Source organism: Erpetoichthys calabaricus, chromosome 15 (genome assembly GCF_900747795.2).
Source record: "Erpetoichthys calabaricus chromosome 15, fErpCal1.3, whole genome shotgun sequence".
Classification (NCBI taxonomy): Eukaryota; Metazoa; Chordata; class Cladistia; order Polypteriformes; family Polypteridae; genus Erpetoichthys; species Erpetoichthys calabaricus.
Genome location: NC_041408.2, coordinates 7,605,996 through 7,750,174, shown reverse-complemented (window position 1 = coordinate 7,750,174; position 144,179 = coordinate 7,605,996). Strand labels below are relative to the sequence as shown.

Below are 144,179 nucleotides of genomic sequence, written 5' to 3'. Positions count from 1 at the left end.
TTATAAGTATGATAAGGCTATTATATACTAACTAGCCATATGCGCACAACTACGTTGCGCGTGTTAAAGTTGTCTATGAAGGGCTCCCTGTTGAAATGTGGCTGCCAGTCGTGAACTGGGCCCTTCGTCGCACAGCATTATGATTTTTTATAAGGGAAACAAAATTACAAAACAAAACCCTTGGACATTGATTCAATAGGAACAGCCTACTCAGAATCACTGTCCGAATAGTAATTACAGTGGTGTGAAAAACTATTTGCCCCCTTCCTGATTTCTTATTCTTTTGCATGTTTGTCACACAAAATGTTTCTGATCATCAAACACATTTAACCATTAGTCAATTATAACACAAGTAAACACAAAATGCAGTTTGTAAATGGTGGTTTTTATTATTTAGGGAGAAAAAAAATCCAAACCTACATGGCTCTGTGTGAAAAAGTAATTGCCCCCTGAACCTAATAACTGGTTGGGCCACCCTTAGCAGCAATAACTGCAATCAAGCGTTTGCGATAACTTGCAATGAATCTTTTACAGCGCTCTGGAGGAATTTTGGCCCACTCATCTTTGCAAAATTGTTGTAATTCAGCTTTATTTGAGGGTTTTCTAGCATGAACCGCCTTTTCAAGGTCATTCCATAGCATCTCAATTGGATTCAGGTCAGGACTTTGACTAGGCCACTCCAAAGTCTTCATTTTGTTTTTCTTCAGCCATTCAGAGGTGGATTTGCTGGTGTGTTTTGGGTCATTGTCCTGTTGCAGCACCCAAGATCGCTTCAGCTTGAGTTGACGAACAGATGGCCGGACATTCTCCTTCAGGATTTTTTGGTAGACAGTAGAATTCATGGTTCCATCTATCACAGCAAGCCTTACAGGTCCTGAAGCAGCAAAACAACCCCAGACCATCACACTACCACCACCATATTTTACTGTTGGTATGATGTTCTTTTTCTGAAATGCTGTGTTCCTTTTACGCCAGATGTAACGGGACATTTGCCTTCCAAAAAGTTCAACTTTTGACTCATCAGTCCACAAGGTATTTTCCCAAAAGTCTTGGCAATCATTGAGATGTTTCTTAGCAAAATTGAGACGAGCCCTAATGTTCTTTTTGCTTAACAGTGGTTTGCGTCTTGGAAATCTGCCATGCAGGCCGTTTTTGCCCAGTCTCTTTCTTATGGTGGAGTCGTGAACACTGACCTTAATTGAGGCAAGTGAGGCCTGCAGTTCTTTAGACGTTATCCTGGGGTCTTTTGTGACCTCTCAGATGAGTCGTCTCTGCACTCTTGGGGTAAATTGGGTCGGCCGGCCACTCCTGGGAAGGTTCACCACTGTTCCATGTTTTTGCCATTTGTGGATAATGGCTCTCACTGTGGTTCGCTGGAGTTCCAAAGCTTTAGAAATGGCTTTATAACCTTTACCAGACTGATAGATCTCAATTACTTCTGTTCTCATTTGTTCCTGAATTTCTTTGGATCTTGGCATGATGTCTAGCTTTTCAGGTGCTTTTGGTCTACTTCTCTGTGTCAGGCAGCTCCTATTTAAGTGATTTCTTGATTGAAACAGGTGTGGCAGTAATCAGGCCTGGGGGTGGCTACGGAAATTGAACTCAGGTGTGATACACCGCAGTTAGGTTATTTTTTAACAAGGGGGAAATTACTTTTTCACACAGGGCCATGTAGGTTTGGATTTTTTTTCTCCCTAAATAATAAACACCATCATTTAAAAACTGCATTTTGTGTTTACTTGTGTTATATTTGACTAATGGTTAAATGTGTTTGATGATCAGAAACATTTTGTGTGACAAACATGCAAAAGAATAAGAAATCAGGAAGGGGGCAAATAGTTTTTCACACCACTGTATGTGGTGGTGGAGGAGCATTTCTGCATCTCTCCGTTCACAGTCCGTCTCGTTTTCACGACGCTGTCGTTTCCTCTCACGATCTCTTCTCAACCTTTCTCCAATCTCACAGGTTGCTTTGTGGCAATCCAAAGAGTAAGGAAGAACCAATGCTTCTTTCTTGAACTCCAAACGGCGACTGATGGAAAATCACAGAAGTGTGTCCAACTTAAATACTCTGACTGTTGACTCCAAGAAACGGGTGAACATTTGATTTGGACGAAGTGCTGCCAACGACGGTCAATAGAAACAGAAAAAACCACAGTCTCGACAACGAAGCAGGTGTCGACGCCAGATCTAAACACAAAGAGTGGTATCAACAGTGTTTGTAAAGAAAAGTAACAACCAAGGCAGTGTCAGGGGAACATGAATTCGCAGACAAACAAAGATTAAGATCCAAATGAAGATTATATATAAAGATTAGTTAATTTAAAGCACAACAATTTGTTTAGTTTGAATGTCTGTGTATTGAGGTGTGACTGGAGTACTACAGTCTTCAGTAGTATAAGCCTGGAGGAGATTCTTAATGCAATGCCTATGTTTTAGCTGTCTCTCTACTGCCATCTAGTGCTTCTTCTAATTCATTTGCGGACAAACAAACATCAAGATCCAAATGAAGATTATATATAGAGATATTTTTGGTGTTTTAAAAGTCAACGGCTCGTTGAGTGCCCCATTCTCAGTAAAGAGAGGAATTCAACAGGGCTGTACCTTATCTGGAATGCTCTATACTTTGTCAATTGAACCGTTTTTACGTCAGATAAGTCACAGACTGCAGGGTGTGGGTTTTCCTATGTGCCCAACTGTTACTTTTAAATATTTGGCCTACGTTGATGATGTTGTCATCTTTGTCACATCAAACGATAACATTAAAATGTTAATTTCATGTCAACAAGTATTTGAGAAAATATCTTCAGCAAGAATCAACTGGGCCAAAAGTACTGCATTCATGATTGGCTCCTGGACAGCATGTTCACCACCAGATCTGCCCTTAGAAATGAGGTGGGACAGAAGGTGTTTTCGATATCTCGGGGTGGTGATGGGTGCTGAGGGGGTGGACAACAGTAATTGGGTAGGATTTTTAGATAAAATAACTATGCGACTGAACAAATGGAAGTGGATTGTGTCTAAGCTGTCTTACAGGGGACGTGTGATTGTAATTAACAATTTTATAGCCTCCATGCTCTGGCACAAACTTGTGAGTGGAGACCCTCCTCCTGGGCTTTTACACAGAATCCAGAAACTTCTGGTTGATATTTTTTGGGTGGGCCTACACTGGATTAAACAAAGTGTACTCTTTTTACCTTTGGAAGAGGGTGGTCATGGGCTCATTGATGTTGTCTCTAAAGTTGCGCAATTTCGACTTCAGGTTCTGCCGAAGGTTTTTTTTTGTTTCGCACCCTCTGAGTTGGCGAGAGATGGCGATGGGTTTCTTCTGCTGAGTGGGAGGCTTCGGTTTTGATAGACAACTTCTGGTGCTGAACATTCACAAAATGGACCTGTCCAGCCTACCCCATTTTTACAAGGGAGTCTTATGAACGTGGCACTTTGTCTTTAAAAGAAACTTTGCTACATCTGGTTGGTTGGCTGATGAGCCTTTAGTTTTCAACTCTGTGTTTTCATGTCCTCTGTTGTTAAGCGATAGTTTTGTTAACAACAACAACAACAACATTTATTTATATAGCACATTTTCATACAAAAAGTAGCTCAAAGTGTTTTACATAATGAAGAGAAGAAAAATAAAAGACAAAATAAGAAATTAAAATAAGACAACATTAGTTAACATAGAAAGGAGTAAGGTCCGATGGCCAGGGTGGACAGAAAAAACAAAAAAAAACTCCAGAAGGCTGGAGAAAAAAATAAAATCTGTAGGGGTTCCAGGCCACGAGACCACCCAGTACCCTCTGGGCATTCTACCTAACATAAATGAAATAGTCCTCTTTGTAGTTCGGGTTTTTCACGGAGTCACTTGATGCTGATGGTCATACAGACTTCTGGATTTTAATCCATCCATCATTGTTGGGACATCATGGTGCTTTGGGTAGATGGTGGTGGCGCACACCACCACCAACAGGACACCGGAAAAGGAAACAGAAGAGAGAGTAGGGGTTAGTACAGATTTTGAATGAATAGTTATTATAATGAATTGGATATACAGAGTATCAGGATTAAATTACAGTGAAGTTATGAGAAGGCCATGTTAAAATAATGTGTTTTCAGTAGTTTTTTAAAGTGATCCACTGTATTAGCCTGGCGAATTCCTACTAATAGCCTACTATTATTATTATTATTATATATTATTATTAGCCTATTATTATTCCTACTATTAGCCCCGGCTTATATATCGGAATGTCTGACACCTTATATTCCAAATCGTAATTTCAGATCCTCAACTGAGTGTCTCCTTAGAATTCCAAGAGCAAAACTTAAAAGAAGTGGTGAGGCGGGCGACCTTCTACTGTTATGCACCTAAAATCTGGAATAGCCTGCCAGTAGGAATTCGCCAGGCTGATACAGTGGAGCACTTTAAAAAACTACTGAAAACACATTATTTTAACATGGCCTTCTCATAATTTCACTGTAATTTAATCCTGATACTCTGTATATCCAATTCATTATAATAACTATTCATTCAAAAACTGTACTAACCCCTACTCTCTCTTCTGTTTCCTTTTCCGGTGTCCTGTTGGTGGTGGCATGCGCTACCACTATCTACCCAAAGCACCATGATGTCCCAACAATGATGGATGGATTAAAATCCAGAAGTCTGTATGACCATCAGCATCAAGTGACTCCGTGAAAAACCCGAACTACAAAGAGGACTATTTCATTTATGTTAGGTAGAATGCCCAGAGGGGACTGGGTGGTCTCGTGGCCTGGAACCCCTACAGATTTTATTTTTTTCTCCAGCCTTCTGGAGTTTTTTTTTGTTTTTTCTGTCCACCCTGGCCATCGGACCTTACTCCTTTCTATGTTAACTAATGTTGTCTTATTTTAATTTCTTATTTTGTCTTTTATTTTTCTTCTCTTCATTATGTAAAGCACTTTAAACTACTTTTTGTATGAAAATGTGCTATATAAATAAATGTTGTTGTTGTACTGGCAGGCTATTCCAGATTTTAGGTGCATAACAGCAGAAGGCCGCCTCACCACTTCTTTTAAGTTTTGCTCTTGGAATTCTAAGGAGACACTCAGTTGAGGATCTGAGGTTACGATTTGGAATATAAGGTGTCAGACATTCCGATATATAAGATGGGGCGAGATTATTTAAAGCTTTATAAACCATAAGCAGAATTTTAAAGTCAATTCTGAATGACACAGGTAACCAGTGTAGTGACATCAAAACTGGAGAAATGTGTTCGGATTTTCTTTTCCTGGTAAGGATTCTAGCAGCTGCATTCTGCACTAGTTGCAAACGACTGATGTCTTTTTTGGGTAGACCTGAGAGGAGTGCGTTACAGTAATCTAACCGACTGAAAACAAACGCATGAACTAATTTCTCTGCATCTTTCGATGATATAAGAGGTCTAACTTTTGCTATGTTTCTTAGGTGAAAAAATGCTGTCCTAGTGATCTGATTAATATGCGATTTAAAATTCAGATTACAATCAACGGTTACCCCTAAGCTTTTTACCTCCGATTTGACTTTTAATCCTAATGCATCCAGTTTATTTCTAATAGCCTCATTGTATCCATTATTGCCAATCACTAAGATTTCGTTTTTTTCTTTATTTAATTTGAGAAAGTTACTATTCATCCATTCTGAGATACAGGTTAGACATTGTGTTAGCGAATCAAGAGATTTGGGGTCATCAGGTGCTATTGATAAACACTATTAAAACACTCATCACACATCAAATACTTACACTGTCCCAAATTTATGATGATAGCAAGAAGTCCTTTATTGACCCAGCAGTGCTATCTTCAATACTGGGGGTCAAGTCAGTCAGAATGCTTCAGAGTTTTTTATCATTCATGGCCAAAGATTATCATCGGCTGAACAACTCGATCAGAGCAGCGAACTCAGAGATGGAGGTCTGCCCTGCTGTTGATCTGACCGCGCTCACTGACAATACGATTGTGACATTCAATAAAGGGGAAGTCGTGAGTGGGCGGCATGGTGGCACAGTGGGTAGCGCTGCTGCCTCGCAGTTGGGAGACCTGGGGACCTGGGTTCGCTTCCCGTGTCCTCCCTGCGTGGAGTTTGCATGTTCTCCCCGTGTCTGCGTGGGTTTCCTCCGGGCGCTCCGGTTTCCTCCCACAGTCCAAAGACATGCAGGTGAGGTGCATTGGGGATTCTAAATTGGCCCTGGTGTGTGCTTGGTGTGTGGGTGTGTTTGTGTGTGTGCCCTGCGGTGTGTTGGCACCCTGCCCAGGATTGGTTCCTGCCTTGCGCCCTGTGTTGGCTGGGATTGGCTCCAGCAGACCCCTGTGTTCGGATTCAGCGGGTTGGAAAATGGATGGATGGATGGAAGTCGTGAGTTTTAAGTCTCTGTCAAAGGGGGACCTTTATAAATATTGTGTACAAACTATACACTTTGCAGCACTAAAAACAGCATGTGACACGCCATGGAGAGAATATCTGGGGGTGGAAGGTGGGAGTGCACCTACTTGGAGGGAGATATATAAGCCCCCGAATAAGAAAAGAACAGCAGACTTGCAATGGAGAATTCTGCATGGGATTGTTGCTACTAATTCCTTTTTAAAAATAATTGAGCAGAAAGAGGATGATACTTGTATATTTTGCGGACAAAAAGAAACGATAGTCCACTTATTCTTGCAATGTATGAGACTTAGTTTTTTTTTTCATTTTTTTAGTGAAATATGTAGTAGGTTAATGGGGAAATTTAACAATATCATGTTCATTTATGGAACAAAATATAATAAGGAAAATCGGCAAAAAGTTCAGCTATTAAACTATTTATTGGGTGAAGCAAAATTAGCAATTTTAAAGAGTAGAAATAATAAACAATCTGGGACAGGGGCTACTGATGCTGTGTTGATTTTCAAGATAAAGGTCAGAATAATAATGGAATATACGTATTATAAATTGATGAATACATTAGAGTTATTTAAAAATGTGTGGGAGATTAAAGGGGTGCTTTGCTCAATTGATGATGCAGAGCTAAAAGTTAATGTACGAGACATTATTGAAGTTCTCTTTTTTTTAATTTTATGTTTTCTTAGAATGATGTAAAATAGATGAACTAATCGAACGGTGTAACATCATAATATTTCTGTTGAAGTTATGATTTGGGACTTTTAAGTGCTTGTTTGATATGGGCTCAGGGGGTTTGAATTGTATATTAGAAGAATGGAAAAGTTTTTGGGATCATTTCAAATTAATATAAGAAATAGTATATCAAATACAGACTGCAAGGGAATTGATTCTCATTTGATGCAGCAGCCTGTAAAATATTGGTTTATACGAGGGTTGTCTGGGTTCTGCGCGGAATCACTCGAAATAAGTAGCCAAGGATTTTTTTTTCTATTTTTCTCATGTACTTCGATCCTTTTTAAACTTTTTCCAAGTATTCACTGCCAACATCAATGCACTTTCGGGCTCTCCTGACCCACGCCGCAAAACACTCGCGAAAGGCTGTCTTTGGGAGGTTGTCCAGCTGTTCTTTGACAGCTGCAATCAGTTCCTCTCGAGTTTCAAAGTTGTGGCTTCGCAGGGGTTCTCTCACCTTCGGGAAGAGCCAAAAGCCACATGGTGCAAGATCGATTGGCCATTGTTGAACTTGTCAAGGAAAAACTTGCACCATTCCACGCGAGCTTGCTTTTGTTCCACAGTCCGCAGCCTTGGAACCCATTGGGCACATTTCTTTGTAAAGCCAAGATCTCGTCGAATGATGGTGTCGACAGCATACCGGGTCATCCCAAGTTCCAGGGCAATTTTCCTGATGGTCACACGGCCATCTTCTTCCAGGAACTCCTTCACACGATCAGCATTTCTGCCATCAGTCGAACTTCGCGGTTTCGGTTCACGTTCTTCATCATCAAAGTTGAAGTGGCCTGTGCTGAAGCGCTGGAACCACTTAAAAACCATCGTCTTCTTTGGACCATTCTTCTTGAAGATGCGAGAGAGTTTTTGGCAGCACTCTTTAGCAGTTAAACCATTATGAAAGTCGTAAAAAATCATCACTCGCCGCTAGCGCCGGCTGTGCACTCTCAGTTCGTTTGCTTATCCTGTTCATTCTGAAGGAAGAGAGGGAGCAAAACATCTGAACAAAAACATGCAACCACTTGAATAATCCCTCTACACAGCAGAACAGGTTTCGACAGGATGACACTCGATATCTATCTATCTATCTATCTATCTATCTATCTATCTATCTATCTATCTATCTATCTATCTATCTATCTATCTATCTATCTATCTATCTATCTATCTATCTATCTGTCTATCTATCTATCTATCTATCTATCTATCTATCTATCTATCTATCTATCTATCTATCTATCTATCTGTTTCTGTGAACTATTTTCTACAAGTACTTCATTAAAGAAGTGGAGTCATAACTGACACAATCAGCAGGGGCTCTTTATTTGAAGTTTTCTAATTATGTTGCCTCTTTAAATAGAATCTGAAGAGTAATTAGATGAAGACTATAGGAAGTGGAGGACATCCACAGTGACAGAAGATGCATTCAGTGTACTCATTGTGCACAATGGTGAGATATTAGGTAATAAAGATTTACACTTTGCAGGGCTTTTTTAAAAATGGTGGAAATGTGAATCTGAGGTCAGTTATGTAAAACCAGAGTGTTTGTTTATCAGACTGGACACGTTGTCCGGAGCTGGAGGTTACTTTGTGCCTGATAGTTCAGGGATAGGCTACAGCTACAGTGGATTTAGAAAATCTTCAGACCCCTTCCCTTTGTTCACATTTTGTTATGTTGCAGCCTTGTGCTAACTTTGTTTCAGTTCAGTTTTTCTCTCATCAAGCAACACTTAATACCCCAGAATGACAAACAGGAAACAAGAGTTAAGGAATTGTTGCAGATGTATTAAAAATGAAAAACTGAAGCCTCACATTGACACAAATACTCAGACCCTTTGCTATGACACTTGACATCTGGCTCAGGGGCACCCTGTTCTATGGATCATCACTGAGATATTTCTACACCTCAGCTGGAGTCCACGTGGAGTCAATTCAATAGATTACACTGATTAGGAAAGGCACAGATCTGTCTGTAGAAGGTCCGACTGTTGAGCAGAAACCAGGCCTTGAGGGTGAAGGAGTTACCTATGGAGCTTAGAGACAGGACTGGGCCGAGGTACAGATCTGGGGAAGACAGCAAAAAAAACATTCCAGCCGATTTGAAGATTCTCAAGAAAAAATGGAACAAGCGAAATTCTTACTTTGGGAAAACTGAGAAATCATGGAAGAAGGACCTTAATAATTGAGGTGGCCAAGAACCCGATGGTCACTCTGGTTGAGCTTCAGAGAACTTGTGTGGATGGAGATGGGAGAAACTTCCAGAAAGGCAAGCATCACTGCAACACTCCACCACTCTAGTCCTTATAGTGCCTTGTCTGTCTGTCTGTCTGTCTGTCTGTCTGTCTGTCTGTCTGTCTGTCTGTCTGTCTGTCTGTCTGTCTGTCTGTCTGTCTGATCTATCTGTCTGTCTGTCTATCTATCTATCTATCTATCTATCTATCTATCTATCTATCTATCTATCTATCTATCTATCTATCTATCTATCTATCTAAAATTGTTCATTAGAACATTTGTAATGAGAACGAGGTGAGATCTTTCAGCCCCACCAGCTTATTTATTGTATTCACCTAAAATTGTTTAAATTAACATCATTTCGAGACCCGTAAAGTCTTACTGTTCATCTCACTACTTAGTAATTCGTTCCACATGTCCACAGTTTGCTCCCATGTTCGAGTGGTTTAGCCATCGATGCTCTGAGGCAGCAGCACTCACCTCCATGTTGCCCCAGTGTTATAAGGACTAAAGTAAATCTACAGGAATTAGCAATCATGCAGTTAATTTTCCATTCTTTCGCCTCCTTTCCACAACAGAAACATCAGAGAATACTCTAACTGTTATCATGACTGACTATCAAACTAGGCCAATCATACGTTATGTAATGACTTCATCTTCTGGAGAACTCGAGAAGACAATGTTTACATTCATCTTTGACTAATAAGCCATGAAAATAATTACAAAAGCCGCTTGTTCCAAGCAAGTAACTCTGAACAAACCTGTTAGAACGTCCATTGACAGACCAGCCCATCTCCCTGCTTCCCATGTAGAAGTCGTTGACATTTCCTGCTTCTCTTATGCAAGCCTCCTGTTGACAAATTTTATTTTATTTCTCAAATGCTGCTGCTCTTTCATCAGAGTGCAAACAGCTAACAGATTAAGTAATTCCATCCTTGTTTCAAAGCCTCAAAATCAGTTAGTTTTCGTAATATGTGAGGTCGATAAATAAACATCTTTATGTAACAGTAAGAAACTCTCACCAGAAGATGAAGGGTCCTGCTCTCAGGATAAAGCAGTAGCTTTAAAGTCAGCAGCCACACCACCTGCTCTTCAGAAGGGGTCACCCACCTGCAGCTAAGCCTGCTCAGGCCCGGCCAGGGACTTGGATGGGAGACCACCTGGGAAAAGCTGTGGTGTGAATGTGGGCCCCAATGCTGTGACGGGGACGCTGTGCTATTAACATGGTGGTATCATTTGGGTAAGACATAAAATCGAGGTCCTGACTCTCAGATCTGAGGGTATTTTTTGTGCAAAGTAAGGTGGTATCCCAATGTCCTGGCTAAATTGTCCCTCATGGCCATGTCCATTCTGGGCCCCCCTAATCATCCCCTGTCTCTAATTGGCTATCTCTGTCATCACCTAATAGCTAACGTGTGGTGAGTGTATTGGTGCTATAATGGCTGCCATGGCGTCATCCAGGTGGGTGCTACACATTAATGGTGGCTCTCATCTGTAAAGCGTTTAGAGTAGCGAGAAAAAAGTGTTATATATGTGTAATTTTTTATTATTATTATTATTATTATTATAGGTCAACCCGATTATCCACTCACTATTAGGTATCCACAATAGGATCAGAAAACATGAGAGTTACAGATTAGAGTTTCATGAAGGTACAACCTGCAGGGTGGTCCCCCTTTTACAGTGGTGATAAAAAGTATTCACCCCCTGTGAATACCATAACTGGTTGGGGGGGTGTCCTGGGAGGCCACAGTCAATGCACTCTGTGGATGGTAGTGCTGCTAGGATGGTTCCTAGTCGGGGGAGACAAAATAATGGATGGTCTTGGGAAGACTATAAAGCAGAGACGGATGGTCCCCAAGTACGATAGGTGGCAGTACTCCTCTGGCATGGTCCCAATTTGGACACCTTCAAGGCTGAAAAAGCAGGCCTGTTGGGGTCCTTAGGTGTCACCAGAGGGCACTGCACAAGCGTGTCAGGTAACACGACTGGGGCTCCTTTACCCACACGCCAATGCACCTTCATTGACATAACCTTAGCGAGTCGGAGTCAGTTGGCAGTAGTGATGGGAGGTCCAGCTCTTTACAAAGATTTGGGCTCTTTTGGCTTGGCTCCCTTAGAAGAGCCGGCTGTTATGGCTCCCAAATGGTTTTGTGCATTTGTTACAAAAAATAATACACTGTTACTGTTGTTTAACATTTTAATCAAACCTTTAAATGAATAACTGAATAACAGGGCAGCACGGTGGCGCAGTGGGTAGCGCTTCTGCCTCGCAGTTAGGAGACCTGTGGTTCGCTTCCCGGGTCCTCCCTGTGTGGAGTTTGCATGTTCTCCCCGTGTCTGCGTGGGTTTCCTCCCACAATCCAAAGACATGCAGGTTAGGTGGATTGGCAATCCTAAATTGTCCTTGGTGTGTGTGTGTGTGTGTGTGCCCTGCGGTGGGCTGGCGCCCTGCCCGGGATTTGTTCCTGCCTTGCACCCTGTGTTGTCTGGGATTGGCTCCAGCAGACCCCCGTGACCCTGTAATTAGGATATAGTGGGTTGGATAATGGATGGATGGATGAACACAGAACAACAGCAAACAAATCATATAAGTAAAGGCCAAAGTCTTAACATTATGACACTTTAGATAACCTTTGCTGCAGGTTGCCATTCCGAAATACCAGATGCCTCAGACCCCCACGTCTCTCTGTCGCTCTGTGTGCCTGGCCTGTACCACCTGTACCACTACACTCACAGTCTTCGGAGCCTCTGACCTCCCCTTTCTTCTTTCACATAATGGTGCGATCCTAATCTGTCTTTGCATGTGATTGGCCGCATGATGTGCCCATCAAAATAAAGTCCCGCCCCTGCCTGCATGGATTCTCAGCAGAGCTGAGAAGGAGCGGATAAAGATTCCCGCCTCTTCTCGTTCGCTACAATGAATCGGCTCTTAGAAGCGACACGTTCACAAACGACGCATCACTAGTCGGCAGAGCAACTCCATGACGGTTAGTCACCTATTGAGACAAACCCACTGACTCACCCCAACTAATTAGCGACTCGCACCAAATAAAATCAAACTTGGGGTGTTTGGGGCACTGTGTGCATGAGAGTTGATAACCATTTGGAAGTACACTACGTATAATAATCAATGAGGAATAAGGAACACAGGTGTTTTGGACCTCACAAACACAACAGAAGGTCATCTGTCTAATGTTGCACGCTTATACGTTCCACGATAGAATGGCAAAAAACAAAAAAAGGGTAGAGATAGTCACCGAACTCACCACAGCTGTTAATCGTTCGTACAGCTGCTAGAACACAAGGATGAGCGCAACTGTGCTAGAAGGTTGGCATGGTGTCGTTAAAATGTGGCATGGCCAATGATTTTCAGTCATTTAAATTAGCAAATCTGACATACCACAGGACTACTGTGACATTGGCTGAAGAGACACTGGAAACTTTAGTACAGATGGAGTTGACGACTCATCAAAATCAGACAAATCTGTAACCCGTCTGATCCCTCAACAGTTGGTAATGGAGTGGTGGTAGATCTTCCAGCACACATCACATAAATTTAGTAAGAGTGTAAAATAAGGACACAAACACCGTCAAAGGTTTGGGGGGTGGGGGTGTGTGGTTCCCCCATATACTGTAGCACGAGCAAAGAAAATGACATCTTCACAGACAGAGTTCAAATTGGAACTTACAAAAAAGGAAATGAAGGTGGCGTATACAGTAGATTTGCAGGAAGTGATGTCATGGGTGAAAGGCATTCTGGAACCGGAAGTGACATCAAGAAGAGGTAGGAGTCTTGAGGGTTGGAACCGGAAGAAAACATGATGCAGAGGTGGGGTGCTGAGCATAGACATATTTAGATAGACGCCGCATTCATTGTGTTGCCCAGTCGACACGATATGTCAGCGCGTCTGCCATATTGCGAGGGGCAAAAGTGCCATTTAAACTAATGCAGGTAGATGTGGAAACTGGGTTTTCTGATGAAAAAACAATAACGTTTAAAACAGTATCGTTTACATACAACAGATTTTGGCGAATCGTTTGAATGCAATTATTTATATCCATTTATACACTAATAATGGCAATTATTAAATAATAATAATAATAATTTATTATTATTATTATTAAATAATTCCTTCCATATAAGTAACATTTCTCGGACTGCCTTCTTCCATCTGTGAAACATTTCTAGACTTTGTCCTGTTCTTACGCAATACAGTACTGAAGTATTGGTTAATGCCGAGTCACGTCACATATAGATTACTGTAATGTTATTCTATCTGGCATCCCACAAAAACTTATCCATCGCTTACAACTTCTCAGAATTCTGTCTGCCAGGATAATAACCTGCTGTTCTAAATCCACTGAACATATTACACCTATTGCATTCTCTCTCAACTTCACTGGCTCCCTGTTAACTACCGATTACAATACTAAATACCGCTCTTAACATTTTAAAGCTCTCCACAGCCTTGCTGATCTCCTCTTACACTCACTCAGATCCTCATCTGCAGCTCGACTTTCTGTACCGCACATCAAACTCTGTGCTATGGGAGCTCGAGTGTCTCTCATTGTGCTCCTCAACTCTAGAATTCTCTTCCCTCTCATATATGTCAGCTCGATTCACTAACACATTTTAAAACTGCCCTCAGAATTTATCTTTTCAAATTGGCATACCAATTGTGAATTTTGCGCTGTTACTGCCAGCTATCTTTGTTTGTCTTTCTTTTAACAGTGAAATGATACACTCAATGACAAAAATAAACAATTCTATTGTATACAAATTGGCTTAATAATTTCTGAAAACATTTCACTCATTCCTCTCTCAATCTCTCTCTCTCACACACACACAATGTGGTTACTTAAATATATACAGGATAGGATCTAAAAACCACGAAACAGAACTGTCTTAGCTTTTTCCGTGTGTTGCCACTCTGTAATTTGAGAGTATTCAGTCTGGCAATATGGTGCAGCCTTAGTTTGTGGAAGACAGACACAACTAAAGACATGAGCATAAAATGATGGTTGTCAATTTCAAACTGTGTTTCCTCGATGTGAGAACAAACACATCATCTGAACCAATCTCAGCCTGAACAAACTGATTGATCACAGATACACTGACAGCTTGTCCGAATGTCGACTGTCGGATAACACGCTCAGCTACTTTGACCACCTTGACTGGACCCTCAGAAGGAATCGTCAAACCTCCTTTGTTTTTTAATGTGAGCGAGTGGTCGCTTTGATCATATGACGCCGGTACAGCATCTGTTACCAAACTAGCACGGCACACATCACAGGACAGCCTTCTCAAAATCCTGTCTAAGTGCTACCTCCCACTGCTTCCTAAGGTGGATTTCTTTGGGAAACCTTCAAAGTTTGAGAAATGTTAACAGCTAACAACAATCTACATAGTTAGTGACTAAATACGTTTAGCCAAAACGTTGTTTGGAGGCTCACTTGAGCACATAAATTAATAGCTTTGCTATCTTAGCCTGGCATAGCTAAAGTTAAGATTATCCATCCATCCATCAATCCATCATCCAACCCGCTATATCCTAACTACAGGGTCACGTGGGTCTGCTGGAGCCAATCTCAGCCAACACAGAGCGCAACGCAGGAAACAAACCCTAGGCAGGGCGCCAGCCCACCGCAGGGCACACACACCAAGCACACACTAGGGACAATTTAGGATCACCAATGCACCTAACCTGCATGTCTTTGGACAGTGGGAGGAAACCGGAGCACCCGGAGGAAACCCACGCCGGCATGGGGAAAACATGCAAACTCCACGCAGGGAGGACCTGGGAAGTGAACCCAGGTCTCCTTACTGCGAGGCAGCAGTGCAGCACTGCGCCACCGTGCCACCCAAGTTAAGATTATAAAACGGGATTTTCTAATGGCCAAATATAACGAAAACAATTGTTCAGCCTTACCTATGAAATGTAATCCCTGTGATCTCGTTTGGAGCGTACAGCGGTTTGTACAATCCCAAGCAGCACATACGTGAGGCATCTTTATCCAATACTTCACTCCACAGCAGTGCCACTCGCAATATGGCGGTGATGTTGACATATAATGCTACTGGTCATGAGGTGTCTAGTAATTCTATGTCTATGGTGTTGAGGGTGGAACCGGAAGTGACATCATGAAGAGGTGGGGTCTGGAGGGTTGGAACTGGAAGTGATGTCATGGAGAGGGGGGATCTTGAGGTTTGGAACCGGAAGTGAAGTTACCGTGTGGATTCTTCAGTTGTTCTCACACGAGAGACAGGAAAAAGAGTTAGAGGGCAGTGCCAACCCCTGGCTCTGTGGGTAACTGCATCTATTTGAGCCTGTAAACTGTCTCCCAAGTGCACGTGTGTGACAAGAGCTACCAGTGTCATTGTCACTTGTCATTGGGGCATCAGCACAATTTTCAGCCAAACTCTGGAGCTGTTTTGCAGTTCTCTTCATTTGCTTTTTGCTAATAAAACCCCAAAGGTTCACTTATCCTGGCTTGTTCACGTTTACCTCCGACAGAACCTGCCTACATAAGAGAACTTCAGCAAGCCAGGGTTCCTTAATCTTGCGATCCAATCTTGCCCCTCTTTAGTGTCTTTGAGAAGCAGTCCGTGATGACCATCAGTTTTTCCTTCTTCGAAAATTGCCATTCATCACATGTAGGGGTGAAGGCCCCCCTTGGAGAATCACTACAGTCCATCAAAGTGGAACAATATCGATTGCTGGCGACCCATCGCGAGATTCTTCTCAAACCGCACTTGACCCTTACTCATGAATACCAAAGCGTACCACGACCCTGTGCGTCCAAAAAGGCAGCAACCTGCGACCCAAAATGGGCTACAACCCACAGTTTAATAATCCATTGTCACACACGTGCACATGGGGAAACGGCTAAAGGGCCTAAATAATAGTCATTCTACGCCAGACCAGGGGACGGAGGAGTGTGCTAACTGTCTCTCTCAGTCTCTATCAGACCATTCTCAGAACCATTTGGTTCTTGTGCTGATGATGGCGTCACTTCCGGTCACGAAGACGTCACTTCCGGTTCCTGCACCACTGACATCATTTCCCGTCCTAGCTGTTAAATCCGCCAAGTAACGGTGGATGTTTTAAGTGTTTGTGATCGGTAAAACTGAAAGTCAATCTTGTTTATGATAGGTAGACGTACACTGTAAGACCACCATTCATTTATACTCTTTTTAAGAGTTCAACTAACTGTTATTAGTGGTAAAGTAAAACTAACGATTTTCCCGTGTAGGTTTCGAATGAACTGATATTATATCCAATAAATTTCTATCTAATCTAATTTAAGGGAGATGTCTATTAATATGAATGTATGCAGTATGGGTTCATTTTCATTTGTTAAAAAAATAAATCAATGAATTCCATGCTATAAAATGAGGTCAGCCAATGAGGAAAGTGGGTAGGCATCGGCCTACCCAGGGCCTACACTGCCATCATGCCTGATTCCCAATTCTTTACAAATCTGTCGATCTCTTTATTTTTATGACTCCAACGATAGTAAGATAGCCATTGTCGATTATTACTTAGCAAGGCGACTCCTTCGTTACTTAAGTAGCTCGATCAAACACGCCATAATCACAGCAGACAGGAGGGAGGTGGGTGTAGAAAGCAGATCTAACAATTACAACAGTTGGTTATTCAGACCAAACCTGTCTGCGATAATGAAGTCTGCAGTATCGCGCCTCACGTGCAAGGGGATGAGGTCAAAGTCACATGCAGGTAAGTGAGGCATAAAGTGAACCAGACTGCAGTTCGTTGATTTCTGCTCCATTTGTTTTCAGGCTAAGTGGGACATGAAAATATGACCTACTCCAAATGTGATGCTATGCGTGTTAAGTGAGAAAGGTAGCCGTCATGGGGTTCACTGCCAGCAAGAGCTCATTTACTTCTTTCTGGGTTATACTTGCCGATGACCACGTTTTAATGTTCATTCTAAATTTACAAATACACCCCACCACATGAACTTCAAAAGAATGGCCTGGGCTAGTCTGATATTAACAGTTCTTTGTCTATTGCATGTGCACATCTTCATCATCTCTTACATTCTACCATTTACTACATTCATTATATTCTTGAGCAGTGTCATGAGAGCCCTGGAGTTGGTGCCAACAGCTATGGGCACACCCAGCCTGAGACTTGAAGGGGGTGCTCTGATAGCATCCCTGAGCTCAGAATGTTTGTACCTTCCATTTAATCAGGAGATGACCGACTTCAATATGGATTTAGACATTTTTCTGGGTCTACTATCCTAATCTAATACTATTTCTCACATTTATTATAGGCTGGCCTATTGTTGTACCCTCAACTAACACACAGTCTCTCTCATACAATACAATACAATACTATAGCCCAAAATCACACTATCTATCTATCTATCTATCTATCTATCTATCTATCTATCTATCTATCTATCTATCTATCTATCTATCTATCTATCTATCTATCTATCTATCTATCTATCTATCTATCTATCTGATTTGGAATCTAATCTAGGCTTGGGCAGATTTGGGGCAGATGAAATTTAATGTCAGGTAATGGAAAGAATTACATATAGAAAGACAAAATGTCATACACAATGGGAGATCTGAAAATCGAGCGTACGCCTTATGAGAAGAATTGAGGAGTTGTGGTGGACTTGACACTATCAAGTGCCAGACAGCTAGTGTGGGCTGTTAGATATGATTGCAAATAGACTAGGAGATGGCATACAGTTTTCTGACCGTGTTTAGATAGATAGATAGATAGATAGATAGATAGATACTTTATTAATCCCAATGGTGTTTAACATGTCTAATGTGTTCAACTTGCTTAATGTGCCTCAAGCACGACTGCATGACTAAACCTGAAGAATGAATACACAATGGGAGGATTTAGGAGTCATTCTGGACTCTAAGCTATCGACTTCCAGACAGTGTTCGGAAGCCATTAAGAAGGCTAAGAGAATGTCAGGTTATGTAGCGTCTTGATGTGTGGAGTACAAGTCACAGGAGGTTCTCCTGAAGCTTTATAACACACTGGTGAGGCCTCCTCTGGAGTACTGGGTGAAGTTTTGGGCCCACCAGACATAGCAGCCCTAGAAAACGTCCAGAGAAGAGCGACCAGGCTGATTCCAGCACTACAGGGGATGAGTTATGAGGAAAGATTAAAAGAGCTGAGCCTTTACAGCTTAAACAAATGGACATTAAGAGGAGACTTGATTGAAGGTAATTAGTCCAGTGGATTGAGACTGTGACTTTAAAATGAGTTCAACGAGAAGACGTACATGGCTGGGGGTCAGACCCAGCCGGGACGCCTGGAAGGACTAGGTGGTGGTATATTTGTCCTCCGGGCCACAAGGGGGCAACCGCCCTGGAGTAGAAGAGGCCAACGGAAAGAGAGCAGGGAGGCTCAAGACCGTTGGGGCCTCTGGTCATCGCCAGGGGGCGCCCCGAGCCTCATGGAGCCCGGGACTTATTTACTTCTGCCACACAAATGGAGGACAATCCTTCCAGGGTCACCCAGAGTGCTCTCCTGACATTTCCGCCACATCAGGACGTGACGTCATGGAGAGCAGCTGGAGCTCATCCTGGTGAGGATAAGAGGGGCCGCCTCCCTCCAATCAACGAGCTGGAGTCGGGAGCAGGAGCAGGACGAAGCTCCTGGAGAGAGAGAGTGCAGGTGACCCAGGGACAAGGAGAGAGAAGGCCCAGAAGAAGGGAGACTGGGGCTAGAAGCATTGTGGGAGTTGTGTGGGACTGACTTGTGTGTGTTGAGAAGAGAATAAAAGGTATTGTGGATAAAGATGTGGTCTCCGACTGGTGGTGTCCAGGCTATCTATCTATCTATCTATCTATCTATCTATCTATCTATCTATCTATCTATCTATCTATCTATCTATCTATCTATCTATCTATCTATCTATCTATCTATCTATCTATCTATCTATCTATCTATCTATCTATCTATCTATCTATCTATCTATCTATCTATCTATCTTTGTTTGTTTGTTTGTTTGTTTGTTCAGTTCCAGTTGTTTATATTTCCATTGCTGTTATGCTGTAGTTCCCCTCGTTTCTGTTTTTGTGATTTCTTCTACATAATTAAGACATTATGCTTCATAAATACAAATGCCATATTCAGTTTATGAGTTGGTTGTTTTGATAAGATTTCTGCGGTCTAATCCTTTTGCTCTACTCTCAGATCATAACACTATTTTTGCTTCTGAACTGTAAAGTGGTTCTTGTAAATCAACATTTGCTGCTAACCTCCCAGGCTGCTCCTGAACTCTTATTTATATTTTGAAATGTGTGTGTTGAAGGTTTTCATATTTCAGGTACACAGGAATGTGTAATAATTAATGGCTGACATCGCCTCTGGAAAAATTCCTTTCCAACTTTGTAACAGATTGTTAAAGCTGCATGCCTTCTCTTTTGTAAAGGACTGACACAGACACAAATACAGACAATGAAGAAAAATGTAACAGATCTGCTTTGGGTCAAATGTCATGAGAGACCACCTTTGGATGGGCGGAGGTTAATCGATGCAGTGATGTCATTGGTCAGATATTTTACGTCTTTTCAAGCCATCATAATAATGGATGTCTCTCTTTGCTATTATCCAAAGCATCTGGCATGCACGTTTAGATTTTCTCACTTTCAGAACTAGCATAGAACATTCTAAGGCTGAGGGGATGTGAAGTCGGACTGAGGGCAAGAATGGAACCAACAGAGGGCATATTCAGGTCACCCAGTGCTCAGCTACCTGCCATGTCTTTGTTTAGTGGGAGGAGCCAGAGACCACCCTTATAGGTAGAGGAAGACTGTGCAGATTCCAAACAGACAGTGACAGTGCCATGGGAATGAGGCCAGAGGAGTTTGAATTGCGAGGCAGCGGCAGCCAACACTGCTGTAACATACCATATGTAAAGTAATAGATCAACTGATAGATTGATGTGAAAGGCACTATATGATAGATAGCAGAAAGGGAAATTTAGCTTGATTACTGAAGCTTAAGAAATATTATAACAAACACCCCCATCCCCCTGATTTCTCTTTATTTTACAAGTCAATTATCTCTCCAGCAGATCTTCAGTACTGAAGCAGCACTCATGAGCAGATTTTCAGGAACCTGAGCCTCCTCCTCCTCCTCACTTAATTCTACGCTAAACGCTAAACCGAGAAAGAGCATTAAGGCAGATGAGTCTGCATTTACCAGCAGCGTTATAAACACTCACAGCAGACGGACCGGGCAGGCCCACAATCTCAGCCTGAATCATCATCTCAAAGTCATTTCAGGTCTCACTTGCACCGTCATCCTTGCGTATTCTTACTCACTTTCTGATCAAACTTTCTACCCACTGCTTGACAATGAAAGGTTTCTTGGACGTTCAAGGGCTTCCTGATCTTTCTCTTCCTGAAGTCATTCTGATGTGTCTGCAGTTTTATTTTTTTTAAGAATTTGCACAACTGGCAATGACAGCTGTTTGGGAAAAAGGATTATAAAAAAAGTGTTGGACTTTCCGAAAGGCAATCAGAACTACAAAGGGAGTTATTAGGATTAAAGTGGGACGGGCAGTAAGAAAGCTAAATGAAAACTTTGTAAGTTATCTTATCAGTGAGGTGCAGATGTTTCTGTCTTATTTTCTGAATGCACCACGTTGGCTCATCTCCTCACTAATTAAAAATGTCATTTCAAAAGAGTATTCTAAAAACGTAACCACCTGTCTGCTTTGCTGTTTATCTCCTGGTCCTTTACGCTCCCACAATAACTAACATCAGCCTCAGAGGGCACACAACAATCACGTTCAAGCTTATTGCTGGTGGGCACCTTGTGACGTCACATCTTCTTTGTCTTCTCCTTTGCCTACTTCATCTTCTTTGTTTTCACATTCTTCATCCTTGCTTTTATCTTCTTCTCAAATTTCTTCTGTCTTCATTTTCTTTATCTTCGTCTTCTCCGTTGCCTACTTCATCTTCTTTGTTTTCACATTCTTCATCTTTGCTTTCATCTTTTTCTCCATTGTATTCTTTGTCTTCTTCATCTTCTTCATCTTCTTCTTCGTTTTCACATTCTTCAACTTTGGTTTCCTTTTCTCCGTTTTCTTCTTTGTCTTTGTCTTCTTCATCTCCATCTTCATCATCTTGTTCTTCTTTGTCTTCTTTGCCTACTTCATCTTCTTCTTCATTTTCACATTCTTCATCCTTGCTTTCATCTTCTTCTCTGTTTCCTTCTTTGTCTTCTTCATTTTCTTCTTAGTCTTCATGTTTTTCAGCTTTATTTTCATCTTCTCCGTTTTCTCCGTCTTCTTTGCCCTCTTCATCATCTTCTTCCTCTTCTTTGTCGTCTTCATCTTCTTCGTAGTCTTCACAGTCTTCATTTTTGTTTTATCTTCTCAGTTTTCTTCTTAGTCTTCACGTTTTTCAACTTTGTTTTCATCTTCTCTGTTTTCTCCTTCGTCTTCTTTGTCATCTTCATCATCTTCTTTATCCTTGTCTTCTTCATCTTCTTCTTTGTCATCTTCATCTTCTTCGCAGTCTTTAAATTCTTCATTTTTGTTTTATCTTCTCCGTTTTCTTCTTTGTCTTCTTCATCTTCTTCTTAGTCTTCATGTTTTTCAACTTTGTTTTCATCTTCTCCATTTTCTCCTTCATCTTCTTTGTCGTCTTTGTCATCTTCTTTATCTTTGTCTTCTTCATCCTCTTTTTTGTCGTCTTCATCTTTTTCCTCTTCTTCTTCACATTATTTTTGTTTTCATCTTCCAGTCTGTTTTCTTCTTCTTCATCTTCTTCTTTTTTTTTCTCCTACTATTTTCATTATTATTATTATTATTATTATTATCATCTTTGTGGTGAAGCCTTATAGCTTTAGTATCAGAAAACTACAAAGTGTCATCATAATTTTCAAGGAAGCTACAAAATGTTTCGGGGTGCCATAACCTTGTGACGTCGTCCATTCTCAGACGTGACCTCCTGTTTCTTGCTGGTGGTCCCGGGTGGAGGGAGGTTTTCTTCTCATGCCCTACTCTGAGGCTGGGTGCATTCGTATCCTCGTCTCCCCACTCTTGAGTGCAATTCCTTAGGACTAAATGTGAGAGGCCTGATAAATGTCAGCATTGATGACTATCCTGGAACAATGGAGGGCCAGCTATGGATGAGGTACGAGTCCAAAACTTGTGACTCCAGCGCCAATTTAGAGAAGTGAACTAACAGGCACATCGTTGTGAGGTGCCACAAAAACTGGAGATCTTGGCGGGGTGGTTGGTGGGACACAGAGACTTGCAGAGAACGTTCTAACGCCTCATATGAAATTCAAGCAGTTGCGTGGCGGCGGCGGCATTGCTAATAATTGCAGCATCATGTCTAAGAATCTCCCTTTCACCTGACAGTAAGCCAAGGCTTGAGATGAATGACTTGTACACGTTAAAATAAAATCAGATGTCATATTTTCATAAAGCGAGAAAAAATGTTTGCGGCGTGAAAAAGTTGATGTTATTTTCTAGGATGGGAGCTTCAGTGCTGGAGAGCATTTCTACTAAAAGGTTCAAAGGACACCCTTTTCTTCTCATGCTGTCACCCACGCGTGTCTTTATCTGAGACTGGAAAGTACCAGAGATGTGCTGTCATATTTAAAGAACGTTTTACCAAAAGTAATGTTTCACATTCACTCAGGACGCCAGGAGAACACACTGCACTGTTTTGGGAAGCTGCTGTGATGGACGGCGCACATGGGTGGGCGTCCCGGCCTGGGATGGATCCTGGTGCCTTAACTGGACAGCAGGCCAGCCCAATGATGGCACAAGAAGCTGGGTGAAGATCATCCTGTCTCTCCCAGAGGACAGGCAGAAAATGCCAACATGGCACCCCCAGTTGGGTTGAAGCGGGGCCGGTTAAACAGCATTATAGGCCCCCGGGCAAAGCAGTGTATTGGGACCCCTACCGACACAACCACTCAGCAAGTCACAACATACAAAGATTAACATGCCCCCCCCCCCCCCCCCCCCCCCCCCCCCCCCCAGACAACTGCCCAGCGTGCCCATGCGTTAAGACGGCCCTGGGTTGAAGTCAGGAACAGCACCAGAAGAATGGAAGGACAGGGGGAGACCACCCAGCAGGACTACGGGCCTCCCTGAGATAAGGTTTTTATATATATCCTGTAACCTTTTTTTTTTTTTTTTTTTGGTATAGATATGTTTTATCTAACTGCCTTACCTAAACCTTTCTTATTTCTGTTTGTCTGTTTTATTTCATTCTGTCTGTTACCTGTTATTAGATGCAACTGAGAAGGCAAATTTCATGTTTTCCTGTGTAAACATGACTAAATAAAGAAACCTAACCTAACCTAACCTAATATGAAGCAGCTTCCTTGGGTGACAATACCCGCAAGGCACTCTGGATGTTGTAGTTCCATAGAACAGCCTTGCCAGGTTCCATTGGGGCCACCAGGTGGTGCTGCAGGGATTCTTCATTCCAGCTTTATGGGACCCCCGTCTGACCCGGCAGTACTTCCATCGGACTACGCCCTCACACCGGCAGTACTCCCGGGTGTCCTAGATAAAAGGAGCCACTTGACCTCATCCAGGGAGTCAGAGTCGGGTGGAAGGAGGGCAAAACTCGCCGGGAGGAGGAGGAGGAGAGGAGATTTGTGTTTGTGTGGTGGTGTCTGAGGTTTGGGTGGCTGCAGAGCCTCCTACTGGTTACATTGGTAATAAAACTGACATTGCCAACAGCGAACAGGACACGACTCCTTCATGTGGCGTACTCACACATATGTTAATATATATGGCTCAAAAAAATGAAAAAGAACCCTTTGTAATCCGAGTATAGCATCAAGTCAATGACACTTGTAGGCTGTTGATCTGGTCAGTGACGTAGCAGAGGGGCTTGTTCATCAGTTTCAGCTGCTTTGGTGCACTAGAGGGGCAACAATGCGATGACCCTCACAACAGGAATGAATGGTTTCACAGGTGGAGGCCACTGACGCTTTTCCCTCCTCATCTGTTTAGTCACTCGTTTTGCATTTGGCAACGGTCAGTGTCACTACTGGTAGCATGAGGAGATACCCGGACCCTACAGAGCTGGCACAGGTAGTCCAACTTCTCCAGGATGGCAGGCACATCCATATGTGCCATTGTCAGAAGGTTTGCTGTGTCTCCCAGCACAGTCTCAAGGACATGGAGGAGATTCCAGGAGACAGACAGGCAGTTCCTCTAGGAGAGCTGGACATGGCCCCTCGTAGAAGGTCCTTAACCCATCAGCAGGACCCACCAGTATCTGCTCCGTTGGGTGAGGAGGAACAGGATGAGCACTGGCAGAGCCTACAAAATGACCTCCAGCAGCCAGGACAGGCCACTGGTGTGAAGGTTTCTGACCAGACAATCAGAAACAGACTTCATGAGGGTGGCCTAGTGGGCACGGTGCAGCTCGATTGGCATTTGCCATCGAATACCAGAATTGGCAGGTCCACCACTGGCGGGCGCCCTGTGTTTTTCAGAGATGAGAGCACATGTGACAGATGTGAAAGGGTCTGGACAAGCCGTGGAGAACGTTCTGCTGCCTGTAACATCGTTCATCATGACCGGTTTGGTGGTGGGTCAGTGATGGTATATCTGGGGAGGCATATCCATGGAGGGACACACAGACCTCTACAGATTAGACAATGGCACCTTGACTGCCATTAGGGTATCGGGATGAAATCCTTGGACCCACTGTCAGACCCTATGCTGGTTCCTCCTGGTGCACGCCAATGCCCGGCCCTCATGTGGCAAGAGGATGAAGGAACTGATACCATTGACTGGCCCCCCCATGCTTAATCATCTGACCTCAATCCTATAGAACACCTCTGGGTGGGACATGATGTCTCAGTCCATCCCGATGCCTCAGTCTGTCCTGGAGCTTAGTGATGCCCTGGTCCAGATCTGGGAGGAGATCCCCCAGGACCCCATCTGTCCATCTCATTAGGACATTGTTAGGCATACAAACTACTGAGGACCATTTGGAGTTGCTGCAATGACATTTTCGGCAAAATGGACCTCGCCTGATTGCCACATCATTTTATCCCTTTGATTTTCATGGTGTCTGAATTCACCCCTCTGTAGGTTGATCATCTTCATTTCCATTAAACGATTCCGTGCCATCCTTTCGTCCTCACACATTACCATATCAGTCCATATCAGTAGAAATAGCCAGCAGGATTGTTTTTCCCCATTGAGACCTGATGTGTTTTCATCGTGTTCCTTTCGTTTTTTTGAGCAGTTTAATTATAATGGTAACTTATACTGATCACGGTCATGACTCCATACAACTACTTACACAGGCAGAACTGAACCAGCAGCCCGATGTCCTAACCACCCACACCAACCCTGCCCACCTTAAGAATTGGGAGCTGTCATCACATAATCTGCATGTACTCAGTGAAAGCTCCATACTGACAAATGGCTGCCATTTGAACCCTGGACTCTCAGGATGTTTGGCACCCAAGGCAGCACTTGTTGTCATTAAATATCTCTGCTCTATTCTTTCAAATATGAATAATCCAGCCGAGCACAGCACTGTTTGAACTCCTTTATCCAGGAAGCAGTCTAACTGTCCTTCTAGTACACTTGAATATTGCACTACGGTCCCACATACATGAACAATGTACAATAAAATAAATACGATTTAGCTTCAAAGATAATGAAACGTTAACAAAAATCAAAGTTTGCTTTTTCAGTTTAGAACAATGAAATCACGTTCAGAGCTTGAAACCTTCCCTAATTTCAACTGCAATAAGTGATGTAAGGTACAAGAAGACTTCTGCCGTGCCCAGTTATGGATGACATACTCTTTAAAGTACAAAAAAACAAACCAGCCCTACTTATTAAAGTACGCGCCGAGCGGAGCTCATTGTGAAAACAGGGACGCCTTCCAAGGCTCGCTGCTGGCTGGCAGTTGGGAGATTGATGCACAGTTACTTTATATTCCCGGGCCCTCATTACAATTCAGCAGAATTCCTGCATGGCGGGACCTCCTCCTTCTTTTGTGTTTTGGTCGCTGTCTTCTCATTAGCGAGAGATGAAGTGGTCAGTTAGGCGGCCTGACTCAACCGTCTGTGCTGTTTGGTACGCTGACTCCAGCTCGGCTCTGAGACTCCTGAACGAAGAAACAGAGCCATGAGGAGAGGGAGCTGTGACGACATTGCGGCATCAATAAGCCCCGTAAGTACCTCGAAAACTCAGAAATAAAGCGGATAATGGAGTAGAGAAGAAAAAACGCGTTCGGCATCTGCGTTAAAATATGTCTGTGTGTACTGTATAAATAAATATACTGAATATTGAAATAGAAATAAATATAAATACAACATGGGTACACTGTATCTATCTAGGTACTGTATGTGGGTGTGTATATATATATATTTATATATAAAATAAAATATATATATAAATAAAATATATGTATATACTGTTTTATATATATATATATATATATATATATATATATATATATATATATATATATATATAAAGAGAGAGACATACATATAAAGTTCAAGTTCAACTTTACTGTAATGTTTACAAAGTACAATGAAACTTTTCCGTGCATTTCTAGCCATTGAGTAACACATCACCAGTGTGGTCTCTGCAGCAGCCTCACTAAACTGTGTGCCACATGTGACTGAAAGCAGAGGACTTTATACGGAGTGTGTGTCAGAGTTACATGAGCTGTGATGATGGAGGTGCTTTCAACATGGAAGGCATTATATATAGAATATACTTAATATTATATATACAATATAACTTAATAAAGTGCATTTTTAGATATCTCTCACTCTCTATTATGTTGTGCCTTTAGGACCAATCTGTATAAATATATACTGCCTTCATATCTATCTATCTATCTATCTATCTATCTATCTATCTATCTATCTATCTATCTATCTATCTATCTATCTATCTATCTATTATATAGTGCCTTTCATATCTGTCTATGTATTATATGGTGCCTTTCATATCTATCTATCTATCTATCTATCTATCTATCTATCTATCTATCTATCTATCTATCTATCTATCTATCTATTATATAGTGCCTTTCATATCTATCCATCTATCTATTATATAGTGCCTTTCATATCTGTCTATGTATTATATGGTGCCTTTCATATCTATCTATCTATCTATCTATCTATCTATCTATCTATCTATCTATTATATAGTGCCTTTCATATCTATCTATGTATCTATTATATAGTGCCTTTCATATCTATCCATCTATCTATTATATAGTGCCTTTCATATCTGTCTATGTATTATATGGTGCCTTTCATATCCTATCTATCTATCTATCTATCTATCTATCTATCTATCTATCTATCTATCTATCTATCTATCTATCTATCTATCTATCTATCTATCTATTATATAGTGCCTTTCATATCTGTCTATGTATTATATGGTGCCTTTCATATCTATCTATCTATCTATCTATCTATCTATCTATCTATCTATCTATCTATCTATCTATCTATCTATCTATCATATAGTGCCTTTCATATCTATCTATCTATCTATTATATAGTGCCTTTCATATCTATCTATCTATCTATCTATCTATCTATCTATCTATCTATCTATCTATCTATCTATCTATCTATCTATCTATCTATCTATCTATCTATCTATCTACATAACTGATTGGAAGTCACAATATGAGATAGATAGATACACAGATATGAAAGGCACTATGTAATAGATAGATAACAATGGCACTATATAACAGATAGGAAGTCACAATATGATTAGATAGATAGATAGATATTAATTTAATGTAGTAGGCAGGATAAGATAGATAGATAGATAGATGGATAGATGTGAAATGTCTATTTTGTCTGTTTGGTACTAAAGAGCAACTATGCAAAATTTGGTCCAGATGGGTCAAAGCTTGTAGGATTGTATTGGGAACAGATAGACAGACTGACATTTTATTTTTATATACATTTATGACACCATTATGACCTTCTGATTCCTCATTAGTCCTAACAAGGCTTGTCATTTTGGGGGTGATTTTGCTCATTGGTTTTTAATAAAAATCGGAAATCTTTCTGTAAAAATATGCATTCACTTTGTGAAGATGGGTTATTGAGTGCAGATTAATGGGCAAAAATGGCACCTTTTTCCATTGAGGCCGGGCGCCGGATTGACAGCTCAATGCAGTAGGAAATTTTTTTATTTTCCGAAGGCACAAAAAACAAAATAATAGATATCCCTCTTTGGCGTGTATTTTTTCCAGTTTAAAGAAAAGAGGTTTCTGACTTGATTAACTAAGATCTCTGCAGCAGCAGAAGCTCCATCCAGCGAGTCGCTCGTGTCAATAATGGGAGGTCTGGGTATTTATGGCGTCTGAACCAGAAGGTTTGGGGTTATTTGCCCTCACTGGGCAGCTTCTCTGCACTGTGCAGAAAGAAGGAGATGTCAGTGTTATTGACAGCGCCACTCCACAGAGCCTTTGAGAAGGTCGTCCAACATGTATGCGTGACACCATTTCAAAGGAAATCTGAAACACCGTAAAGTGAGCAAAAAGTGAAGGCGCCTGAAGGGAGATTTTAAGGATTGACTGTGGTCTCCATTGAAAAGGAGCTAGTAGAAAGGTTGGATCATGGAAACTTAGTAGGAGAATTTGCTAAAACTCAAGTTAGAAACATATGAAAATCAGCCCTATGGATAATTGTTTTTTTTTTTCGTTACCTCTAATGATAATAGTTTACTGAAGTAGATTTTCAAAAGAGACAGAAGTGACTTTGTTGAGGCTCCAGACATCTGCTCTGTTTGTAAATAGTGCCGAGCAGTGGTGAGCATCAGGACGCGGACATTTCATCGCTGCCATTTGCCGGTCTCACATGTACAGTCTGTTCAGTGTCCCAGTGAAGCCTTTACCACTGAATGGCCATGTACAGCACAAATGAAAGCTCAACGCAGACAGAAACTTGGCCTGTACTGTATAAACTGCTGGCGAGATTCCCAGATGCAAGAAGAAAAGACTGGGAACAGATGGCACTACTGGGGCATAATTTTCATATCCACTTTGGGTACGGCGTGCTTATGTGGGATTGCAGCCTACAACAGAATAAAGCGGTCATTCCATTCATATCCCGTTTAAATCCCGGCTGCGATGGCTAAGGTGTTGGAGTGTATCCCACAGGGCTGCCAGTTAAATCCCCACCTTTAACTTGTTGCCTGATCCAATAAGAGTCATGGAAGTAGGAAGCGTTTAATTGAAAAAGAAAAGCGTCACTAGAATTTGCATTTCTCTGAAGCTGAAATGTCTCATATAATTAATATGCTATTAGTGCCTATTAAAAGTATTTGGGAAATATTTAGATTTTATTTTTATACAACATGGACTTATAGTGGACTTCTTTAGCAAAAGACTCTTTAACCTTCTTGTGTGACTTGGGCTCGAGATTCTGCGCAATTACGGTTAACCGCAAGTCACACACGGGGTGACACGTAATGATCCACTTTACATTTTCAAGCCTGAATAACACCCGGGGCAGTGTTCTGCTGCCATCTAGTGAATGAAATAACACAGTGCTGCAAAAAAGGAAACTCATCCATATTCATGAGTGGGGCGGATCCTTCAGACTATAGACACAGTGCAAACGAAAAGCTGTAATGGCAGTTTTAGAAGAAACTGAAACTCGGATCTAGTGATAGTGATGACAATGCTTCAGAATGTTCTTCATGCCAGTCGTACACATTCCCAGCTCTGTACGGTACATGTGACAATTTTCGTCTTCAAAGATTTAATTTTCATCCTCCCTTCCACCACCATATCCCACTGTTTGACCAGATTGGTCAGATGGCTCCACCAGTAGTCCTGAGTAGTCCCCTAAAATTTTTAAATCAAGGGGGACTTTGCAGATTTTTCGAGATGCGAGAATGCTTCAGAATGTTCAATCACACGCGGTTCCAGCCCTGTACAGGTGACAACTGTCATTTTGAAAGACTGGGGTAGCCGCTCTGGAGTATGAAGCGCCGAAGGTAACCCAGTTTGCTCCAACACTGATTTCACACAAGCAGAGGTTTTGTAAGTAATCAACAAAAGTTGAAACACTTGTAGGAATTGTCTGTTGTCAGAATGCATGACACATGGCGCCAGTCTTTCGAATGAAGATCTAATGACGATTAGCAGTGGACGCCATGCCACTGCTGGAAGACTCCATTGGATGGTAGACATACCGGCAAAGTCGAAACCTTGCCTATACAACATGCCCTTTGGCAGCGCCCAATGCAATATCCCATGTTGTCAATCATTCACATCTATCCTTTGACTCATTTTTGTGCAAGAAGAAGACAAGTGAGGGGGCCCACCAGGAGACCTCTGAGAACACTGAAGGTATCACAAGGTACCGCAGCCGACACTGGAGAGACGGTGCAGACAACACCTGTGCCTGAGTGCTTCACCAGTAGCAGCTCGAACGGAAGAGTAGCAAAGATTAAAAACGCTCAGCATGTCTGTAGATGTATCTGAAGTCAGCTGGAAGAAAGTTCTGTGGTCTGATGAGACCAAGATTGAGATTTTTTTGGTCATCAGACTAAACGCCATGTCTGAACAATACACACCGTCCCATCCCCAACTGTAAAACATACTAATGGCAGCATCAGGCTGTGGGGACGCTTTTCTGCTGCAGGCCTCGAGGGGATTCTGAGGGTGAAACAAACGCAACAAAATACGAGGAAATCCTGGAGAAACACTTGATGCAGTCGGCAAGGAACTTCAGCCTGATTTTTTTGCTGCAAGACAACGAGTTCAAACATACACAGGAATGGCTTTCAGAACAGCAAATGGGAATGCGCAGGAGTGACGGATTCGGGTGTCCTGATCTTAATCCAATGGGGAATTTCTGGCTGGATTTGAGGAAAGGCTGCTCAGTGATGGTCCTCATGCAATCTGACCGAGTTTGAGCAGCATTGGGAAGAATAGGAGGAATGGGGCAGAATGGCAAACCTGATGGAGAGAGAGATCTGTGGGTACAGACTCAATGCTGTCATGGCTGCCATCCACTGAATACTGACGTAAGCTTGACGTGACCCTTCTGGACCAGATTTTTCATAGTTGCTCTTTAGTACCAAACAGACAAAATAGACTCTATCTATCTATCTATCTATCTATCTATCTATCTATCTATCTATCTATCTATCTATCTATCTATCTATCTATCTATCTATCTATCTATCTATCTATCTATCTATCTATCTATCTATCTATCTCATATTGTGACTTCCTATCTGTTATATAGTGCCATTGCTGAATACTTATGTAATCAGTATATATATATATATATATATATATATATATATATATTAAGTCCTCAATTCATTATGATCATTTTGTGGAGATCTGTTGTCCCTTTGACACTTAGGAGTCCTTTTCTGTTGATCGGTGTGGAATTCTGTGTGAATTATGTCCCACGCCGATGAATACATTTTGTAAGCCCTCGATGACTTCACCGTGTGGACTAACTCTGAGTGGCACCCGTCTGCTGTTTGCTCTCCTCTTTGGTGTCACACCAGTACATTTTTGGAGCAACAGTTTTCTATTCTGCCTGTAAAAACCCACTGAAATGGGATGCCCCCAAAATTTTGCAATTCATTTTGTATTTTAGCCAAAAAGGAACAGGAAACATCTGCCACTCGTTCTGTGGTTCCTTTGAAACACCCCACTTGATACGACAGCACCGATGAACTTTGGTGCTGTATAAACATCAATCAGAAAATTGTTCAGATGAGCTCTTCCATTACAAAGCTGATGCAGAAAGCTTTTTGTTATGAATGTGCACTGGGTTAGGAAACGAGGATCCATCATCATATTAGAATCCATTCAGTGGTATGGAAAGCTCACCTGTTAAAAAAAATTAGGCACCCCTGGCTAAAACTTATCTTATCATATCCAGCAGCCACACACACTTCAGAAGATGTAATTCAACCATCTGCAGCCAAGCCTGGACTTGGATGGGACACCATGTAGGAAAAGCTTGGGTTGCTGCTGGAAGATGTGTTGGTGAGGCCAGCAGGGGGCGCTTACCCGGTGGTTTGTGTGTGAATCCCAATGGCCCAATGTGTTGTGCTATAAAGATGATGCCATCCTTTGGATAAAACATAGAATTGAGGTCCTGGCTGTCTGTGATCATAAAAGATCCCTGGGCATCCTTCATAAAGAGTAGGGTGTACCCCGATGTCCTGACTAAAATGCCCACCATTGCCTGGTCATTCTGGCCCCCTAATCATCCCCTGTCTCTAATTGGCCATCTCTCTCTCTCACCATCTAACAGCTCATGTGTGGTGAGCGTAATGGCGCACAAATGGCTGGCCAGGTGGATGCTACACATTAGTGGTGGTTGAAGCATCTCCTCACTGATCACTGATGATTATTATTATTGTTATTATTATTGTTGTTGTAGCATGTAACTCCTCCGGGAGACCAAAGAACTTTTGCTCCTCTGTCTGTTGTGGGTGCCACCAGTTTGCAGACGTAGGTGACATCTATTTTCATCCACCCTTCTAGCACCAAATCACACTTTTTGGCCAGATTGGCCAATAGCTCTACCAGCATTTCATTTGTCGCTCCAATTAGATCCACAGATGTTCTATGGGATTTAAATCTGGGGATTTTGTGGGTAACTTGTGACATGAGAATTCTTCAAAATGTTCTTCCTGCGTGTCACACACAGTTCCAGCTCTATACATGACAACTGTCATCTTGGAAGACGGGGGAAGCCACTCTGGAGAGGAAGCACAAAAGGGAACACGGTTTGTTCCAAAACTAATATTACAAAAGCAGAGGTTTAGTAAGTAATCAGCAAAAGCTGGGACACCTGTAGGAATTGTTTGCCGGTAGAATGCATGACACACGGCATCAGTTCCCTTGAGCAATGTCCTTCAACAGCAATTCTGATGACGATTACGATTGACACTGTGCCACTGCTGGAAGACCCTGTTGGACTCACCCGCAAAGTTTACAACTTCCTGCACACTTTGCCCTTTGGCCCGGCCAAACACAGTAACCCCTGTTTTCCAGTCGTTCACGTCTGTTGTGTGACTATTACTTGTCACTCTATGAACCTCGTTAACACACAACACAGCTATTTGTAGGGTGGCATTCATACTGAGGTGCCCGGTTGGTGATGCACCATCTGTTGGAATGACAAGTACAATGTGTTTTTCTGTTAGATGCTATTTGGTATGGGATTCATAAGAGCAATGTTAATGTTTATGATGTGCCATCTGTTGGAATGACAAAAGCAATACATTTTATTGCTACAAATGTTGGTGATGCGCCATCTCTTGGAATGACTGAGACATCACAACCAGATGGACCCAGAGATAAAGAGACACACAGACACTTATTCGTTTATTAAGGTGGATGATTACTTGATTATTCCCCTTAAATATCTAAATCTCAAAGGCAATAAGAGTAACAAAAAATACAGAAAAGTGATTTTTCAAGAACAGTTTATATCAAGTCCTGTAACAAGAACACAGGGAGCCTGAGGGAAACTTGTTATGTGTAAATTTTGTAAAAAGTATGAAATTTTTTTTTCTTTACACAAATATCACAGGGAATAATTTAACACATTATGTATGGAGGAGCAGGACTTAAGGGACTCTCAAAACTTGACTCGGTGTTATTTTGGAAATATTAGGATAGGAAAAGTGAGCTTTAGTGGACTGAATTGTCTGTTGCCATCAAAATTGTTTGAATGTTCTAAATCCAGAGCCATAAACTAATTTAAAATGTATGAATTTAATTCAAATTGTGTTATTTAGTAAAGATGATGTTCAGAAACTGGTCCTAGACTGGTGATATTTTTTGTGACTTTTTATCATTCGTGTTTGGCCTGCAAACCCAACACAAACAGACACAGGACACAAGTTCAGCACACATCTTTTTCATTTTTTCGTGGGAAACACTTTCACTCATTTCCCACCTGCTCAGCACAGAACAGCAATCACCAATTATCAGCAAATAGCACACTTTTTCTTCTTTCTTTTCTTCTGCTTCTCTCTCCTTCCACCTCCACCACTTCCAGGCAAGCTTTGTCTCCCTTCCTCACACCTCTGGTTCCCCGAATGAAGTGAGGCGGCTCCTTTTATAGATTTAGGGGTCCCGTAGTCTCCTTCCCGGCAGTGTGGTGGAAGTGCTACAATAAAAGGCTCCATATATCCTACAGCACCCCCTGGTGGCACCCACGGGACCCAACAAGGCTGTACCAAACTCAAACTCCCATGAAGCCCTGTGGGAGTCCGTGGGGCCACAGCAACCCATGGGGCTGCATTCCGGGGAAGATAATGCACTGAGCATGCTCTCTCCCCTGGTCATTCCATTATAGAGGCATCCCGGCAGGGTAACGGCCCCCCTGGCTGTCTGCCACAGTGTGGATGGACAGATATGAGTGGGCTTAGTAAGTGTGCCTGCCCTGTGTGCCCAGTGTTGGCGTCTGCTGTTACCCAATGAAGCCTTTAAATGCTTCTGTCTCGCCACACAGCATCACAGCAGAAAGGAAATACAGAAGATGATTCAATCTGCACTTATCGTTCAGGTAAATTCAATAATTTCAAAACTTATGTCTGCTGTCGAAATATCATGGAAACTGCAGCCAATGACATAGTTCACAAATGATGATGTTATTGTTTATTTTGTTTGTGTGTGAGTGTGTTTCATTCAATCAAAAGAGAGAGGCACTGAGGGAGGGAACAGCTGACAACAATGAGGCTTTGTTTTGGTGACATGGTGCTTGTGTAATGTTAACTGTCTTTATTACAGCATGCCTGTCTTTGAAAAGGAGCTGAAAGTGAAATTGATTAAGTAAATGAGGTGCCCAGTTAGGAATGTGAAAGCAGAAAAGGATTACTCATTAATATGGCGAAATGAAGGACAGACAAACGTAATTAAAGGAGAACAAAGTTAAGATGAGGAAAAGCACATGATGAACGTACCATGCAAATACTTGGAAAACCTGAGTCAAAAACTATCTATCTATCTATCTATCTATCTATCTATCTATCTATCTATCTATCTATCTATCTATCTATCTATCTATCTATCTATCTATCTATCTATCTATCTATCTATCTATCTATCTATCTATCATATTTTAATATATAGATATAATTGTCACAGTGGCCTACATATTCAGGTATACAGGACAGGAGTCTGCCTATTTGTGTACTGTGTACTGCATATATCTATATATTAAAATATAGCGTAGTTGGCAGGATTAGATAGATAGACAGGTAGATAGCATAGTTGGCAGGATTAGATAGATAGATAGATAGATAGCATAGTTGGCAGGATTAGATAGATAGATAGCATAGTTGGCAGGATTAGACAGATAGATAGATAGATAGATAGATAGCATAGTTGGCAGGGTTAGATAGATAGATAGATAGATAGCATAGTTGGCAGGATTAGATAGGTAGATAGCGTAGTTGGCAGGATTAGATAGATAGATAGATAGATAGCGTAGTTGGCAGAATTAGACAGATAGATAGCATAGTTGGCAGGGTTAGATAGATAGATAGATACATGGATAGATAGAAGATAGATAGCGTAGTTGGCAGGATTAGATAGATAGCATAGTTGGCAGGATTAGATAGATAGCATAGTTGGCAGGATTAGATAGATAGCATAGTTGGCAGGATTAGATAGATAGATAGATAGATAGATAGATAGATAGATAGCGTAGTTGGCAGGATTAGATAGATAGCATAGTTGGCAGGATTAGATAGATAGCATAGTTGGCAGGATTAGATAGATAGATAGATAGATAGATAGATAGATAGATAGATAGATAGATAGATAGATAGATAGATAGATAGAATAACTCATTACAAATTTTCCACATGACCCTTAACACCCTAAAGAATTGAATGCAGTCGTTTTGAATGAGCAGGCTCCATTCTCCCTCTTGTGTCCGACGGCATTTCAGTTTTACCTCCGAGTGAATGTCCTGGTAGTCCTGGGAGACTGGGAGTCATTGCTCACTTTCATCCTCTGGGATGGCATCTACAATTAAGCTGACATGGCACATTAAATGCTCCCACTGTGACTTTCCAAAAGAAATTTGCATATCTCACAGTGAAATAAGAAAGCATTGAGATTCTCCTAAGTATTTTCTTAACAGTTCAGAACAGATGTGTAGAAATCTAAAAATTTGGGAAATCTCAGAAAGCAAGTGTAGAAAAATTTGATAACATGATTACTTCCTGTAGTGCTTAATGCTTTGAAAAAAAAATATTAGCAAAATTTAAACAAAATTAAAATGATACACTGCATAGACGTGTGTGTGAGATGTTGTTGCTGGTGTCTCCCCTGTCACAGTTTGGGGGTGATGAAGTTTCTTTATCTTCTTGGCCAGCCCCCTCTGCTACTGTAACTTGTTTAATATTTGTTAGACTGTACCATGCTGCTCATATACAAATTTCTTGGATTTTGCAGATTCATAATGATGGACGTATCCCCTTTTTCTTTATTATCTTTTTTTAAAATTATTTAATTATTAAAACATTTCTGGTGCTTCATGGACAAGGCTCTTTTTTTTCTTCCACATCCCTATTGATGTGAGGATTTGGTCAACTGGTAATTTCAAACTGGCTGTGTGTGAATGGGGGCTCGCTGATTGAGTGGTGCTGAGATGCCTTCTGGGGTCCCGTGAACTTCACTTTGGACTAAGTGGGTGTGAGACAGTCGTGTTACGCAGTATTGCAGTTTAGAGTTCCTGGGCTTTCTGACACATTTCTGTCTGGTTAGACATGAGTGATCTTCCTTTACCAAAAACAAAAATACAAAAATAGATAAAAGTTCCAGAAAATGAACAGACCTGCTAATTTAATATTGTTTTTTATCAGTATACTGCTGCTGCTGGAGTATGTGAATTTCCCCTTGGGATTAATAAAGTATCTATCTATCTATCTATCTATCTATCTATCTATCTATCTATCTATCTATCTATCTATCTATCTATCTATCTATCTATCTATCTATCTATCTATCTATCTATCTATCTATCTATCTATCTATCTATCTATCTGTGTGGTAATGAATGAAAACTATGAACATGTGTGTAGTGATCTGTTCGTGTAATTCTAGATATAACTCACACAGTACAGAGAAGAAGCAAGAAACACGACTTACTTTCTGCTCCATTTCTCTTTTATGTCATGTAGCAACTCAAGATTCTGGCACGACGTCGGCGCTCAGCTCCTTCCCTGGTTCTGGGCAGAGCCTTCAACAAGCCGTGGCCGTCGATCAGGTAGGTCATTTAAGAGGCTGATGTGTGTCAGGGCCGATTGGGTTGAGTTCCTGTTTTATGTTGTTATGTCCAGATGTCCCAATGTGACAGTAGTGGTCAGTGGCCATTGCCTCCTGTCTGTCTGATTTTTGTTGGAAACCCAGATTTTCACATTTTTTAATGCATTTTTTTTTACAATTATTTCTTGTTAATGTTGTAATTTGGCTTTACTTTTCCTCTCTCTTATTAATTAAGATTCCCTCTTTCCCAAAGGGGAGTTTCTACAAGTCTCAGGGGTATTTTTCAGCAGTTATTTTATTCTTGGCTTTGCGTTTTTTAATATTCTAAAATGTACTTTACAACGTTCTTTTTACTGTTTGTTTTGATGCCATTTTCTGACTTTGGATGCCAGTCGGTATAATAATAAGGAGAGACAATAAAGAGTGTGGGGCACCAGTGGGCAAACCCCGTCTTACTGGGTTGTGAACAGAAAACAAATGAAATTCACAGCGCGTGCCATGATCAGGGCTGAATTTTGGGGTTTTATAGCCCCTTCTATTGTAGTAGATGCCATTTTGCATAACCATTGTTAGTGTCGTGTCACATGCTTCTAGGGGGTGTGGTCTCCGGGGTCATGACCTCAAGTTCATCAGCAAAACAGGGTAAAAGGTCAGCGATCTGCGAATAAATCCTTTCAACTCTTATTGAAATTCCTTCTTGTTTTGTCCTGGTTTTCGACTTCTTGCCTGAATTTCTGTCTTTGATTCTTGTCCTCTCATCTATTTTTTTCAGCCGCTTCCTTTTATTTTTTATTTGTTTTGTTTTGCCTTTTGCACGCATCTCCCGGTTGGACTAAAAAAATATAATTATGCATTTTCCTGCCGAAACCGGGACAGCATTAAAGAAATCGTCTTTCCAGACTGGAGTCTGGTTCTGACTGATCAAAAATGGCGGAACTTCCAGTTATGTTGACTTCCGGTAGGAAGAGGCGGGGCCAGGAAGTGACATCAGTGGTGAAAAAGCCATCAATCTTCTGGTCTGTGGTGGGAGGGAAAGAACAGAAATGATCACATGGTGCAGCTTCTGGTAATGTTGACGTCCGGCAAGAAGTGGCAGGTCCAGAAAGACAGACACCAGAAGTGATGCTGGTGGTAGAAAAGGTGTCAATCATCCATTCTGTGGAAGGAGGAAAAGAGAAGGTGTTATCAAATAGCGCCAAACTGTGGTGCGGCAGAGAATTACCATCACCAGAGCCCTTACAGCTTTGAGGTCTTTTTTTAAAAACAGCATTTTCATTAACAGTCACACACGGTGTCAACATTTTATCCACAATCTTGGATGGGGAAATGACCTGGATGATGATCTTTTAACTCACTTCCCAGCCCTTTTTCGACTCGGTTACCAGGCAACTATAAACACAAATGCTCCAAAATGACTGTACTCGTGAAAATAAAGCAAAGTCATTTTTGTTGTGATATGGAATGATTTTGGATCCTCAAAGGTCACCAGTGTTTTTTTCGTTGTTAAGTCCACTTCTGGCATTGCTAGGGATTTGTCCTCTGAGGTTGGGACCCATGCGTAATTGACACGAAGAGGACAAAAGGACAACTACGGGTGTGAATCCTTATGCGATCTGTGGACACCAAATCGACGAAATATTCAAACTCTATCTTTGTACTCCGTGTACTTTTGGTTTGGACTCACTCGTTCTCTCGACCAAAATTATTGTTTGGGCTTCGGTTTTGCTTCTCTTTATTTTGCTTTTTGTCTGTTTTTTTACGCGCATCTCCCAGTTTTTACTCAAAAGTTTATCTGCCGGTTCGCCGATAGAACGTTTTTCTTCATCTCAAATCATTTTTTTATTTTAAAATTTGAATTCTCTTTGTTTGAAATCCCCTAGAAGCAAAGGGGGCTGCACTCCGGTCCTGGAGGCCCACAATGGGGGCAGTTTTTCATGCCAAGCCAGTTTCGTAATTAGATGGCAGGCTTAGCAGACAATGAAATCTGGCATTGAATTGTATGGCTTGTTAGTGATTCCATTCTTCCAAGACAAGTCTTTATCACACTTTATCTGAGAACATTTACCATGTGTTTTGAGTTCCTTCCCTCTCATTTCTTTCAAAGCATTTAAATTCAGTTATGAATTAATACTACCTTTCACTTGATCTGGAACTCATAAACATACCTCACCCTAGGCCGCCTAGCTCCAGATTATGACATTGTAGATTTGTCATTTCTTGAGAACATCTGTGGTCCAGAACAGACTTGTACCTCTTGGTCCTTCCCTTATCCTTCATCTATTTGTATTGCATTAACACAAATACTTCCTGAGGCCGATTTTTCATTGTCTGAGGACGTTGTCTGAGAACATTAACCATGCATTTTGAGTTCCTTTCCTCTGAGTTCTTTCAAAGCATTTGAACTCAAATACGAATTATTAATAAGTTTGATTTGGAGGAATGTTCGTCATAATACCCGCCACTCAAAACTCAAAAACAGACCTCACCCCAGGCAGCCTAGCTCCAGATTATGACATTGTAGATTTTTCATTTTCTGAGAACATCTGTGGTCCAGAACATATTTGTACCTCTTGGTCCTTCCCTTCTTTCTCATCTATGTGTATTGTACAGGGTGGTCCACAAAAAAGTGGCCCGCCTCCACCGAGATGACTGTATTACATTGTGAAGAGAAAAATGATCAGATTTGGTACTCACATTTACAGAAGATGCTGAAAGTGATCTCCTTGGGCATCAATACATCTCTGTGCCCATTTCAGCATGTCCATGTACACACTTTGTAATGTCATGGGATCACTTCTCTGTATCACATTTTCAATGTTCAACGTCAATTCATTTACAGTCCGCGGATCTGTCTCATACACACAGACCTTTAAATGACCCCACAAGAAATAGTCACACGTTGTTAAGTCAGGCGAGCGTGGTATCCATAAATCCATCATGCTGGAAGTAACAACGGTTGCATTCGTAGTCCGTCAATTGTGCGAAAAATCTGCAGATACATCTATCTGGCAGCACTTTTTTCGTGGGCCACCCTGTATTAACACAGATAACATCTGTGAACATTCTGAGAACATCTGTGGTCCAGAACAGATTTGTACCTCTTGGTCCTTCCCTTCTCTCTCACCTATTTGTATTGCATTAACACAAATGCTTCCTGAGGCCAATTTTTCATTGTCTGAGGATGTTATCTGAGAACATTAACCATGCGTTTTGAGTTCCTTCCCTCTCATTTCTTTCAAAGTATTTGAACTCAGTTATGAATTATTAATAAAGTTGATTTGGAGGACTGTTCATCATAATACCCTCCATTTGGTTTGGAACTCAAAAACAGACCTCACCCCAGGCAGCCTAGCTCCTGATTATCACATTGTTAGTCAGTCATCGTCCAACCCTTTATATCCTAACACAGGGTCACGGGGGTCTGCTGGAGCCAATCCCAGCCAGCACAGGGCGCAAGGCAGGAACAAATCCCGGGCAGGGCGCCAGCCATCCGCAATTATCACATTTTTCAATGTTTCATTTTCTGAGAACATCTGTGGTCCAGAACAGATTTGTACCTCTTGGTCCTTCCCTTCTCTCTCATTTATTTTGAAAGCATTGTATTAATACAGATACTTCCTAATGTCGATTTTTTTGTTGTCTGAGAATGTTATCTGGTGATATTGGCCATGTGTCTTGTGGTCCTCCCCTCTCATTTATTTCAAAGCCTTGTGTTTTGTTTTTGAACTCAAATATGAATTATTAATAAGATTGATTTGGAGGACTGCTCAGCATAATACAGTCTACCTGGACTGGAACTCAAAAACAAACCTCACCCTGGGCAGCCAAGCTCCTGATTATCGTATTGTAGATTTTTTGTTTTCTGAGAACATCCTCCATATGTTTTGTCATCCAGAACAGATTTATACCTCTCGGTCCTTCCCTCCTTTCTCTTTTATTTCAAAACATTGCATTAATACAGATACTTTATGATGCATGTACACAGGTGGAAAACGAAGCGTTTTACTTGAAAAGCTGCTGGTTCCGTTGTCATTTGCACCTCATTATTAACTGACGGCCATTTAAGAAGACAGGCAACCATTAAAACAGGAGCGGAATGGGTCTCAAAACTGGCCCGGGCATCCTTCAACGAGTGATGTGACGAGGTCGACCCACTCTGCCCCTTATTCATTGTAATTTTCTTAAAATTTGTGATGAGTACATGGCTCGCTATGTCGCTTTGTTCCGTCCTAATATGAAAAATTCCTATTGTGTGCTTTATAACTTTATTTCATCATACTAATAATCGCAGCTGAAAACCACTAATTATCACTAATTATCGCTCATGGTGACAACCAGAAAACAATAAAAAGCATAATACATAATCTAAACTAATTATTAGTTCCGAAGAATTTAAATACTAGATATGAGATAAAATAAATTGCGATAATGTATATGCTAACCAAAATGTAGCGGTATCGAAACAGAAATCGGCAAAAGGCAGTTTTGACCAAATTTTTCGCTGCCACATTGACAACTTGATGAAGTAATATGGTATATTATATATGCTTATATAAATCGCAGTACCAGACAGATAATGTTTAGTAGTTTGGTAGTTTAGAAAATGAATTTTAATGTCAAACAGTAACCAGTACATAAAATTTATTTCATGAAATGGCCCACCGGGCATTGCCCAAATGCCCTAATGGTCAGTCTGACCCTGCATTAAAACCTTACTGCAGCAGTTCAAAGCTAAAATATGCAATTAAGGGTTTTAAATCTGTAAGAGGAGAATGGACACCCCAGCCCGATTGGAGGATTTTTCATTACCCAAACGGGAGGTCAGCGTGATGATGCCAGCAGATTGGCCGACTAAACTGGGGAATAATTTCGTTCTGTTTGAATGGACGGACTGAGAAGAGCCGAGGATAGGGATTGGTTCCATCACACCCATATACTAGGTGGCAGTGGTCCTCCTATTGTATCCCAACAGGGACACCCCCAGGGGTGCTTGGGACTTGGAGTCTGGAAGTGCAGCCCTGTTGGAGTCCCTGGGGATTGATAGAGGGTACTGTTGGGGGGAGGACCTCCCTACTTTTATGCAAGGACAAGGTATTCCCAGGTCCAACTACCTCACTTCATTTGAGTCCGAGTCGGCAGGCAGAGAGGAGGAAGATTTATTTATTATTGTGATTGTGTATTGTTAATGTGGCTGATAACTGGAGAGAAGAAGTGCCTTGAGAGAATAAAAATCCTTTATTTTATTCTAATAACGCGGGGTGTATTGCAGTGTCTTGGGGGGGGGGGGGGGGGGGATTCCCTGGTGCCTCCTTGTGGTCACAAATCATAACAACCGAGTTAACTAAAACTAAGCATGAGAAATATATTGCTATAGTGGTAAACAAATGGATTCTAATTAAAAATGTGGTTAAAGCAAAATAAAAAACTGCTGCTACTGTGGACCTCCAGGACTGGAGTTGAGTACCCCTAACCAATAGGGTGCAAAATATCATGGCTACACATAACAGAAGTCCAGAAAAGAAAATAAACATATAATCATTTCATGGCACATAATGATAAATAAGACCCCAGCAGAGGTGTTGGTCGATGTTTCATGACTTTTTTTTTTTTTTTTGCTTGGTTTTCTGACATGCTTGTGGTCTACGCACATGGTACTCTTGCTGCCGGTTTCCACACTGTAATTTGATGTACTTTCCACAAACGGTCGCCTAAAGTACCCTTTGCCACTCTCGCCATATTATTGCATAGTCTGGCACTCTTTGAAGCCCCTCCTGTAAATCCCCCCCTTAACAAGTGCTTACACACACACACCCCCACCCACCATCCAATTGCTTATCAGATCTCTGTAAAGATCATCTGATGCCCTCATTATTTGTGTAACTGGCATTCTTCTCGTCATGCTTACCCAAGAAATGTTGACAAAATGAAGTTGGCAAATCCACACTTTGGTCGTCTGAAATAATAGAATTGATCTGCGGGTGACTTCTAGTTCTGTAAGACAGCTAAGAATAAAACTGTTGGGCACTGGCATGACAATATCAAATGTTAGAATCTGAGAAAGATGTCCAAGCAATGGAATTTGATCGATGCCAGGCGCTTACTAGAAGCCAACCACTTCTGTAATTCGAGAACAGCTGCTGTAAGATGTAGTTAGATGTGTGCCACGTCGAGTTTTCATTTATTGTAACGTCACCATTCCTTCTCATGAGAGAAATAGGCAAATCTCTTTCCAATTTTCCTTTAAAGAACATTGTGTTTCAACATTTCAGTCCTTTTCTCACACACTTGTCGACACTATCTATCTATCTATCTATCTATCTATCTATCTATCTATCTATCTATCTATCTATCTATCTATCTATCTATCTATCTATCTATCTATCTATCTATCTATCTATCTATCTATCTATCTATCTGTCTTATCCTGCCTACTACACTAAATTAAAAATCTATCTATCTATCTATCTATCTATCTATCTATCTATCTATCTATCTATCTATCTATCTATCTATCTATCTATCTATCTATCTATCTATCTATCTATCTATCTATCTATCTATCTATCTGTCTTATCCTGCCTACTACACTAAATTAAAAATCTATCTATCTATCTATCTATCTATCTATCTATCTATCTATCTATCTATCTATCTATCTATCTATCTATCTATCTATCTATCTATCTATCTATCTATCTATCTATCTATCTATCTATCTATCTATCTATTGTGACAGATAGAGGCACTGTCGACCCCTTGAACCCTCAGACCACACATCAGAAACCAGGTAAAAGTCCAAAGATGAATATTTATTATAATAATAAAGTGCCCAAAGCACCAGCACTCCACTATACTCAATAATAATCAAATAGACAATCCTCCAATCTCCCAGACGCTTAGCCACCCTGCCTCCCAACTCAGCTCAACGCTCTGGTCTGTCACAGTCCTTTATATAGTCTCTGACCCGGAAGCGTTTCTCTCTCTCTCTCTGTCCATGTGACCGTGAACACTTCCGGGTCAGATAAAAGCTCCTTTTCTTCAACCCGAAAGTGTGTCATTTGCTCTGTTGCCGTGACTAAGACACACTTCCGGGTTATAGGTGAAACAAAAGTCTCTGGGCCTTCCTGCAGCGTCCCCTGGAAGCTCCGATGGTATCCAGCAGGGCTGTGATGAAAAACTCCACTGTCCATGATGCCCTGCTGGAACTCGGGGGTACCTCTAAGTTGCAGGCAGGGCTCCACCTGGTGGCTTGGGGTTATTGGCCGGGATGAACGGCCGGCCATATTCTACACTATCTATCTATCTATCTATCTATCTATCTATCTATCTATCTATCTATCTATCTATCTATCTATCTATCTATCTATCTATCTATCTATCTATCTATCTATCTGCCCTTTTTTCTAGGTTTTAATTACTGATATTAATATTCTGTACACTGCATGTTTGAGGAGAGACTGACATACATATTAATCATAATGACATGTTTTGGTGACTTCTGGCATTACTGATTTCAGTTCTATCAATTGCACTTTTCTTTTTAGTATCTTTTCCAATAATTGACACTCGTTGTAAATCAACAAAAATTCTCTACAGAGCTACAAATTTCAATAAGTGGATTATAAAAATCATTCAAAAACAGGCTAACGTACACCTTAAACAATCACTAAGTGCCAATAAAATCATACAAAGTGCTCTCGAGCCTCTGCAGGATGTTTTTCATGGTTATGTGCTTCTGTTCTGAAGTACTCTTTCATTCTGAAACATGCAAATATTTCTTGGTTTATCTAATTTAAGTCATCCACAAGAAAAGTACAGAAATGTGTTGTGCACAGAGCTGCTGTTGACACGAACCTTTGGGAAAATCCTTTTAATGTCATGCTGTTAATGGCTTATGTGCTGTTCATGGTGGTCTTCGTTGGCAGCTGTATATGATCTTTGTCATGATGCCTTTTATCATAAACTGGCATGTTTAAATATCATATTATTAGTATCATATTTACAGCTACATGTCAAATATTTAGAAGGGACTGGCTATTGGTTTAAATGCGCTGCCACGTAAACAACAGAAATGGCGATCAGCTAGAAGAGATTTCTCCGGTGTTGTGATTTAAGAAATCTTTTACATGCATTTCTCCTGTGATCATTTATTTTCCCAAGATCCAGAATTACTTGTACAAAGTTTTTTTTTTTTTTTTAATACTGAAGATTCTGATATTGAGATGTTTTATTTTGCTCTTATTATTTAATTAGTAGATGCCTTCATCCAAGGCGACTTACACAGCCAGCTGTACAACATACAGGAATAGTTAGAAGGTGCAGGCATCAAAAGCAACAGAGGACACCTTGAAAATCTGAGCAAGAGGGGGATGTCCTGTTAGATTCTTGAGCCTGCAGCTGGATTAAGATACTCACCAGTGACCTAAACTCTGTTTTAGTACAACAGCAGCTGCTCTGTGGAGAAGAAGCTAAGCAGTTCCAACCTATGGAATGAAAAGCTGTACATTCAAAAAGTACAAGTAAATTGGGTGAAGTCTGAAAAGACAAGGGGAGATCATTCCAGAGCTTTGGAGCAAGAACGGATAAGCATTGTCCAGTCTTAGCACAACTGGCAAAAGGAGGGACGGTCAGCAGACATCTTGAAGGAACATGTGGAGAGACGAAAGAAGTGGAGATAGTGAGGAACAAAACCTTAAGTCAAGACCCTTTGCAGCAACAGGAAGACTGGCGCGGGCACCCTCAGCCCCAAGGATGGCACTTGGAGTCTCAGGACAGGCACCACATACAGACTCATTTCAGAAACCATGGGCATCTCTTACATTTATTACAAATCTTATCACACAAGCCATTATTCATCCTAATCTGACTCCTATCATCTTGCCTCTAATTAATTCTACCAATATTTCTTAGCTGAGGGGGTGTCAAGCCCCTCTCTGACCGTCACATCTGTTTGACAAGGCCTATCCTTACTCCCTGGCCTACTAACTCCGTAGTCACCACCAATATTTAGAGTTGGAAGGTTCACCTTACCTCTCTAACAGAGGGAGGCCATCTTTCTCCAGCTCTCCTGCATGTCTAACCTTTGGCTTATGAACTATTGGTGGTTTCTGGCTCATACAGTATAATAAAAAATATGTAGGCATAAGCCTTTTTAATCCTAACTCTTACATCTTAATACTTAGTGAAATATAATGTCTACTTTTCTCATCTTCTTCTATAATACAGTACAGCTACCGAGGCTGTCCGCTTGTCTGTCCAGGATTTTAAATCACCTGTCGCTCGCAAACCATTTGACCTGAAATTTGGTACACAAATACTACGTGACGTCTACTGTCCGCTTTCGGGGTGATGGCTTTTATTACTCTTTTTATTTTTATTTAATTTTATTGTAGAATCAACTCTCGGCAGCAGGGCTGCAGTGTGGCGCTTGTGTATGGGCGCCGTTCTCATTCCCTACCACCTTCGCCATCACTTCCTGTACCTCTCATATCTGAAATTATTCTTAAGGCAGTTTGAAGACTTGAGTGCCAGCTTAAGTGAAAAATTAAATAAAACGGACTAAGTAATCGCAACACAAACACTGACTTAATCAGTTTTAATGCGAAAAGATGTCGACGGAAGAAGAGAAGAAGCGGGCTGCTAGGGTGGAGAAGAGAAGAAGAGCTGCTCAGGAATCAGTAAGCGCATCCACCTCTGAGCAAACGAATGATAAACGTACAGAAAAAGAAAGAGGATGAGAACTATAAGTCAAGTGTATTCAGTGCACCTTATCGTTACAGCCGTGCACCGTTACTGGTGCAGTATAATATGCTACCGTGGCTGTTCGTTTGCCTGTCCAGGATTTTAAGTCACCTGTAGCTCGCAAACCATTTGAACTATTGACCTGATATTTGGTACACATATACTACGTGACCTCTACTATCCGCTTTCACTCTGATGATTTTTATTCCTCTTTTTATTTTTATTTTATTGTAGAATCAATTCTTGGCAGCAGCCAGCAGGGTGGCGGTGTGGCGCATGTGTACGGGCGATGTTCTCATTCCCTACCATCTTCACCGTCACTTCCCCTACCTCTTCATATCTTAAATCATTCTTAAGGCACTTAAGTGGCAGCTTAAGTGGAAAATTAAGGAAAACGTACTAAGTAATTGCAACACAAACACGGACTTAATGAGTTTTAATGCGAAAAGATGCTGACGGAAGAAGAGAAGAAGCGGGCCGCTAGGGTGGAGAAGAGAAGAGCTGCTCAGGAAGCAGCAAGCGCATCAACCTCTGAGCAAACGAATGATAAACATATGGAGAAAGAGGAGGAAAACTGTAAGTCAAGTGCATTCCCTGCACGTTATCTTTATAGCCGTGCGCCGTTACTGGTACAATAATAAAAAAGGTGCAGCAAAAAGTTAATATGCAACACGCACCCTCCGTTGACCCCACACTGAACATGAAATCAATGAGACTCACGGAAAACACGAAACCACATAAAAGTCCAGAAGATTAAACGGAAAATGAATAACGATTGTGATCCCAGTAGTCTTATATAATACGCTACTATGGCTGTCCATTTGTCTGTCCAGGATTTTAAATCACCTGTCGCTTGCAAACCGTTTGACCTGAAATTTGGTACACATATACTATGTGACGTCTACTGTCCGCTTTCGGGGTGATGATTTTTATTACTCTTTTTATTTTTATTTTATTTTATTGTAGAATCAATTCTTGGCAGCAGGGCAGCAGTGTGGCACTTGTGTATGGACGCCGTTCTCATTCCCTACCACCTTCGCCATCACTTCTTCTACCTCTTCATATCTTAAATCATTCTTGAGGCAGATTGAAGACTTAAGTGCCAGCTTAAGATGTATTCAATAATTGTAACACAAACACTGACTTACGTAATCAGTTTTAATGCGAAAAGATGCCAACAGAAGAAGAGAAGAAGTGGGCCGCTAGGGTGGAGAAGAGAAGAGCTGCTCAGGAAGCAGCAAGGGCATCAACCTCTGAGCAAACGAATGCTAAACATATGGAGAAAGAAAGAGGAGGAAAACTATAAGCCAAGTGGATTCACTGCACGTTATCATGCAGTCCACCGTTACTAATGTGCTTACAATACTTTTCTAATACGATTACCAGTTTTAAGAATACATTTTCCTATAGACGCCAGTGAGGAGTCTGAATCACAGGAGTAGTAAGAATGAAACGAGGAACAGAGGAACATCAGTCGGGCAGCGAGGAGCTGGAGAGGTTGGATAGCATTTGAGGGAAGTCCCACCAGGAGAGAGCTGCAATAGTCCAGCCAAGAGAGGACAAGGAGTTGCGTCACCTGATTAGCGTATATGTTACAGCCAAAACCCGAAGTTCGGCCAGTTCCCGAATTGGCCTGCCATTTTGCATTTTGGCCGAGAGGTGTGGCCAAAGTCCGAATTACTAGAAATGACCAGTGTATGTGCTACTTTAGCCGGCCATTTCACAAAGTGGCGAGAACTCCCTGGTCAAAATTCAATGTGCTGATGTAAGACTGTCCATGGGTCTTGATCAGAAAGCGGACGCCACTTGAGACGGCCTTCCCCTCGCCCAAACGCTAACCTTAAGGTCAATAAAATAGGTCCCTGATGTTAAGTCACTATTTTAGGGCTAAAATGATAACAGAAATATGAAACCTACTTATATACCTAATCTTAATTATTGTGAAAGAATCAAGTGGAGTCCGCTTTCTGAACAAGAGCTGCCAAGGCTACACTCGATGCAATTGCATTACTAAGTGCGCAACGAATCGCTGCTCATGCCTTTTTTCTTCTGACTTTGGCCAATCGCCCCATGCTGTTTCGCAAACTGGCTGGCCAAATCCCAAAATCAAGGAAAATATTGGACATTGGCTGGTCAAATTACTGCAACATTGGCCATTTCCCAATTTGGCCGATTTCAGGTTTTGGCCATAACATATTTATAGAAGAAAGAAATGACAAGATTAAATATCACTGAAGAAATGTATTCGATAAATGAAAATGAGGAGTCCAGAGTCCACTTCGCATCCCACCACAAGCCACCTCCCAACCCACTAATATTACAAACAATTAGTAACTCACAACCCTTTAGTGGAGAAACACTGACTTGGAGGTTTTCCAGCGATACAGAACTAAACGGGTTGACCTTCAGAAATAAGTAAATTCATTTTATTTGCCAAAATGATCCAGAAATTTAAAATACTAATGTTCAAATACCCCTAGTGGAAACAACAAGGATCGCAAAAGATCAAAAAAAATTAAAAGAAACTGAACAAATTATAACAACAATGAAGACGATTGCTCTTTAAATATGGCGAGTCACTCATCCTGACTGTCAGACCTCAAAATAGCAATTCACTAACTTTGCAGTGGGGGGGGGGGGGTTTGTTGTTACCAGCCGACAAGAGTGTGTGAAATGCAGAGAAACAGAAGAACATTAGAACACTCTGGATGAGAACAGGCCATTCAGCTCAATTAAGCTCGCCACTCCTGTCCACTTATTTCTTCCAAAAAACTATCAAGTCGAGTTTTGAAAGTCCCTAACATCTTACTGTCCACCACACTACTTGGTCGCTTATTCCAAGTGTCCATCGTTCTTTGCGTAAAGAAAAACTTTCTAATGTTTGTGTGAAATTTACCCTTCACACGTTTCCAACTGTGTCCCTGTGTTCTCGATGAACTCATTTTAAACTCACCGTCTCGATCCACTGGACTAATTACCTTCATAATTTTAAACACGTCACTCAGGTCTCCTCTTCATCTTCTTTTTCTTAAACTGTATCGGCTCAGCTCTTTTAATCTTTCCTCCTAAGTCATCCCCTGTAGCCCTGGAATCAGCCTAGTTGCTCTTCTCTGGACCTTTTTTAGTGCTGCTGTGTTCTTTTTGTAGCCTGGAGACCAAAACTGCACCCAGGACTCCAGATGATGCCTCACCAGTGTGTTATAAAGCTTGAGCAGAACCTCCTGTGACTTGTACTCCACACATCAAGGCGCTATATAACCTGACACTCTGTTAGCCTTCTTAATGATTTCTGAACACTGTTGGGAAGTCGATAGCTTAGAGTCCACTACGACTCCTAAATCCTTCTCATAAGGTGGACTCTCAATTTTCCGACCGCCCGTTGTGTATTCAAACCTCACATTTTTACTTCCTATGTGTAATTCTTTACATTTACTGACATTAAATTTCATCGTCCACAAATCTGCCCAAGTCTGTATGCTATCCAAGTACTTCTGTGATGATATAACAGATTCCAAATTATCTGAAAGGCTGATGATCAGACTATAACAAGTGGGAATTAAGGGTTGATAGGTACAAAATTGACTCAAACAGAGGAAGCAAAGGGTTACGGTGAAGGGGAACTCTTTCAGAATTGGTTGTGTTAACTGTGGTGTATAGCAGGGGTCAGTGCTGCAGCCACTGCAATTTTTAATTTTAATTTATAATCAATAAGCCCAAATAAGTCAGTGGATGATCCCATGGGAATGAAATAAACCTCCTTAATACCATTTCTGGTTTCTCGCGGACAACAATGCGATCCGAAAAAAAAATATATGGAGACATGTTTTTTGATCTCATGTTTCTCAGATTTTTTTTCTCCTGAGGGGAAAAAAAAAATCTTCCAGGATTGTCACACGTGTCTCATCTCAAGTTTCAGCAGAGATCTCAGCAACGTCACACAGTGGGCTCAGAATTTCCCCAATTTATTTTTTTTGCAATCAAGTATTTGCTTATCCTGCTCAATAATATCTGGTGAAATGTATGGAGAGCTCTTTCTGGTAATCAAACCCTTTTACTATGGTGTGTGATGGCAACCATGGGGGTGTCAGTGAGCCCAAACCCCAACACGAACAGACAAACACAGTCCCAGGTTGAAATAAAGGTTGGTTTATTAACCAAACTCCCCAAACAAGGAACAAAAAGCACAAAAGCACAGTTTTCTCTCTCCACAATTCCATTGTTCCCCATAATTTCTCTCACCTCCGCACTGCCCTCCTCCAGTCGAGTGTTGCCCTTCTTCCTAACAGCTCCGACTTGCCTGGCTAATGGATTGTGGTGCCTTTAATTAATAACCCGGGAGTACATCCAGTACCAAGGCCACTACCTGATTGAAGTACTTCCAGGGGCTTCATGTATAAATGGTGCGTATGCACAAAAATGTTGCGTTCGTCCGTTTCCATGCTCACATCGAGATGTTTAAAACCTAAACTTGGCGTAAAGCCACACACATTTTCACGGTAGTTAAATGTTTGGCGTACGCAAGTTCTCCGCTCGGTTTTGCAAACTGGCAGCACCCATAGTCAAAGCAATGCTTTTGTTCCAGTGTGGTTTCCCTTTCTTTTTTAGATCCACATCCCTGACGCGACTTTATAAATGTACTAAAATTAACCACATATTGTTTATTAGTTTAAGGTATCTGATTGTAATTAACCTGTAACAATATAATGGTCCACGGAATGGCCAAAGTGTTCCAAATACCATAGCTACTTTAGCGTTGTTACTCTTACTGCACCACTCAGAGTATTTATATCACTGTATCTGAGTGGGGAATCACAGCTGTACAGCAGCTGATTGGATTATCGGTATACAGCATCAAGCACACGCTGCCTCAGCCATGCGCACAGTCTATTTGAACTGCTCTAATATGACAAACGCTTCAGAGCCTTTCCTGTACGGACCTCGTGGCTCAGAAACAGTTTCATCTCAAAAACTCTAAATGCACTCAAGGATAGATGGATAGAATAATTAAACATGGACTACGAAGATATTTCAGTGTTCCTTAAAAGTTTTGAAGAATTGGAGTTCTAAGCTTACAGATGGCATAACGTCTATTACAGAGCTTATTGTGTGGCGATTGGTTACTTGGAGAAAGAAAAAGAAGGACAGGAATTGGGGGTTAGTACGTTTGAAAGAGACAGTACTGCTGCAGTAAATTATTTCATCGAAGGTCACGCACAGAGCAGCAAGCTTCTTGCGTGAGGCAAAAACAATCTCTGGACAGGGCACCAGCTTGTCACTATCACTGCGCCACCATGTCCCCATGTTTAATAACATGCTTTAACTCCTATCATCATGAAAATGATATCACGTATACATCTCAGTATTTAAATTATTCAGAGAGCTGTAATATTACGAATGTAATGGATTCTGTGTCCGGTTGGAGGAAGAGAAAGCCCGGAAGCATGTAGTCATTCACACACACAGAGCACATAGAAGATCAAATACAATACAAAGCATTTAACGGGGTACTTTAGTTACAATGGGATTTGAGAAACTAGTAAATTAAACAATTTAAAGATGAAGTTTATGATGTTCTACTTTAATGACAAAATAAACTACGTGATTAAAGTTGAAATTTCAAGATTAAAGTTGACATTCTGAGGTTTTTTCTCACTGTGTCCCTATTTTTTTTTTTCTTTTCTCTGTACCCTAATAAGCTTCCATATGACACTCAGACGGTGGTCTATGACTCGCCTTTTCACGGCGACTTTGATATGTGACAACGTCTTTTTTATTTCGGGCACTGTGTGACTTTGTGAACTTGAGCTTTCGAGTTTCTCCAACACTCTACGCCACTTGATCAACTTCCTTTTGTTGTTTATCCCACTGTTTAAACCAACAAATAGTACATTTTTTTTTGCCTCCACTCCCCGTGCTTTTGCCTTTGCCTTTTCACAGAACGCTGAGCTTAAGGGCTATTTATATTGGTTTGCATCTTCAAAGAGGCATAATTCTGGGAGAAGTTTGGGGAGTTGCTGCAGGCGAGTGCACGTGCGTTACTTTTCACGCTGACCGGGATTTATGGAGTAGAAGAATGTGGAAGTTGGCGAACGCAGAGATTTATGCATCTGGATTTTTTTGTGCGTACGCACATTTCCACTTTTGTCCGTACACACAGTTTTTGTGTGAATTCTATGCACTGAGTTATGCATGAGGCCCCAGGTCATTACAACAGGAAGCTTGTCTCCCTGCAGTGCCCTCTTGCGGCACCCAGTGATGCCAGCAGGGCTGCTGTGCCAGACTACATCTCCCTACATACCCTGCTGGCTTTCCACTAGACACTGATATCCAGGGCTGCTGCCATCTAGCTTGCTGGGGGAGTAAAAAGCCACCAGAGATATTTTCTCTTTTTAGTGGGCTGACCGTCGCTCCCTTCCTTCCGGGTCTGATGCCCGTTCAGCCCATGTGGCATCTACAGATGATAAAATTGTAGTCCTTGCTTCTGAATAATACTGTTATATTGCCTTGCTCCAATTAGATCAGACTCATTTAAGAAGAACAGGCAGGCTGCATGGCATAGCGCAGCGTTTCTCAACCTTTAAGCATTTGCGACCCGAGTTTTCATAATCGCGCCCCCCTAACATTTTTATGAAAGGAGCCCACTAATACCAATTTGTTCTTTTTAAATTAATGACATATCATAGATGCATATTTTATTATACCTACTTAACTTTTATCGACATTTATCTAATGCTATATTTATTTTTCTAGTACCAGAATGTAGTTTAAGTTAATTTGTTTTGGTTTCAATAGATGTATTTTTCATATTTTAGATTCTTGTTTTCTTTTTTTCACATCTTTGCGCCCCTCTTTTTGTTACTTCACGCCTCACAGTTTGAGAACCACAGGCATAGCGGATGAGACTTTGGACTTCAAACCTTGAGTTTTAATCCCACCGCTGACACCATTTAACTATGAGAAAATCACTTAATTTGCCTGTGCTCTAATTGGAAAAACAAAAGAAAGGCCACCAATTGTGTCTGAAATGATGTAAGTCACCTTGGATGAAGGCATCAGTCCAAAAATAAGTAAAAGATATGAAGTCTTGAATGAGATTAAAGCAAGACTAGACAGAGATCTCACAAAATAGAGCACGCTTTTCAAACCAAATTCTCAATTTTGACTCCATTTTACCTCAGTGGTATCTCATGCCTCCTTTTTTTGTCCAAAGCTATGTTTCCTATGGAATTTTTGGAGAAACATCTGTGACAACATCGATTTTTAAATGAAATACAAAGGAGAATCTCTTCTACTGTATGCCTCACGAGCCATCAAAGATCAACAGGAACATATTATTATGGGATACCAAACTAGTGGAAGGGCAGATAATGGAGAATCAGCCGGATCATTCCAGAGGGATCTTGGAGACCGTACCGTACAAGTTTGGTCATGTGTGCAGCAGATGAAATTGAATGTAAATAAATTTAAGGAATTACACATAGGAAGTAAAAAATAGGAAGTCTTGAGAGTGAATGCGGAAGAATCCCTGCTGAACAATGTGGAGAACCAGTCCGTACTTACCGCAAAGGAATGAAGGCTGTTATTGCAGTATAATTGAATGAATGTCTAACGCTTGAATACTTAGGCAAACAAGAACGTGGAAGGTTTGCTTCTTTACACTTTGGAATTAGAATGTTCCAGCAGGTTGGCATGGTGGCACAGTGGGTAGCGCTGCTGCCCCGCAGTAAGGAGACCTGGCTTTGCTTCCCGGGTCCTCCCTGTGTGGAGTCTGCATGTTCTCCCCGTGTCTGCGTGGGTTTCCTTCCACAGTCCAAAGACATGCAGGTTAGGTGCATTGGTGATCCTAAATTGTGCTTGGTGTGTGTGTGTGACCTGCGGTGGGATGGCGCCCTGCCTGGGGTTTGATCCTGTGTTGGCTAGGATTGGCTCCAGCAGACCCCCGTGTTAGGATATAGCGGGTTGGATAATGGATGGATTGTTACATCATAAGAGTTCACATTCAAGATACTGAATGGACAAATCTTTTGTCACGCAGAAAATTATAACGATTCACCATGGGGCTGAATACTTTCGCACGCCACTTTAGTATGGTGGATCCTATAAAAAAATTCTGCTGCAGGAGCTCAAGGACACACTTGGAAACTTGTTAAGTGCAGATTACACGTGAATGTTAGAAATTTACATGTACTCTTGAACCATATACACAGGGGATCAATGACCAAGCAGGACTTTAGAGGCCTTTGGATCTCGACTGAGGTGAAGCAGATGGACAAGCTCGCTCGGGTCTAAACGGCCTGTCCTCCTCCTCATTGTCACTCTTTTCTAAAGTTTTAATTAGGATTCAACTGACAGGAACCGCAGAAGGTGACAGGATATTATCCTTTGATGTGACTCTTTTGTTTTTTAGGACAGTCTGTGGTCTACCTAAATTTAGCTCAGACTTTGGTTCTTGAACGGCAGGAAAGTGACGCATCACAAAGTTTTACTTCCCTAAGCCATTATTTCGCATTGGTGATTGATCTGGTAGAACAAGAAGCTTGGTTTATGAGGCTGGATGCTGTTTGTAGTTTTGCTGATCTGAAACGCTGATACATGACACCTGTGATGCGTCCATCATCAGAGTTCTGCATCGTCTCTCTTCCTTAATATTTATTTCTTTTTAGGTCCTCTCTAACCGAAAGAAAGTTGGCGCCACCGTTACTTTATACTTTGTACAATTTTTCTTTCCTGCTTTTGTTTTTGTCACATGTTCAGGGAGACAGAGTACGCTCTACCATAAGCAGAGGGATGCTACTTAGACCGTGAAGTAAAATTCTAACTTTGTGACGCCTTCTTGGTGCCACAGAACTTAAATACAGGGGGAGTCAAAATCATGTCAACACTGATGGATTCTTTTCACCTCGACCACACCTTTCCACGTCGGGGTGGACCATTGCCATGGCCTCCACACTCTTGTGATTTCTGGTTATGGGGTATAGTGAAGGAGCACGTGTGTATAGCAGGGAAGTTCGTGATGACAATGAGCTGAAAGACAGAATACGGACTGTGGTGTCATCCATTCCCCGGGAAATGAGTGTCCGGCCTTTAAACGGTACTGCTGCACGTTGGTATTTTGTGTGTTGAACGTGATGGCGAACAGGTTGAGAGATTCCTGTAAATCATCATATGAAGTATGTTTTGTGAATAAATTGTGACACGCTGATCATGTCACTGCGAGCCAGGAGCAAAGGTTAAGTTTTGCAATAAAATGAGTGCGTTATTTCGAGGAGACAATCTTAATACATAATTCGCCAGCCTACTCACTCACTTACTCACGTCTGTCCGAAGCCGAATGCGCAGTCGCCTTCTGCGCAGCTGACCGAAAAACCTTACGAGACCGACATCGTGGCAGGCGGCGGATTTACGGCTGTGAAAATTCAAAGAGAAAGGCGACTTCGACCGACATCCAACCCCAACATCGCGGCAGGCGGCGGATTTACGGCCGCAAATATACAGAGAGAAAGGCGACTTCGATTAAAGCTCTAGAGGCCTGAAAGGCGATTTCGACTACAGCTCGAGGCCTAATTACACATTCTGATTCAATTACGCATTCATTCAATACACCTATATCAGGTTTGTGGTGCTTATACTTATTACTATTCCACTCGTGCCCGTTTCATCTTACGTTGTCGAAACGGGCTATTTGTCTAGTTTAAAAATAATAACGATATTGCACGTCCTCTCTCGGCTTCAGTACTTTGCTCCTGGCATCAGGCTCGCTTAGATTGCGACGTCTATACAGCTGAAGCCTTGCTAACCGTCTTCTTAAATGACGGACACTGACGTTATTATTTTCTAAACTAAGGCATAAACGTATTTCAGCCTGCGTCAGCCCTCGATTCAACAAAAATGTGACGCGCTGATCCTCTCTCGGCTTCCGTACAGTTCTGTTCTTCTGCCATTTCAAAACAAAGTTTGTTTTCTCGACATAACGGAATAACTTTATCGAGATCTCGATAAAACAAAAGATCTTGTTTTCTCGAAATTATGAAAAAACTTGTATCTAACGTTCTGCGGTGGGCTGGCGCCCTGCCTGGGGTTTGTTCCTGCCTTGTGCCCTGTGTTGGCTCCAGAAGACCCCCGTGACCCTGTGTTAGGATACAGCGGGTTGGACAATGACTGACTGACTGTATCTAACGTTTCATGTTTAGCTTATTGAGGCCACATCCTGTTTGAAATGGCAGAAGAGCAGAACTGTATCGATTAGCGCGTCACATTTTTGCTCAGTCAAGGGCTGAAATGTGTTTGTCTTAGTTTAGAAAATTAAAATGTTAGTGTCCATCATTTAAGAAGATGGTTAGCAAGGCTTCTGCTGTATAGGCGTCGCAATCTAAGCGAGCCTGATGCCAGGAGCAAAGGTTAAGTTTCGCTTTCTCGAGATTGCGATAAAATTATTCCATTATCTCAAGAAAACAAATTCTCGTTTTCTCGACATCTCGATAAAATTAGTCTGTTATCTCGAGGAAACAATTTAAAAAAATAACGATATTGCATGTGGGTGGCACGGTGGCGCAGTGGTACCGCTGCTGCCTTGCAGTTAGGAGACCCGGGTTCGCTTCCTGGGTCCTCCCTGCGTGGAGTTTGCATGTTCTCCCCGTGTCTGCGTGGGTTTCCTCTGGGCACTCCGGTTTCCTCCCACAGTCCAAAGACATGCAGGTTACGTGGATTGGCGATTCTAAATTGGCCCTGGTGTGTTTGTGTGTGTCCTGCGGTGGGTTGGCACCCTGCCCGGGATTGGTTCCTGCCTTGTGCCCTTTGTTGGCTGGGATTGGCTCCAGCAGACCCCCGTGACCCTGTGTTCGGATTCAGCGGGTTGGAAAATGGATGGATGGATATTGCATGTCCTCTCGCGGCCTCCGTACGTAGGTCCGCGTGTTTTGAAGTAAGTCTGACCTGACTATGGGTTTAGGGGTTTGCTCAATTAGCTCCCCTTTTTTGGCCACATTATTTTTATAATACTTTTTAACTTAAGCTTTTTTTTTTATTTTTAATAAATATTGATATTTTTTAGGGCGGCACGGTGGCGCAGTGGGTAGCGCTGCTGCCTCGCAGTTGGGAGACCTGGGGACCCGGGTTCGCTTCCCGGGTCCTCCCTGCGTGGAGTTTGCATGTTCTCCCCGTGTCTGCGTGGGTTTCCTCCGGGCGCTCCGGTTTCCTCCCACAATCCAAAGACATGCAGGCTAGGTGGATTGGCGATTCTAAATTGGCCCTAGTGTGTGCTTGGTGTGTGGGTGTGTTTGTGTGTGTCCTGCGGTGGGTTGGCACCCTGCCCAGGATTGGTTCCCTGCCTTGTGCCCTGTGTTGGCTGGGATTGGCTCCAGCAGACCCCCGTGACCCTGTGTTCGGATTCAGCGGGTTGGAGAATGGATGGATGGATGATATTTTTTACTTCCATAAACTCTTGAGCCTCCTTGTCAAATTTGCATGTGATAACTTTAGTCAGAAAGGTCAATAGTTCTGAGAGTGGGAGTTTCACTGAGGTGTGGGGAAAAACCGATGGGCCCGGGCATCAGCAGGCATGATTTTATTTTCTTCTAAATGCAACTCTGAATGCATTTGTGGTCAAGATGTGCCAGATGTCTTTTGGAACGAGGACATTTTTTTTTCATCTGCTTTGATTTAGACTGTGTGGTGATGGTCATGTTTCTCAGTAGGTATCTGTCATATCTTTCAAAATTCTACTTCACTAGACCTTCTCGAAGTGAAATGTACCCTTTTTATATATAACTAAGGAGGCAAACCCTCCTGGCGCTTTCAGCACCTCGACCTTCAGCTAACCAAATCACCTAAATACAAACATTGGCATTATGAATAGATAATATTTTTTTTAATAGTTTGTTCCTGTGAAAGAAAGTTTACTCGATCGAATATAAAAAAAACCGACTTTCTTGATATTAAAAACCACAACTTTCATGATCTTTTAGTTTATAATTTAAAAATGGAATAAGAATCTGAAAATCTAACAACGTCACATTAAAGTTTGGTAAATTCTGAAAAGAATGATACCAAACATATATATATATATGAGCCCGATTTAAAGTGTGACAAAGAACGTCACATACTGTAAAATCATTGCACTTTTAGGCTTAGGATTTTATATACAGTGAGTAGATTTAAATTTATTCATTTGGCTGAAGATTTTTTTTCCAAAGTGACTTACAACACTTGGTTACATTTTTTCTTCAATTTCCAATTGGAGCACATGCAGGGTGAAATGACCTGCTGAGGGTTCCAAAGTGTCAGTGGTGGGGATTTGAACCCACAACTTCAGGGTGTGAAGTCCAGGCCTTAACCACTGAGCCGTACACTGCCATCCATGCCAAAACTATGGTTGTGAAGTTTGCGGATGATACGACCGTGGTGGGTCTCATATCAGACAATGATGAGACTCACTACAGAGAGGAGATACAACACCTAGCACTATGGTGCTCAGCCAACAACCTCATCTTGAACACCAGCAAGACCAAAGAGCTCATTGTGGACTATAGGAGGTCCAGAAGAACAGAACATGCTCTTATATTCATACGTGAGGAGGCTGTAATGTGTGTGTGTGGACAATATCAAGTTCTTGGGTATCCACATCACATCGAATCTGACCTGGTCTTTGAATACATCTCACCTGGTAAAGAAAGACCAACAAAGACTCTTCTTCCTCAGGAAGATGAGACGTGCTGGATTCTCCTCTCGGCTGCTCACAAACTTCTACAGATCCGCTATAGAAAGCATTCTCTGTCACAGTATGACAGTGTGGTACGGCGGCTGCACAGCACAGGACAGGAAGGACTTGGCACGGGTGGTGAGAACAGTACAGGGGATTGTGGGAAGTCCTCTCCTTGACCTGGACTCTGTATATTCTGGAAGGGTGTAGAAGAGGGCCAAATGTATAACTGCGGATCTCACCCATCCAGGAAATGGACTTTTTGTACCACTGCCTTCGGGAAAGCGGTACAGAAACATAAAAACACGTACCAGCATACTGAAAGACCACTTTTTCCCCAGAGCTGTGAAGTCCATGTGCCCCTGCTGATACACACACACACACATACATCTACCCCTAACCTGCCCCCCTGTAGACATGCACATGCACTGTCCCTCGTAATCAAACACACACACTCGTATTCCTCCCCTGCAGACCTACACACACAGATCACTGGTCTCTGCAGGCGTACTACCTCAGAAAAAGTCTAGATAGATAGCGTAGTTGGTAGGATTAGATAGATAGATAGATAGATAGATAGATAGATAGATAGATAGATAGATAGATAGATAGATAGATAGATAGATAGATAGATAGATAGATAGATAGATAGATAGATAGATAGACAGCGTAGTTGGCAGAATTAGATAGATAGATAGATAGCGTAGTTGGTAGGATTAGATAGATAGATAGCGTAGTTGGCAGGATTAGATAGATAGATAGATAGACAGATAGATAGCGTAGTTGGTAGGATTAGATAGATAGATAAATAGCATAGTTGGCAGGATTAGATAGATAGATAGCGTAGTTGGCAGGATTAGATAGATTGATAGCGTAGTTGGCAGGATTAGATAGATAGCGTAGTTGGCAGGATTAGATAGATAGATAGATAGATAGATAGATAGATAGATAGATAGATAGATAGATAGATAGATAGATAGATAGATAGATAGCGTAGTTGGCAGGATTAGATAGATAGATAGATAGCGTAGTTGGCAGGATTAGATAGATAGATAGCGTAGTTGGCAGGATTAGATAGATAGATAGCATAGTTGGCAGGATTAGATAGATAGATAGCGTAGTTGGCAGGATTAGATAGATAGATAGCATAGTTGGCAGGATTAGATAGATAGATAGCGTAGTTGGCAGGATTAGATAGATAGATAGATAGATAGATAGATAGATAGATAGATAGATAGATAGATAGATAGATAGATAGATAGATAGAATAACTCATTACAAATTTTGCACATGACCCTTAATAACACCCTAAAGAATTGAATGCAGTCATTTTGAATGAGCAGGCTCCATTCTCCCTCTTGACTTGATGATGTTTTATTGCTGCTGTCTTTTATACTTATTACGTTTGTTTTATTATTTATAGTGTATTTAAGTATTCTGCCTTGAAGTCGAGTCCTACCAACAAAAAAAATTTGTTATCTGTATACATAATGACAATAAAGAATTCTATCTTCTGTACTGCCTGCCGATATACATGTACACTATATACATCTATCTTATGACATGTGGGTCACCGACTTGCACAAGAGAGAATAAGGTGAGCCCAAGTGTCTGAGAAAATCAGTTTTATCGTCATGCGAGTGAAACACGGCAAACGAGCAGTGACGTTGTGGGTCGTCCAGCATTAGCCCCCATCTTTAGTTAAAGGACAGACAGCCTCCTTTAAGGAGACAGGAAAAAGAGCGCAAGGCCAGGCCACCGGCTGCTTTTAAATGTTCCACGCATCAGACGACAGGTGCGTTTTACGCGGTGAGGCTGTGAAGTTGCAGTTGCGCTGGCAGCGGACAATCAATCTCTGCCTGCGTCAGCAGTTTCTGGGCGCCTGCGCAAAGAGCAACAGCTTTAAAAACGACTCTTCTGTTCTAGTTTTGTCTTATATTATTCAGGGTATCTTCAATTTGTTTTCTTGGCAAAGATCCCAAATTCTTTCCAAACCGTTAATTTAATTTATATCTGAGCTGAGCCTTTCTTTGTTCCTTCATTGATGGTCCAAGACCTACCGCAACCGAAAGTGTAATTAAATCAGTGTTGTTTCTCTGAAGGGAAGTACCTTTTGATCCTATGTGATAAACGAGGCGAGCAGGTTCAAGAGGCGGAAGTGATTTGTATTTTTCAGGTCAAAAGCAGGAGATCAGCACAGTGCTGTACAAATGCTGATGGTTTTGGTATCATGTCATATAATACGGAAAGATGGGTGGGCTCTTTTTGCAGTCAGGTCTTCATTTGCTACTCGTTTCTTTAAAATGATTGCTAAAATGTTCTGTGGTCGATATCTCAAAATGCAACAAAGCCCCATCTACATACAGTAATAATCCCGAACTGGATGATTTCCTGTCATTCCCCATTGAGCTAATTCTGGGACTTCACTGGTGATGTGTGAGTTATTAAAGGGGTGGATAATTAATGCAGTCAATTATTATTTGTTGTACATTTGTAAATAGTTTAAACCACTTTGCAGAGGTCCACTTTTACTTAGACATTGTTGGGAATGTGTGCAGTGTCAGAAGCAGAGCTGATGTGAAGCAATCGGTCTTAACTTTGGCAATTCCAGTAATTAATAAAAAAAAATAATAATTCTGTGGTAGTTCATACCTTAGACAAGCCCAGAGAGTCATTCACTGATGAACATACATGACACACTGCTTTTACAAACCTCAAATCAAATGGCATATAACAGAGACATATGCATTGCATTTGTCATTCCAACAAATTACACATGCATCACATACATTAACATGGCTTTTATAAATCCCATACAAAATGTCATATAACAGAAATATATGCATTGCATTAGTCATGCCAACACTTGGGGCATCACAAACATTAACAGTGCTTTTACAAATCCCACACCAAATGGCATATAACTGAAGCATTTAAATTGCATTTCTCATTCCATCAGATGGCACATCACAAACATTAACACTGCTTTTATGAATCCCACACCAAATGGCATACAACAGATACATATGCATTGCATTAGTTATTCCAACGCATGGCACATCACAAACATTAACACTGCTTTTACAAATCCCACTCCAAATGGCATATAACAGAACCATAACAATTACATTTGTCATTCCAACAGATGGCGCATCACAAACATTAACACTGCTTTTATGAATCCCACACCAAATGGCATACAACAGATACATATGCATTGCATTAGTCATTCCAACACATGGTGCATCAGAAACATTAGCACTGCTTTTACAAATCCCATTCCAAATGGCATATAACAGACACATATGCATTGCATTAGTCAAGCCAACAGATGGGACATTACAAACATTAACAATAAAACACATGGCATTTACCATTCTAACAGATGGTGCGTCACAAACATTAAAATTGCTTTTACAAATGCCATACCAAATGGCATTTAACAGAGACATCTGTGTTAAATTTGTCATTCTAACAGATGGTGCATCACAACTGTTTTAAATAATGCATTTTATTACCACAAATTTTTGTGATGCACCATCTGCTAGAATGATGAATACAATGCCTTTTATTACTATATATACTACAAAATACATTCCAATGGATTGTCCACTGCATTCATGATTATTTAGATTCAGCACATCTTTGATGGGTAGCACAGCTAATAGTCCATATTTAGTTCTTTCAGAGTGGTAATCGGGTGGGATCCAAGGTGTGTTCATGTGCATACATTTACAAGATAATTGTGATTTATGAAAGTAAACTCTGTACACATGTGGAAACTTCAGGTTTTTGGCATACACATTTTTCTTTATTTTTTATTGTACACATTTTTTCACGCTTGAATCCACGCAAAGTTTTATAAATGAGACCCAAGGTCCTGACTGGGTACTTCTTCCTTTTATATTTCCTCAAATGAAAGCTCTTCCAATATAATTACTTTGCTTAATTTTAAGCAAACACTACATGATAAATGTTACAGAATTAAAGACAGTTGTGCAGCCTCTGGTGTAAGAAATGAAAAATGAAGCATTCTGTTCATAGAAGGGATAACATCCGAGCCAGGAGACTCCTAATTCTGTTTTCTGAATACATAAATCTCGTGTTACATTAATTGACCTTCCTAAGTTGTAAACCACATTTCCTCTGTCTGTTTCACTTCCAGAGAGAGCCCGACATGCCCCTTTTCTGCTGACCAGAGTCCATTCGTTTTGGGCCTGACAAACGAGGACGCCGAACTGATTGCCGATGCTTGTGTGCAGCTCACCGAGGGCTTGAAAATGAAAGAGAAGCACTTGTTCCTGTTCAGCGATGTACTTGTTATCGCCAAGCTGAAGTAAGTAAATACATCTAGAGAAGTTGTGGCTAACAGTACTTGAGCCTTTGGGCAACTGCTTCACAGTTTGTGACCACAACTGAAGATGGGGAGGTAGATTGACCAGTAAATCGAATGTTTTGCTACCCCATCGACACCACAGTCTTGTACAACACACGCAATGCTGCCACCACTGAGTCGATCCACTGGTTAGTCTCTCAAGGCAGCCTCATCCCTCATTTATGAACAGAACCCTAAGGTAATGAGGAGCACATGTTCACCTGGGGCGGCGCAGTGGGTAGCGCTGCTGCCTTGCAGTTAGAAGACCCAGGTTCGCTTCCCGGGTCCTCCCTGCGTGGAATTTGCATGTTCTCCCTGTGCCTGCGTGGGTTTTCTCCGGATACTCCAGTTTCCTCCCACAGTCCAAAGACATGCAGGTTAGGTGTACTGACAATTCTAAATTGTCCCTGGTGTGTGTGTGTGTGTGTGTGTGTGCCCTGCGGTGGGCTAGCGCCCTGCCCGGGGTTTGTTTCCTGCCCTGTTTTGGCTGAGATTGGCTCCAGCAGACCCCCATGACTCTGTAGTTAGGATATAGTGGGTTGGATAATGGATGGATGGATGTTCATTTGCTCAGCAACACACTATTACCTGGGTGAGGACGCTGATCTCAAACTGAAAACATTCCAGTGGTTCCATTTCATGATGAGGACCAAAGAATAAATGTCTTTCGTGGACAGTAGAGAGGTAGCTTTGACACTGCGATAGATAGATAGATAGATTGATTGATTTTAATTTAGTGTAGTAGGCAGGATGAGATAGATAGATTTTAATTTAGTGTAGTAGGCAGGATGAGATAGATAGATAGATAGATAGATAGATAGATAGATAGATAGATAGATAGATAGATAGATAGATAGATAGATAGATATGAAAGGCACTATATAAGACACTATATAATAGATATGAAAGGCACTATATAAGACACTATAAATTAGACAGATAGATATGAAAGGCACTATATAAGACACTATATAATAGACAGATAGATAGATATGAAAGGCACTATATAAGACACTATATAATAGATAGATAGGAAAGGCACTATATAAGACACTATATAATAGACAGATAGATAGATAGATAGATAGATAGATAGATAGATAGATAGATAGATAGATAGGAAAGGCTCTGTATAAGACACTATATAATAGACAAATAGCTAGATATGAAAGGCACTATATAATACATAAATAGATAGATAGATATGAAAGGCACTATATAATACATAGATAGATAGATATGAAAGGCACTATATAATACATAGATAGATTTTAATTTAGTGTGGTAGGCAGGATGAGATAGATAGATAGATAGATAGATAGATAGATAGATAGATAGATAGATAGATAGATAGATAGATAGATAGATAGATAGATAGATAGATAGATAGATAGATAGATAGATAGATAGATAGTATAAAGCTGTTGGTATAAAGGACCCCAAGTCACACTTCTAGACTCACTTCCACTGAATAATTCCCTGGTGGATAGTCCTCAGTGTCAGAGAGGGGATGCACAGCATTGTTCATAATGGCACTCAGTTTTGTTCAATATGCCTCTTTTGAAGTGATGTCACCAGCCCAGTCCTGCCCACCACAATGGTCTTCGCAGAGTTGCTGAAGATATGAAGGATGTCACCAACATATTAAAGGAATGCAATCTCCTAAGAGAAAAGGGAGTCTGCTCGGCCCTTTCTTCTGTACTTCCTCTGTGTTATGAGGCCAGTACAACCAGTCACTAATGTGGACCCCCAAGTACCTGTAGGAGTGCACCACCTATACATTTACTCTTTGAATAGTGACCGGGTATAGAGACTCTTTAATGTGTGGAAAGTCAATAAGCAGTTCCAAGTTTTTGCAGACATTTCTCAACGTTCTCCCCCTGACTCCTCTCCTCTGTCTCACCCCCCTTACTCATACAGCCTATAAGTGCAGAATCATCTGAGAATTTCTGCCAGTGACCTGACCTGCTGTTGTATTTCTAGTCTGAGGTGTGCAGATTGAAGTGAAAAGGTGACAGGCCTGTTCCTTCTTTTGCTCCAGTGTTGTTCACTCGGTCCTTGAGTCTCACAAACTGCAGTCCATCAGCCAGGACACCACAGGCTCATCCGCCTGCATATCTCTGAGTTGGTCCCTTAACTGGACCGGCACTGGAGAAATCCAAAAGCATGATCCGCATAATGCTGTCCAGGTGAGAAGAAGTCTTGCGGAGCAGGGGGATAATGTCACATGAGGGTGGGTGATGCTGCTATCAGCCCTGAGCAATGGCAGAAGCCATATCGTGGATGGAGTTTTGACAAGAACTCTTTAATGATGGACTTTTAGTAAGATCAGGTGGGAGGTGTTCTGTTGATGTCCTAAACTTCAGAGAGCACCTGAAGTAAATGAGAATTTCAAGATTAACTAAAGAGAAAAGCCAAGCAAAATGACACCTTTTATTGGCTAACTAAAAAGATTACAATATGCAAGCTTTCGAGGCAACTCAGGCCCCTTCTTCAGGCAAGAAATAATCAAAATGTAATGTAAAAGGTGTCATTTTGCTTGGCTTTTCTCTACATTCATAATGGCTAACACGGTACAACACCCTAGTACTAGAGATTAACTAAAAGTAGCTTGCTTGATTCTGTCTTTACTTTTTCTTCCCGGCTATGAGTCAAATGCTTCTGTCAAGCCTTTTCAGTTAAAGTGTGTAGTCGGCCAGTGGTCTGTGACTTACTCTAATGGTGGGCAGGAAGAATAAAGTGGGAAGACAGAATGACAAAATATGACACTTTTAAAAAAAGTCCCTACAGACCAAAGCTCAAGAGAAGTGAAAACACCCACCTGTATCTGTGGTCCACTGGCCAAGTCGCGAATTGAAATGGTCTCTAAAAAGGAAAGTCAGCCGCGGTATAAATTCTAAATTCAAACCGATACTCAAATGCAGAGATATGGGGAGAAGAATTTATGCCAGCAGCAAGACAGATGGCATCCATGACAGGACAGGCCCGAAGTCAGTCTGATCTGAGCTATTCAGCAGTGCTGATCAACGAAATTCACCAAGGTGAACTTGCCGGGTTCTCCACTGAGCTTATTTGGCAAATCTTCCCCTGAAAATCTTCTGTGACACCAAGTTTTTTTTTTTTTTTTACTCAGTGCTCCATGATGCTTTGCAAGGCCATCTTGACATCACAGAGCTGTAGCAGCCACATTAGATGGGGATGTCACTACCTCATCTGTGCTAGCTGGGTCAGATTACTCGGAAAAATGCAAGGCTGCTTTTGATTTGTTATTTAGTCTTCAAAACAAACTTCAATTAAAGATTAGTTGAATTTTTTGGGGGCGGCACAGCGGGTAGCACTGCTGCCTCACAGTTAGGAGACCCGAGTTTGCTTCCTGGGTCCTTCCTGCATGGAGTTTGCATGTTCTCCCCGTGTCTGCGTGGGTTTTCTCCGGGCGCATCTGGTTTCCTCCCACAGTCCAAAGACATTGTAAATTGTCCCTAGTGTGTGCTTGGTGTGTGTGTGTGTGTGTGCCCTGCAGTGGGCTGGCACCCTGCCCGGGGTTTGTTTCCTGCCTTGCGCCCTGTGGTGGCTGGGATTGGCTCCAGCGGACCCCCGTGACCCTGTAGTTAGGTTATAGCAGGTTGGATAATGGATGGATGGATTAATTTTTTTGTTGTAAAGAAAGAGTAACACAAGCATTCTGAATATGTATAACTTTGCTCCAAATGAATTTAGATCAGAAAATGGCATTTCGAGTTGACCAGATTATATATTTCATTTTTTACATCATGACTCAGACAATTCATGTTGGTTTTGTCCAAATTGTCCAAATCTGTCGAGCGTTCACGTGGTATTTTTGACTCAACAACTCAGATTTTCCATCTGTTCCAGAACCTATTTGTTCCAAAGGGGAAATTTTGCACCAGGGTACAGCCAATTTTTACAGCATCAGGGATTCAGAGACTGGCCAGGGTTGAGGGAAAGCCGATGAATCCAAGACTGATGCCATATCTCGAGGTAACCTGGCACCACTCATCACCTGTGCAAAACCATTCCAACGGTGAAACATGGTGATGGCTCCATCATGTCAAGATCGAGGAAAAGCTAAATGGAGCAAAGGACAGAGGTATCCTTAACGAAAACCTGCTCTGGAGCACCTGGGACCTCAGACAGGGCTGCAGGGTCCCATTCTAACATGACAACTTGGTGAATACCCCTGAGTTGCCCAGCCAGAGCCGGGCTTGAATCCAACTGTGAGACCTGAAATTACCCATCCACCAATGGCCGCCATTCAACCTGACAGAGCTGGCGAGGATGTGCAGAGAAAAATGGCAGAAAATCGTCAAATCCAGGTGTGGGAATGCTTGTCACATCAGAGCCAAGAAGACTCCAGGCTGGAATTGCTGCCGAATGGGCTTTAGCTAAGGAGTGAGTAAAGGATCTGATGGGACATTTCAGATTTTTTTATTTAATTACCTCTTGGGCATGGCCATCAGCAGTGTGTCTGTCTGCGGAAAGAGTGTTGACCTCGTCGAGAAGTTTACTTACCTTGGCAGTGACATTCATGTCTCTGGTGACTCCTCCTGTGAAGTCAGTAGATGGATTGGGAGAACATGGAGAGTAATAAGGTCACTGGAAAGAGGTGTGTGGTGCTCCTGATGTCTCTGCTAAAGGACGAAGGTCCAAGTCTTTAGAGTTCTGGTGCTTCCAGTTTGTGAGACATGGATGCTATCCAGTGACCTGAGATGAAGACTGGACCCTTTCATGTGTGTCTCTTCAGAGAATCCTTGGGTGCCGCTGGTTTGACTTTGTGTCGCTCACGGAATCCCGAATAAGACACATGTCCTGCATTGTGAGGGAGCGTCAGTCCCGGCACTACGGCCATGTGGCGCAATTACCCGAGGGTGATCCTGGTCACTGGACCGTCATTGTTGAGGATTTGGCCAAGAGAACGTCCACGTAACACCTGGCTGTGGCAGATAGATTGTCTTTTCTTGAGGGTGGGACTGGACTGTGTGTCTGCCCTGGGGGGGTTCACCAACCAGGATCCCGAGCTGTTTCATCGTGTGGAGGGTGTGGTGCAAGAACATGCTGTACCAGTGCATGCTCCCCAACCTGTCCTGAGCTGATTTAAAATTCTGTTTTTGCTTTGTCATTCTGGCATATTTAGTGCTGCTTGATGAAGCAAAAAAATTAAATTTTAGCAATTTTAGCCTAAGGCTGCGACATACAGTTGCAAAAATGTCTAAAAAGTGAAGGGGTCTCAATTCTTTCTGCAGGCCCTGTTAACAGCACGTCAAATGACACATCTAATGGCTGCCGTCCATACTTCACAGATGCAGACAGCCGTCCATTCGCAGCTTCATGGCACATTACATTACACGGTCTGCAGAGCATCAAACGCCCCTCAGGTCTCAAGTAGACAAACAGAGCAGTGGGAGAGAATCATCTTGCCAAATAACAAGGCTACTGAGAAGAAAAAACAAAACATAACACGACACGCTCAAACCGTTTTCATCCAAGTCAATCCCTTAGTCCATATTGATGCTTTACAGGAATCGATCCTGCATGGGGTGCCAGACCATCCCATGGCACACTGACTCTCAAGCTGTTCCATTTTGATTCACCAATTAAAATAACACACATGGGACGCCAGAGGAGAACCCGGTGGTCCACACACATCGAGGGAGAACATGAAAACTACACACTGACTTTAGCCAGGCGAGGACTGTGAATTCATGAGGATGACCTCTGTGTTGTCCCAATGAGAAGTCACTGGATGGAATAAGGTTTAGTTTAGAAATTACTTAAATCTTAACACAAGCTTATCCTTGAAGGTGACAGGGTAATAAAGATAGTGCAGCTGGTAATGGGGACAGGCTGTAAAAAAGATGGCCACAGTGCAGAAAGCCAAACGTAAATCTCACTGACCTGACTGGACCTTACTGCTGGTGTTAAGAGGAACATGAATGAAAACACGAGGGGAAATCCTACAGCTGTAATCCAGGAGCCCAAACAGCAGCTGACTCAAAGTGATGTTTCATGTTTGGCAGCACTGGGGATTTCTAGGGTCACGTGTGGCACTCAAAACAACAGTTAGGGTGGAATACGGATCACTACTGTTTTAACTCAGGTCAGCGCAAAAGCAGTTAAGAAGTAAACTGTGGTATCTGATGGATTTGTGCAACAACAGGAAGCAGAAAAAAAAAAATAAAATAAAAAAACAACACCAAAGATTTTGTAATGGAGTGTGGTGCCAAACAAAGGGGTGTGCCTCCCGTCTTCATACCTCCTCTGCTCAACCTGGGCTGCCTGCCACCGTTGTGCCGACTTGGACTTGCGTTCTTGAAATTGTTAGAGTTGTACGTTGGTACTGCTGTTAGCTCCTTGTGAAGGCAGCCTTGATGGATCTATGAAATAGACAGACTGTAAGCAGATAGATATGAAAGGCACTATATACAGGAAGTAAAAAAGATAGATAGATAGATAGATAGATAGATAGATAGATAGATAGATAGATAGATAGATAGATAGATAGATAGATAGATAGATAGATAGATAGATAGATAGATAGATAGATAGATAGATAGATAATGAAAGCCACTATATACAGTAAATTAGAGCTGTATAAGGCAGTAAAAACAACACCAAAAACTTTGATAGATTGCTCTTAATGGCACAATAAAATGGATAGTGAGACATATCTGAAAGGTACTGTATTAAAGTAGATAGATGGACAATACAAATAATTATTGAATATGAAACACACAATTTAAAACACAGGCAGAAGGATATGAAATAAACTTTATAATTGATATCAATGCACTATAGATTTACACAGATTGGTCCTAAAGGCACAACAAAGGATAGTGAGACATATATAATAATACACCATATTAAAGTAGATAGATAGATAGATAGATAGATAGATAGATAGATAGATAGATAGATAGATAGATAGATAGATAGATAGATAGATAGATAGATAGATTTTTTCTTAGACATACATGAATGGCACTTGTGATGGATGGCATGGTGGCTTGATATCCAGGCAGAGGTGAACCCCCTATATCCTTAACTGGCATGGAGACTAGTGTAGTGCTTGGACAGGTGAAGATTGCCCTTCTTGATAGTGTGTGATCCCAGACACTCTAAGTGTCAACATTCCTGGGCCAGTATGCCCATTCATGTGCCTGTGGGGCATGCTGGGAGTTGCAGTTTTGCAGTTTCAATTTGGAGAGTCAGGTGAAGAGTCAGAAAATTAGATAGATAGATAGATAGATAGATAGATAGATAGATAGATAGATAGATAGATAGATAGATAGATAGATAGATAGATAGATAGATAGATAGATAGATAGATAGATAGATAGATAGAAAAGGCACTACATCGATGTGAAATGCACAAATTTAAAGACAGACCAATAGATATGAAAACACTCTGTCCTTAGATTGATAAATAGATTTGTCTTAGATGGACGACAGAATCAACAGTGACACACATATGAAAGGCACAAAATTAAAGTAGGTAGATATGAATGGTCCAATAAAACAGATTGATCCATCAATAGATACTAAAGGCACTGCGGTAACACCGATAAGCCGTTCTTTTTTTCAGGCATGAGACGGTGGAACTTTGCTGTGCAGACCACTGGTTCTTTTTTGTGCGCCTGGCACTCTGATTTCCTGCTTGTCAGTTTCAATGGCGTCTCTGCCTTCCCCCCAGTGAGTGCATGTGGGTGTCCTGGTGAATATGTTTTGTGACGCACTGGTGCACACGGAGGTCAGGCTTTGTACCTGTGGCTGCAATATAAGTTCCAGCTCCACCATCACTAGAACGGAGAAGGTTTAATATATCAAGGAACAATCCATCTACCAGGTTGCCACTGCCATCTTTACTTCAGTGGTCTCCTTTCCTCCCACTGTCAGATCACATTCTAAAAATCTGAGAAATAATGTTATTAAGGTGCCACATTTAACAATCATGTAACCTGTTTGTTTTTTGGTGCTTTCGTCAGAGGTGACCTACTACAGTCGGACCCCCACACATACCGCGTCTAGTGGAATTTCCTCTCTCCACAGGCCACTGTACCATCACACTTTGTGCAGAAGACATCAAAGAGCGGCAGTCTCAATACAAGTGCGACTTCCTTTCCACTTGGCCTCCTGTCATGGCTCTGTAGGCTGCCTGGGGTGGGCGGGTTTGACTGAAAGCGGCCCCCAGGCCAACCGGAAGAGCGAAATGCTGTAGGAAGATGCGTGGAAAGATGGTTTGAGTTTTTTATAGGACACACACACATGAGCACACTGTCGCCTCTTTCATTTCCCCCATTGTGTCTGCTAAAGGCTCCATATTTAATATCCATTCAGCAGATCTCACTCTGACACCATCTCACTTTAATTGGAATTCTGGTGGACTTTCATGATAAGACACAGTCAGCACAATCATTTGAGGTCTTTGGAGACCTGGGTTCAATTCCAAGGTATAGCTTTACAATTCTTCCTCTGCATTAGCATAGATTTTCTCCTCACATATTTCAAAAACATGCCAGTTAGGTTAACTGGTGACTTTAGAATGACCTGCTGTGAGTTGCATACAGTGAACTGGTATCACAGTGGCAGCAGATCATGCAGGTCAGCCCAGACTTCTCTGTCCCCAGTTGAATACTCCAGATCTTCAGTGGTGAATTTCCAGGCATTCCTAAACCAACAGAGAAAAATAACACGTCCAGCATATCCTGAATTTGGTCACAGGATCCTCATTGTTGAGGGCCCGAGTGACTGAACCAGATCAAGGGGACGGCCACGTAACACCTGGCTGTGTCAGATAGATGGCCATTTCCAGAAGGTGGGACTGGGACTTGTGTTTCCCTGGGGTGTTGCCAACCGGGGTCCTGAGCTGTACCATCATGTGGTGGGTGCGGCAACGTGCTGTACCAATGCCTGCTCCCCAACCTGACCTGACCTATCACATTAACACAAGCATTCTGACCTTTCACTTACTACTTATAGCCAGAATTCTTCTTGTGTTTGACACAACAAGCTTCAGACACCTGGATTTTGGAATTTTCTGCCATTCATCTCTACAAATCCTCTCCAGCTCTGTCAAATCAAATGGAGACCATCAGTAGACAGCTACTCCCAGGTTTTTCCGGAGATGTTTGATTAAGTTTAAGTCTGGGCAGCTCGAGGACATTCCCAGAGTTGCCCCTAAGCCGCCACTGTGTTGTCTTTGCTTTGTCCTTAGGACCATTACCTTGTTGAGGTCCAGTTTGAGGTCTAGAGTGCTCTGGAGAAGGTTTTCATCAAGGATATCTCCATATTTTTCTCTGTTCACCTTATCCTTGACCTCAACTAAAAAAAAAAAAAAACCCCACAGCCTGATGCTGCCATCACCATGCTCCACCACTGGAATGGTATTGCACAGATGACGAGTGACACCTGGTTTCCTCCAGATATGATATTAATCTTGGATTCATCAGACCAAAAAAATCTTATATCTCGCACTCTGAGTCCTTTAAGTGCCCTATTGCAGGACTTCCGCGTGACTTTTACTGAGAACTCTGTCATAAAGACCACATCAGTGAAGTGTTGCAGTAACAGTTGTCCTTCTGGAAAGCTTCTTCAGTGTCTACATAGGTTCTATGAAGCTCAGCCAGATGAAAAACAACACCACAGCATGATGCCGCCACAACTGTGCTTCTAAACTGCAATGGTTTTGCACAGGTGGCAAGTGGTACTTGGCTTCCTTCAGGTGTGATGGTTAGAACTGAGGTCAAACAGTTCCACCTTGGTTTCTTCAGACAAGAGCATCTCATTTCTCATAGTCTCAGAGTCCTTTATGTGCCTTTTTGCAAACTTCAAGCAGGTTTTCATGTGTCATCTAGACACTCTGCCATGAAGCCCAGATTAATGAAGTGTTGTAGTGGTGGTTGTCCTTATGAAGGTTTCTCCCATCTCCACAAAGTTTCTTTGGACCTCAACCAGAGTGACGATCAAGTTCTTGGTAACCAAGGTTTTTCTCAGTTTGGGAGAGACAGCAGATCTAAGAATTATGGAGATCACTGCCCTCTTGGGAACCTTCAGTACTGTAGACAGGTTTTTGTAGTCTTCCTTGATCTGCCACCACCATGTTTCACTGTAGGGCTGGTATTAAGAATGTTGATGAGAAGACATAGTGCTTGGCGTTCTGCCCAAAGAGCTCAGCATTTGTCTGATTGGACCAGAGAATCTGTTTCCCTCATGCTCTCAGAGACCAGGTTGGATGTCATGTGCCTTTTACTTCTATCTAGCCACTCTACCATGAAACACCTGATGGATGAATTGCTGTTGAGATGGTCATCATTCTGACAGGTTCTCCTACCTCAGCAGAGGAATCTGAAGCTCTGTTAGTGTGACTCTTGAGGTTCCCGCTTATCTGTCTGACCCTTCGTGACCAGTTACTTGGTTTACCTGGACGGCCAACTTTAGGAAGAGTCCCGGTGGTTCCAAACTTCTTCCATTTTTTCAATTACTGAGGTCACTGTGCTCCTATGGACACTCAAAACGTTACAAATGGTTTGATTCCCTTGCCCTGATCGATGCCATACCACATTTTGATCAAGAAGGTCTACAAAGAGCTACTTGGACTTCTTGACATGCAGTGTGAATTGTGGGACCTTCTATATACGGTTACACATGATGTCTAATCATTTCACGTTGGTGGACCCTAATCAAGTTCTAGAAACATCTCACGGATAAGTAAAGCAAACAGGAGGCGCCAGAGCAGAATATGGGGTGCTAGAGCAAAGGGTCTGAACAATGGACATTTATGAGAGACATCAGTTTTTAATTTTGAATACATTTGCAAACCTTTCTGAAAAATACATGTTCACTTCATCATTACGGACAATTGAGTGTGGAGAGATTGACCGGTAAAGTAATCGATTTTTAAATGAGGTCAATGTGTGCAGAAAGTGACAGAGGCCCAAATACTTTCTGAATCCACCGTTTTCCTGTTTCCTCCAACATCCTAATCTTGGCCTAATTGATCAAAGTGTGGGTGAGGAGGTTTGGGAACACGCTGCCACACCCCACCACATGGCAAACCACCCAGATTGGGGTCCGAGTGCAGCCTCAGCACCACACTAAACAGTGGGAGGGTTTACAGTAGCTGAAATGCCATAACTTTTTCCCTTTAAGTTGGAGGACCACCTTGCAGGGCTGAATGCAGATTAATATCGTACCCAGGATGGAGCAATTGCAGGTTGAGGGTCTTGCTCAGGGGCCCAACAGAGTAGAGTCACTTCTGGTGTTTATGGGATTTGAACTGGAAGTGTCAGATCCTAAGCCTCAGAGCTGCCACTCCACCCAAAGTGGGAGTGAATGCGGAGGATTTTCCATGTCATCCCATCCAGAGTTTGTTCCTGGCTTACAATCAATGGTCAATGGAGAATTTGTTATGCAGTCAAAAACACCAGGTAGATAAAATGAACAGATGTGTGGACAAGTATAACTTGTTCCCATAATGAAGCTGCAGCCTTGACATTTTACACTCCTCCTACATGCACATGTGTGGGCCATCCAACAACAACATGGCATTAGTCATGTGAGGCTACCGTGAAGCGCTGGTGTGAAAGTCATTCTGTAGAGGAAAGTACAAATCCTACACCTTATTATTATTATGTTTGGTTTGTTAACGGCCATTACAAGTGAATGATAGAAAAAAACCCCAGGCGACACAAAGCACTTTGAAAACAATGAGCATAACTTGTACTGCCGTTGCTTTGCCGGCTCTCATCATTGAGACAATCACAGTTCCCAGAAATTCAAGGGAAAAGCCCCATTGTCATTTAGCTCCAGGGGCAACTGAAAGCAGCTCTATTTATATCAGTAAAAGTGATTTTTCAGGAAATTGGGGTGAAAAGCTGCACTGCATGTTTTAAAAATATGTAGACATGTTCTAAATTTAGCTCAGAAAATTACCCAAGGATTTGTCTTAGTCATAAATTCAAATAGGGGCTCAACGGACAGTCATAACTCGATCGATGGATTGGACCAACTTATCTATCATTCCTGTCATTGTACTTAAGCTTTTGTTTCTTAGAACATATTGTCAAAAGATCAAAATTACACACAGATAAAGGATTGGAGTCCTGGGGGAAACCCCGTTCAGTGTCTAAGATTAATTGTGAAGAAAAATAAAGAGAAATTGGAGAAAGGTATCGGGGGGTGTTATGTGTCCGAGGCATCGGTGCGAGAGTGGAGGGTAAAACGTGTAACACAGCGAGCGGTCAGCCCTGCGTCGTCGTGTCGATCAGAAACCCTGCGTGGGTTTAAAGGCTGCGTGAAAGGAAACTGGAGGATGTTGAGATGGACGTGTGGAGTACCAAAAGCTTGGCAAGATCAGGAAGGAGAGAATTAGGGGTTAGGGTTAAAGTTGGGGAACTCTCAAAGAAAATCTAGGAAAGAAGGTTAAAGTAGCAAGGGCAAGCACTCTTCTATGGTGATGTGAATGATTGGCGTAAAAAGAATTGACTTCACCGGTGTGGTGTGGATTATATACTGCTCAAAAAAAATGAAAGGAACCCTGTGTAATCCGAGTATAGCATCAAGTCAATGACACTTCTGGGCTATTGATCTGGTCAGTTAAGTAGCAGAGGGGCTTGTTCATCAGTTTCAGCCCTAGAGGGGCAACAATGAGACGACCCCCAAAACAGGAATGAATGGTTTAAGAGGTGGAGGGAGGCCACTGACATTTTTCCCTCCTCATCTGTTTCTTCACTTGTTTTTGCATTTGGCTATGGTCAGTGTCACTACTGGTAGCATGAGGCCATACCTGGACCCTTCAGAGGTGGCACAGGTAGTCCAACTAGTTAGTTCTGGCGCCGCCGAGAGTGGCAGCCTTTTCAGCAGCTCCGTGTATGACTGTATGTGTGTGTACTTTTCTACTTTTATTTTTCTATTTTTATTTATTGATCACTCCTATCACTTTATTTTATGTGGATTTGTTCCCTGGACACACTTACTTTTACAACGTGGGCATGGATTTTTACACGCCTTTTTTTTTTTGTGAATTTCCCCTTGGGATTAATAAAGTATCTATCTATCTATCTATCTATCTATCTATCTATCTATCTATCTATCTATCTATCTATCTATCTATCTATCTATCTATCTATCTATCTATCTATCTATCTATCTATCTATCTATCTATCTATCTATCTTCTCCAGGATGGCACATCAATGCCACATATCACTGCCAGAAGGTTTGCTGTGTCTCCCAGCACAGTCTTAAGGGCATGGAGGAGATTTCAGGAGACAGACAGTTCCTCTAGGAGAGCTGGACAGGGCCCCTCGTAGAAGGTCCTTAACCCATCAGCAGGACCCACCGGTATCTGCTCCTTTGGGTGATTAGGAACAGGATGAGCCTACAAAATGACCTCCAGCAGGCGGGCCACTGGTGTGAATGTCTCTGAGCAAACAATCAGAAACCGACTTCATGAGGGTGGCCTGAGGGCCCGATGTCCTCTAGTGGGCATTTGCCATAGAACACCAGAATTGGTAGGTCCACCACTGGTAGGCGCCCTGTGCTTTTCACAGATGAGAGCTTCACCCTGGGCACATGTGACAGACGTGAAAAGGTCTGGAGAAGCCATGGAGAATGTTATGCTACCTGTAACATCATTCAGCATGACTGGTTTGGTGGTGGGTCAGTGATGGTTTGGGAAGGCTTATCCATGGAGGGGCACACAGACCTCTACAGGTTAGACAACGGCACCTTGACTGCTATTAGTTATCAGGGTGAAATCCCTGGACCCATTGTCAGACCCTATATTGGTGCAGTGGCTCCTCGGTTCCTCCTGGTGCACGACAATGCCCGGCCTCATGTTGCGAGAGGATGAAGGAATCGATACCATTGACTGGCCCCCACGCTCACTCGCCTGATCTCAATCCAATAGAACACCTCTGGGTGGGACATTGTTTCAGTCATTCTGACACTACCAGGTTGCACCTCAGACTGTCCAGGAGCTCAGTGATGCCCTGGTTCAGATCTGGGAGGAGACACAACTGCAAGAAAGAACACAGGTAAACATGGAAGTGTGAAGGAGGCTTTAGGGACCAATGATCCTTGCTGTTTATGCTATTTGTATATACAGGCGTGGGCAAAAGTAGGAAAAAGACACGCAGGTTATGATAGCTACACTCAAGCACACTTTAATAATAATAATAACAAGAAGACGAAGACAAATAATACAAGTAGATAATACAATAATTAATGTAGCATCCTTTCAATGCAATTATATCAATGCAAAAGGACAAAGGTCCAAGTCTTTAGAGTCCTGGTGCTTCCTGTCTTGCTATATGGTTGAGTCATGGACGCTATCCAGTGACCTGAGACGACGACTGGACTCCTCTGGTACTGTGTCTGTCAGGAAAATCCTTGGGTACCATGGAGTTCCGAATGAGGCACATTACCTGCATTGTGAGGGAGCATCAGTTACGGCACTATGGCCATGTGGCGCGTTTCCCCAAGGGTGATCCGGCTCGTAAGATCCTAATTGTTGGGGACCCGAGTGGCTGGACCAGACCAAGGGGTCGCCCACGTAACACCTGGCTGTGGTAGATAGAAGGTCATTTCCGGAGGGTGGGACTGGACCGTGTGTCTGCTTGGGGGTGTTGCAAACCAGGATCCCAAGTTGTGTCGTTGTGTAGTGGGTGCGGCAACGAACTGTACCAGTGCATGCTCCCCAACTTGACTTGACTTGACTTTCAATGACTTCATTGAATGGGGCTTCCTGAGATCCCTTAAAATATTAATAATATATCTGAAATTAGGTTGTTGTACTTGTTAACTAATCCCAGACTCCTCAGGAAAAACATTAAACGTTCAACAAAATACAAAATAATAATCAAACAGGACGCAATTTAAAACTGTTTATAGAGCTTTACTACAGTCGGGGCCAAAAGTTTTGAGAGTGACCCAAGTGTTGGTTTTCACCAAGTTTGCTGCTTCAATGTTTTTAGATCTTTGTGTCAGATGTTTCTGTGGGATAATGAAGTAGAATTACAAGCAGTTCAGAAGTTTCAAAAGCTTTGATTGACAATGACGTGAAGTTTATGCACAGATTCCAGATTTCCAGTGTTGGCCCTTCTTCATTTTTCAAGACCTCTGCAATTCGCCCTGGCAGGCTGTCTGTCCATCAACTTCTGGGCCCAATCCTGACTGATGGCAGCTGCCCATTCTTGCATAATTAATCAATGCTTGGAGTTTGTCAGAATTGGTGGGTTTTTGTTTGCCCACCTGCCTCTTGAGGATTGACCACAAGTTCTCAATGGGATTAAGGTCTGGGGAATTTCCATGCCATGGACCCAAAATTTCGATGTTTTGTTCCCTGAGCCACTTAGTTATCACTTTTGCCTTATGAGCCCGGTGCTCCATCATGCTGGAAAAGGTATTGCTGGCCCTCCTCATTCACGCGCCAGCCTCCGTTTGAATTGCTGTACCTTTGCATTTTGGACTGTACCCTGCATCCACTTAGCTAGCGATACCTGTTTTGTTTATTGATTTTTGTCCTGTTTTACTACTACGTGGACGGAGCCGCGGGGGACAGCTAGTTAGTAATATATTGAACAATTATTATAAAAGTAAAGTTGAATAAAGCAGACTCTGCAGCTGCATGAATAAAATAAGAATCGAGCATGTGTTCCGGTAAAGCACTTCTTCCGTTGGATGGATTTGGCCCAAAAGTTAATACAGATCTACAATTATTTTGGTATAACAACCCCATCTATTTCGTTGCATTTCAGTGTTATTGTGTTTACACATACAGACACACAGAGACATCATTTATAAATAATAGCATTTTTTGACTCAGGTATGTCTAAAGCGTCAAGATTCGTCAAAACCTCGAGGTCAGATTTTTTCATGATTACTATACTCTCTCTAAACTTCATATACAAGAAAGTAAAAAAATAGAGACTTTGCTGGACCTTTTTGAGTATTCAGGTGGTCTTGGCTGACCACAAAAGGCAGTCGGGGACCTGGACACCTAAGGAACCTGAAGCTGCTGTCTGTCTGGTACAGGGGAGCTGACGATGTTGAGTAGAGAGTGACTGCATTTGGTTCTTCTGAGGTCAGCAATGTCCTCCTTTGTTCTGTTGACATTCAGGGAGAGGTTGTTGTCATGGAAACATACAGTCAGAGCTTTTATCCTCCCTCCTGTAGGCAGCCTCACCATTGTCACTGATGAGGCCAGTGACAGAGGTGTCATCCATGAACTTGTTGATGCCGTTTCCCTCAAGCTTTGCTACACAGTCATAGGTGAATAGATTGTAGTGTATAGCAGTGGGATGAGGCAGCAGCCTTGCAGAACACCAATGTTGATGAACAGCATGATGGAGATATTTTTGCCAATCCTCACTGACATCAGAAAGTCAAACACCCAGCTTGCCGATGGAGATACTCAGACTAAGGTCTCTGAACGTGAACACCAGGCAGGAGGCCCCAGTGGTTTCGAAGGCAGAGCAATAGTCCATGACCAGCATCCTGACATACTGTAGGTGTTCCTCCTTTCCTAAGATCCCAGAGTAGTGTGCAGGGAGAGGGAGATGTCATCATCCACAGGTCTGCTATGCTGGCATGCAAACTGTAACTGAAACTGTAGCGGATCCAGGGTAGCAAGAATGTTGTGGTTAACGTGGATCTTGAGCAGTTTCTCCAGATGCTTCATCACCACAAAGGTTGACTCTGTAGGCGGATAGTCATTCAGGCAGGAAACTGCAGATTTCTATGGCACAAGCACAAAGTCAGATGTTTTTTTTCAATCATCAGATTGTAGCGGACTAAAACTCCCAGGTAAGATTCAGACCGCCTTTGACGGTGATTTACTTATTTTTTCGGTGGGGACCCCAGGAATGCACCCAGCGTTGGCCCGACTCACACACATTCCCTCACAGAGACAAAAAGCAAGCGGTAATAAAACAGAAATCGAAGAATGTATTAAACAATAATAAACGAAACATAACTATGCAAAGTACAATGATCCCATCCCAGTTCTCTTCCGGCGATTCTACAATAAACACAAATTCAACAGTAACACACAACTAAAAAAAACCACACACGATGAAGTCCATAAAAAATGGCAACGGATGTAATGAGATGGTGGAGGTAAATAGTCCAGAGATCAGCTCGCTGTATGTAAATGTAAAGATCAGTCATTGCCTGAAATGGGATCAGGAGCGCCCCTTTCTTTGCAGGTCGACAACCAATCCTAATGCAGTTCTCACGAAGACACCAGACAGTCCATACACCGAAACAGGAGGCGATCCTGGACAAAAACAAGAATCCACTGGCATTGAACGGGAAGGCAAACAGACAGGTAACTCCAGACACAAAAGAACACAAAACTCCTTAACTCTGTATAATCTGGTGCCGCCCTCCTTGTCCCCAGCAGCCCCTGCACCCTCAGCAGACGACCAATCAGAGCCACTGCAGGGACTGCTGGGAGTTGAAGTTTTCACTCCCCAGTAGCGCCGCTACAAGATTTTAAAATCCTGCCAAACAACTCGGACTACTTGAAACTGTAGTAATTGGGTCCAAATCAAACAGCCACCCTTGTATGAAGCCTTACTCAGTCATCCTCTTATTAGGCCCCATTAAGCCAATCAGATTATGTAAAGCTTTACTCATTCAGTTAGTAATTAGATCCAGTTCCGCCAATCCAGTGTGTAACTTTATCCAATCATCTAGTTCGAAAATCCTATTGAACCAACCAGGCGACAGAAACCTTTACTCAAGCAGCCCGTGGATGTAGTATCCTTTAGGTAAAGATCTGGTTAAGTTTGCAGATGATACTGAGCTGGGTGGACTGGCAGATAATCTAACAGTTTCTCCTTAAGCTAACAGAATGTCAGGTTACATAGTGCATCAATGGGAATGAGACACATTGCACACAAAGTAACCCTTAAGAGAAGAATTCAGGATTCATAGTCGACATTATCAGTGTTCAGAAGCCATTAAGAAGGCTAACAGAGTGTCAGGTTATATAGCGCCTTGATGTGTGGAGTACAAGTCACAGGAGGTTCTGCTCAAGCTTTATAACGCACTGGTGAGGCCTCATCTGGAGTCCTGGGTGCAGTTTTGGTCTCCAGGCTACAAAAAGGACATAGCAGAACAAGAAAAGGTCCAGAGAAGAGCAACTGGGCTTATTCAGGGCTACAGGGGATGAGTTATGAGGAAAGATTAAAGGAGTTGGACTATTGTTGGACACTGAAATGAAAAGAATTAGATACGGGATATAAACGAAAATTATCAGCGTCATTTTTAGCTCAGCTGAACTAGATAGATAGATAGATAGATAGATAGATAGATAGATAGATAGATAGATAGATAGATAGATAGATAGATAGATAGATAGATAGATAGATAGATAGATAGATAGATAGATAGATAGATACTTTATTAATCCCAGGGGGAAATTCACATATTCCAGCAGCAAAAAATATTAAATTAAAGAGTAATAAAAATGCAGGTAAAAAAACAGACAATAACTTGAATAATATTCAACGTTTATCCCCTCTGGTGGAATTGAAGAGTCGCATAGTTTGGGGGAGGAATGAACTTCTCAGTCTGTCAGTGGAGCAGGACAGTAACTAATGCAGTGTGTTAGCGACATTAAGTGAGTAAACCTCCTAAATTCAATAAAAGTTCATTTCTTGTTTTTCAAAATCCTTTCGTGATACAGTTATAATAATAATAATAATAATAATAAATTTATGTGATATTTATGTTCCACTTGCAGCTGTCCATCAAAATTAGCAGCAATTTTCAGAAGGCAAAACACTTTTGAAAAACTTTTGCTGTCCGAGATCGGTCTCTCCAATTCTCCACTTTCTCCATATTATCCAATCCTACACGTGCATTATTGCATTTCGCCATGAAAATGATATCAACTAGTCAAGTACAAATTGTTGTACTCTCCTTATTGTTTCTTATTTTGTTTTTATAACTTTGTGTTTCGTGCATTTGTCTGATAGTCGTGTGTATCCACTCTTATCTATTCAATCTTCTTCCGTGCTTTTATTTATGTTGTGCCCTTTTGAATTTCTGTGAAAGGGTGGAAAAGATGTTATATAACCAAAATGTCAGACAGTCATTTTCAAACCCACTTAGTCCTGAACAGGGTCACGGTGTTGGTGCTGGAGCCCATCACAGGTGGCATAGCATGCAAGGCCTGAACAAACCCTGGAGAAGTGTACCAGTCCATTGCAGGGCAAACACACACAACTACCCATACTCTAGGGGCAATTTAGTATCGCCAGTCCACCTAAATTTGTATGTCTTTGGACTGTGGGAGGAGATCGGAGCAGACACAGGGAGAACAATCCAACTCCATGCAGGAAGGACTTGAAGTGTGAACCCAGGTCTCTTCTTACTGCGAGACAGCAGTGCTACCACTGTGCCACCATGAATAAAATATATAATTATTAATTGGTTTAAGATGAATTGAATTTACTCTTTCTAGGCTGCCATGGGAGTAGGCCGGGGAGGACATCGATTATGAAGGTATGGGATATAGCTGGCCTGTCATCCTGGCCAACACCCCCAGGCCACCAGATGGAGCTCTCTCTGCAGCTTGGAAGTGCCCCAAATACCAGCAGGGTATCATGGACGATGAAGTTTTCCTTTACAGCCCTGCTGGATACCACAGGGGCCAACAGATGACGCTGCAGGGAGGCCCAGAGAGTTGTTTGTACCCTATAACCCGGAAGTACATCGTAGGCAAGGCAACAAAGGAAATGATGTGCTTTCGGGATGAAGAAAAGGACTTTTTATCTGACCCGGAAGTGATAAGGAATCACATGGACTGTAGAGTTGGAACCACTTCGGGGTCAGGGAATATAAAAGGATGATGGGAAATCCCAGACGCTGAGGTGGGTGGAAGGGTGGCAACGCATCTGGGAGTGAGGAGGATTATTGATTTATTGATTGTTTATTGTGTTTATTTGAATATTGTGAAGAAGACGGTGCTTTGTGCACGTTTTGTCATAATAAATATAATATTTGGACTTTTACCTGGTGTCTGATGTGTGGTCTGAGGGTTCAAGGAGTCATGGAGACCCTAAATCTGTCACAGAAGAGTTTAAAGTTGGGAGCTGGGTGATCTTGTGGCCTCGGAGCCCCTGCAGATTTTGTTTTTTTCCTCTGGAGTTTTTTGTTTTGTTGTTTTTTCTGTTGTCCTGGCCATCGGACCTTACTTATTTTTATATTTTAATTTTTTATAAACTTTTCTTTCTTCATCTTGTAAAGCACTTTGACCTACCTCATTTGCATGAAAATGTGCTATAGGAATAAATGTTGCTGTTGTTGTAGTTGTAAAGTGCCACTTTGGTTCCAACACTCATGATTTACCCTAGGATGGAGATGAGAATATTCGTAACACTGTGATACTTTTGGGGAACTCCCCCTTCACAGATCAATTCAGTCAGAAACCATACACCATCCCTAAAGCATGCTAGTTAACAGAAGTAGCAAACCATAATACAACACAAATTACATTTCATCAAATATATTAACAATGAATTGGTTAACTCGTCTCCTTGTCTTGTTCTTCTTCCCAGATCCAACATGAGTTTCAGAGTGAAGCACAAAATAAATCTGTGTGACTTGTGGATCGATTTGTGCGACGATGAGATCTGTGGCATCTTCATCAACCCAAGGACTTCATTGGTCATTGCCTGGCCAATCACTGTCTGCATTGTTTCTTTCAGGTATGTTGGATAATTCCTATAAAATGATATTTTTCACGGGAAACCCTGAAAACGTTATGCCCTCCTTTTACTTTTGATTTGATATGCTCTATTAACCCCCGAGAGGAAATTGCCTTTGCGTATGACTTTTGGGGGTCAGAGTGAAGAAGTAGTCATTGAGGAGCACCCTGAAGCATTTTTGTTTCAGGTTAAGGGGCTTGCTTGAGCGCCAAATGGAGTAGGATCCCCTCTGGCAGGAGCAAGACTTGAACCAGCAACCTTTCAGGTAGCAGTGCAGATCCTTAGCCACAGAGCCACCATATTTGAAATATATATATATATATATATATATATATATATATATATATATATATATATATATATATTGTCACAGGTGGCTGGGGGGGCTATCTGACCGGGATGCCCCAGAGGACCGGAGGAGGGCTTATGCCTCCCCTAGACCATGTGGGGGCCACTGCCCTGGTGGCTATGGGGACTACGGGTACAGAGCTTTGAAGCTCAACCCTGTAGGGGCCCATGGTCACTGCCAGGGGGTGCCCCAATGCCTATGGAGCCCTGGACCTCAGCACTTCTGCCACACCCGGAAGTGCTGGGAGGAAGAGGATCGGGGACACCCGGAGTGCTTCCGGGTGCGCAGCTGGCACTTCTGCCACACTTGGGAGATCCAGCGGAAGATTTTCAGGAGGCACCTGGAGTACATCCGGGTGTGTATAAAAGGGGCCGCCTCCCTCCATTCGGGGGCTTGAGTCGGGAGGTCGAGAAGACAAGGCAAGGAGGCGGCCTGAAGAGAGAGGCATTGTGTTGTTGGCCTGGACTTTGGGGTTGTGTGTGCACTTGTGTAAATATGGAAAATTGTAATAAACATGTGCTGGGTAATTTAAACGTGTCCACCTGTCTGTGTCCAGGCCGAGCAGGGAAGCCCAGACCTGCTCTACCCGGCCACCTCCTACAGCTCCTCTGGGAGGACCCCGAGGCATTCCAAGGCCAGCCGGGGGATATAATCCCTCCAGCATGTCCTGGGTCTGCCCCGTGGCCTTCTCCCAGTGGGGCATGCCCAGAACACCCCCCAAGGGAGGCGTCCAGGGGGCATCCTAACCAGATGCCCGAACCACCTCAACTGACTCCTCTCAATGTGGAGGAGCAGCGACTCTACTCCAAGTCTCTCCCGAATACCTGAACTCCTCACCCTATCTCTAAGGGAAAATTCAGCCACCCTGCGGAAAAAACTCATTTCGGCCGCTTGTATCCGCGATCTTGCTCTTTCAGTCACTACCCAAAGCTCGTGGCCATAGGTGAGGGTAGGACCGTTGATCGAGTGGTAAATCGGCAGCCTCGCCTTTTGGCTCAGCTCTCTCTTTACCATGACTGACCGTTGCAGAGCCCGCATTACTGCGGATGCCGCACCGATCCGTCTGTCAACCTCCCGCTCCATTCTTCCCTCACTCGCAATATATATATATTTTAATAATAATAATAATAATTCATTATATTTATATAGCGCTTTTCTCAGTACTCAAAGCGCTAAACACGCTATATTTACCAAAATAACCCTTATTTGTTATGAAGTGGAGAGTTACTTGCCCACCATAACCCTGAATGGCAGGGGCGGACTGGCCATTAGGGCATTTGGGCAATGCCCGGTGGGCCGCGGACTCTGGTCTGGTCATGGGCCTGCCGTTTCATGAAATAAATTTTATGTACTGGTTACTGTTTGACATTAAAATTAATCTTCTAAACTACTAAACTAATAAACATTATATGTCCAGTACTGCAATTTCTATAGTCCTATATAATATACCGTATTACATCATCAAGTTGTTTTAGTTGTCAGTACACAACGTTGCAGCAAAAAATTTGGTCCAAACTGCCTTTTGACGATTTCTGTTTCAATACCGCTACATTCCGATTAGCATATGCATTATTGCAATTTATTTTATCTCATATCTAGTATTTAAATTCTTTGGTACTAATAATTAGTTTAGATTATGTCGTCGGTGTGAGCGATAATTAGGAATTTTCAGCTGCGATTATTAGTATGATGAAATAAAGTTATAAAGCACAAGATAGGAATTTTTCATATTAGGACAGAACATTTCTAGTTTATCGTTAAGTTAATGGAACATTTCAATCATGAAAGGTTTCCATTATAACCTCGGTTATTATTTATTCCATTGTAAATAAGCAGTTTGATTATCGAGTTGAAAATAATTGTTTCATACTTACTTTGCTTTAGGTCGCCTAACCGCCTATATGGGTAGTTATTTGGTATTGAATTAGGTAAAGTTCTTTTAACACCCACTCATGACCTCGTCCTCTTTTGACCTCGCATCATTGTCGTTCATTTCAGCCATTCAGCGTCTGTTACAAAATATGGACGAAGCAAAACAGACAAGGAGAAAAGGTGGGGCTCAGGAAGAACGTGATCAAAAGAAAAAGAAGAAACTGGCAGAAAGTACTTCGTCACCTCACTCGTTGAAGAATGCCGGTTTTCAGAAGGGGCCTATCGTGTTTCTAACCAGGCTGCCATTTTCTATCTCTACCCTTTTGCCTTTATCCTTCAAGTGTGCCATGCCTGACAGAGTCAGCCACATCATAACTTGTATGGACCAGTGAAATTTAGCAAAAGTGTTTCTCGACGCAAATTTGTGACGTTCGCCGGTGACCACGTTCGACAAATTTTTCCCAGAAAATTCGGCGTGCAGGTGTCTTAAATGATCTCCTCCATACTTTTTTGAGGCCTACATGGCATCTCAAATCTGTAGCAGACATGTTGAATGGGGAGGTCGCTACCTGATCTGTGCTACCTGCCAGATTTGTGTCACTGTCAGCGCGTAGGTGGACAAGGGGCTTCAACAACGTGGATGCTTCTATGAGTGAGAGATTTCAGTTTTTGATTTTAACTCAATCTGCAAACCCTTCTGAAGAGGCGTCTTCACTCTGTAAAGATGGGTTGTTTAGTGTAGATTGAGAGGCAAAAATGGTATTTAAAATTAAATCTACAACCCAATAAGCTGTGCAGAAAGTAAAGGGCTCTGAATTCTTTCTGATTCCACTATAATAAAATTTGGTTAACATGAAAAAAATGAATAAATAGAAATGGAGAAGAAAGAATCAGCCAGCCATCTCAGGCCTTAGACGACTACAGTTCAAATGCATGTTACGTTTTGCCTGCACTAATTGGACTTGTAAACTTGATGCTTAACGGCTGTGCACAAACAGGATGCCAATGTGAAGTTTCATTTTGGGGCTGTGCCACATTGGCTCACACACACAATGACAAGGTAACCAGCCTGAGGACAAATACTGAACCGTTTAACAGACGTACACCTGCACCTCCACCTGACAGAGGAGATCGCTAAACAGCAACGAGAAAGTCTGCTCTCGCCATTCGAAATCAGTATCAGTTATCTTAAGGAGAAACTGGTTTTCAGTTTTATTTTGTATGGTTGAGGCTTTTATCTGATTCAGGGCACCCTGTTCTGTGCATTTTCTTTGTTTTTACCACTTCCTGCGGTGCACATTTGGAAGTCTACAAAGAGCGAGACCAGCGCAATGCTGGGATCTCAGCCTAGACACAGACCTTAGGGTTTATCCAGGCTAGATTGCCTATCATAGGCCTCCTCCATTCTGGCCCCCTGTTTTTAACTGACTATCTCTCTCACCCATTCACCACCTGACAGCTAATGTGTGGCGAGCATACTGGCACAAGAATGGCTGCCATCACAACATTGGTGGTGGTTGGAGTGGCTGTCCACTGTCTATGTACAGTTAGGTCCATAAATATTTGGACAGAGACAACGTTTTTCTAATTTTGGTTCTGTACATTACCACAATGAATTTGAAATGAAACAACTCAGATGCAGTTGAAGTGCAGACTTTCAGCTTTAATTCAGTGGGGTGAACAAAACGATTGCATAAAAATGTGAGGCAACTAAAGCATTTTTTGAACACAATCCCTTCATTTCAGGGGCTCAAAAGTAATTGGACAATTGACTCCAAGGCTATTTCATGGGCAGGTGTGGGCAAGTCCGTCATTATGTCCTTATCAATGAAGCAGATAAAAGGCCTGGAGTTGATTTGAGGTGTGGTGCTTGCATGTGGAAGATTTTGCTGTGAACAGACAACATGCGGTCAAAGGAGCTCTCCATGCAGGTGAAAGAAGCCATCCTTAAGCTGCGAAAACAGAAAAAACCCATTCGAGAAATTGCTCCAATATTACGAGTGGCAAAATCTACAGTTTGGTACATCCTGAGAAAGAAAGCAAGCACTGGTGAACTCAGCAACGCAAAAAGACCTGGACGTCCACGGAAGACAACAGTGGTGGATGAACGCAGAATCATTTCCATGGTGAAGAGAAACCCCTTCACAACAGCCAACCAAGTGAACAACACTCTCCAGGGGGTAGGCAGGCGTATCGATATCCAAGTCTACCATAAAGAGAAGACTGCATGAAAGTAAATACAGAGGGTGCACTGCAAGGTGCAAGCCACTCATAAGCCTCAAGAATAGAAAGGCTAGATTGGACTTTGCTAAAGAACATCTAAAAAAGCCAGCACAGTTCTGGAGAAACATTCTTTGGACAGATGAAACCAAGATCAACCTCTACCAGAATGATGGCAAGAAAAAAGTATGGAGAAGGAGTGGAAGAGCTCATTATCCAAAGCATAGCACATAATCTGTAAAACACGGTGGAGGAAGGCAGTGTGATGGCTGCCAATGGCACTGGGACACTAGTGTTTATTGATGATGTGACACAGGACAGAAGCAGCCGAATGAATTCTGAGGTGTTCAGAGACATACTGTCTGCTCAAATCCAGCTAAATACAGCAGTCAAATTGATTCATGATACAGATGGACAATGACACAAAACATACAGCCAAAGCAACCCAGGAGTTTATTAAAACAAAGAAGTGGAAAATTCTGGAATGGCCAAGTCAGTCACCTGATCTTAACCCAACTGAGCAGGCATTTCACTTGTTGAAGACTAAACTTCAGACAGAAAGGCCCACAAACAAACAGCAACTGAAAGCCGCTGCAGTAAAGGCCTGGCAGAGCATTAAAAAGGAGGAAACCCAACATCTGGTGATGTCCAGGAGTTCAAGACTTCAGACTGTCATTGCCAGCAAAGGGTTTTCAACCAAGTATTAGAGATGAACATTTGATTTCCAGTTATTTAATTTGTCCAATTAATTTTGAGCCCCTGAAATGAAGGGATTGTGTTCAAAAATGCTTTAGTTGCCTCACATTTTTATGCAATCGTTTTGTTCACCCCACTGAATTAAAGCTGAAAGTCTGCACTTCAACTGAGTTGTTTCATTTAAAATTCATTGTGGTAATGTACAGAACCAAAATTAGAAAAAAGTGGCCTCTGCCCAAATATTTATGGACCTAACTAAAGCACAGCCCATCGCAATGAACTCAGAGCCACCGACAGTCACTTACACAGGGACAACTTCCTAACATGTGCGTGTTGGAAACGAGAGGAACTGGAATTATAAAAAGAAACTCAAGAAAGAGAGAACATGCAGACTCTATGGTCAGTGGTCAGACCTGGGGGGGAACAGACCCCTGGTCTTGGGAGTTGTGAGTCAGTAATGGTAACCCTGTGCCTTCACACTGCCTTGATATCATTTCAGATAATAATGTTACGTGCAGGCCCTCTTTAAATGTCACTAAAACTGTGCAGCTCTAATAATAATAATAATAATAATTTATTTTACATTTATATGGTGCATTTCTCACTACTCAAAGTACTTGTATAGTGAGTGGGGCCACCACTTCAACCACCACAAAGTGTAGCATCCACCTGGATGATGTGATGGCGGACATTTTTGTGTCAATACACTCACCACACATTAGCTATCAGGAGGCAAAAGGGTGAGAGAGACAGTCAGTTAGAGACAGGGGGGTGATTAGGGGGCCAGACAAGACCTGTGATGGGCAATCTGGCCTGGATAAACTCTAAGGTCGATGTCTATGCTGAGATCTCAACATTGCACTGGTCTCACACTTTGCAGACAGTGAGATAGTTAGCCCAATTAGAGACAGGGGATGATTAGGGGGCTAGAATGACTAGGCCGTGGGGGGTAATTTAGCCAGGATATCGAGATGCATCCTACTCTTTATGAAGGATCTTTTATGACCACAGAGAGCCAGGACCTCAGTTTTACATCACATCTGAAGGACGGTGCCATTTTTACAGCACGGTGTCCCCCTGTCACTGCACTGGGGCATCGGGATCTTACACTCAGACCTCTGCTGGCCTCACCAATGCCTTCTTCCAACAGCAACCCAAGCTTTTCCTAGATGGTTTTCCCATCCAAGTACTGGTTGGGCCTACATGTGCTTAGCGTCAGGTGGATGACCTCTTCTGAAGTGCAGGTGGTATAGTTGCTTCTGGCAGGTAAATCGGTTTATCCATTTTTTTGCATTCATGGCTAACAGCATGTCACAGAGGATTTTTCTATAGACTTCAAATAAACGGGAAGTGAAACTGGAATACCCAGTAAAAGTCATGAGACACACTTGGACAAAAGGGGAAGTAAAATTGTGAAAACCTGAGCCGTCGGCTGAGTTAACAGCATGTTGAAAGAGCAGAAATCTGTTTTCTGTCAAGGTGCTTCTTAGAAGTCAGGCGATTCCTATTAGGAGAAGCAAGTGGATTTTTTTGTAAGCTGGTTATTTACATGGAAAGTATTTTAAGTATTGTGTTTTTTAACAAGACAGATGCGTGACGGACATGCATAGTATGCTTTGACTGGCACAATAGCAATGGCCACCCTCCACTTATCATACCACACAGGCAAGCCAATGGACATCCTCACTTTCTGTTCTGTTCTCATGTTCTGCCACCCATTGATCTTTTTTGTCCGTTTTTATGCCTTTTCATTCAATTCACTATCGCAGGTATTCCAAACTAGAACTCACCCAGGTCCACTTACTCCTGTTGATGAAGTGCTGCTGTCTCCACTCATTTGTTTGGTCCATCGTCCTCCCTGAGATGGCAGTGCCCAGGCTCGAGTTGCCTTCTCTACCACCGTCCTGAAGGAGTTCTGTTTTAGGGCAACTGAATAAGCAGACAGTTTATAGGCCCCAAGCTCACGGCCAGCCTCTCCGTGTGAGGATGTGAAACTGAAAGATGCAGGATGAAGCGCGATTCTCATTAGTGGCATTTGGGGGCTTGTCTGGGTTTGCTAGGGGATGGGCAGTAAGGTTGAGAGAAAAAGAAAGAGAGAGAGAGAGAGAGCTTGCTACTGTACAATGTGCAGGGACGTCTCAAAATGGGGAAAAGGGGGCAGCTGTCCAGACCACCATGCCAGCCAACCCCACTCCTACTCCTGGGTCCGCAAACCCTCTTCACGTTGACTTCAGAAGGTCTTCAGACTTCAATGACTGCGAGCCATGTCTTCGCCTTCAACGTCACCGGTGCTCTTTTGGCTGTGGCAAATTCCCACAGACCCACTCCAAAATCTTGTAGAAAGAATAGCGGAGGCCATCATAGCCACAAAGGGGGGGGGCTCTAACTCCATATTATTGCCCATGTTTTTGGAATGTGATGTACAATAAGATCTTATAAGGGATGACAGGCAGGTGTCTGGTAACTTTTGACCATATAGTGTGTTTAAGTCTTCCATCCCACCCGTTTCCTCATCCTGTCATTCCCAGTTTCATTCTTCATCAACCAGGCAACAGCACACCAGCTTCCAAAGTTTCAAACTTGATCTCTTATAAAACCACTAGCATCAAATTTCAATGCGTATAAAGTGCTGTTTCTTCAGTGTTAAAGACCCATCTGCAATTCACCTTTAAATATTGATAAATGAAACAGCCTCCCTCCTACAGGTGTTAACTGAGTGGGCTTCCTGCGTAAGCTGCAGGTCATGCGGATGTACTGTAGGTGTGAACGCTGACTCAAATCTCAGTTTGCTTTTAAGGGTGGGCAGCTAAATTAATTATAATAAGCAGGAAGTCAGTTTCTCAGTGCTCTTGTATTATCACAGTCTATACATTGAATAATGGGGGTTCATGGCAACCCAGTGGTTAGTGCTTCTACCTCATGGACTAAGTATCCTGGGGTGGAATGCCTCGCCAGGTTTGTGTGGAATTTGCATTTTCTCCAAATGTCTATATAGGTCGTAGACTTTAGGGAGGTACTATCGATCCAAAACCCAAATGATGACCAGAAACACAAATTTACTAAAAGGAAAGAGGTTCAATTGACAAAGCAATTGCATAGTAGGAGTAAGGGTAGGAAGAATCCATAAATGAAGTGGGAAGGGGTGACAATTCGTTAGAATATGTTCTTTTAGTATTTCAACCTACCAATATGCTGACAAAAATATTATCCTTCCCCGGTGTCCATGACGGAAATACTCAATCACATTAAAATGGTCAAGAACTTGGGCATTCCCTATTATAAAGTCTCAAAAACTGTAGCAAAAAACAACCCACAAGAGGAAGGGACCATTAACCGTTGGCTTGGGTAACACAGGTGAGATGACCTGAGTGCCCGCAGCCTTGGGCTCTTCCTGTTCCTGGGACATCGATCATCATGACCTGAGATGGACTCGGACAATGAGGACACAAACAACAAGTTTTGGTCGTGTGTTTATTAAAACCAAAGACAGCATCCAAAACAAAGTGCGGTACCGTTAAGAGTCTTCAAGCAATAAGTAATATGTAAAAACAGTGCTTGGTGAGGAAGTTAAAATACAGTCATATGAAAAAGTTTGGGAAACTCTTTTAATTCTTTGGATTTTTGTTTTTGGATTTTTAATATATGACATGCCTTATGGAAACAGTAGTATTTCAGCAGTGACATTAAGTTTATTGGATTAACAGAAAATATGCAATATGCATCATAAAAAAATTAGACATGTGCATAAATTTGGGCACCCCAACAGAGATATGACATCAGTACTTAGTTGAGCCTCCTTTTGTCCTCTAGACGCTGTCCTCCTGTAGCCTCTGATGGGTGTCTAGATTCTGGATGGAGGTATTGTTGACCATTCTTCATACAAAATCTCTCCAGATCAGTTCAATTTAATGGACAGACTGCTTCAAATCATCCCGTAGATTGTCGATGATATTCAAGTCAGGGGACTGTGACGGCCATTCCAGAACATTGAACATCTCCCTCTGCATGAATGCCTTTGTAGATTTCCAACTGTGTTTTGGGTCATTGTCTTGTTGGAATATCCAACCCCTGCGTAACTTCCACTTTGTTACTGATACTTGAACATTATCCTGAAGAATTTGTTGATATTGGGTTGAATTCATCCGACCCTCGACTTTAACAAGGGCCCCAGTCCCTGAACTAGCCACACAGCCCACCCCACAGCATGATGGAACCTCCACCAAATTTGAGAGTAGGTAGCAGGTGTTTTTCTTGGAATGTGTTCTTCTTCTGCCATGCAAAGCGTTTTTTGTTCTGACCAAATAACTCAATTTTTGTCTCATCAGTCCAAAGCACTTTGTTCCCAAATGAATCTGGCTTGTCTAAATGAGCATTGGCATACAACAAGCGACTCTGCTTGTGGCGTGAGTGCAGAAAGGGCTTCTTTCTCATCACCCTGCTATACAGATGTTCTGAATTGTAGAATGATGTACAGATACACCATCTGCAGCGAGATGTTCTTGCAGGTCTTTGGAGGTGATCTGTGGGTTGTCTGTCACCATTCTCACAATCCTGCCCATATGCCACTCCTGTATTTTTCTTGGCCTGCCAGACCTTCTGGGTTTAACAGCAACTGTGCCTGTGGCCTTCCATTTCCTGATTCCATTCCTTACAGTTGAAACTGACAGTTTAAACCTCTGAGATGGCTTTTTGTAGCCTTCCTTTAAACCAGGAGACTGAACGATCTTTGTTTTCAGATCTTTGGAGAGTTGCTTTGAGGATCCCATGCTGTCACTCTTCAGAGGAGAGTCAAAGGGAAGGAAGCCCAACTTGTAATTGACCACCTTAAATACCTTTATATCTCATGATTGGATACACCTGTCTATGAAGTTCAAGGCTTAATGAGCTCATCCAACCAAGTAATCAGCATTGAGCAGTGACAGGCATTCAAATCAGCACAATGACAAGGGGACCCACTTTTGTGCACAGCCAGTTTTTCACATTTGATTTTATTTCATACAACTAAATACTGAGTCACTAAAAATCTTTGTTCGGAAAACACGGCAGTACTCAGATGTTCCTAGGAAATGAAAGACATACCACTGTTATCTTTATTGTTGAAAGGAGAGTCAATTATTATGCAGGCTGAGAGGGGTTCCCAAACTTTTTCATTTGACTGTAAATAATCCGGTAAAACCAAGGATAACATCAGAGTCAGAATTGGCTTTTTATCATTCTCTACCACGTCTCGTCCTGCTCAGTGACAGGATGTTTTTGTGGTCTTATCATTCCCACCCAATAGAGAGCATTTCTGGTTTTTCTGCATTCAGAGACAAGTATTTCTCATCCATCCACTCTTTTAACTCAGACACAATTAATTAAGGACATTATTGGAGAAATGCCATTTGGTCTAAAAGAAAGCTATAGCTGGGTATCATCTGCACACGAGTGAAAATGAATGTGATGTTTCTAATGATATTTCCTAATGGAAGCAAGTAGTGAAGCAGTTAAAGGTCCCAGTACCAAGCCCTGCGGGACACCATATTTACCTTCTGAGTGCAATGATGCAGTCAGCACCTTTCTGTACATACTGAAATCATTTTGATTAATTCAAACTAAACCAGTCAAGGTTGGCTCCTGAGAGCCTGATCTCATTTTCCAGCCTGTGTAATAAAATTGAGTGGTCAATGGTGTCAAAGGCTGCACTTAAATCTAACACCATAATTATTGTGATATAACTGCCATCAGAGGATATCAGAATGGTGTTCACTACACGGGATAGTGTCGTTTCTGTACTGTGACCAGTGTAGAAGCCAGACTGGAATTTTGTCAAATAAATTGTGATGTGTAAGGTGAGGCTGCAGTGGAACATGTAATACTTTTTCCATTATTTTAGAAAGAAAGGATAAATCTGAAATGGGTCTATAATTATTAAACGTGGGGTTTAGTTCTAACTTTTTAAGTAACAGCCTCATAATTGACACTTTCAGTGCATCGGGATTTGCACCATTTAGTAACTGAGTATCAATAATGTAAAATAACCATTAACTCAATTACTGCATAAGACATGGGTATACAATGTAGTTATGATGGAAAGTAATCTCTATGCCCTAAAATGAGAGCTGTCGTCCATCATTCCCTTAACCCACTTATCCATTTTAGGGTCAGTCCTGCCATTATTGGGTGCAATGTGACAGCCAGGGGTCCAGGACTGTGAAGGTGTGAGACAACCATACTAACCACTGTGCCACTGTACTGCCCTAAAACTGCTCTTTTATTTACAATTTATTGTTTTATGATTTTATACACCTGGTTGGAACAGAGACATGACTAATAAATGTCTGTAATATTTCACAACGGTGCCCTGAGAACGAAATTGCTGCTGAAGAGACGGTTTGGCTGTGCGTCAAGTCTCCGTCTTTTTCCAGTAACAAGAGAACAGGGATGGTCTTTGTTCTTTTGTTTTTGAATGATTGCAACACAAGCAGTGCTCTGTGCTTTTAAATGAAATAAGGAGCATTAGCATACGTTAGGGCCAGTTCATACAGTTTTTGTGTTTTAAAATCCATGAAGTGCAATCACAACCACTTAAACATTTTAAGTTTAAAATTAATAAAATTGACTCCATTCTCAAATTGCTCTAATAGCACTGCATTCATTTGTTTGAGGAGTTTGTGTTTTGCATTTGATGCAAATAATTTTTAAAACGTTCTTAGCCCTTAGCCCTTCAATGACTCACATCAGATCTCTCTAATAGGCAACAGTTTGTCACACTCAGCCGATAGAAATCCTCCACCTCACCTGTGTCACGTGGTTCAGTCCTTGAGCTGTTACTCTTTTTACTTTATGTCCTTCCTTTGGGTCAGATTATTTGCAGACATGGTCTTAACTTCCACTGTTATGCAGACGATAGACAGTTATATCTTAGTACAGACTCCCCTACAGATTCACCTCCCAGCATACTCACTGATCTTAAACTATGGATGGAAAATCACTTTCTCAAACTTAATGCCAATAAAACTGAAGTGTTACTGGTAGGTCCAAAATCCCAACTTTCTGAGGCATCCAACTTCTCTGTTTCTGTTGATGGTCCTCTTTGTCAAACCTGCTCCCGTTGTCAGAAATCTTGGTGTTTTGTTGGATTCATCACTTAACTTTGAGCTACACATTAGGTCTCTTTCCAAAATTTCATTCTGTCATCTCTGTAACATTGCCCACCTCCGTCCATTTCTGTCCTTGTCTGATGCTCAAACTCTGGTTCATTGTTTCATGATGTCTCGTATTGATTACTGTAATTCCCTTCTTCATTGGCTTCCCTGCACAATCTACACAGAAGCTACAGGACATTCAGAACTCTGCAGCCACACAAAGCGTTTTGCTCACATCTCCCCTGTTCTCTCCCAGCTTCACTGGTTACCAGTTCCACCAAGGATTAAAGTTTCTGCTTCTCACGTTCATAGCCCTCCATAACCTTTGCCCCCCTCTACCTCACTCAGCTCCTTACACTCCTTGTCGCTCTCTCAGGTCCTCGAGCAGTCATCTCCTTACTGTCCCACGCACCAGACTCTCAGGTCCTTCAGTGCTGTAGCACCTCAACTCTGGAACTCTCTTCCTCAGTCTCTCCGAGTTTGCTTGTGTTTCTGCACTTTTAAATCGCAACTGAAAACTTTCCTCTTCTACAAACTTTTGTCATCTGTGTAATTATTTTTTTTTTACTCTGTATGTAAAGCGACCTTGGGTTTGTGAAAGGCGCTCAATAAATGTAACCTATTATTATTATTATTATTATTATTATTTTGTATCCACCTACACACCTTGCTTTGAATTCCCACATCTTTGAGCTTGAAAGGTGATCAAACTCAAAGAAGTGGGAATTCAAGACATGGTTTCTAGGTGGATACAAAATGGGCTCAGACACAGAAGGCAAAGGGTAAAGGTGAGATGATGCTAAAAGCGGGGATCCTCAGAGGTTAGTGCCTGGGCTGCTGCTCTTTAAAAATATACAGAAATGATCTGGATAAGAATATAACAAAAAGTTGGTTAAGTTTGCATATGATGCCAAGATCAGTGGATTGGCAGATAATCGAGAATCCGTTGAATCCTCACAGAGGGACTTGGACAGCAGACAGGCTTGAGCAGATTTGTGGACGGTGAAATTTATTGTCAGTAAATGTAAAGTTATTACACGTAGGAAGTAAAAATGGGAGGTTTGAATATGCAATGGGAGGTCTGAATCTTGAACGTTCACCTGATTTGAAGGACCTGGGAGCGATGGAATCATTAGGGGGCGGGGGGGCTTCCGGAGCTTTATTCTCTAATCTCAGGCGTCCAGTCCCTGATCAATGAGAGCCCCTTCTACCCATGCACCTCTCCAATGCCCAGTCTTTGTTGGTCCCATTTCAATGTTTTGACAATGCTCACTTATCCATCTGCTTAATCAGAGTGGGGTGGCGAAGCCCACAAGTAGTACTGAAGCTAGTGATGACACTGCTGGGAAGTCACAGTGGACTATCTACATCCAGACAGTGGACAGGAGCGATCAAGTAGGCTCATAGGATGTTCAGTTATACTTTCTATCATGATATGTGCAGAATAAATTAATGGAGGTTATGTCTAAGTTGTCTAACCAATCAGATTATGTAAAGCTTTACTCATTCAGTTAGTAATTAGGTCCAATTCCGCCAATCTGACTGTGTGTAACTGTATCCAGTTACCTTGTTAGAAAATCCCAGTAAACCAACCAGACGACAGAAAACTTCACTCAAGCAGCAGATGTAGTATCCTTTAGTTAAAGATCTGGTTAAGTCTGTAGATGATACCAAGCTGGGTGGATTGGCAGATAAGCTAACGGTTTCTCCTTAAGCTAACAGAATGTCAGGTTACATAGTGCATCAATGGGAATGAGACACATTGCACACGATGTACGCCTTATGAGAAGGATTCAGGATTCATTGTTGACATTATCAACTGCCAGACAGTGTTCAGAAGCCATTAAGAAGGCTCACAGAATGTCAGGTTATATAGCACCTTGACATGTGGAGTACAAGACCAAGGAGGTTCTGCTTAAGCTTTATAACACACTGGTAAGGCCTCATCTGGAGTACTGGGTCCGGTTTTGATCTCCATATTACACTAAAGACATAGCAGCACTGGAGAAAGTCCAAAGAAGAGCAACTAGGCTGAGTCTGGTGACTGAGAGGTCCGAGCTATGAGGAGACTCTGAAGGAGTTGAACTTTTTCCGTTTAAGCAATCGGAGATTAAGATATCACACGGTCAGTTTTTGAAATTGTAAAAGGAACTTGTAAAGTAGATCACAGGTGTCACTTTATTATAATTTCTTCACCAAGAACGTGGTTGGAGACTTGTTAAGAGCAGATCTCCCACAAATATTAGAAGGTTTCTCTACACCTAAGGAATGATAGCCACATGGAATCAATCACCAAGTACTGAAGTGGAGAGTAGGACTTTAGAGATCCTCAAAACTTGACTCGATGTCGTTATGGAGAAATTAGGCGAGCAGGAATTTTGGAGAAATGAGGTGGCCTGTTCTCATCATAATTGTCATATCAGTCCAGCAAAGGACACAAATCTGGAAACCAGTCCTACATGGGCCACTAATAAAGAGTAATGAAAAGGGTAACAGAATCATAAAACGGAAAGGTAAATGAAAATTAAAATTGGAACACAACAGAAAATTATGCTTGGTCTCCAATCCGCTGGTCCTTCAAGGATGGTTAATGTGTGCGCAAAACTTAATTGTTGCACCCCATAACAAAAGTTGCCTTGCTGAGCCATGTCTAGGCAAACAGCAGGAAAGCCTGCTTAAGGGGTCCTGTCAGGTTCACAGCCATCGAGTTATGTAGTTTTGTGTCATTTTTACATTATTGAGAAAGAAGTTGGGTTTTCGGGTCATCCTTTCCTAAAATGATATCATTTTTCATGTCATTTAATAAAGGTTTATGGCATGAAAGTAATATAATAATAATGGTAAGGCATGAGTTATGGAAATCTAGAAAAATCTACCAGTTTATGTAGATAAATGAGAAAGTCTGAACAATTATAGAAAAAAAAAGCAACTGGACAAAATATACTGACTATTAGAAAACTGGCTATTAGTTGACTCAACAAACTTTATGAATTTAATGGTCATCTTTTATTTCTCCAACATCGTAATACATAATCGCTAAAATCGTAATCCCTGCTGCTTCTGTGCGTACCTCATTACTTCCTGGATGTAATTATTTAGTACTTCAGAAGACAAGATTTTCGTGTTTCTCTCATTTGTAGCCCAGATATCCACATGGCAGGCAAACCTCTTGGTCGATCCAATCACGCGCTTTCATAACTTGCGGCTTTTTAGGTTTTGCTTGGTTCAGCAAATGTCTGACATTTTATATATTCAATTGTGGCGGGTAGGTAGGATTGTGGTATATTCAGTTGTGGTAGGATCCCCAGCCGGGACGTTTGGAAGAACCGGGAGAGGGCTGCTTGGGGGCCATGGGATCAGAGCTTGGAAGCTCATCCCTGTTGGGGCCGTGGCTACCACCAGGGGGCGCCCGGACGTTTATGGAACCTTGGATGGAAGCACTTCTGCCACACTTGGAAGTGCTGCCGGAAGGAATTGCAAGGACACCCGGAGTGCTTCCAGGTGCTCATGCGGCATTTCCGCTACATCAGGAAGTGCTGCCGGAAGATCGTCACAGAGCACCTGGAGCACATCCGGGTTGTTATTAAAGAGGCCGCCTCCCTCCAGTGGACGAGCCGGAGTCGGGAGGAGGAAGACAGAGCTAGTGAGCTAGTGAGGAGAGGAGTAAAGGTGGCAGAAGTATTGATAGACTGAAGAGACTGGTTGATTTAGGCATTGTGGAGCTGTTTATCATATAGAATAATAAACGTGTGTGTTTTGTGACATTCGGTGTCTGTCTGTCTTTGCACGGGGGCTGTCTTTCCACACAGTCTGTTCCATGGAGTAATTGAAAGGGTAAAATACTCTTTGAATACATTTCACTCAGTGGGTAGAGCGCTGGCACAGTAGTAACGCTGTTAATGTGATAGGGGGGTTTTGTCCTACGCACTCCTTATATGGAGTTCTCTCCGTGTTTGTATGGATTTCCTCCCACAGTCCCAAGACATGCAGGTTAGGTGGATTGGCAGTGATAAATTTTCCCCTGATTTGTGTGTGTGTGGTCACCCTATGGTGGACTGGTCCAGGGGTTATTCCTGCCTTGTACCTAATGTTTGCTGAGAGAGGCTCCAGCTTCCCTCAGGATTAATGGGTTTGTAAAATAAATGGATGGATGGATTTCATTCTGTTAGTTCTTTGGAATAACTCAGGTTTTGCTTTGAACTTTAATGGTTCCTTTTGGTTATTTTGCAAAACAGTAAAGCAGCCCATTTAAACAGTAGAAACACCAAAAGGCCGCTATGCTTTCTTCAGAATCGCTTTGTTATTCTTTGGAGTAAAATATCCCTGTCATTGCACATCCATTTTCTTATTTCACTAATTCCTACAAACAAGTTGGCATTTCATGGAACGATTGAACTAAAGCATGGAGCCGTCAAAACGGCGCACCATTTACACTTCTGTAGAATGGCTGGTTCAACGCTTCCTCATTCTAATTTTGGTCCGGGCCTTTCCCCTTGCTGTAGAGCAGAATGAGTTATGTCAGGAAATGATGGAGTTAACTTGAACTATATTAAGGTAAAACTATATTAAGATAAAAACAAATGCTTTCCTGTTTTTAGAGGCTAAAGATGGCACCTTGTAAGCCGCTGATTGTTTGACCATTAAGGAGATCTGATAAACCTGGCAAGCAAATTATGAAGAAGGGCTTTCATGGTTCAACCACCCAAATACGGCTAATTTTGGCAGTCACCGCACTCATGTTTTGTCAATAATCATGGAGTGCAGACTCCCATCAAGGTATCACAGGGCACACTCGTTCACACTTTATGTTTCTGGACTTCTCTAGTGCCTTCAACACCATCCAACCTCTGCTCCTTAGGGACAAGCTAACAAAGATGGGAGTAGATTCATACCTGGTGGCATGGATCGTGGACTATCTTACAGACATTTTTTCTGACTCTGAGAAGGTCATACATGCTTTTATTTCATCCTGCCTGGACTATTCTAATTCTCTGTACACATTGGTCAGGCAGTCCCTTCTGTATCACCTACAGCCCATTCAAAATGCAGCTGCTAGGCTTTTGACAAAAGCGAGTACATGTTGCTCCAATACTGGCCTCGCTTCATTGGCTACCTGTTAGTTATAGAATTGATTTTAAGTTTTTATTGCTTATTAATAAATCTTTAAATGCTTTAGTACGGGTACATCTTACCAAAGGGCGGCACGGTGATGCAGTGGTAGCGCTGCTGCCTCGCAGTAAGGAGACCTGGGTTCGTTCCCCAGGTCCTCCCTACGTCGAGTTTGCATGTTCTCCCCGTGTCTGCATGGGTTTCCTCCCACAGTCCAAAGACATGCAGGTTAGATGGACTGGCGATTCTAAATTGTCCCTAGTGTGTGCTTGGTGTGTCCCCTGCCCGGGGATTTGTTCCTGCCTTACGCCTTGTGCTGGCTGGGATTGGCTCCAGCAGATCCCCGTGACCCTGTGTTAGGATATAGCAGGTTGGGAAATGACTGACTGACTGACATCTTACCAGTCTTCTTAAAACCACCTGCCCTGACCCGGTCTTTAAGATCGCCTGACCAGTTGCTACTGGTGGTCCCTCGGACAAGGCTGAAGCATGGGGGTGATCGTGCGTTTGTGTGTGCAGATGAGATCCGCTCTGAATTTGAACATTTTAAAATCCAGATTGAAAACGTTTGTATTTTTCTCCCTGGCTTTTACTTCTAATTAAAAGGGTTTCTGGTTTGTATTTTATGTATTGGATAGGCACTGTTTTTTATACATGTTGACTGTAATTATGGAATATTTTTCTGTTATGCATATATGTTATTTATTGTCTTTCTGTTATTATTGTTATTTACCGTACGGCACTTTGGTAAACACTTTTGTGTTTTTATATCGGTGCTTTATAAATAAAGTTGACTTGACTTGACCCCCGGCCTGAAAGTAAAGTATTATGAGAAAAGCTACAGTAAGATAAGGCCAACTGGTGATGTCAGGTCAGGTCAGGTTGGGGAGCAGGCACTGGTACAGTGTGTTGCCACATGCACATGACAAAACAGCCACTTGGCAATCCCCCCAGGCAGACCCACCCTCTATCTGTGGCAGCCAGGTGTTATGTGGGCGCCCCTTTGGCATGGCCCAGTCGCTCTGGCCCTCAACAATGAGAGACCTGTGAGCCGGATCACCCTCGGGTAATCATGCCACATGGCTGTGGTGTGGTAACTGAGGCTCCCTCACAATGTAGGTCCCGTGCCTCGTTCGGGACCCCGTGAGCAACAGCGGTACCCAAGGAGTCTCTGAAGAGACACAGTGAAAATAAAGCTACCCATAGTAGCTAGGAAAGTTTATGTGAATGTCTGTATGACCAAAGCTACCTGGCCACCTAAGAACATGTCACCAGGCTGGTCAAGGTGGCGCATGATGATGCACAGCACACTGCCAATACAAAACAAATGGTGAGATGACGCAAAGCGTGATGTGTATCAAATGTACACTGAAACACCATTTGGGAAGTTCTCACTTCCTAACAAGCATACCAGACACGTTCTCAGCAGGACTCTGTGCTTTTGCTCAAACGCTTTGAGGTCTTCAACGCTGGAGACGTGTATCCTTTGTAATAAATCATGGCATGGTCGCCCCATTTGCCCTTTCATGTACAGGTGCCTTAAATGCATGACACTGTACTTTTACAAAACCTTTTTATTTACAGGCTGGCTTTACCCTGAAACTTTCACTTTTTAGACTGATCGGGTTTTGTCACTAATTCCTTAAATATGTCACAGGCAATAAAGGGCGGCCTTTAACTTCTTGTTTTTGTTTGAAACCACTTACTGAATAATGGAAACTCGTTGTGATTTCCCCATTTTGTGCATTCTGCACAATAATATTGCATTTCACCATAAAGAATTTTTTCTGAAAAACTTTAGAATTGTTTTGTAGAATAAGAATAGGACAGAAACAACAGTCTTGTACCCACTAAAGGCAGCAGAGGGGTATGCCCTTATACCCCTGTCAGTATCCCGCTTTCAGAAAGTCTCCAGACCCCTTCGCTTTCTTCACATTTTGTGCTGTTGCAGTCTTGTGCTAAATTAACTTCCGTTACTTTCTCCCTCACATCAGGCAGCATTGGATACCCAAGAATGACAAAGAGAGAACAGGATTTGCACATTTTAAAAATAAAAAAAAGGAACCATCCCATTGACACGAGTATTCGGTTACCCTTTGCTTTGACACTTGAAGTTTGGCTGTGGTGCATCCCATTCTACTGATCACTGTTGAGATGTTTCTACACCTTGTGTGGAGTCCGTCTGTGGTCGATTCAGTTGATTGGACTGATTAGGAAAGGCACACGCCTGACTGTGGGAGGTCACGCAGTTGAACACTAGCCGTGAGGTTGAAGGAATTGCCACCATTGACCTCACCAGCTTTCTGCTGTTCAACGCTATTCAATCCCACAAGAGAGCAACTAGAGCTTTCTTGCATATCCCAGGTGTTATCGACTTCCTGTTACCCCCAAATGTCACCACCCCTTGCCCCACCCTTTGCCTCTGATTGGCCATTTGATTACATTCAGTTTTGCTATGACTAACGCGTACTCTTGAATCGAAATGCAATACGCTTGGAGCAGCCGCTAAGGGAGAGGCAATACAGTGGAACCTCGGCTTGAGAGTAACTTGGTTTACGAGTGTTTTGATAAACAAGCGAGGTCTTGCAGTACGAGTAGTATGTATACACTTTGTCTGCTGAGCGTCATGTGATCACAACTGAGCTGATGGATCTTCTCTCTCTCTCGCTGCGGGATTGTGGGTAATCGTCTTCTATTCTCCGTCTGAGTCGGTGTGCCTCACTCATATAGTCAACATCCGTACGAGCGTATACTGTTTGCTGCAGCATTAGCATTGTGACTGTGTGTTCTCGCTCGCTTGAGTGTGTGTGTGTGTGTGTGTGCGCGTGAATGCGTGTGTATATGTGTGTGCTCGTGCATGCGTGTGTATGTGTGTGTGCTCGCGTGTGCGTTTGTGCTGTGACGTGCGAGTCCCCGTCTTGCACCCTAAAACACGAAGCTGAGTCTCAGTACTTTAGCAACACCAGCTTTATTCAGCTTGAAACAGCAACAGCGCAGTTATTTATTGTAGTGTGATCTGCCGCTCTCCTATACACAGACACAGCAGTCAGGCAGGGCCCTGCGCATTTATAATGTTCCTTGTTCCTTGTATCACCCATCGATGGCAGGCGTTTATAGCATGTCCGCAATCTTTTCGGATTCACTTTTATGCCGAACTGCTACAGCGCTGAGAGACTGCGATTGCTTTGGGACGCTCTTCCACGTGTCGTCCCGTTGGGTGCAATCCCACAAGAGTTTAGAAACTCAGTCACACCAGCCATGATTCTTTTCAAAGGTAAAGTGCAGGTTAATTTGTTTTATGTATTTTTACTTTATATTTTGTATTAATCATTTTTATATGAATTGTTTTGGGTTGTGGAACAAATCATCTGAGTTTCCATTATTTCTTATGGGGAAATTCACTTTGATATACGAGTGCTTTGGACTACGAGCATGTTTCCGGAACGAATTATGCTCACAAACTGAGGTTCCACTGTACTTCTACTTTGCTTTTAGTTATGCTACAGACGGCATGATTTTAAAATGGAGTTTGATTTTTGTACTGCATTTCAAACTGACATGTTTAAAAGTTACACGCTGTAGTGAACAGCAATTGATTTATCACTTCCTCAAATACCTTGTAAGACACTAGGAGTTGCTGTTACCCTTTTCAACCCAACAGGGTTGAACACTGGGTAAAATCACCAAGAAGGTTTTTAATTCTTTTTCTTCTTCTTGAAGTGCCCTGAAGCACCTCCACCACAATAAAAAGGCAATAAATGCAACAAATCAGCACAATTCTCTATAATAATTCCAAATTCTCTTCTCCACACCTCCCACCAAGCTTTGTCCTACTCCTCCCGACTCGACACCGGCTCACTTGCTGGGTCTCCATCAGTCCTTTATATCAGGGGTAGGCAACGTCGGTCCTGGAGTGCCACAGTATGTTCAGGTTTTTGTTCCAACCCAGTTCCTTAACGAGAACTCAACTATTGCTGATGAAGCACATATTGCTTAAGTGACATTTTAATGCTTCATTTTAGTGGTCTCGCTTGTTAAGGTTCTCCAACCTTAATTGCTTATTTCAATCTTAAACTGCTGCATTCAGTGTTTTAATTGCTCCTTATTAGCAATAAGATGTAAAACAGGGGTAGGCAATGTCGGTCCTGGTGAGCCGCAGTGGCTACAGGTTTTCATTCCAACCCAATTGCTTAATTAGAAACCAATCAATGCCAATCTCAGACCTTATTTAATTTTATGGCTTGTTAGTCTGTGCAATGTAAGGCTTTTATATCGTAGATTTTTTTCCTTTCCAAGGATATCATCCAAATGATATGAAGCCTAAAACGGATAATTTTTAGTCTGTCACATTTTTCTATTAAGTGTTTTATTAAATCAAACCATGCATGTTGAACACACACAGATGTAATTGGAAAAAAGCTAGCTGGAGAACTGCTGGCTGCTTTGTCTTTTACATCTTATTGCTAATAAGGAGCAATTAAAACACTGAATGCAGCAGTTTAAGATTGAAATAAGCAATTAAGGTTGGAGAACCTTAACAAGCGAGACCACTAAAATGAAGCGTCAAAATGTCACTTAAGCAATATGTGCTTCATCAGCAATAATTGAGTTCTCGTTAAGGAACTGGGTTGGAACAAAAACCTGAACATACTGTGGCACTCCAGGACCGACGTTGCCTACCCCTGCTTTATATAGTCCTTGACCCGGAAGTGCTTCTCCTCTTCCGTTCACGTGACTTGCCGGCACTTCTGGGTCAGATGGAGAACTTGCTTTCTTCTTCAGCCCGGAAGTACTTCAGGGCTTTTTTCCCCACGGGCTATGGAAAAGACACAAGACCCCAGGTCCCCTGGCAGTGTCTTCTGGAGGCACCCACAGTATCCAGCAGGGCTAAGAAACCGAACTCCAAATCCCATGGTGCCTTGCGGGAATCCAGGGCACCGCTATGCTGCAGGGAACTTGCCATCTGGCTTCTTGGGGGAGGCAGTGTCCCACAGTAGCTGCCTTCCCCCATCCTTCTCTTCTTTTGGCATCCCATCTGGGTTGAGCAGCCGCCTCGGTTAACTCTTTCATAGCAGATGTCGACTTTTGTCGAAATTCATGGGTAAGGGACGGTAATCAGCTGTAAACTGTGACAAAACTTGCCGTCATGCTTTTAGTTTGACTCTCTTTGCTCTTTGCTTTGGTGATTGGACCTCGATTCCCTGTACGTGCAGGAGCAGCGAAGAGCAAAGCACCTCTAAAATAGCATCGATATCTGGCAAGAGACCAAAGCGAATGGGCAAAGCAAACTACTCCGTGGATGATGTTTTGCGTACTATCGTTGAATTGGACTTCTCAGACTCTGCTTCTTGGAGTCCCTACCATCGGGCGATTAGACGTGAGGAACCCAGTGGGTTCTGGGTAAAAAGCAATCCATACAAACTGAGAAAAAAATAATAACATTAATAACACTGACATCCCTTTCTACTCAGATAGTCCAGTTGTCTTCCTCACATCCGCAGTCATGCTCAGTGCGCTTTCTTTTTCCCCATCCTCTTTTCTGCTTTCATTCTCTCTCACATTCCCTCATTCTCTCTCTACTAATCATCCATTTTGGTGATCACTTTAATTTCTTCCAGGCCTCAAGATGCTATACCTCACATAGTGGGTGTCATTTTCTTCCCCAATAACGATGTGTTACCAGTGTCACACACATGCGCATGGGAAACAGCTGAAGGGCCTAAACAATAGTAATTCTATACCAGGCCAGGGGAGTGGTGGAGTGTACTGACTATCTCTCTCAGTCCCTGGCAGACCTTTCCCAGGAAATCCCTCCTGTTTCCGGCCCCGATGATGATGCTGATGTCACTTGCGGGCACGAGGACGCCACTCCCAGTTCCTGCACAGATGACGTCATTTCCCCTCTGGGCTGTTAAAACTGCCATCTTGCCTCAGTACAGGCAGTTCCGTTTTGGACTCTGATGTAGGCACATTGTGCTACCATTGAAAATGACTTTTGCAGCAGAGATAATAAAATATGGGTGGCTGCTCTAACTCTTTATGATGTCTCCGACTCATTCTTGTGACACCAGCAACTGACTTTCTGAGCAATTTCTAAGCAGCTTCAATTCACAAAACTTACATCTTGCATTGCCTGACCCACCACCCTGCCTAAAACCAGAGGTGCCCTCCTATACTCGAATACAAGGATAAACAGATGGGTCTTCAATGGCTTCCCCCAAAATGCAAACCATGAGACCCCCCGCTATGATAGTCCAGTGATGTTACCTGGGGTTAACGGGTCTTTCAACATCAGAAGAAAGCGGCGATGTCTACACTTTGACGTAGCCATTCCAGGTGATGTGAACATCTCAGTCAAAGAGGTAGAAAAACTCAGCAAATACAAAGACCTTGAGATTGAGATCTTGTATGTGTGCAACTCGATGGTTCATGCGATTTCCGATCACAGTCTGAGAAGTTGGAACTGCTCGACTAGACCAGATCTAGAAAAATTTAACTTCCAGGTAAAGCGAGTGTCATCCATCTGCAGAAGATCGCTCTCCTCAGAACTACACACATGCTTCTTGCAGTCCCGACCATCGGGCAATTAGACGTGAGGAACCCAGTGGGTTCTGGGTAAAAAGCAATCCGCACAAACTGAGAAAAAAAATAATAACATTAATAACATTCACATCTCTTTCTACCGAGATAGTCCAGTGGTCTTCTTCACATCTGCAGTCATCCTCAGTGCGCTTTCTTTTTTCCCATCCTCTTTTCTGCTTTCATTCTCTCTCACTTTCCCTCATTCTCTCTCTACTAATCATCCATTTTGGTGACCACTTTAATTTCCTCCAGGCCTTAAGATGCTACACCTCACACAGTCTTCTGGACTGTCATGGTGTTGTTTTCTCCCCCAGTAACGATGTGTTACCAGCAACTGACTTTCTGAGCAATTTCTAAGCAGAACTTTATCTCCAGTGCTGGAGAAAGGGGGTCCTAAATATTGATGTGTGGAGCGGGGCTTCTGTCACTGCAACACACCACAGTTTGGAGAGAGAAGTCATTCGAATATCAAAGCCGTGACAATCAACACTTGAACTTGGAGGTGTTATGCAGGAAATTCATGGGCCAAAGTGTTTACTACTTGCAGAAACAGTGGCATAAACAATTTGGTGCCTCCCCTTTTTTTTTTCTCTGTTTTGATTATTTTTGTTTTTCTGCCACCCCACGTGAAGTAATTTTTGGTTGGTCCCTTCCAATACAGAATTATCTGAGAAATCAGCGACACAGACTGGTTCTGAACTCAAAGTTAAAAGTAGAAGGAGTAGGAAGAGGGCTGTGGTGGTTCCAACCACAGAGTCTCAGCCTGACGTCTTTTGGGTCCCATCTTTAGTGTCAGCTTGCCATACTCGGGATGGGGGGGGAATGGGGGTGTCTAAACTGGCGTGTATTTTGATCTAACAAGTGCCCATAAAACGTGTTCACCACCTTGGAAGTTCTCACTTTTTCTTGTTGTGCAACACTGAAACCAAGTGGATCGAATCACCGAGGAAGAGATGCTTTGATGTCAAACAGATCTCTGCAGAATGGTCTTGTTGTGTTTCAGGCAGTCTCCCACCCCCCTGCATTTCATATTTTAAGTTTATCTTTGATTCCTTTATTTATGTTCCTGTTACTTTTGTTGATTCTTTGTATTATTCTTTATTTTTCAGTGTTCACTGGTACTGCGAGTGCTGTGTAGAGTGGAGGCAGACCCTCTCAGTTGATTCTAGGGTTCATCAGGGGTCTGTTCTTCTCCTACTCCATTCAATGCTTGTATGGACTTGGATGTTGGGCAGGGTCGTGGGATCCAGTGGCTGTGGGGCATCTGTTGGCAAAGAAAGGTTCACGGATCTTGACTTTGCTGACGATACTGTGATCTAAGCAGGGTCAATAGAGGCTCTGATTGGGGCTCTCAAGAGATTGAGCAAGGGGTCCGAATGTCTGGGCTTGCAAGGGTCCTCAATAAAAACCAACAGCCAGGCCTTTAATGAGCTCTTAGGAACGACGATCATCAGTGTGTCTCTCTTCAGAGAGAGTGTCGACCTCATCGAGGGGTTTACTTACCTTGGCAGTGACTTTTACGTCTCTGGTGACTCTTTCTATGAATTCAGTAGACAGATTGGGAGAGCATGGGGGGTCAAGAGGTCATTGGAAAGGGATATGTGGTGCTCCCATTGTCTCTGCAAAAGGATGTCAAAGTCCTGGTGCTTCCTGTTTGTGAGACATGGACACTATCCAGTGACCTGAAACGAAGACTGGACTCATTCATGTGTGTCTCTCCAGAGAATCCTTGGGTCTCGCTGGTTTGACTTTGTGTTGCTCACGGGGTCCCAAATGAGGCACGTGACCTGCATTGTGAGGGAGCGTCACTTACAGCACTACGGCCGTGTGGCATGATTCCCAGAGGGTGAACCAGCTCACAGGACCCTCATTGTTTAGGACCCGAGTGGCTGGACCAGGCCAAGGGTCGCCCATGTAACACCTGGTTGCGGCAGATAGAAGGTCATTTCCAGAGAGTGGGACTGGACCGTGTGTCTGCCTGGTGCATTGCCAACCAAGATCCCGAACTGTTTCGTCATCTGGTGGGGTCGGCAATGCACTTTACCAGTGCATGCCCCCCAACTTGACTTGACTTGACTTGTGTCCATGTATGTAAGCTGCCTGGTATATGATCTGTTGTGTTTTATGGGTGGTTCCCCTAGAGGTAGGGCTACTTGATAATCACTGCCAGAAACTGCCCCCCACCTTATGAAACCGGAGGGTCTCTTACAGTTTCGTCACGTAGAGAACCAAAGACACATGTAAAAAATGACCAGGTGGTGCGGGAGACAGCAGGACGTTAGAGATCTTCAGATCTTGACTGGCGGACTCTATTGGCAATGACAGTTCTATTATGAACGCTCAGAGTCCCAAAGCATCCAACAGTTCTAAAAATGCCCACTGGGATAAGGGTGAGGTTTACCGTCAAACCCCAGCTAAGATACAAAGAAGGCCTTGAAGAATCTTTACAAAATGAACAATATATTTTTAACACAAATGCTCTGAAATGACAGCAAGCTCTGTGAATCACAAAAGGCAAAGGAATCCCCTGAAGCCAGAAGTCAGTCCAAAGCAAACAGACTTCCAAAGCAGTAAATCCAAAGCGAAGTCAAGAAACAGAGCATTGGGTCAAACAAAAAACATGGAAGACTCCCAGAACTCATCAAACAATCAGACCACCAGGAGCTGTGGGAGACCCTCTGGATTTACAAAGCGGAGGGCAGTTCCTCCTCAACTCAGTGATAACGATGATAGCAATAATAATAGTAATAATTGTTCCCAGACAATAGCATCATGCCTCAAAGCCATCAACAGCCTCTCGTCGCAATCACTCCATGGTCACTTCTACAGACAGACGTCAAACAACTGTGTGTTGGATGGTCGCGAGACTCTGAGCTGTAGGGGTGAGATGGAGAGTCTCCTCATAAGAGCTCAGGATCAGACACTCAACATGCGCAATCATCAGAAGAACAGTCTTAAGATGGATGTTGATAACAAGTGCAGGACATGCAATAGTCATAGTTCTAACTGCAAAAGAATGCACTCATTGTCACAACTGGATAGCTATCCACCTGCTCTGGTAAACGCTCTGTGACTCTCACCTCTTCATTGGTACGATTTCCAGTTTTAAAAAGCTCGTCGGTGACGCAGAACAACACCGGCATATGTGACATGGCTGTTAGAGACACCAACCATACTGTTGGAGCACATCACCAGTGATGTTACCTGGGGGTGTTTTTCAACATCAGAAGAAAGCGGCGATGTCTACTCTTTGACGTAGCCATTCCAGATGATGTGAACATCTCAGTCAAAGAGGTAGAAAAACTTGAGACTGAGCTTGAAATTAAGATCTTGGATGTGTGCAACTCCAAGGTTCATGCGATTTCCGATCACAGTCTGAGAACTTGGAACTGCTGAAATAGGTCTAAAAAAATTGAACTTCCAGGTAAAGCGATTGCCATTCTTTAGCAGAAGACCACTCTCCTCAGAACTACACACATGATTCTTGCAGTCCCGACAATCGGGTGATTAAACGTGAGGAACCCAGTGGGTTCTGGGTAAAAAGCAATCCACACAAACTGAGAAAAAAATAATAATAAAATTATGACATCTCTTTCTACCCAGATAGTCCAGTGGTCTTCTTCACATCTGATGTCATCCTCTGCGCTTTCTTTTTCCTCATCCTCTTTTCTGTTTTCATTCTCTCTCACTTTCCCTCATTCTCTCTCTACTAATCATCCATTCTGGTGATCACTTTAATTTCTTCCTGGCCTCCAGATGCTACACCACACACAGTTTTCTGGACCCTCACGGTGTTGTTTTCTCCCCCAATAACGACGTGTTACCAGCAACTGACTTTCTGAGCAATTTCTAAGCAGCTTCAGTTCACAAGACTTACACCTTGCATTGCCTGACCCACCACCCCGACTAAAACCAGAGGTGCCCACCCATACAACTAATACAAGGATAAACAGATGGGTCTTCAATGGCTTCTCCCACAATGCAAACCGTGAGAACCCCCACTATGATAGTCCAGTGGGGTCAACAGGTGTTTTGGGTCTTTTAATATCAGAGACCCTCATCCAAGCAACCCAGCCATAGTTGATGGTTGATCATGGTTGATCAAGAAGTAAGTACCACCTGAGCATAAGCCATGGCTAATGCTCAGGTGGCACATGGTTGATCAAACTGTGGCTTATGCTCAGGTGGCACTAACTTCTCCTTATGGGCCTCCTCTCCTAATCCAGAGACATCTTGAGGCCTCGCTCTCCTCAGAACTACACACATGCTTCTTAAACTCCTGTCCATTGGGCGATTAGACGTGAGGAACCCAGTGGGTTCTGGGTAAAAAGCAATCCACACAAACTGAGAAAAAAAATAATAATAAAAATAATAATATTAATAACATTGACATCTCTTTCTACTCAGATAGTCCAGTGGTCTTCCTCACATCTGCAGTCATCCTCTGTGCGCTTTCTTTTTTCCCATCCTCTTTTCTGTTTTCATTCTCTCTCACTTTCCCTTATTCTCTCTCTACTAATCATCCATTTTGGTGATCACTTTAATTTCTTCCAGGCCTCAAGATGCTACACCACACACAGTCCTCTGGACCCTCACGGTGTCATTTTCTCCCCCAATAATGATGTGATGTTGCTAGGATCAGTGGGTGTTTTGCATCTTTTAACATCAGAGACCCTCATCCAAGCAACCCAGCCATGGTTGATGGCTGATCAAGACGTAAGTGCCACCTGAGCATAAGCCATGGCTTATCCTCAGGTGGCACATGGTTGATCAAGCTGTGGCTTATGCTCAAGTGGCACTTACTTCTTGATCAACCATAATCAACCATCAACCATGGCTGGGTTGCTTGGATGAGGGTCTCGTAAGCCATGGCTTATGCTCAGGTTGCATGTGGTTAATCAACCTGTGGCTTATGCTCAGGTGGCACTTACTTCTCCCCATGGGCCTCCTCTCCTAATCCAGAGTCATCTTGAGTTCCTGATGGCTCGTCTTCTCCCCTCTCCGGTGATGCCAAGTCTACTGAAGGCTCCATAGAGTTGTTGCCCTAAAAAGCCCCCTTAATCAACCTTGATGAGCATACGCCTTACTGTAACTCTTCCTGCACGGTTTGCAGCAGTCTAGCACAAGATCCTTAAACATGGCCCTCTTGCTCCAGTGGTTCTACTCCATGGGACTGTCACCTCCAGAAGACTGATGTTCTTCATTTCTTCTGTGAGAATGAAGAAGATCAGCCTCATGGATGCTGAGGTAACGTGCTGGAGAAATTCCAGCTGCTTCTCCAAATCCGTAATAGGACTGCCAATCCTCAGCAATGGCTGGGACTCCCACTTATTTCTTGTTTCCTGTTTGTGGCTGCTCTCCAACTTTCATGAAGTTGAACGTGTTTATCTCAGTGGTTACATTTGTGTTTTTCATCTGCTTTTAATTCCCATGCTGATAACGTCTGCAGTGAGTTTCAGCACCTGATTATGGTGCCAGGTGCACTGGTCTTGCCCTAGAGCCTTAAAGTAAAGCGGCCAGAACGTCACCACTAGAGTAAAGTTTCCAGATTAAAAGTAAAAGTTTTTCTGGTTGGAACAAATACTGTGGTCAAGAAATTTCTTTTTATAGCTGACTTCCTATTTAAGTAATGCTTTTTACAAATGAAAATATATTATTTTTTCAGAACGTGTCTTTTCCTTGCACACTTTCACAGAAGTGTGAGGATCAAAATGTTTCTTTCTTTGTAACGTGTTCTGTACAACAAATAATCAGCAGAGAATCTGGGGTGCCACATTTGTAACTGGCATTTCACATCTGGGGCCCAGGCAGCACAGCATGGGTGACCACCTTAGGGTTTGCAACCACCTACAAAGACCATATTCACCTTGAAGAATCCCACCAGGTGATGCAGGGTCAGTACTCTTCAACAAAGTCACTGTTTCCAGCCTGCAATAGCAACCTTAAAAAGGTAAAGGGAAATCTCGGTGTTTTCAAATGAGAGCCTGTGACGCTGTTTCCTGTCTCCATTACTCTGAGAATTTCCACCACCCACTACGCCGCCTTTAATACCCCGCCGGCCGAGCAGCTTCTCTTTAGTCTGTCTCACGCATGCCAGTGGATTAGTAGCTGACAATCATGCTGTTTGTTTTACCTGCAGCTCGCCTGAGGTGAAAGAACGCTGGCTAGATACTCTCCACTTGTAAGTACAGCCTTCATTAACCTTTCATGCAAACTGGAAAAAATGAATTTGTGAAAAGAGGAAAAAGTAATAAAGAAAGTTAAACGCATTGTCTGTGTCTGCCATCTGGTCAATGAAGGGATTAGCTTGGCATAAAGTACTGCATGCATGTGTGACAGGGAGATAAAATAGATAGGTAGACAGACACTGAAAGGTGCTATATAATAGATAGATAGATAGATAGATAGATAGATAGATAGATAGATAGATAGATAGATAGATAGATAGATAGATAGATAGATAGATAGATAGATAGATAGATAAAACTTTCTTTGTGATGTTGTTGTTTGTTTTTAAGCACACTGTAAGAAAATGGTGTTTACTGTATTATATAAATATATGCAAACAATTTTCAAATTACTACAGGTACTTCATACATAGACAGATACAGAGACCAACAGATGGAAAGTAAAATACAACAACCACTGCAATATACAAATGTTAATATTGACAGATACATGTATATTTGATGTGTTATAGGCTAATAATTTTATTTTTCAAAGATGGATAGATAGATACATAAGGTGCTATATAATACAAGAATTGAAACATTACCAAGATTCGACAGGCACTGTATAAAATCACTATTTGTGTAAGTTGTAGACCTTTTGAAAGCACAACATGATTAAAAGATACATTCAAAATAATATACTGTGTGTGTATATTTATATATATATATATATATATATATATATATATATATATATATATATATATGCATATTCAAGGTGGAAAATACATTAATGACCCTATATAATTGGTACACAGATAAATATGAAAGGCACTATATAAGAGATAGTTATGAAAGGCATGATAGATAGATAGATAGATAGATAGATAGATAGATAGATAGATAGATAGATAGATAGATAGATAGATAGATAGATATGAAAGGCACTCTATGATAGATTGATATTATTTCTTTGCCATATCATTACTGATAGATTTTTAAGTGCATTGTATGAAAGGCATTATATAAATATTTCTTAGTGTAAAATATTAAAAAGACAAATCAGTAGACTTTAAACACTTAAATAATAAATAAATATTAAAGGCACTATGTAATAGATAGATAGATAGATAGATAGATAGATAGATAGATAGATAGATAGATAGATAGATAGATAGATAGATAGATGCTATAAAATGGATAGATTGTATTACATTTCTTTGCATTATTATTATTGATAGGTTTTTAAAGCACTTTGTATGAAAGGCACTATATAGGTATATCTCGATGTAAAAACATGAGAGGAATCAATAGACTGCTAATCAGCTAAAGATGTTTTAAACTTGTTATATTATTTCATTTCTGGTGGTTTTGTAATTTGCTTTTAAATGAACTTCATTATGTGCCGTGTTAAGTGTGCTTGTGAATTTCCCCCTGGGATTAATAAAGTATCTATCTATCTATCTATCTATCTATCTATCTATCTATCTATCTATCTATCTATCTATCTATCTATCTATCTATCTATCTATCTATCTATCTATCTATCTATCTATCTATCTATCTATCTATCTATCTATCTATCTATCTATCTATCTGTGTAAATGTAATAGAAGTAAAAACATGTTAGGGGGTCATTTTGATGGCTCCGTATTGGTGACCATACAGAACGGTGCTTTATTTAGTATTTACAGATATTAAGTGTCTAAAACCATTTGGAATATTTTTCCTGATGCTTCTTGTGAATGATGTTCTATACAATTTTTATAAAAACATTCAAATAGTGAAATAGGCAAGAAAGCCTGCCAGGTCAGTAGGCAGCCCTACTGACTGCTGCTGAGTGACGCCCTTAAACTTTGAGTAGTTTGTTGATTTGTTTGGAGGTTTGATCTGCTTGTCTTCATTTTGTTTGGCTGGTTTGTTAGACTTTTAACACTTTTCATAATTGCTTTGGGTGACCATGCAGTGACACAGAGCTGGGTTGCTGGTCCCATTGATCATTCAGCACGTGGACTGCGTGTGGTCCCTGCTAATGCTAAACACAATTTATCTGTCACTGTTTTCATATATAAGTTTGAAGTATGATGTGATATATATAGAGAGAAGGAAACTGTATATGAAAAATGAAGTAAATTGTTTACATTTTTGCGTAGAACCATCAGAACTGCAAGAGATAACGTCAAAGAAATCCCAAAGCCCCCAGAAAACGTACTCATGAAGGTGTTAAGCGGCAGCAGCAGCACAGTAAGTCGAGGCGCCTGGGTTACTCTTCGTGGCTTGACTGAGTTTCATTTCATATTTACGGAAGCTAATATTGATCTGATGGTCTGTTACTTCTTCTGCTTCTTCTAGACTAAAACACTAACAGGAGGCTGCATGGATCCTTACATTGAATATGATGTAGAGGTAAGTTTCTTTCATTGTGCGTATCTTCTTGCTGTTTTGGATGAAGTTTCTTGATTATCAGATTGGCTGTTTTACTTTATGTGTAGAGTGGAGGTCTCGCCAGTCTAGTCTAGTGGAGCTGCTACAGTAGTTAAACAGAAAACTGACCATAAATAATGCCCACCAGTGAATGTGAAATGCATTCCAATGGGTCCCAAGTCTGTGTATTTACAGCTTGCTAAACTCTGTTTGAATTTGGATGATTTTTTTGTATGTTAATCGGTTCAGCAGTATGAGCTATGCAGTAGCGTAAAGAGCACTGTGCGAAAGTGCAATCGATAACCTGCATCCACGGGATGCCATTCTGCGCCACGCCGCGGCCATTTATCTTTGTAATCCGAATGCTGCACGTGGCTTTCACATGCCCTGTTTAGTAACAGCCTGGTTCTTCCGCAGGACGCCGTCAAAGCCTACCAGCCCCCTGCACGGAGTGACATCACAGACGGGACGGGCCGTGTGATTGGTGAGTTTGAAGAGACACAAGCCTGACTTTGTAACTGTTTTCTGAGTGTCTGAGCTGAAGCCCCCTCTTGGCACCGATTTAGATTGGTGTTTATGGGTTAAGTGTGAAATATTTTTGAAGTGAAAGAAAAGAAAAGTGTAATTAATTAAACAATACAGATTGTGACAACTCATTAAGATGGAGAAGTTTGCACCATTTTGTTATTTATTGAAGAGGCTATTATCAGGGTGTTAATATTCAGGTCATATTCACTATACTGTCCTTAATGGTAATATATGCCAAGGGGCAAATAAAAGAAATATATACAAAACATTTGTGTAATTTACTTTACAATCAATTCAAATCATCAGTTTCAAACAATAGAATTTCTACTGGGGTGGTAAAGTGGACAGCAATGCTGCCATGCAATTCCACTTCCATTTATTTGTATGGCAGACACTTTTATCCAAAGCAACTTACAAAAGATAATAACTCAACATCAGTGTGTGGGGTCTGTTTGGGGACAAGTGTTACAACTCCAGGGAATCGTCTTCAAAGTCTGCTGTGGTTATTATGTGTGTGTGTGTGTGTGTGTTGCATGTTCTCCTCATGCCTTCATTTCCAATTCTTTCCCACATCCCAGACTGGGTTGATTAGTTGGGCCAGTTGGGCCAGTGTGATGAGTGTGGTGTCCCACTATTGATCCGTTTATTCTCGGTTCTAACTAATTGTATTTTATTTTTTATGTTTTCTTAGAAGGCCACAAAAAGAGGAAGAAAGTGCTGTCCTGGCCTTTCCAGCGAAGGAGTTTAACCAATTCAGACACCATGCGTTCAGATTTTGATATGAAAACCCCACTTTTTGGGCAGCCATTGTCAATAGTCTGTGATGAAGAGGAGAAACTTCCTAAACCGATTATGGTATGATATTTTTAAAGTTCATTTTCTAATGCTAACCTGAAGCACATTTCCATATATCATGTATCATGTAAATACACACATGGTGTGCAGGGTGTGCTGGGAAATGGAGTCCCAGTCTCTTCACATTTTGCTCAATTAATGTAGCATTGGAGGTCAAGTAAGGTGGTCACTTTTGTAATTAAAGTTGTTTATTAGCGCTCCTCATCCTTGAGAGTATGTATCACAGCTGAGCACACCACAGCAGCTGGAAACCGTGAAATGGATAATCAAGTGGCTCCTCGATTAAGCGTCTGAGGAGAAATGGAGTCCTGCCATCTACGCCATTGGCTCAAATGATTAATCTACAAGTTTAGCAGTCATCCGAGGCTACAATTTTATTAAGTAATGATCTTTAATAGTCTATCAGGGATTTGATACTGCAACCAAGAGCACCATCTGCTACTCGTGTGTTATAACCCCGCCACAGACACAGGCAAGAGAAAAACTTTTTTACATTCGCTTATTTATAAAACAAAAAACAAGAATACATAGAAGCTGATTTTTAATTGCTTTTGAAACGTTACTTCTGTCGCGAAGTTTCTAATGTCGTTAAATATAACATCAAAAGGGTCATTGCCGTTGAGCTTCACCTGTCTCATTTGAGTTGGTGAGGTTATAACACACGACTACCCACCATTTGTTTTTTATTTTCGTATTCTTAATAAAATGAATTGTGAAATCGCTCCTTGGATGAAAAGACACAGTCATAATTTTAAGTCAAAGCACCTGAAGATGCGACATAGTCAGACAGCCATTACTTAGAAATCTAGCTTATATTCCATCAACCCAATGCACTAACCGAGAATCAAAACCTAAAAAAGTCACAAGAAGAAATCATCTGTACCCGAAAATGCAGCCAAGACTCATTATTCATTATTACACCGAGTTATCCTAACCTCGGAAGATGCAGAAGTGCACATACTGACTTCTGTATAGTCGCACTGAAGACATCACACATCAGGCAGCCATACGTAATTCAGGGTAATATCACTAGGGCAACTACCAACACGAATGTCCAAAAATGGTGGCACCCCAAATAAAAACAAAATGGCATTGCAGCATAATAAAAAAATATTGACACCCCTTTGGGGAGTTTTATACAAAAAAAAACAATGCTAGAATTGAATTTCTTGTGTTAAAAAAATAGGCATTTTCCAAAAATGAAAATAAAAATGAATGAAAAATACCAATCATAGCATTTGACAAAGTCCTTAATGGGATCCTGCCTACTACACTGTTAGCTAAAATGATTAATCTGGGAGACAAATGGCGCTGTTATTTTATGCATCAGTCTCCTTTATAAGAAAACTCTATGCATAGACCTAGAAAACCAAGTCAAACTATATGTAGGTGATGGACATAATATCACACAGTACATTCGTGGCACAGAAATATGTTATTTTTATTTAAGTTATTTTACGAGGGACATTCAAAAAGTTTCCGCGATGGACATAGTATCACACAGTACTTTCGTGGTACAGAAATATGTTATTTTTATTTAAGTTATTTTACGAGGAACGTTCAAAAAGTTTCCTCGATGGACATAATATAACACAGTACTTTCGTGGCACAGAAATATGTTATTTTTATTTGAGTTATTTTACGAGGGACGTTCAAAAAGTTTCCGCGATGGACATAGTATCGCACAGTACTTTTATGGCACAGAAATATAATAGTTTTATTTAAGTTATTTTACAAGGGACGTTCAAAAAGTTTCTGCGATGGACATAATATCACACAGTACTTTCGTGGCACAGAAATATGTTATTTTTATTTAAGTTATTTTACGAGGGACGTTCATAAAGTTTCTGCACTTTTTTTTTAACTCTATTTATTACGAATTTCAAAAACAAATTAAGTCACTTTTCTACATAGTCACCTTCATTTACGATGCAATTTTCCCAGCGTCGTACCAACTTTTTAATGCCCAATTACTACTCCTCCTGCCTTCACCGTTTCCAGCGAAAATATAAAAGGGTGGAAACGTTTTGAACCTCCCTCGTATTTCCACGATTTGTAAAATACATTAATGCCTCACATTTACCAGGTTCAGTCACCTGACCGAGTCTCACCCTTCACCTTTGTAAAATGGAGGAGGATTCACGCATCATGTGACCTCAAACTGGATAATCGTGTTTTTTATGTTTGGTAAACGTGTTCTTGTCGGGTTTCTTCCCAGGATATCCTTTGGAACCTACTGAAGAAAGGTATCAACACTGAAGGAATTTTCCGGAAGGCCGGTAACGTGAAAGTCTTCAAAGAGATCAAGGAGCATTTGAATGCCGGCACAGAGATCGACCTGGATGAAAAACCTGTTATTCTGCTTGCTGCTGTGCTAAAGGTAATATTGAAGTTGCGAGTAATGTTATCGACCGAAATAACTGTTGTCCCATTATGGAGCACTTTTCTTGGTGGTAACACCTACAGACCTGTTTGTATGCGATCCATTAAAATTCCTATATGTGAGTTTGATATGGCAAACCTGGGGGTCTGAAACATGGCCAGACAAAGTGATGGAGTGAGTAGTTGAGCAGGTTGCAGTTGTCATGTTAAACGACTGAGGAACAGAACCTCAGCCACACGGCCGACAGGCTGGCAGAATCAATGAAGACACATGTAGCATTGTGATGGCTAGCTATTATGCAGAGAAGAGCAGGACTTAAGTACGTGTCCTACTCCGACACACTCCGAGAGTTCAACCTGTTTAGTCCCGAGTGGAGAAGACCGCTTGGGGACTAATCCAGGCCTTCAGAAATCTCAAAGTCTTCGATAAAGTAGGTCCAGCAGAGGTCCTTCAACTAAATTACGACTCACATACTCAAGAACATCAGTGGGGTTGTGAAAATCCGGAGCACATTTTTGAGTCATGTAGTTGGAGCAGAAACCTTGATTACCTTTAAGAAATATCTGCACAACAATCAAACAATCTTGATGGACTAATTATTCTTGCTTCTCATGCTCTTATTTTGTCTGCCAATGTGATGCCATCCCGTAACTCAATTGCTTGCTGTCCTTATCTTTCAGGACTTCCTGAGGCAAATTCCAAACAGCCTTCTATTGACTGAACTTTATGAATCTTGGATGGCAGCGATGGAGAAGGAAAGCGTTAGTAACCGCTACAATGAACTGAAGCAGTAAGTATCGGACCCCCAGGGTAGCAGGTCGCAGCTTGAACAGATACGCATGGCACAAAATGCATGACTGCCAGGCGCCACTCCCATCCATGCACATACATTTTTATTTTTACAGCAGGGGAGTTCTGAATGGAATTTTCATACACATTTTGAACAAAGTTTCACTTCTGTATTTTCAGAGGTTTGTTTAAAGGAGAAGTTGCAAAACAGGAGATGACAAAATACTCTGGTTTAACGCCTTTGACTTTCTTTTTTTTATTTCTTTAGGGTTGTGGACAAACTCCCGAGACCTAACATCGTCTTTCTTGAGCATTTTCTCTGCTTACTGTACCACATCACTAAAAAATCAGAAATCAACAAAATGGACGCCAAAAACCTGGCTGTGTGCATTGCACCCAACATGCTGCAGCTTAACCCGAAAGTGTCCCTAGAAGTCCAAAAGGAGATGACAGAAAAGGTAAGGACCACCCCTGTTACCACAACCCGAAAGACTAAACACACTAAACCCAGGGGAGGTGCTTTTGTGGTAGAACATGTTTACTCGAGGTTTGTCAATCCATTTTCATTCTTACCAAATAACAATATTTTGATCAAAAACACGGCCTCCACCTCAGGTCAGGAAGTCGATAAAGAATCAAGTGGTAAACACTCAGGCGTCAGTGAAAGTACCTTAAAAAACCTGCAAAATGAAACTTTGATGAGATGAAACGACCTCAGATGTTCTGTTCCTGTACTTCACTGGGATGGAGATAAAGATAAATCATTCACGAGTGAGCATTAAGAAAACCAAAAAAACTTCCATGAAGCATGACGGCGGAAATAAAAATAAGTAGGCAGGAAATCTGAGTGGAAAACGAGAGTCGGAACTTCTCATTTCAAAACCACAGTCTTAAATCTGAGTCCTCGGGTTTCATATTCACTAGCAGTATTGATGTACATTTGGACGATTCACAGTCCCAAGAGTTTACATCCTCGGGCTCGACGCGCTGGTGGAACACCTGGGATTGTCCCTTGACGGGACGACTGTGATGATAATGGACTCCAGATGTTGTAGGCTTTGAGGTCCTACTTCAATATGCCTTCCTTTTTGTGGGTATTTTAAAGCCTATGGTGGTCCTCTTCACTTCCACTTCATCCAATACTGCTCATTAGCTTCTACTCCAAACCCGAGCAGGGCTTCCCACTGGTCTTTACCTTTTACATTAAATGTTGCAACAAAGACATTCCCTTTAGTCCCTACATTTCATGGAGTTCTGTGTTCAGGGATATTATTCTGTTTTCCGAAAACCCAAAAATATGACATATGCAAGTTACAGTTGGTCAACCCTCAGAGGTCACCCCTTCATAAGTGCGATATCACACGTTATTGCCAGTGCTGCCAGATTTGAACCTTTTTCTCCGTTTGTCTTGACAATGCCACCCAGTCTGTACATTCTTGACTGCAATTTCTAACTTTCTCAGATCCATCTTGTCCATTAATATGCCTCCTGTATTTCTACTTTGGAACCTCCTTTCCTTATCTTTGAATTACTTTATTAGTTACAAACGAGAGAAGTTTATCCCATCCATCAGCCATGTATGTTTAGTTAATAGCTAAGATGTCCTCATTCCAGAGGAAAGTCTGCTGCAAAAGCAACCTCTGACTTCCCAGGGCAACTCTTTAGCCCATTGACCTAAGGAAGCCCACCTTGATCCTTCTTCAGTTACAGTATCTGAAGCAAAGATCCAACAACGGTCATCCACACCAAATCTTGGTAAGTGGCCAACATCGCTGCTCTGAGCTCCTCTGGGAACCTCCATGCCTTCTTCTCTCACATGCAACTTACACAAATTTCCAAATTTCTGGATTATTTTAATAACTTTTCAATTTTAGTTCCCTTCTCATCTTTTTACATCCCTTGTTTAAAACTGATGTAACATTAATTTTTTTTGAAATGTTATTATTATTGATCAGCAATAACATTTGATCCAAAATAACTTAGAAATCACAGTAAAATGATATTTTGTCCTCCATTTTTATAGGTCACAATCTTGACACAATTCTTAATTGAGAACTGCTGTGAAATATTTGGGGAGAACATTTTATCCTTGCTTGAGGAAGAGGAGCTGGCTGATAGCTCAGGTGAGTAATTGAATTAAACTCCATCCTTCAAAATGTAATTTGGATGTGTATATACAGCATAAACCAGCAAATGAATACATGGTATAAATGTATGGCTTATGTGTATATAATGAATAACATAACACTCTCAGTTCCATGTAATGTCGGTCCTGAGTTGTAGAGATCTTGAGCTTATCCTGAATGCTTTGGGCACACGGCAGGAACCAACAATGGGTGAGGTGCCTGGTCAGTAAAGGCATCCACAGTCCACAAAAACAGGGCCAACTTGGAATGCCAATGTCCACCTCTGTGGGTAGATATGCGATCCTGGAGATTCCAAGGAAAACATTCCAGCACCCCACAGATCATGGAATTCAAACCTAGGCATTGGATGTGCACCACTGAGCCATAGATGTAGATGTAGATGTAGATGTAGAGGTAGAAGTAGTTATTCATATACACAATACAAAATGATCCGCTGTGGCAACCCCTAACGGGAGCAGCTGAAAGATAAAGAAGAAGAACATTGTGGTTGTGGGAGGTATGACATAGGATCCAAAACAAATGTTGGGCCACCACCTTGGTTTCCCCATTTCATTGACAAATGAGACTTTAACAGAAATAGCAGATGATGGTGCATATAAAATAAAATAAAGCGTTTCAATCCATTCTTTAGGGTCTCATGTCTGGAGCAGAGCTCCATCTCTGTCAAGTGATTGTCCACAATGAGAAGCCACCTTACAGGAGCACCTGAAATGTAGTAGTATAGTGGCGGAGTCACTTTCCCTATTGGACGTCTTTTTCATGCTGTAGGAACAGAAAGAGATGATACTGTTAGTGACAGCAACCCCTCTTGCCCCGGGATGGTATTGTTTACCAAGGATGCCAGGAAGGAGATCCTTAGATGCAGAGAAAGAGAGTGAAGAGAACTGAGACAAAACAAGGTGAGCAGAACAGTTGGATCTCACAGAGATTCCCTGTTTAATAGCAACAATGCTAAGTTGAAATTAGATAAAGCAAAAAGGAAGGAACAGAAGTAGATTGTTCTATGAGATCTCCAAATTGTTGCTCCTGTAGGCAAGCGTGGACCCAATGCGGGTCCAATAACGAATGCCAACTTTCAGTCATTCACGTTTCATACATAGAGAAGGGAGTAAATGGTGTGGGCCTGGAAGTGAGGTCAGCACTCTACTTTGAGTTCTTCCTCCACTACGGGGCTGCAAAAAGGAAGAACTGCATCTTCATCCAGATCTGTCCCTGGTTTTCACTCCCAAGATTCAGTAGCATCTCAGCTGTGTGTCAGGGAAGGTGCTTTGGTAGAAGTGAAATGTGTCGCGTGCTTGCATAAACAAACTGAATACGTTTTTGCAAAATTTGCGGGGAATTCACCTTGGTAGCACAGCGAAAGTCACTTACACCACTTGTGAAAAAAGCCTACCGTCTTTATTTTGGTTGCAGAGCTGGTGATCAGGATAAAAATGTTCTCCTAAATTTAAAATATATATAACATTTTATAAAGAATAGACACTTCATTACAGGGCACATTCGTGCAACTCCTAAAGTCACTCACACCAGATGTATTTATAATTGCCATTTAAATTAAGAAGCGTATAGTATATATTATACTCAGATTAGGTCGCTAAAATACCTACATTTTAATTAAAAAATATAAACATGCCATGTTCTGGTGTACTGTTCAAAGCCAGTTCCTGCCTTGTGCCTAATATAGAAAGGGTAGATTAGGTAATTATGTTTAGGTAGAGATGAGAGAGGGGTGCACTTTCTTTTTCACATTGCTGTGTATGTGTTGGATTATTTATGTATTTTTTCAAATTATAGATAGATAGATAGATAGATAGATAGATAGATAGATAGATAGATAGATAGATAGATAGATAGATAGCGTAGTTGGCAGGATTAGATAGATAGCATTGTTGGCAGGATTAGATAGATAGATAGATAGATAGATAGATAGATAGATAGATAGATAGATAGATAGATAGATAGATAGATAGATAGATAGATAGATAGATAGATAGATAATCAATTGTTAAATATACCACCATATTTGAACATTAGGAGAAACAAAGTTCCACTTTTTAATATGGATGCCTCTTCCCTGCAGACACGCTGTCATCTCATCAACATGACTCGGCCTATGACAGCACTGATGCTGACGGAGACTCAAGTGAGCAAATCAGAAACATTCAAAGCGACTTAGCGTGCAGTGAAAACACGGACCTGGAGGAACGAATGAGCAGCCAGTCATTCTCAAGCGACGCATTACCCACATCGCTCGACTCTGTGAAGACCTTCTCCCATCGGTATAACAGAAGATGCTCGGAGCCTGATATTTTGGCTTCTTCTCACAAACATGAAGTTGAAATAAAATCAGAGAAACTGGCCAGGAGTCACGAGGACTGCTCCGCAGAGAGAGATGATGATCTCACCTTCAAAGATCAAAATCTGAAAAAGCAAAACTCAGACGACTGCGTCATTAAGCAACGTTTTAAGGATAAACGACCGCCCAACTTGAGCACCTGTCTGCAGGATGACTTAGGACGGTCCTCCTCCTCCAAAGCATCCTCGACTTGTTCCCTGGAGAGCACGGCGTCTAGTGCCTCTGTCAATTCGGTGTTCACCAGCTCCCCTTTGCAATCTCCTGCAAGCCCAAAGAGGTTTTTCTTTGCGCGGCACCAATCTTTCTCTTTCAAATCGAATGGAGAAAGTCAAAAGAATGAGAAGGAAGTGAAGAAACATTCTCTGTCCTTTTCTGTGCGCAATGACAAGAAACCTCTACTCAAAGCAAAAAGCTGGGGGCCATCCCATTTTAACAAAAGTACCTCGAAAAAGGACACTCAGAAAGAGGGACAGTTTGGTTGCGACACCCTCCAGGAGGACTCCCAAAATGAAGTCGAGCCTTGCCAGCCCCATCCTCGCAATTTCTTGTCCCCGACTGAGGTTTTCCAGCAAGTGGACAAAAAATTACCAGGGCGGCCCCCGTCCTACGAGCAGGCGATTCAGACTCGGGTCATTCCTGCTCCTCCAGACTACAAGTCTATGACCGTGCAAGATGCTAGGAGGAGGCTATCATCTACATCCTCGTCCGATAAAAAGTCCAGACCCTCTTCTTTCACAGAGGCACTCCTTTACAGGAGGTCTAATGACTCAAGTCCATACCTCCAAGAGGAAGACCAAACTCAACAAGAGTACCGGAAAAGGACAATGTCAGAATCGAAAAGCAGACACGAGAGGATAAGTCATCCCCTGTTTGAGGAAACGTTTCTTGTTAAGGAATCTTACGTGTAAACCAACGATTGCAATACGTCCGAGTGTAAATATTTTGGTGTGAAAATGCGTCAGGTGTGTTCTCGATTTTAGTGCAATAGACTTAATTCGTTGGTTTCCTTTGCAAGAACTGGATTGAGGAGACACGAACAGATTGACTTGTTCTTCACTTGTTTTCCCTGAGACTTTGATAGTTAGTGTGGTTTAAGGCACTGGATATCGATGGACCACATGTTGGCCAGCTTTCAACATTCAATCTGAACAACCACAGAAAAACGTTTCTGCTTCTGCTCTATGATGGGTGCATTGCATTTTTCTAAGCAGAGGATAAAGACGATGATCACAATCTTGCATCAGGAGGTCCTGGTGCCTACTGCCATTAGGTGGTGGTTCTCCTTTCTCCTTATTTCAAGGGTCAGTAAACCATGGGAAGCTATTTGTAAATTACATATCTATAAAACAAACAATGTTTGTTCTAAAATGGTACTCCTTCTGTAAGAGGAGACAAAGCTATGTACATAACATGTAGAAAGCTCATTTGTACCATATTATTATAAGTTTCGTCGGCTTTGCGTGTAGAAAGTAAAATGTTTGTAAGTGGCGGATTGTATACTACAATTTTTTGAACTTCTCACTACAATAAAGCACTTTGTAAATTGTGTTTTTAACTGCAAATAGTTGTTTTAGGTGCATTTGTTATAAAAAAATCCATCCATCCATTCATTGTCTACCACTTATCCAGTCCAGGACACAGGGAGAGCAGTCTAACCATAGGTACCCAAGATGTCTGTTTTGTCTGCTTGCTCCTCTAGAGAGGATCCCAAGGCTTTTGCAGACCATCTAGAAGATAAAATCTCTCCCAAATATCCTAAATCTGCCCCAGGTTGGACATGCCCGAAACTATCCAGGAGCTGTCCTAATCAGATGTCTGAACCACCTCAACTGACTTCCTTCAATGTAGAGGAGCAGCGACTCTTTGAATCTGTGTTCCTCACCCGAGCCATGGCACCCTACGAAGGATATGCTTATCTCCGCTGCTTGTATCCACAATCTCATCCTTTCAGTCAAATCCCAATGATTGTGAGGTAGGAATGTAGATTGGCCGGTAAATTGAGAGTGTTGCTCTCTTTTCACTACGACTGACTGGTAAAAGTATCTGAAAAACTGCTGTCCCAATCCACCTGTTGATCTCTCAGGTCCTTCTTCCCACACTCGTGAACAACACCCTAAGATTCTTAAACTCCTCTAGCCTGAGGTACAGTAGCACCTTTTACTCAAACTGGAGAGGCCAATCCACCCTTTTCCAGCTAAACACCATGATGTCAGACTTTGAGGTGCTGATCCTCACCCTGACAGCTTCACACCCAGCTGTAAACTGACCCAGTATGAACCTGAGCCCACCACCCGATGAAGACAACAGGACCACATCAGCTGCAAAAAAGCAGAAATGCGATCCTGAGGTCACTGAACTTGTCTCCCTTCACCCTTTGGCTGTGTCTACAAAATCTGACAATAAAAATTATGAACATGATCATTGACAGAGGGCAACACTGGTGGAGTCCCACACCCACCGGAAACAAATCTGACATATTGCCAGCAATGCAAACCAAGCTGTCACTCCAGCTGTAAAAGGACCGAAAAGCCTGTAACAGCAGTACCCCAATAGTCTTGAAGCACCTCTTCATTGGATACACCAAGGAACACCTGTTGTATGCCTTTCTCAGGTCAACAAAACACATGTAGACTCTCATGAACTGTCTAGAATTCTCATGAGTGTAAAGAGCTGGTCCAGTGTTCCTCAACTGGGATAAAAGCCACTGGTAGATTTATATAGCAGAGAACTTTCTGGTGAAAGTGACGTCACTGGTCCTCCAGATTGTCCCACTCCTTTCTACTGCAAATGAAAATCTGGCTAGAGGTGCTGTCACGGTCAAATCATTCCCTATAACATTCAATAAAATCCAGTTTGATATGTCGGTCATCCAGTAATCGTGCATACTTGATAAGATGAAAGAAGTGGGAGAAGTTGGATAACCACACTTAACGGATGGCCGTATACTACATGACAACACACAATGGCCAATAGTCTCTCAAAACTGAGATGTTTGGCTTTAAGAAGCATCTTTATACTGAAGAGGTGCTTCTTGGTCCAAAGTTGACTTCCGGGATTGGCCTTCATAAAATAGTGGGAGTACCACAAGAGGTGGGACTTTCAGGAGTGGAGCAAAATTCTAATGTTAGTGGTCCTTCGGGGCAGAGAGGGAAAGGGAATTAAGGCCTGTGTTGCACCCTCACCTTTCCCCTTGGACCTGCCCTGTTGAGAATCACATTTTGGTCTTGTGTGTCTGACTCTGTCTATCTATTATATAGTGCGTCTGTCTTATCCTTCCTACTACACTAAATGTAACTCTATCTATCTATCTATCTATCTATCTATCTATCTATCTATCTATCTATCTATCTATCTATCTATCTATCTATCTATCTATCTATCTATCTTATCCTGTCTACAACACTAAATTAAACTTTCTTTCTTTCTTTCTTTCTTTCTTTCTTTCTTTCTTTCTTTCTTTCTTTCTTTCTTTCTTTCTTTCTTTCTTTCTTTCTTTCTTATCCTGCCTACTACACTAAATTAAACTCTAACTATTGGGCGGCACGATGGTGCAGTGGGTAACGCTGCTGCCTCGCAGTTAGAAGACCCGGGTTTGCTTTCCGGGTCCTCCCTGCGTGGAGTTTGCATGTTCTCCCTGTGTCTGTATGGGTTTCCTCCGGGTACTCCAGTTTCCTCCCACATGCAGATGACATGCAGATTAGGTGAAATGGTGATTCTAAATTGTCCCTAGTGTGTGCTTGGTGTGTGGGTATGTGCGTGTGTGCGTGCGTGCCCTGTGGTGGGCTGGCACCCTGCCCGGGGTTTGTTTCCTGCCTTGCGCCCTGTGTTGGCTGGGATTGGCTCCAGCAGACCCCCGTGACCCTGTAGTTAGGATATAGTGGGTTGGATAATGGATAGATGAATTATGCAACGCATCACATTATATAAGATATATAGAATATTATCTCGATATTATTATTATTGAGACTACAACACTATCTATCTATCTATCTATCTATCTATCTATCTATCTATCTATCTATCTATCTTATCCTGCCTACAACACTAAATTATACTCTTTCTTTCTTTCTTTCTTTCTTTCTTTCTTTCTTTCTTTCTTTCTTTCTTTCTTTCTTTCTTATCCTGCCTACTACACTAAATTAAAATCTATCTATCTATCTATCTATCTATCTATTTTCCAACCCGCTGAATCCGAACACAGGGTCACGGGGCTCTGCTGGAGTCAATCCCAGCCAACACAGGGCACAAGGCAGGAACCAATCCCGGGCAGGGTGCCAACCCACCGCAGATCTATCTATCTATCTATCTATCTATCTATCTATCTATCTATCTATCTATCTATCTATCTATCTATCTATCTATCTATCTTATCCTGCCTACAACACTAAATTAAATTGCAGCCTGATCTCTACATTGTCCTTAAAGTTGTTGAATTTTCTTCCTCAACTATCTGGCTTGGTTGAATCAAAAAGAACCTGTGATACTTTCCATTTATGAAAGGTGCTATATAAATTTACAGCTGTTGCTTCGGTGAACCATTTCTTAAACGTTTTATTTTATTTTGTATTTGATTTTTTTTATAAAGCTAAAACACCTGCCATAACCCAATCAGTATTACGCAATGAAGAACGTCTATTTTAAATTCGTTTTAATCATTTTGAAACCAAAGGTGTGAGCGCTCTGTACAGTAGCAATCGTGCAGGGCTTTGGCATGTGTTATATCTCACGCTTTTGCTGAAAAATGCGTATTTTTTGGATGGTATACTTTAGAGTAGAAAAATGTGCACTTTGGTATTACTTTTTTATCTAAAGAACCTCAAATAAAGTAGACAAAGATCATCCGTCAAGAACGCAGTGTTCTAACTGTACAGGAAGGATGAAACCATGAGTGAGCACGTGTTGAGCGGTGGTTTTTCTCTGAATTTGTAGATGCTGCTTGGTAACCTAAAGCTACAGCAGTAAACAGAGGCTTCCTGTGCAGGGAGCTATGGCCTGTCCCGGGTCTTTGCAGGGCGCCCAGACCTGCACCCACATAGAGCTAATTTGGAGGCGTCAATAATATTGACACCATCTTCGGAATGTGGGAGAAATCTTAAGTGCTAAAATTGAACTCCTGCATAAAAGAGAGCATGCAAGGTCCACAGAGGACACCTCTACTGAAAGAAAATATTGAGGCACAAGCAGTGAGAAGCCAAGCATGGCCAGGCAAAAACAGGCTGCAAGTTGTAGTCATCTTTACTGAATTAGTAATTCATACATAAATGTGAATGCAGTGCCTATAAAAGGTATTCATGTCATGGAAATCACGTCATTTTCTAACCTGCTTAATTCAGAGCAGGGTTTCGGCGGAGATGCTGGAGCCTTTCCCAGCTAGCACAGGGTGCAAGGCAGGACCAAACCCTGGGCAGGGCTGCCACTCCAACATGGGGTGAACGCACACACACCGAACACACCCCAGGGTCAATTTAGCGTCGCCAATTCACCTAACCTGCATGTCTTTGGACCCACGCAAGACACGGGAAAAGCATGCAGACTCCACACAAGTTGTGAATCCTGGTGCCCACCATGCCAAACCTCACCTTTCACCTGTTGTTATTATACAGCAGTAGATCACAGTGGAATTAATATTGGCTTTCTTGAAATTGATCGGCAGGGGAAAGACACTTGTGGCTGGCAAGTGACTGGAGGAGTCCAACCAACCTCGCCTCGCCACCCCATTTAATGCAAATTCAATCCAAATAAATAAAAGAGATCTTTGAAAAGAGACCGGTGTAAACAAAACCTGCCATGAGAAAGTCATTGTAGGCTTCTTCAGACTGAGGTAGCTCAGCAGAGTTAGTCTGGCTTGGGAGCGACGTCCTGCGGTAGGCTTGAAACCAAAACTGACGCCCTCCCTTCCAGGGTCGTCTGACTTTATATGGCTCTGACAGGAAGGGGCGTGGCTTACTGAACACAACCGTCAGGTGTCCTCCAAGACAGGGTGCTTCAGCACTCTCAGCATTCTCGTTTTCTGCGCCCATGTGCAATGCCGTGCGTTTTATTCACATTTCTAAATTTGCACAGGCACCTGAGCTTGTTCAGGGAAAAAATGTTACTGAAAAATATATTGAAATTCAAATAATTAGACTTTAGCTTGAATAGGCGAGCCAGTGCTGTACGTTACACACAGTCCACAGGTCCTTGGAGTCGAGGTGTGACGTTACGGCCTTTCTCTGTGTATTACGCTCCATTACATTTAGTGGGTTTGAGGTTCATACTATGAGTAACGTGCACATGTGTGTGCTCTGCTGTGGTCTGGCAAAGCCTTCCAAGGTTGGTTCATGCCCTGCCCTGTGATGCCACAGTGGGTTCTAGCTCTCGTAGTCCTGATTGTGACTGAGTCACTTATGGTGTTTTACATTCTAAACCCATCATCCGCAACATTAAAACTACCTGCCTAATATCATATCGGTCCCCCTCGTGATCGAGGCATGGACTCTACAAGACCTCTGAGGGTGTCCGGTGGTAACTGGCGCTGAGACATTACCAGCAGATCTTGGCGAGTCCTGTAGGTTGTGAGATGGGGCCTCTGTGAATCAGACTCGCTTTTCCAATTGGATTGAGATCTGGGGAATTTGGAGGCCATGTGGACACCTCGAACTCTGTGTCATCTTCATCAAGTCATTCCTGAACAATTTTTATGGTGTGGCAGGGCGCATTACCCTTCTGAAAGAGGCCACTTCCATCAGGGAATTCCGTTGGCAGGAAGGGGTATACGTGGTCTGCAACAATCTTTAGGTAGGTGGTATGTGTCAAAGTAGCATGCAAATGATTGCCAGGACCTAAGGTTCCCCTGCAGAACATTGCCCAGAACATCACACTACTTCTACCAGCTTTCCTTCTTCCCATAGTGCATCCTGCTGCCATCTCTGTATTATTAATTATTATTATTATTATTATTATTATCATCTCACATGCATCCGGCCAACCACATGATCTAAAAGAAGATGCTTAGCTTCAGGTGAATAACCTCTTCTGAAGTGCATGTGGTATGGCTGCTGGCTAAGTGAGGTCACCAAGCACCCAATGGTCACACTGGAGGAGCTCCAGAGAACCTGTATGAAGATGGGAGAAACTTCCAGAAGGACCAGGCTACCATCTTCCATTGCTTCATGGTCCAGTTCTAATGCTCACGTTGTTGTGATGTAAGATTTTGCATATAACTTGATAAATATTTTGTATGTCTTTATTTATAATTTAGGCAAAGCAATGTGATTTAGTGTTACACTAGTGAGTGTTTATTATTTATGAATATTATCACTAATACATTATTTTATGTGTAACTTAACTCCTGTTTGTCTTTTACTACACCTAATTGCCTGAGGTTATAGATATAGAAGGGAAGGTGGGGAGAAGTTATATGGTACAGTACCTTATAAACAGTGGTAAGTCTGTTAGATTAGAGGCATTCTGACAAAGGCTACATATTAATAATACAATAGGGGAAAGTAGAGCAATATATTACACTATGAAGACAAAACACACATACCCATTGAATGTCAAGGATCAGCATGGGCTACACAGCCCTATTTGCAGTAAGCTGTAATGCACCATGCATTTGGACACCCTTCTCTCATTGGCCAGCATCAATTTGTACTGCAGTTGCTCTTTTTTGGGACCGGACCAGACGTGCTAGCCTTTGCTCCTGGCATGCACCAATGAGCCTTGTGTGCCCGTGACCCGGTCGCCGGTCCACTGGTTGTTTTTCCTTGGACCACTCTTGGTAACTACTAACCACTATAAACTGGGAACACTCCCACATTCCACAGGCACCATTTTGGAGATGCTATAACCCAGTCATTTACCAATCACAATTTAGCCTTTCTCCAGTTGCTCAGATCCTTACGGTTGCCCGTTTTTCCTACTTCCAGCACATCACATTAAAGAACTGACCATTTGTTTGCTGTCTAATATATCCCATCCCTTGCCAGGTGCCATTGAAACAAGATGATCGATGTGATTCACTTCACCGGTCAGTGGTTTGAATGTTAAGGCTGATGTGATGGTATACCCCTGCCCAACTTGTGCCCAGGACAGACCTGTGCTGCTGACTTCCCAGTTCTACTCACTAGATGAGCTCTGATGCCATTTTGTGGTATGGTGAAGTTGTTCCACCCTCTTGTTTGACTTTAATATACCTAATGCTCCTTTGAGGCTAAGAAGGCTGAGATCTTCCTGTGTGAGGACTTTCACTTTCATAATAACCTCGGGCCATTACAAGTGCTAAGTGACAGACTAATAATGAAAGACCTCGAGGGGCTCATTAAACAGGTCCATCCCCAGGTGGACTCCTGACAAGAAATCAGTGCAGTGATTTTGTTTTTTCAGTAGAGAACTTTATGTCTAAATGACAGACAGACATGCGTGAATTGATGCATGTACATGTTCCTTAGTCAGGAGGTAGAGAGGGGATGAAGTATTATCTGTGGGAAAGGGGATTCACTGACTCTGTATGAAAAAATGTATGACTAAGTAAAAAAATGGAGGTGAACCAGGAGAAGAAACATCAAGAAACTAGTTTGGAAATTCCTAATCCGAGAGTTTGTCGAAACCTTTGATCAACTCCAGAATAAGTACGCAAAGTTGTCAGGCCAGAAATTACCCCCCAAAGTCTAATCAAACACACAAGACATTTAAAGTTTTCTCTGCAAACTCAGATACTAGGCAATGAAGAGTGCCCACCTTTCAACTGTTTCCCAGGTCAGGTCAGGTTGGGGACTATGCACTGGTACAGCGCGTTGCCGCACCCATCAAACATCAGAACAGCTCTGGATCCCCTAGGTAGACACGCGGTCCAATCCCACCCTCTGGAAATGACCCTCTATCTGCCGCAGCCATGTGCTATGTGGACGTCCCCTTGACCTGGTCCAGCCACTCGGGTCCTCAACAATGAGATTCCTGCGAGCTGGATTGCCCTCGGGGAATTGTGCCACATGGCTGTAGCGCCGTAACTGACGCTCCCTCACAATGTGCATCATTCGGGACTCTGTGAGCAACCGCTCATTGGACACAAACTCAAACCAGCAATACCCAAAGATTCGCAGATGAGACACAGTAGCGAAGGAGTTCAGTTTCAATTATCTCTAATTTCAGAGATAGTCTAGAAGTCATAGCAGACCCATCATTATCTAAATTCAGATTCAGGGTACAGAAACAACCAAGAAGGCTGTGGAGGCTACTTAACCATGAAAGATACCATGGAGTACTTCAGAAATTATAACAATAGCCTGGTAGTCATAGTAGACTCATCATTATCTAAATTCAGACACAGTACAGAAGCTATCAAGAAGGCTTTGAAGACCATAAAACTATGAAAGGTACTATAAGGTACTCATTAGCTTAAGTGAAAGGTCTAGGAGTTACAGTGAACCATCATCATCTAAATTCAGAGAGTGTACAAAGGCAATCAAGAAGGCCACAAAGGCTACAAAACCAGGAAAGGTACCATGAGGTACTTCTTAAATTATGAGAAGGGCCTAGGAGTCATAGAGGACTTCTCATTATGTAACAAATTCAGACGGTGTACAGAAGCAGTCAAGAAGGCTTTGAAGGCTACATAATCATACATACATACATACACACAGGGCTACATATCTCAGGTCACTAGATAGCATCCATGTCTCACAAACAGGAAGCACCAGGACTCTAAAGACTTGGACCTTCGTCCTTTTTACAGAGATATCAGGAGTGCCAAACATCCCTTTCCAGTGAACTCATGACCCCCCATGATCTCCCAATCCATCTACTGACTTCATAGGAAGAGTCACCAGAGACATGAATGTCACTGCTGAGTTAAGTAAACCCCTCAATGACGAGGTCGACACTCTCTCCACAGACAGACACACTGCTGATGGCCGTGCCCAAGAGGTCATTAAAGGCCTGGCTCTTTCGTTTTTATCAGGACACTCACAAGCCCAGACACTCGGACCCCTCACTCAGTCTCTCGAGACCCCCGATCAGAGCCTCCATGGACTCCGTGAAGATCACAGCATCGTCAGCAAAGTCAAGATCAGTGAGTCTCTCTTCGCCAACAGATGCCCCACAGCCACAGGACCCCACAATCTTGCCCAAATGTTGCCCACATACTTTAACTCTTTGAGGGCTGAATATTTTTTCCAAAAAACAGTTTCTGAAAAGCAATGGTTTCACACAGAAATCAACATAAAATATCTGTTGCTGCATGCAGTGGCTTCCAGTTTGCCAAGAATATGCAGTAGATAGATAGATAGATAGATAGATAGATAGATAGATAGATAGATAGATAGATAGATAGATAGATAGATAGATAGATAGATAGATAGATAGATAGATAGATAGATAGATAGATAGCATAGTTGGCAGGATTAGATAGATAGATAGATAGATAGATAGATAGATAGATAGATAGATAGATAGATAGATAGATAGATAGATAGATAGATAGATAGATAGATAGATAGATAGATAGATAGATAGATAGATAGATAGATAGATACTTTATTAATCCCAGGGGGAAATTCACAAATTTCGCAGCTAGTAGGTTTGCTGCCAAGCTGTCTTCACGTGGCTGGAGCAGCGGCAGCAATGATCACGGTTGCAGTGCATTGCAATGTGGTTTCTACCTCTTATCATTGTTAAGTGGCAGTTCTACCTGGTGATCATTGTCAGTACCACAATTAGCTGGGGACCAATCAGCTGAAGCTGGAACCTCACATTAGTTTTCCATCACTTGTATCAAAATCGGAGTCTGACAAGTCATAGTCCAGTTCAGAGATAATAGGCAAAATGTCATCAAGCTTTACGCGTTCACTTTGATCTCTCGCCAGATGTCAGTCCCATTGTTGCCATTGTTTGCGCCTTGCTACTTACATGAGCGCTGGAAATCTCGATCAGACCAATGAATCTAACGTTCCTTCAGGCAACGAGAGTCCAACTAAAATATAACAGTTGGTTTTGTCACAGTTTACAAATGATTACCATCAACTCCTCCTTTTGACAAAAGTCGACATCTTACTGATATCTTACTAGGCTTTGTGGAACCCTCGCTTGATGAAGAACCATTTAAATCTATGAAAGGTTCCTTGACTTTATAAAAGTTCCTAATGTGTGGAGAAAACAGAAATCTCTGATGTCTAATAGACAACCAAGCAGGATGCTAACAATGAAGAAAACCTGAACTTAGTCTGAGTTATTGCATGCAGCCGGAATCCTTTAAAAAGAGGACTCCACTGGTATTTCACAAATCGGTTATCATCTATTCATCATGCGGCTTGGGGTTCCGTGTCACTGCTCAATATCCCCAACTCACACCAAGTCACTCTGGGCCAGTTTCGATTCACCAGTTAAGCCACAGATACCAAAAAGAGGAAAACCCAAGAGGACACGGGAAGAATGTGCAAACACGAGAGAGACATAACTGAGTGGGGATTCAAGGCCAGGCTCCTCTATCTCAATTTTGTTAGTCACTTTTTAAAAATTAGTTCCTTAACTCGTGCATTATTTCAATTGAGCATGAAAAAGGTTGCCTATTCAAAGCTTGAGCCGTTCACCTTTGCTTGTTTAAATTGTGGCTTCCTCTGATCGCTTTTATCAGTTCATCAGCATAGAATTCTCAGAAAACAAATGTGTTGAAATTTGAAGACTAGAATTTACACTGGGCGGCACGGTGGCGCAGTGGGTAGCGCTGCTGCCTCACACTTAGGAGACCCAGGTCCTTCCTGCGTGGGGTACTCTGGTTTCCTCCCACAGTCCAAAGACATGCCGGTTAGGAGCATTGGTGATTCTAAATTGTCCTTGGTGTGTGTGTGTGTGTGCCCTACGGTGGGCTGGCGCCCTGCCCGGGGTCTGTTTCCTGCCTTGTGCCCTGTGTTGGCTGGGTTTGGCTCCAGCAGACCCCTGTGACCCTGTAGTTAAGATATAGCGGGTTGGATAATGGCTGGATAGATGAATTTACACTACTTTGCTTCTTTATATTGTATATCAGAATATTTAGCAATTCCTCATGACTCTAAGAGAGGGGGCACTAACCAGGCACCATATTTTAAATGATTTGTATACACTTGTAGCTAATAAACAGGGGAGGACAAAAAAAGAGCAAAACACACAGAACAAGACATAAATAGCTATCATCATTGTCTGCACCACTTCTGAAGCTACAGACACTTTTTAGGAGCCTGCACTGACATGACACTGGCCCATGTAGTTCACTCTCACCTCAAGATAGCTTCTTTATCACAGCTTGCAGCTCTCTAACTCCACTGATCATCTACTCCGAGCTGTAACAGTCGAACAAAGTACCGGTGTGGCCAGCCTTGTTTTACATTATCAGCACACATCCAGTGTCCAATCAGGGGATTATGGGTCATTACACATTACTTTGAAGAGATCTCTATTCACTTGGACATCAAAGGGTCTTTATCTGATGATCAATGTCAAAAAAGTCAAATTAAATTTGTGACTCAATGCTGTATAATCAAAAAATGTGACAATTTTCAAGCAATAAAAAAAGGTACTATATGATAGATAGATAGATAGATAGATAGATAGATAGATAGATAGATAGATAGATAGATAGATAGATAGATAGATAGATAGATAGATAGATAGATAGATAGATAGATTGGGCTACAGGGAGCGCTCCAGCTCCCCAGACCCAAATCAAGAAGACACAAACACATGTCCAGCACAACTGAAGCTTTTATTCTGTTGTGGGAAACTGTTCCCTTAAGCGTTTCCCACAGACCAAACCACAGCACAGCAATAAAACAAAGTCACAAAGCAGCACACTCTGCAGCCCTTTGTCTTCTTTCTCTGGCTTTCTTTCTTTCTCTCTGCCTCCACTCTTCCTCCAGGAAGCGCTGTCTTCTCCCTCCCGACTCTTGCTCCCGGAGTAGTGGCAGACAGCTCCTTTTAAGTAATCCCTGGAAGTACTTCAGGTGTCCAGAAGGCTGGGCCCGGGAGCACTTCCCGGTAAGGTCTTGAGCCCCATGAAGTAGGGCTCCCCAGTCCCCACAGCACAGCCAGGCAGCCAAAAGGGCTGAGTCAAAAAACTCCAATTCCTATGATGCCTTGTGGGAAACCATGGCATTGCTGCAACCCAGGGGGGCTGCCATCTGGTGTACTGGGGGATGCTGCTTTCCCCCAGTGTAGATAGATAGATAGATAGATAGATAGATAGATAGATAGATAGATAGATAGATAGATAGATAGATAGATAGATAGATAGATAGATAGATAGATAGATAGATAGATAGATAGATAGATAGATAGATAGACCTCAACATCAAGTATTAGTTAGGATCCACAGCAAAACAAAGCGTTGACAATCTGGCTTCTCTGCTTGCTAGTATTAATGGGACACAGACTCTGACTTTTAAGCCTTTACTTGAATATCACATTTATTTACCAGCAGACATATGGAGATGCACAAAATCATACAACCTGAATGTTTAAACTCTTTCTCCAGTCCAAGCAGAAGTAAAAAGATGCTGATGACCATTCCACTCCCAGGTTATGTGTTCTCCTTCAAAACTCAGATATGTTTAGAACATATTCAGACCCCTTCCCTTTCTGCACACTTCACTTTGTTGTAGATTTAATGTTAAAATGGTGAAATTTGCTATTTTTGACCCTCAATCTACAATCAGTACCCCCTAATGACAAAGAGAATACACGTCTTCAGAAAGTTTTACAAATTTATTAAAAATCATAAACTGGAATATCTTGAGGGCAGCACGATGGCACAGTTGGTAGCGCTGCTGCCTCACAGTAAGGAGACCTGGGGTTCACTTCCCGGGTCCTCCCTGCGTGGAGTTTGCATGTTCTCCCTGTGTCTGTGTGGGTTTCTTCCCACAGTCCAAAAGACATGCAGGTTCGGTGCATTGGCGATTCTAAATTGTCCCTCGTGTGTGCTTGGTGTGTGTGTGTGCCCTGCAGTGGGCTGGCGCCCTGCCCGGGGTTTGTTTCCTGTCTTGCACCCTGTGTTGGGTGAGACTGACTCCAGCAGACCCCTGTGACCCTGTACTTAGGATATAGCGGGTTGGATAATGGATGAATCTTGTTCATTGGCAATTCTTCTTTGGGTAAGTCTCAACAAGCTGTGCCCACCTGGGTTTGGGCAGTATTTCATTTCAGATGGTTAGTGTGACAGGTGGCCTGAAATCAGCCTGATGTGAATGAGGATGTCCTGAAATGGACTTGGACTTGGAGGTCCAATTTAAAGTTTCAGAGACAGGACCCCCAGACCATGATCCTAAATTGGAAAATGTCAGTGGATGGGTAGAGAAAATGGACAGATGAGTGGATGGATGGTGACTCTTACACTCTGAAATCAAAGCATCAGGTACCAGGCTTCATGCATTTCCTTGACTGACACTTCTTGCTTTCAGTTGACATCTGCCACCTCATGAGGGCCCCCATTACACCTTGTGGCACCTCTGCCCCCTAATATTAACGCAAAGACCTGCGCTCATTTGATGTTTTTATACTTTAGTCAGCTTCTGCTTGCTATCTTTTCTGATCTCTCTGTCTCTCTGATAGATCTTTGCGACTTCCGTCATTAATGATTTCTTAGAAAATCACACTATAATTAGCAAGCCAAATGAGGCAGAGGATGTAGCATTTTCACTTTGCAAAGTGAGACAAACCTCTTAAAAATGGCAAAAATAACACTTTGTGTTTATAAAAAGTGGAACAAATGGGTATTATATGCATTGGTATATGTTTGAAACTAAAACAAATAATGAAAATCTAAAGATGGTGCACACCAAAGACAAAACCCTGTAGAAGCAGCACACCAAGACAAAGAGAGGACCTCTCATGCTGGTCCACCATAAAGCACAACTGGACAAGACAAGGAGGACCCACCTGAGCCATTCAAGTTTGCCAACTACAGCGCCTTCACAAACCATTCAGACCCTTCACTTTGTTCACATCAATACCCCAGAACGGCAAAGCAAAACCAAGACTTTTGGAATTTTTTGCAAATTTATTAAAACTAGAAAGATAAAACATCACATTGACAGAAGTATTCAGATCCTTGACTTTGTCTCAGGTGGATCCCATTCAATGGACCATCACTGAGATGTTTCTACACCTCCTTGTTTGGAGTCCACCTGTAGTCAAACTGGCTGATTTCACGTCAAGGCACACACCTGTCTATAGGAGGGCCACCAGAAGAACGAAAACCAAGCCATAGGGTCAGAGGAACCACTTGCAGAGCATACAGAAAGAGTGGTGTTGTGGTACAGACCTGGGCAAGGCAACAACAAAATCCTGCAAGAGCACAGTGGCCTCCATAATTCTGCTGTCTAGTGGTGAAGGGGGTAAGTGAGACAGTAAGTTAGAGACAGGGGATGATTAGGGGGCCAGAATGACCAGGCTGAGGTGGGTAATTTAGCCTGGACATCGGGATACCCCCTACTCTCTACAAATAAGGATGCCCAGAGATCTTTAATGACCACAGAGAGTCAGGACCTCAGTTTTATGTCTCATCCAAAGGACGGCGCCATTTTTACAGCACAGGGTTTCGTATCACTGCACTGGGGCATTGGGATCCACATTCAGACCACAGGGTTAGCGTGCCCTGTTGGCCTCACCAACTACTCTTCCAGTAGCAACCCAAGCTTTCTCCTAGATAGTCTCCCATCCAAGTACTGGCCGGGCATGAATCTGCTGAGCTTCAGGTGGATGACCTCTTCTGAAGTGCAGGTGGTATGGCTTCTTAGAAAGTAGGCACATTAGAAATTAGGTGGTGAAGGGGTGAGAGAGATAGTTAGCTAAGTAGAGACAGGGATTGATTGGGGTTGGGGGGGGGGGGGGGCAGAAGGGATGAGAACATCAAGGTACACCATAGTCATTTTGAAAAATGCACAGGGATCTTTCATAACAACTGAGTGTCAGGACCTTGGTTTTAAGTCTCATCATTTATAGCACCATATTTACAGCATAGTGTCCTTGTCACTACACTGGGGCATTGGGATCCACACACACAGACCACAGGGTAAGCGCCCCCTGCTGGCCTCAACAACACCTTCTTCCAGAAGCAACTCAAGCTTTTCCTAGGTGGTCTCCCATCCAAGCACTGGCTGGGACTGAACATGCTGAGCTTCAGGTGGATGACTTCATCTAAAGTGTAGGTGGTATGGCTGCTGGCTAGGTGAGATGACCAAGAGTTGACCAACAGCCCAACAGTCACTCTGGATGAGCTCTAGAGAACATGTATGGAGATGGGAGAAACTTCCAGAAGGACATCCACCCCTGCAACACTCCCTTAATTTGGGCTTTATTGCAAAGTGGCCAGATGACCCATGAAAACCTGCTTGAAGTTTGTGAAAAGCCACCTAAAGGACTCTCAGACTGTGAGAAGCAAGATTCTCTGGTCTGATGAAACCTGCAAATGATAAACTAAACAAATCTCAGCTTACAGTGGCCCTCTAGCACAAAGCAAGAACGCTCTGGTGCCAGTTTGCAAAAAGAAATGTTAGGTCAAGACAGCAGTCCTTGCCTGGGTGAGTGCAAATTCACCAAAAGACACAACTAAATAAAGGAAGAAGGTGTTCCATTTAGAATTCACTCCACCCCGAAAAGTCACCTAGTAACTGATCCTGCCACCACCATGCAGTACTGTGGGAATGACACGGCATTAGAACTGAAGCCAAAAGGCTCAATCTTGAGTTCATCAGACCAAAGAACCTTGGACCTCACAGTCTGAGAGTCCTTTTAGTGCCATCGTGTAGTCTATCTATCTATCTATCTATCTATCTATCTATCTATCTATCTATCTATCTATCTATCTATCTATCTATCTATCTATCTATCTATCTATCTATCTATCTATCTATCTATCTATCTATCTATCTATCTATCTATCTATCTATCTATCTATCTATCTATTGTAGCAGATATAGCATTTGTCCACCTCTCGAACCCTCAGATACCACTCTTCAGACCAGGTAAAAATATAATAACTATTTATTTTGTTATTATAATGTGCACAAAGCACTCCACACACCACACTCATATACTCAATAAACTATAACCAACAATAAACAATCCTCCTCGCCCAGACACGTCGCCACTCTACCTCCCAGCTCAGTTCAAATGTCTGGACTTACCCATAGTCCTTTTATAGCTCCTGACCCGGAAGTGGTTCCAAGCACAACCCACAAGTCCATTTCCTTCCGGGTCAGGGCAAACAGTCCTCTTCATCCCGGGAGCACGTCGCTTCCTCCAGTCACGTGACTGTGACGCACTCCTGGGTTATAGGGCATGCAAGAGCCCACTAGCCCCCCTACAGCGACTCCTGGCGGCCCCCAAGGTATCCAGCAGGGCTGTGTACAGAAACTACAAAGTCCATGAGGCCCTGCTGGC

The 144,179-nt window shown here is 42.2% G+C and overlaps 1 protein-coding gene across 1 annotated transcript; it reads left to right on the top strand.

Annotated features, from left to right (window-relative positions):
* The first annotated feature begins 26,495 nt into the window (after positions 1–26,495).
* tagapb (T cell activation RhoGTPase activating protein b) lies at positions 26,496–128,353 on the top strand. The gene is made up of 14 exons (XM_028820328.2): positions 26,496–26,545; positions 37,553–37,638; positions 64,241–64,411; positions 85,035–85,184; positions 115,279–115,320; positions 117,463–117,553; positions 117,662–117,715; positions 118,151–118,217; positions 118,953–119,116; positions 121,335–121,496; positions 122,180–122,289; positions 122,557–122,746; positions 124,312–124,411; positions 126,516–128,353. Exons 1-14 carry the CDS (start codon positions 26,501–26,503, stop codon positions 127,697–127,699), a joined length of 2,616 nt encoding a protein of 871 aa, XP_028676161.2. The 5' UTR covers positions 26,496–26,500; the 3' UTR covers positions 127,700–128,353.
* Positions 128,354–144,179: the final 15,826 nt, after the last annotated feature.

Bases quoted from the DNA above. Each gene is read 5' to 3' on its own strand.
- tagapb (XM_028820328.2), top strand. From the start codon at position 26,501: ATGAGGAGAGGGAGCTGTGACGACATTGCGGCATCAATAAGCCCC. The intron at 26,546-37,552 runs GTAAGTACCTCG...TATGTCATGTAG, and splicing joins TTGCGGCATCAATAAGCCCC to CAACTCAAGATTCTGGCACG. The intron at 115,321-117,462 runs GTAAGTACAGCC...ATTTTTGCGTAG, and splicing joins TGGCTAGATACTCTCCACTT to AACCATCAGAACTGCAAGAG.